The following is a 144,179-nucleotide window of genomic DNA, read 5'->3' as shown; positions in this document are numbered from 1 at the left end:
CATATGATTAACAATTTCACTAAATTAAAGGTCGCCTCAATCGACCTCTTAATGGCGTCGTGCATGACGGCAATCGCGGAAAATGTAGGAAAGATGTAAATGTGGCGGGACCTCGTAGATCATCGAGGGGAGCCGATTGCCTCAATTATGGCATTAGCTTCATGCTTAATTTTACTTTGCTACTCCCCTCACCGAATTTAAGAAAGAGCTTGGTCAAGTAGTCATTTTACTTAGTTAACAATGGTTAAATAAATAAATAAAAATGTCGCACAAAGATCAACGAGTACAACACAAAACATGCCTACGGACATACGGCAGATACTAACATTCATCACGTTACCTATAGTCAGTTTAAATTATAAAGACAAAATCTACATGTCAGTGTAGAAAATAATGTGAAAAAAAATCATTGGACTTATGCTGTACATTAAAAGAGATCATCATCCGCCCCTTCACAGGCCCACCTAACCACTTCGATCAATCAATCACTCCCACCGACATAGAAGTTACAACCGTGAAATCTTCAGGGGCAAGACATAGATAATTCCCGTTTAACTTCCGTTTCCAACTTATCGAATAATTTAACTGAACATTTATTTTTGCACGCTCATCAATCAAGAGAGCTCGCGCTTCGCCGATAAGCCGCGCCCGACGCCGAGAAATGACTAGGCATTACATAAATCCCCTCGGATGATGAAAAGTGAAGTCTAACAGATAAGAACCGACAAAAAGTTACGATGAGAAATGAATCGCGATTTATATCCCAGCCTGGCAATTGCGAGCGGGGAAAGGGGCGGCACGGGGCGGCTTCCGCGTTTATCATATTTTCAGATTGGAGCAGCCTATATACTGAGCTGCTTGACATACCTACCATCTAGCTACCATGATTGTTAGCTGTGTATGTAATAAGTAACAAAGTGAAATAGAAGAATCTATAATATATGTATGTTGACAGATCTCAATAGATGATGTAGAAGCAGCCTTTATGTTGACAGGTTGCGGTAACGTATCGTGGCAGAGCGCTACGAAGAGCGAGCTTTAACGTACTACGGACTACGACAACGTTATGCTACGAAATGACTCCGCAGTAAAATTAATAGTTTTGTATTAAATACATAAGTAGTTGTTTTTCCTCAAATTACGATTTAAACGTAATGCCTTCAGATCTGTGCTAAGAATCTACTGCCTACACAGATTGCATCCTAAACGTTTTATCCCCAATGCTTCCACCTAAATAAAAAGCCAAAGTTTAATCGAGAGTTTTCTCCGGGCGGCCATTATTAAGATAAACAGTACAATACATAAGCCTATCTCGACATTTATTTTATCACGGGTTCACATCACGCACCGCTATTCCCTGTTATGATACGGCCGTACCTGAGAGGAGCTGAAAGAAAAGCTATAAACCTGTTGGGAAGGTTTGTTGAGGTGGCTCGAGTACGCGCGCCGACTGGTAAGCAGCCGCCCGCCCTCGCCGGCCGCGCTCGCGCCGGCGATGCTGCGATCCGAACGCGCCCCCACATCGGTCGACCATATTTTCCACTTTATGTGTGACAGTTGAGGTAATATCGAGACTCTCGCCGATCTCTGATTGGACGAAAAATACACATTACGGAACCTGCCTGCCGCGAGCGAACGATTCCGGGCTGTATTCTCGTGGAAAATGTCGGAAAATATTGTATTATGGGGGTGGAAAATTGCCACCCTGCCACCCGCTCACTCGCCTCCAGCAAAAACTGTCGAGTATTTGTTTTTGATGAAAACGATTTATTATTCTACGTGGGTTGGAGGCAATAAAGATAAGCCGGCGAGGTGGCGGCGCCTTATTACGACTAACCCTCGCCTTTGTTTCCTTATAAAGAATAATAAATGAGGCCGCCACGCTTATTTACCAACTTCCTTAATTATTTATTTATGCGGAAACATTGTTGATATTTGTTACATAAATTGTGTTAGCGAGCGCGGTGACGATAGTCAGTATTTGACGAACGCCAATAGATCAGAGAATGTTGATACCTATAGAGAACAAATGATCTACAATGAGGATCAAAGGATTCTCGTATATGATACAGTAAATCATGAAATATAAATCCGGGGCTGCATGCTCGCAGATAGTGATCGCTATAACGCTAATGCCACAATTTGCATCAACACCCCGGCCGCGCCGCGCCGCGCACCGCGCACCGCCGCACCGCCGCACCGCCGCACCGCCGCACCGCCGCACCGCGCGCTGCGATCCTCGGGATGATGCTGCGATTTGGGGTTCTACTTAACTATGGGTAGTGTAGTGATAGTGACCCACCGTATAACTTTTGAAATTCACATTGGGATATATTTATTAAACATAATTTATTTTTAGGGTTCCGTACCCAAAGGCTAAAAACGGGACTATATTCCTAAGACTCCGCTGTTCGTCTGTCCGTTTGTCCGTCTGTCTGACACCAGGCTGTATCTCATGAACCGTGATAGCTAGACATTTGAAATTTTCACAGATGATGTATTTCTGTTGCCGCTATAATAACAAATACTAAAGAGTACGGAACCCTCGGTGCGCGAGTACGACTCGCACTTGACCGGTTTTTTCTCTATTTCGTATACACAGGGAGCGTACTTACCTACTCTTTGCGCCGATGGCTAACACACATATAATAAGATTAATAAGTCACACTGCATGTAAGATGATGCCATGTCTTATAACAATAGTCAATCATCAATCATTACATTAGTGAAAGTAGTAAAAGGTACCTTTCTATTATTATAAATGTGAAAGTTTGTATGTTTATACATTTTTACAATACAATATTTTTTATTCGTATAAAAAAGGGTAACGTTTACAGGTCATAATGTAAGTAAACAGTTAAGTAGTTTGTTTCACCTTTTCAGCTGTGTACTAGCATGCAAATCCACGAATGCATCCTAAAAATATGTAATTACATTTGAAAACTTAATAACTAACAACAACTTTAATATCTTATTAATATTATTAAATATTATATAAGTACAGTCATTCTTATATGTAGTTATAACCATAACCATTACATATAACAATTATTTACAATTTACGCAAACTGTTACTCTACGTTATTTAAAAAATCTTGAGTACTATAGAAGCACCATGTTTATGCCTCCTTAACGCGAAACCGGCTTAACGGATTCATACAATGCAATGGGGGTTGCAATTTAGTACTAAGTGGGAGGCGAAGGGGAGCAATATATCGACCATTCCGTAACGACGTTGCAGGTGGAAGCTACTTTTACAAAAATATGAATAAATGGAAATCATCCTATATGCAACGTGAATCAAACGGAACCAAGATTTCGCTGGTGGTGTTAACCATTAGACAAGATTATAAAGTTCGCTCACTAGAACAACATAAACCGGCCTTACTATTACAAACTATAAACGCATTACAACCGTCTCAATTGAATATATCTAAAACTTTTTTTTTTTAATTCAAAGTAATAAAAATCGTGTGAACAAGACACCTAGTAGATCATTTTAGTTCATCCATTGATTTCAATATGCTTCTACATGTAATGTAACCCATAAATATTACCGAAAAAGAAAGTTTGCAACAATATCCAACAAAATACATCACTATAGTTAACCATTAGCCCTCGCAGCGCACGAGCACCCCCCGCCGGGCGCACGCGCCGCTAATTTGTCGTTTTGTCACATTTATGAATTTTATTATGGAAATGTTACCAACAAACAGACAGTTTGCTTGTATGTCATCTGTTGTACTTGTCAACCACATTTTGTTCACCAATTGCAAGGGTGACTCGCCGTTAATTTTAGCAGCGTTGAATATGATTTTGATGCTTTTATTTGTTTGCTTCATTTAATAGGTAGTATGTACATTACATTGGTAAAAGTTTCTAAAGCCTGTTAAGTCTGTCAAATATTATAACTCGTAGGTATTAGATTATTTTTAAAAGATCAAGCATATACAAATTTTTACTTGTTTAGAATTTGGCAATAGATATAGACAATAGAACATCGAACATTAACATTATTATATTTATTTTATTTGTAGAAAATTTACATACCACCAAAAACATTTTCATGTAAAATGTTGCCAAGACGAGACCATGTGGAGCACTGTCAAAAAGTTATCAGATCTCATGTAGAGCCAAGCTTCTTACTCTACACGCCCTAATAGCACAATCGGATTAAATCTCACCTCGAAATCCTTCCAAAGATATGAAATTTGGTATGTATGTTAATTAAAGGTCTCTTTTTCATGTCCACACTATTTGACATTTGGGGACCTCGAGGAATCGCAGCCATCTTGGAAAATGTGTACCATCCTGGAGAAATTTGCGTTTTACTCTAAATATACGTTCTCTATGAAAGTATGGTGTAGGCAACATTAAAGCTTATTAAATTCTACACAAAAAAAGTCCTAGATAACTTTGCGGAAAACATACATCTTGTTATAGAAAATAAGAGCTGAATCCAGATTTAGCGCTTATACCCTTTCAGGGGATATTCTCTTAATATGAAACTTGGAGGAATATGAATTCCACTTTTGTCTATACATTTGTACACGTTCCACCCTAATATCAACATTTTACTCGACTGCGACTTAAACAGGGATAGTAGGGGTAGGGGGTAGGGTTATGGGTTTAAATACTGAAGGTACACCCTGTAGCTCAGGATACTGGACGAATTTTAAAAAAAGACATCGCTAGATTCCTCTTGCCCTGCACAACCTGCTTACACCTGCTTTATTAAAGAAAAATTAATATAGCCGCCTTGAGAGGACGCCGAATAGTAAATCATATTTTTACTTCTAGCGCCTAACCGATTTAGTGGATTTCAATATAATAGACATCAGTAGATCCATAATTGGTACACGAGAGCTATGCAATACAAATTTACTAAAATAAATGGAGGAAAAATGTGTAAAACTTAAAAATGTGACTACAAAAACAGATTGTAGGTCTTAAATGGGGTTTAAACAATAGTGACAGTAATGAAAATTGACACCTACAATTTCAGGGATCCCTGTTTGCGTGTCATAAAATTGGAGCTTCGGGGACCACGGGGATCAAACGTCATCTTAAAAAGGATGTCTTTTTTGGTTTTTCTTTTTTTCTCGGAATATCTGGGTTTATTGTGAATACTGTGTATGGCGAAACGAAAGCTTATTAAGTTCTACACAAAAAAGGTATAAAACACCATATCCCTAAAACGGAGCTTTCTTCTAGAAATATGGCTCAGAAGTCAAAAGGTTATACTTAATCATCTCCTACAAATTTTTTATTTTAAGACGAGTCAGAAAAAAATACTTGTATAATTTTTTTACCAACTTTTGGAACACAAAAACATCTACCCAACCGCGAATAATAAAAAATGTGTGAAAACTTGTAAGCTTCCCTTGTAACTTGTAAGCCTTATTTCTAGAAAAAGGCTTCGTTTTGGGACATGGTGTCGTATAACTTTTTTGTGTGGAATTTAATAAGCTTTCGTTTCGCCATACACAGTATTCACATTAAACCCAGATATTCCAAGAAAAACAGAAAAACCAAAAAAGACTTATACTTTTCAAGATGGTGTTTGATCCCCGTGGTCCCTGAAGCTCCAATTTTATGACACGCAAACAGGGATCCCTGAAATTGTCGGTGTCAAATTTCATTACTGTCACTATTGTTTAAACCCCATTTAAGACCTAAAATCTGTTTTTGCAGTTACATTTTTAAGTCCTAAACATTTTTCCTCCATTTATTTTAGTAAATTTGTATTGCGTAGCACTCGTGTACCAATTATGGATCTAATGATGTTTATTTTATTGAAATCCACTTAATAGTTTAGGCGCTAGGAGTAAAAATATGATTTAATATTCGGCGTCCTCTCAAGGCGGCTGTATTGATTTTTCTTTAATAAAAATAATTAATAATTTATAACAAGGAAACCCTATATAAATTTTAATTAAAATTTGCGGAAGTCTCATACAAACTTCCATCCCCTAGTTTAAGGGGTTGGGGGGTAAAAGTTCCGTGCGTAAGATTTTTTTGTTGTTGTTCGTGTACTAATACTAGCTTACGTACCAAAGTTCAGCTTTATAGAACTTCAGGAAGTACCCTAAGAATTTTGATGATCATCAGTAAGTAAGTGACGAAATCGGGGTTTTTTTAGATATCAATAAAATGTACTCGTTTCTGAACCTCTCTCTTGGATCTTTCCTCAACTTATGAATATACCTGAGGCGCCTATTACGGTCGAGCTGGTCTAGATCCGGTACTGCGCTCTTAGGAAGCCCTTGCGTGAAGCATGCAGGAGTGATGATTTACAACTTATCGGAGTTATCCGCGATGTACGTTAAAGGTCTTGAACTAATTAACGCTTCATAATCGTGCATTAGGCTCATCAACTTTTCGTATACGTTAATGCCTTCTGGCCAAAGTTTCGTCTCAGAAGATCCTTCAGAGAGCGTATGAGGCGCTTCCACCACAGGAATGACAGATATTGTCTATCTCTGACAGGACACTAATCACAAAGGAGTTCGTGATAAATCCACGTGTTGTCTTTAGCTCCGCGTACACCTCCCAATTGTCCGTATCTTCCTAGTTACCACCAGGCCGCTACCATCATCCATCCACCAGCCGACGCGCAGCACTGACGAGAAAGATGGACAAATATAAAACACACAAAAAATTATAAAATTCGTATGTTAAAACCTAGCCACATAACAAAGCAAAGTGATACAATATAATCTCCTAATATATAGTATAAATTAGGCTTAATTTATATTGGTATTAGGATTAGGCAAGAAATTATCAATTAAGATAAATTTTTAATCTGAAAGTGATAATTATATTTAATGCAATAAAATAACCCAAAAAATACAAATGAGAATAAAATAAAAAAATGTAGATACTTCTTACATGTAAATGAAATAACTGCGTTAAATGTATTTGTTAATAATGACAATGGTGTTGTTATGAATTGGTTTGCTCTTGTGTCACTGTCTGAAGTAACGTTTAAAATTTTTAATATCGACAGGCCAACCCCTCCTAAATTAAACGAGTGCACATCTGAAAAATTGTTAGCACAATTCTACTTCTAAAAGGAATTTCTTTAATATTATATATATAGGACTTAAAGCGTTTTGATTTTTTCCCGGCCGTTTAAGAATGGCGTAATGCGTAAGGCGTAATTATGTAATATTTTATCTTTATTTGCCGATAGTCAATTTTCAATTCCCTGCTTTATAAACTTAATTTAGTTAAACCACCCTATTAAATACGTCTAGTAAAAGATGTCGTACCTCTTATAGTTTGTGATAGCTGATAAAAAAAAGAGTTTCTGGGAAAATATAATAAAGTTAAATTAATCCTACATATACATTTTATACCTCACTTTATACCTTTATTAGTTGTTTAGTCAGTAGTAATCTGTCAGTAGTACCAAAGTACAGCTAAATTTAAGTACTTAGGTATATGTATAAAGTTAACATTAAGATTGTGTCTTAATTTAGTGGTCAGTGCGATCTGGTGAAAGTTAGTAAACTTAGTGAACGATTTTATGTCATGCGTCGTTGTTGACTGTCAATTTTGCTTATATCTTCACTAGCCGTCTACGTCTCGTACAAATCATCATTTTCAAATTTTCATTTTCGAGACGTAGACGGCTAGTGAAGATATAAGCAAAATAGACAGTCAACAACGACGCATGACATAAAATCGTTCACTAAGTTTACTAACTTTCACCAGATCGCACTGACCACTAAATTAAGACACAATCTTAATGTTAACTTTATACATATACCTAAGTACTTAAATTTAGCTGTACTATGGTACTACTGACAGATTACTACTGACTAAACAACTAATAAAGGTATAAAGTGAGGTATAAAATGTATATGTAAGATTAATTTAACTTTATTGATTTATTGATTTTCATTATGACAAGGTACGAAGTGGAACAGATACAAACTCCTTGACTGTACCTGCTAATCAGGTGTAGATGAAGACGAAGCAAAGAAAATCACATTTTCAAACTATGTACCTATAATCCATAAAATTCAAAATATATTACCAATGATTCGTAAAAGCCACAATGATATCTTTGATGACGGTAGTCAAAGTACTCAGTTACATTTATTGTAATAGATACATTTACTTATTGTAAATGTTATTATACATATATCCTGAAATACAGTATTTTTGTAAGCATAACAATTGTATAAATATCTACTCTTAACTTGACGCACTGTTGCATAAACCGATCCATCGCACCCCTAAATGACGCGTAGCGGATGCGGTGTAAGTTAACTCGTACTATTTAACCATCCGTTCATACAGCCGCGATGAGCACCCTTCGCAGGACAAGGACGCCGTCACCGCCCACCCGGCTGCTAGACAAGGAGCAAGGATACTCAACAGGGCATAACTCATAAATAAAATACAATATGGTGAGCAAAACATTAAATTATGCTGGTATTATGGCACATTTGGCCTTTGTGTATTAGTCGCATATCGCAGGGGGGAATCATATTGGATGTTTGTCGCTGTTGTTAACCGACCGTGACTTGTCGCTGCTTTGACTACCGGCTGTTGTTTAGATTTATTAATGTGTTTCAATAGTAGTTTTAAAGTTTTATTCATATTAGTTAGATTAAAAATGTATGGCACAAATTTGACAGGTAAATTTCACTCGATTTCATGATAACCTAGTGGAATGAAATAATGATCTAATAGTTGAAATTAGCGATTATTTATTTAAATACTAATTAATATTGAATTTGAATTGGCACTACATAGATACTAAACGAATTGCATAAGTATCGGTCAAAGCCCTTCTAATTAGTACAGTGTACCTAATACTATCAGAATTTAGTTTACTATGATAGGTAAAGTTACCATAGTAAACTACCTAGTGGGGTTTCGTTGTTCTATTATTTGTATACTGCTTACTTTTAGTTCATACGGTTATACCTTTTTCTGGGGCTAGCTCTCCATAGCTCTCGCTACTGCACGAGGCGCCGTGGACGAGAGCCTCGCGCACGCTCAATCAAGTTGCTACCCGGATTGATGTGTTCCATTGCTATGAGAATGACTTCATTAAAGTCACTTTGTCTTATGTTATACTTAGAAATAGTTTTATAAATATATTATTATGTCTCTAGTTTATATTTTGCTACACTATCGCATTGAGCAACTGTTATAGCTAGATAGCTGTATCGTTATTATCAATAAATAAATATAAATCTACTGGTAATTTTCCTTTTTCAGTTCATAAACTGTTATTGGATACAATTCCATTTATAGGTAAACAAAGTACGAGTACTTTTTCCTGCAAAGCCATAAAGGGGAAAACGCCGGCCCGATTCAGCAAAATCATAGAAAAGCACATAAATTGGCAGGCATTAACATTTCCTTTATCCTACGTGTCGGCGTATGACGGGGGCGCCTCGCGCCGCGCGCCGCGCGCCGGGGCCGCCCAAGACAATAAATTTACATATTTCACCCCTCAAACAGACCTTTTTTTGCCATTCCGCAGAATTACGCACATATGGGAATATTCTGTTGAATATATCAGCAGTAAGACGAGATCTCTCAGAATAAAATTTTCTTCTGTGTCGCCACATTTTCAGATAAAGAGCCTCCGTAGCGCTCTAAATACGCAAAACATTGAGCTCCGTTTTATTCATAAAGGGCATACATATGTATACTCGTCTATAAAAATATTATAGGATTTCTCCTTCCAATTACGGCATATATATGCAGAGGCAAATTCACAGTTAGAAATGTAATTTTGCGGTGGAGGCACCCTTCAAAGGGTCAAATCAAAATCATTTTCACAGTCCAGTGAACTGACGTACGGTCGGCAGCGGAGTGCCGGCATCTGTACTACCAGTTAGGCTATTCTGCATTTATGTTTCTCAATTGCATGCATTGCATTGGGCATCCTGCATTATCCGACCTATCGCTTTAAGTTACTCTAGTCGTTCGTAAATCTGTTTTAAAAATACTTAAATTAATTGAAAGCTGATAAAATTGCAGCTTTCTTTTTTTATTTTGTTGTGTAATAGTTATTTGTGCAACAAGAGAGGAAAGTTGGTTTTTCTTGCGAGTGTTATTTTTGAGTCCCGAGAAAGGGAATGATTCTATAATTGAATCACGAGCGAAGCGAGTGATTCTAAGTTAGAATCTTGAGCGTAGCGAGGGACTCAAAAACACGAGATGTAAAATAACTTTGCTCTCGTGTTGCACATATAATTTTTCACCTCAGTAGTAAGAACATATTAAAGGTTAAAATGTATTTCGAATTACACAGAATAATACTTTGTTTCACTCCAGGGAGTGACGAAAGTAGGCTTGTTCGAAACGCTGAGGTGAAATAGCTATTTATGCAACAAGTGCGGAAAGTGTATGATTTCCGACGAGTGTATAAAGGAATACGAGTCGGAAATCATCTTTACGCACGTGTATCATACAATGTTTTACTATGCATTGTGCGAGTAAATAAAAAAACATATAATGGCAAATGTTAAATTATTAAAAAATTGAAAACAAAAAGCACTAGTGCGGAAAAGTGCTCTTTTCTGCACTAGTGCGAGAAAGTAGCACCATATGTACTGTAAAAAAAAATTGGAAACAAAAAGCACTAGTGCGGAAAAGTAGTACTTTCCGCATGATATGGCTCCGTAGGAAACGCACTTTTCGAGCACATGCATTGTAAAATATATTAATACATTTTATGTAACTATGTACACAGCAAAAATTAAGTTATACATTTCATGTGTGATTTGCTTGTATAATAAGTAAATATAAGTTTATTAACGATGTTAATTTTCTATGTGTCGTGTTGTTCTAAAAGTACAAATCGCACATTGAATATTGACAACACGATGTCTTTAATTGCAATCGAAATAAATATTTTAATACGTTAATATGATAAAGTGCAAGCTTGCTAAATACGAGAAGTAAGATAACGCACGTACGTTACAATGAAAGTCTAATCTGCTTTTCATCACCTACCTACAATTTTACCGTGTGAACTAAAAGTAATGTATTTAACTTAAATAATACTGTTCCTAAAAGTAACTTTTAGATAGACATGCGTAACGCCTTACAATCTTAATTACTAAATGGTGAGTGCGATGAAATGAAGTTAGTATCAGGCGCTCACGATTGAAATTCCATTATCTGTGTGTTATGGGGTGACTCTTTTGTCGAGATACGAGTCGGAAGTACAAAGCTTCTAAAATGCCACAAATACATTTTCCAATACAATCTCATATTATTTCCTCATTATTTCCTCCTCCGATTGTATCTTACAATGTGTAGCGTTTGCTGGGAAATATCGCATTCGGTGCACGAATTCCACCACAATCGATAAGAGAGATGACCGCTGGCCGCGAGGCGAGGCGGGGAGGCAGGAGCCGATGGGGAGACTGTTATTTGATTAGTCTTACCGAGAATGAGCTCGCCTCTACTTAATGGGGTGAGGGCTTGTAACCGGACTACATATAATTTTCAGTACAACTGACAACTATTTATGCTTTTGCAACAAGTATAAACTTAACCGAAACGACGACAACAGCAAGTATTACCGGCTAAATCCACTTATCCAGAAACAATTACACGATTCACAGCGTGTAAGAGTAGACCCAAGAAGCGCTCATCCCATCATCGCTTAATAGACACGCATTTCAACATAAATGAGTTTCGCTTTAAATTAATTAGTAGCACATTTTCCATTATAAGGATAAATGCAAAAGCGACCGCTTAATAGCGCGGTGGAAAACTCGCTAGTTTTCGCTCGCGAGAATAGGGCCGGAGAGAAATTGCGGATAGACATAATCAGTCTTCTGGCTTTGAGGCCGCCTCAGCGCCCTAATGTGCCGCCTGCTCACCTGATGAATACGAACACGCGCATTACTCGCGCCCGCCGCTGATACGATCCAATATCAACCAACCACTCATTACTAAGTAATTGTGCATTTGTTAACGTTCTGTCATAAAGCTTGAAATCCGGCTGGTTTAAATTAAATAAAAACTTAACTTTTAACAATGTGCAAAAAATAGTCTCAAAGTATTTACATAAACTTTGTATAAATATTTGAAAAAAGTAGTTAAGTAACTACATAGGATATGTACCCACAAGCAGATGTATACCCGGGAAAGTTTTGCAAAACGGGAGGACGGTCCGTAATGACCCTGTCCCGATCTTACAAAAGGCAATTACAATAAAGTTCCATTCACACTTGCTCGTTAACTGGGCGATATATCTAGGATTCCCTCAGTCAAGTTGTCGCGCGTCCGCACTCGTTTCATCTCTCACCACTTTAATACTCGATTGGATTCGACATTTTCCATTTTATAACCTCGTGAAATGGTGGCGTGTCTCTATAAATATGATTTTTGTAAACTTTAAGAGCAGTGTCCAATTCTAAAACGAGGTTTTTTTTTAGGTTTTGTTGGGAGTCAGTAGGTTTCCTTAAATGAAAATTATTTTATGGTAGATAGGCGTAAGTAGGTAAGTACTTGAATCAATCTCCAAAAATAATGCATGTACCTACGAGATTTAAATACTACCTAGTTAGAATTCAAACCCTCAATCCCCCGCCCCGAAATCTCACCTGCGAACCACTCGGCTGCTACTGCTTCAAACTATCCTCCCTCTCAGTTTGTTTAATGAACACGTACTTAAATGTTTTACTGTCATCAATAACAGTAGAAAATATTGATAGGTGTGTCGGTATTTAGAGATGTAGTGCGTATGTAGTGTGTGTGGGCTGTGAGCCCCTTCGCTCGCGCACACCTTAACTGCCACACAGCGCGCTTTACGAGGAAGGGATTAACCCGTGTAACGAGATTCATTAATTCTTGTCGTTAAAATTTGTCGTTCTCGATTAATAAGGAAGTCCCAGGCGGCGGGACGTTATTATCACTCGACCGCGCGGGTGTCGCCCGGCGCGGGGGTTTCGCCGCGAAACTTCCCACACCGCCCGCTTTATTTACACTATCGAGTAAATTAAACTCGCGCTCGAGTGTTGGAGAAAACTTTAACAGAACTTTGTGTGTAATAAGTGGTGCAACAACACGAGTGGAAGAGCAAACGTCGGACGCGGTCTCCGCTCCGCACTTCTCTCCCACTTAACTCTTTGGGACATATTTATTCGACCCTCCGGCGACCACTGCGACGGCCTCGGGGCCCCTTCGAAATTAACCTAACGAATCAAAGGAGCTATTTAATACTGGCGAGACAGTCGTGCGTCCAATTTACTCCGATTACGTTATGAATTGCCGCAATCCCATCGATCGGCTACCTTATACATTTTTGATCGGTAAGGGAAGGAATCGAAACAAAGAAAGTACAGCTACGTTATTAGCGTCCGCATCCTCTATCTGTTTGTATGTAATTTTTAATGCGGGGTCAATCAGGGAGCTATATCGTAGATCTCCGTCGGACCCAGACCGTAACGATAATGAATCGCCTCTGTGAGTGCGCCGGACCGCACTCTCCAATTATTAACAGCTCTATACTCCACACTACGGTGGGCGCACTACTTTCTTTTACTGCCTACTCGTATCTTGCAAGCATTTCAGTAAGTAGGTACATGTCGGTACATTACTCGTAAATGTAATAATATGATATGGTTTTGTAAAGTTATTTAAACTAATTTAGCCATCTCGCCACCGTCATGGTATAAAAAACAGTGTTTAGAGTTAGAGTTTGACCAAGAAAAGTCTGCAACCATTTTGAAAGCGCACGCGGTGCAAGTGTTATTTATACGTCATAACTTCATAGAAGTTTGACGTTTCAAATAACACTTGCACTGCGTGTGCTATCAAAATCGTTGCAGACTTTTCTTAGTCTAACTCTAACTGAGTACGACAAAAAAGTAGAATTAGGATTTTAGGAGTCTATTAAGTATGTACCTACGAGGGTTGCTACTACTAAGCAGACTTTGATGTATAAAGAGGCATAAATAAATGAATAATAAGAAAATAAATCACTTAAATAAACAAATAACTCTGCTTTACTTTCATATTTCATGATTAAAAATAAATAATTATTTTGGGAATAATCTTACGCAGATTGACCTAGCCCGAAACTAAGCTAAGCTTGTAGAGTCTGTGCGAAAAGAGCAGAGTTGTGGAATGTATAGGCTCCATTACATTCCACCAAAGATACCTAGATATAACTCCGTAATAGATGGATACAGTCTAAGGAAAACACGTGCCTCGAAAATCAAGAAAATTTGATTCTCGAACACATGGCGCCACTACCTTTGGCCTACTCTCGAATAGATGGCCTTTAAGGGTTGGGTTGGTTTTTAACAATTTTAACGCATATCAGTGAAAGAACATGGGTCAAAATCATATACAAATAATTAATGCAAATAAAATAAAAAATATCCATATATAAATACATTTTATGGTATTTTTATACATCTTCATTTTTAGTTTTAATCGTGTGTCGATAGACGGCGTTGAATTTACAGTGGCTACAAAATTTACTATGACAGTACCGCTCTATCCTATTATATCCTCTTTGATTCCACGAATCTTCTCTTTACGCACAGACTTTACCTGCTATGAGTAGGACAACTAGATTATATAATCTGTGGTAGGACTAGGTGACGATATATATACTTAAATAGATAAATACATACAGATATCTAAGTAAAATACACCCGTTGAAAAGAACGGCCATTCCTCCAATGGGATAATACCAACGATATAAGGTACAAAACGTAATGATTTTTATCTGTGGTATATTAATTAACATTTTTCAAAAACCTAAAGCACACATTGTAATATCCCTAGGCATAATACTTTTATAAATGTACCCACATGTATTTAAAAGAGGTGTTGCATTTATTATAAGCTGGAGTGGTCACATCATAATTCGGTTTCAATTAGCTCGCATTACTAATGCATAAAGAACAGCTTGCGGTGAACCTACAACCGGCCGCATTCCCTTGTCCTAAGATGACCCTCCCCAGCGCAGAGGACTTGTCCACTATTTGTTTTGCCTACCTGCGACCCTCGTTCAGTTGTCTACAGTCTTAAGTGTTGAATGCTTGTAAACAACGCCACCTCTTTAACTGTTGACTTGTAACAACTTCATTATTTGCGAGAGCTCCTTACCCAAACAATAACAAATATATATATATATATATATATATATATATATGTACTTACAATACATGACTGCATTAATAAAAATCGATACCTAGATTCATAAATAATTCTGTTGTGTTTTGCGTAAATGTCGTCATAAGTTTATTGGTGGATCGAGTCCCATGCGTGGAAGGAATTGATAAGGCAGGCTCGGAACCTTTGCGTCTATTGCACGAAATTTATTGCTGTTTTGGGTTTTTATTGTTCCGTTTTACGGCCTCCTCGTGTATAAATCGTGCAGATAGAAGATGAATTCAACGCTAGAACGACCGCTATCGGTAATACTTACCTTCGCATACCTATATACAACACGAATAAATAGATACCTACTCGTATAATGCTTTATAAGCCAGCTCATGGAAGAAGCGAGATTCTATTTTCCAAGTAAATGAGACTCATCTTGTAACATGAAAATAGGACAATTTTCATGGAGGCGGCCTAAGCGTCTACGATATATCACCCGAAATTATACTCGGGCTGCGTTCCTGGGCCCAAGCGGGACTGAGACGACGGGCGGCGCGCTGACCCTCGGCTCGTAATGTACGGTCCGGTTAGGTACACGACTTACGGGAAATAGGTACCTACGTAACCTCGGACCCCGCACCCGCGCCCGCGCCCCGTGCATGAAATGCTTATTATACGCGGCACGTATCTGCCACCCCGCGGCCGGCCGCCCGCCCGCTCTCGCACGCCGTAAGCCCGTCCGCCCGACAGGGACACACGAACGATATTATAGCAAATCGAGGATTGTTATGTCCGGTCTGCCAGAGGTCGGCGTAAATTATGGCCACGGTATTCCGGGCACATATATTTTAAGAGAACTCGCCTCATACGAAAAGATCTTGCGCGATGGGAACAAATGGCAAGGAAAATTTTGGCGGTGAAATGCATTGTGATGGAAAAGCGGGTCGAAAAATTACCATCATTTTTCTGAAAGACCATGCTGTTAGGGAAACGTTCGTGGAAATGAATTGTCGTATAGTAAAGTATTTGTGTCTAGATAACCACTTCTATCAAGGCACTTAGTTACTACTAGGGATTTACCCGAGTACAGGAAGGGTTGTAATTTTAAAGATCTATGTATGAATTAATTTACATGGGTATGTGCCATCTTTAGTAAGTGAGGTCCATTAATTAGTTTTTTAGCCTTTGTTACCTTTGACAAAGGCTACATCTTTAATCGAGTTTTAAAGAAGTGGATAGAGGCTTTTTTACGAGTTAAGCGTTAAGGTTACTGCTTCCAAACCGAACATATTTTTATGACATCATCGGGTATAAGCGTTTATACATATCAATGTACTTATACTGTACTTTAGTCACGTATTTTACATGTTGAATAATTCTAGTTTCCAATTGTTTTTTTTTTCTAAAAATAAAAAAAATATCATCGACGAAACAACATCTTAGTTAAATGGCTCTGTGAGCTGTGTAGACCTTCTGAACCGTGGCTCAAACATTTTGAACAATTTTCACGAGAATCGGTTGAAAAATGCGCCGTAAGAATGTTCGTCATAAGACTGACCTCACGAATAATCATTGTTGAGCAATTAGAGCATACACCAAAAATTTGAAAAGCACATTCTTACAGTAAGTACTGGTAGTGTTTACTTCTAGGCCTGAAACCTCTTCCAGTGGCACCATTTAAAACAATAAGGAGGATTAGGGCTTTATTTAGAAATGAACAGTCAATTGTTTGCTGATCATGAAATGGCGGCGTTTCATGATATGCCTAGGAATATCTCGATATGGCCGATTTTACGATCTGCCGCCGACATATAAAACTTGCTCAGATCGAACCGTTGTAAAATAGTAGTTTTTGTGACTGCTACTTAAGACGGTTCCCTGAGCCAGAAGGCGAAAAATCTCCTTATATAATCATGTTTTTCTAAGAGGCGTTGATACTCGTAGACGTGAAAAAAATATATGTAGGTTTTGGCTATATTAACTTTAATATCATAGCTTTCGATACACGAATTATGACACTTCGCTCGATACAATTAATACCCAAAGTAACCTCTAACTCAGACTTTTAATCCAACTTTACTCGGTTATTTATTATGTGATACTATAAACAAAAAAAAGAAGAAAAAACAATATTACCTTAAATAGTAATTTCATAGCTTTCGATTTTCGATATTGTAAGGTAACGTTTTTAAAATAAAAAAAATCGACAAAATTTGATCAAAATTGACACTTGGCGCGCATGATCTTTCCCGTTCTTTCTTACGAAATGTGACAGTGACAGCGGCAAACCGATGGAACGGCCTTAATGAAAGGCACTAAAACTCGAGTGTGGGTTTATGAAACGAACGAAGTGAGTAGAATCACACGAGTGTTTTAATGCCTAATTATGTACAGTTACATACACTGCTTTATCTACACACATATTATAAACTTTCTATGATATATTCACTAACCTCATATTACGGCCGACATTGGGGCATAGTTGCTCTCTGGCGGAATTCGCGGATATGAGGTGAGGGTCTCTTTTGTTTGACATAATTATTGAAAGTCATAAAGTATTATCATATTATCATTAGTCATAATTTGGTTTTTCTCAGAAACGTCCGCCATTTATACATTTTTCTTTGTTTGTGCAATAAAGTTTAAATTAAAAAAAATAGAGTGGGGGTCGATTGCAATATCGTTCGATACCCACTAACAAGCGAGATTTGTCAAAACTATATGCAACTTACATTTAATTTTGAATAAAACGTCATCTTGACTGATATACGAATAGAGGTCAAATCAAATTTTATTGTTTTTCAGAGATGTTCGAAATTTGAATGAAATAATATTATCTAAATCGATGTTATTATTTAGCAATAATAACATTTTCACATATAAAAAATTTGCTGTAACAAAACAGTTTATCGTAATGTTGGCCATAATTTACGGATTTTGAAGGCATCATAGAGGGTTTATGATAATATGTGTGTAGATAAAAGTCACAAAGGTTCACAAAAAAGTCAGTATATATCTACACCGAAAAGCCACTTTTACACACTCAATTTATTTATTACAGAAGCCATATGTTATAGGAAAAACGCATCTGTGGTCAAGTGGATGATCGAGACAGGAGGCAGCAAATGAAGAATGATCACCGCGGGTGCAGCGAGACGAGTGCGGGCGCCGCGGGGGCGGGGCGCGCGGGCGGCTGCACTCGGTCGGTATGACACGTCGCACTAAGTGAATGATGGTACTGCCGTAACGCTGTTTTCAGTAAGAAAATTTTAAGGCTGTTGTTCCACTAAAGGTGTGCTAAGCTACATACTATGCATGCAGATAGACAATCAATCAAAGCGGATGCGGATGCTTGGAAAACGTACTGGATCTAACACATTTAAAAAAAAGGTCCCTTCTGTGAACGAAATAACAAAAGTTAACGACCTGGGTACAAATATAGGTATCACGTTTTCCAGTCTTAAGAACTGAAAAACCGGCCAAGTGCCAGTCGGACTCGCTCGGTTCCGTACATCACACAATAACAACACGTTTCACTTAAACCATTGCGGCGTGAACCATGTCCCTAAAACAGCCTAACCGCATTTTTGTTCTTAAGTCCGACTCACGCTTGACTGTATATTTCTAATAGCTTTTCCTGACATCTTTAGTTAAAGAACTATTTTGTCTATTTATTTTTAATTTTAGACCCAGTAGTTTCGGAATTTGAGATTCTCACAATAAGCCCTTTCATTTGATATATGACACGATATAGTTTGCAAAACCTTGTTTTTTAATTTTCTGATTTACCCCCCAAAAGTGGCCCCTTGTTTCAAATCTATTTGTAGACATGTCCGTCTTTTGGTCACAGACTTACATATGTGTGCCAAATTTCAACTTAATTGGTATAGTAGTTTCGGAGCAAAGAGGTTGTAACAGACGGACAGACAGACGCACGAGTGATCCTATAAGGGTTCCGTTTTTTTCCTTTTGTACGGAACCCTAAAAATGTATCACGCCTGTATAAGGGTGCAGCGGTAAAATAGCTTTTCATTCTCTTAACTTTGCGATGCCGATGTCTACATGAAAGACGTGAACGAGTTAACCATACTATAAAATGTGTATGACCCTACTGTATACGTACCTATTACATGGGGTCGTCATATAATATTCTGTAAATAACATTTAATGAATTGTTACATGGTGATGTAACATATGCTATGCAGCTATTATTTAGGCCATGGGTTTATAAATATTGAGATATGCGAACTACGAGTAAGAATACCTGCTCCCATACACCGCATAGCATTAGTGAAAAAGGTCAAATATCGTTGAAAGTTAACATTGACCTCTTTCTTAGCACAGCTTAACATATCGCGCACATTGGACACGGAGCCTTAAGAATTTTTTTGTCTCTATTGGTACATGTATATATGTAGTTTGTCATTTGTACCATATTTGTGAATGTTACGATAATACATATAATAGCTATTGAACATCATATATTTTGTAGGATTTTCATTACATACGGATTATTTTAGTAAGTAACGTGGTAATTTCCAGCGAATAATATATCTATTCAAGTAAGGCCCGTTACAAACGTTATTAATGATCAATATATATCTATATATTATTATAGTTTCTAATATCTTATGAATTTCGAGTGTTCGTGACCTAAATTAACAATTCTACTCAGCCCCGCTGTTCGTTAAAATAAAGAAAAAAACATTTTGTCCCCTAATACGTAGGTAATCAATAATCATCTATCCGGAGTCCTTTTATGTTTTGTCCAGCAAATGCTAGCATGATTGAAGTAAAAGATTGATGAGTGAAACATAATGCAACAACGCTGTCATAGGGATTATAATACATTTTTTTTTACAATGTTTCAATTAACTTTAGACAATATATCTGAAGTTGCTGTAAATATGAAGCGTAGGTACACATAATACCTCATGAATTCTGTAAATCACAAAATAAGCATCATTAGTGCAATGGCGCGTGAAATATAAATAGAAGCTCCGAAAGCACATGAGTTTTTATTGTGAAGCGTTGCAGTGCGAGATTCTTACTGCTTATAAATACAATCACGCCCTCGCGATAAATGTCTGGGGGCGCAGTCACCCACGTCGCCTAAACGAATTTAAATAAAATCGGGTATTAAAATCTCGAAGCGATCTCGCAAAATATAGGTATGTCAGGAGAGATTTGAACGGAATAAAAATTCCTCAGACTCGTCGCATTATCGAGGGGCCCTCCTGTTTTCTTTTATGGTTGTCGTAGGGTATAATCTCCTTCAAAAATGAGATTTTTAAATTCCACCAGGGAGATTAAGTTTATACTCAATGTTCTGTAGCAATTCCTTTCATTAATTCAGTTAGGTGTTAGAGACTTCTCGCGTTAACGCCAACATCTGTCGTATTTAATTTCATTCTTAAACTTATCCGTAAATGTTACTTTTAGATTTAAATTTATTATTTATTTACCGTGCGTATCCTGAGTGGGTCAAAATGATTCTAGCGTAAACATATCATGGGTAGCGTCAGATCGCCGTGCGCGCAGTGCAAACACAGAGGGCTGACGAAGGCAGCGCGGGCACTGCGGGAGCCGCGCGCGCCACGCGACCGCCACGCGCGACACGTCTCTAATTGCCCTTCTATACAGATTGTGACAATATTGGACAATCCGGTGAAAACAACCCCGAAATATTAGGCGTATCGCGTGAGCCGACAATAATCTCTCATTTTAATAGATAAGTGGAGGCGGAGTCGTGGGATTTATTCACGTTTAACAAAGGGGCATGATAAAACTAAATACACATTAAATTCGAACCAATTGTTAGGCAAAATTACTGGCATTAAGAACGAATCGTAAGCCCACCACAATTTGTAGCCGTTTGAAATTAAAAGAACCCGTGACACGAGACAAACTGTCGCCTAGAGAAATAAAGAAAGTAAAGCAAATGAGAAGAACTCATTTGGGCGGCCGCTGAATTGTGTTCGAGAGGATAATAAAAAGGGAAGCCATCAGTGACACGCACAATAAGCATCAACCTCAAGAATATCATAGATAACGGCAGCCGCCGCCGCCGCCGAGACCTCATTAGGAGGCCTCAGGGAAATTAAAAAGAAAGCAAGATCTCGGACTCGATTGCGGCCCGAGGAAAACGAGCTGCCTTCCTCTCATAACATTACATACAGACTCCGACAATTTTCCGGACAATTATTATTTTGTGGCGCGTAAGACGGAACCGGAAAAGTAGGAGGTCGAAGGCAAACCAGCTGCGGCATAAATCAGTCTGGAGCAGAGATGAATGTAATTACCGCGCCGGACGAGATGCGGCGCCGGGCGACACGCGTACACCTACGAGCTTCCCATATCATAACCTGCACAATATAAAATCTATGCAAGACACCGATTTCGACTCTCGACGACGGCTCGACTCGACTCGAGAGAAAACAAATTTCGACTCTTCCCGAACTTAATCAATCCGGTAGAAAGAAATCTATAGAAATCTTGCATTTTATGCAAAACAAAGGCAATCAAGGCCCGGACGAACAGAAGAAATGAGCTTCATTAAGCGACGGAATGAAAACTTTAATAATGTAAGATGCAAAAAAGTAGCTAAAAATGCTTAAGAAAATCTGACAACATAAAGGCTCTTGTAACTGGGGACTCGCCGTAAAATCATTAAGATGCTAATAAAAACTTCCTTTTGTACGAGGGCTAACTCAGGGAACGGCGAAAAAAAATCAAATAAAAACTCCATCGGGAGAGTGGAATGGGAAACGGTGGCCATGATTATTCTTCAAAACATAATGAAGAGAATTAATGTAAATATTCTTTTTGTTCGGAACTTTGCGCCCCACGGAAAGTTTTATTTTACGGCGTCGTTTAACAACCGTCCCTACTTATTGACATTCGATTTGGGGGAAATTGATTTGTCGCTTTAATTGACAAGATTTAAATCTGACGAGAGATTACCTAGTAATTTTCGTAGCACGCTTGACTTTATAATTATATGATAAATAAGTAATATAGGTAATCTATTGACCTGGAAAAGCCCCTCCGGGTCATCCAGGCATTGGATGGCACATCAGAGCGAGGAAGGGTGCGCGTGCATATGATCGCTGCATTATTGAGCAGGCCGTGCGCGCTGCAGCTGCCGGCGCTCGGCTGTCACGATGACACGACACCCAACACGCTTTACAAATGTCAGCATTTGTTACGTTATTTTTACATGCCACTTCATTTCTTGAGGGGATATACAATACATAGGTATTGAATTTCGGTTTTGTGTCTTCATAATTAAAGTACATATCTAAATGTAAATAAATAAATAATCCTGATATCATCTAGCTATTCCGTCCTCCGTAGGTATATTCTTAATTAAATTAAATAATACAAAAGGCTAAACGACTTGTAAATCCACCTATAAATATACCTGGCAAGATAAACGACTGAAGGAAGACCATTAAAACACTTGAACGTAAGTGAGTACTAATCAAGCGAGGGCTGAGTACCGAGCGCACCCTTTTGGGCAGTATTTTTCAGGATTCAGAACAAAATATCCGTAAATAATTGGAATCACTCGAGAGCCTTCTGGAAGGGTCTGCAGAGGTCCGGCACCTTTTTACGGTCGATAAAAATAATAAGTCGTTCCCCCATCCCCACTTATCCTCCCTCTCCAGCCGGCCGCTCATGTCTGATTATTCCCTGCTTCGTCCTTAACTGAATTACAGACACACAACCTTTGTTAATTACTTTTATCCAGATATATTACATCGATGAAAACGTCCAACAAGCTAATTAATTTCAATAACTTGGGTACTATAGACATATATGTAGGTATACATTGTCGTAAATTAGAGTCGAGTGGCGATATATTCACGCGCGGCGTAATGGCAACGTCGAAGGTAGACTTTATAGAAAAACTCATTAGATCAAGTTACACACATTAAAAGTTCCCGACTCGGCTCCTAATATGCAATCACATAATTTATACAAAATTTATGTTACCTATTACAAGATTCGCATTAAACTACCCAGAAAATCTTTAACCTAAGCTTTAAGCTTATAAAAGCTCGGCGCTAATGGCCGGATACCGGAAATTGCGCTCTCATATATCTCCGAACAGATTTATGAAAGTACCCACACATGTGTCGGTGTCTCCGCACGCACACAGCCACGAGTGTGCGCTGTACACGTGCCATGCACTCCTACAGGCGCACAGCCTTCGGTAAACTTTGACACTTATAGATTTAAGGTCGCATTAATCCTAGACTGCTGAACAAGAAAACTTAGGTTTAAAACCCATAACTTAGTATAAGCATAGAATAAAACCCATTTTCTTGCTGACTATAATGACACAATTGGTTAATTAAATACATATTATATTTATTTTCACATCCCCTTTTTAGGGTTCCGTACCCAAAGGGTATAACGGGACGCTTTTACTAAGACTCCGCTCTTCGTCCGTCTGTCTGTCTGTCTGTCCGTCTGTCACCAGGCTGTATCTCATGAACCGTGATAGTTAGACAGTTGAAATTTTCACAGATGACGATGTATTTCTGTTGCCGCTATAACAGCAAATACTACTAAAAACAGAATAAAATAAATATTTAAGTGGGGCTCCCATACAACAAACGTGATTTTTCGTGCGCGAGTCCGACTCGCACTTGGCCGGTTTTTAAATGTTTCGGTTTTCATTTTTTGAACAAGTCACCATTTTTTTTAAACGGAAATGTTTAAAATCCTCTTAATATATTAGAGAATGATGAAATCGATGACAACACGCCCATAGTGCAGTTGTTTTTATAAAAAGACACGCATTAATCTTATATATATATATATATTCATAAACGCGTTACTGGCCTGAATTAGCTATGAATCGTTTGTCTTTATCTGTCATTTTAAGTTATGTATTTGTAAGAAAGAGACAAAACATAATTTAACTAAATCAGGCCCGGTCAAGTTTTATGAATAAGGGGGTTTGTCCATTATAATGGCAACCTTCAGGCGTGCTAATGCTACGCGCGGGGTGCTACGACGTAGCCGCGTAGAGGATAATCCTCGTCCAGCGGCGTAGTCACACGCTTTCCGTAGCACATGATATGACTTATGTATTTGCCTGCCATGTTTTATGCATTTGTTAACACCACACTAATTATGATTAAAATACATCAAATTGTGTAAAAATATTTTCCATAACAATATCCAGGGAGGAAAATGAGGACTACGTTTGTATGGAGAATCGATCGTCCCCTATCCTCTTAATCAGAAAGTTGGATATGGTCTTTTTTTAACAGTAGCGGTCCGCCCATTGGACAATTAGTGTTACGCTGAGTTTCTCCTAAATATATGTAGGTAAGAAACACTCAAAAAGTTTATAGGCCTTAACAATTTTTTTTTAAAAGCTTAAGCGCCACTTGGACCATTCCACTAACTCGGGGTTAACCGGTTAAACCTGGAGTTACCATGGTTACCAGTACAATTTGACACTGAGTTAACGGTTTTACCGCTTAACCTCGGGTTAATGGGATAGTGCAAGTAGCCCTTAGACGGATTGATTAGGTAAGGCGTAAATAGAATAACTCATTTGACGACCTGTTTGGCCTACTGGGCAGTGACCCTGCCCTGTGTATCTTTTTCCTGCCCTTATCCCACGTTATGTGGGGTCGGCACAACATGTTTTTCTCTTCCATTCTCCACTATCTTTCGTCACCTCAGCACTCACTCCTTTCTTTCTCATATCCTCTTTCTCACAATCCATGCCCTGACCCTGCCCTGTGTATGAAGCCGATATTCCCGGGTTCAAATCCTGTTAAGGGCATATTTGTTCCTCAATCATGGGCGTTTTCTGTGTATTTAAGTATTTATGTATATTATATAATAATATGTGTATGAATAGTCGTCAAGCTGACCCCAGGCTCCCATGAGCCGTGGCAAAATGCCGGGATAACGCGAGGAAAAAGAGAAATGTGTAAGAATGTCCCTATAATATTTATATTTATTTATTTATTTATAATATATTTATATTATATCGTTGTCGAGTTACCAACAACACAAGCCTTATTCAGCTTACTGTGGGACTTGCACCATTCAGTAACCCTGGGTTAACCGGTTAAATCTGCCTGTGTGTTATGGATGGTTTTATCCACGTGATAATATAACTGTCACTTTTTAGCACCTCGGAATTGAAAGAGCCGGACACCGTTTTATCACGCTGTCACGTAGACAAGAACGACCATCATATCCGTGCTCAGGAGTTACCATGGTTACCATACAATTTGACACTGGGTTAACGGTTTAACCGATTAACTCCGGGTTAGTGGGATGGTGCAAGTGGCGCTTAGTCAATTTGTGTAATAATGTCCTATGATATTGATTTATTCATTTTTTTTTTATGAAATAGGAGGCAAACGAGCAGACGGATCACCTGATGGTAAGCGATTATCGCCGCCCATGGACACCCGCAACACCAGAGGGGTTGTAAGTGCGTTGCCGGCCTTTAAGATGGGAGTACGCTCTTACCCAACGCTCGTATTTGAGCTAAGCAAGCAATATAATATAAGTAAACATGTAATGAATAGTGTACCTATGTATACTAGATACACAAATAGATACCTATTCCTTACAATCAGTCAGGCATTATCAGAAACGAAGTTGCTTCCACGTACACTAATAAATTCATTTGTTCCACGTCTGATTCGACGTACATGGAACTAGAAAACCAGCGCAGCGTAGCTTTACTGAAACTTGAAAGGTCACTTGATAACTTCCGAAATAGTTTCCGGTAAACGAAAGGATATATTGACGAATTAAAGGAGGGGGATTTATGAAATTTATTGTATTATATTCGATGACACAATGAGATCATTAAAAAAAATTGTGCCTTACAGAATTCGTTTCAGAATTTTTTTCTTTTTTCCTTTGACACATTATTTTTTTGCAGTTTCCGTCTGTTGCCTCAGTTCGCCCCCAATAATGGAATGAAACCAAACCTTTCCCAGCAGCTAAGTCACTTGCGGTGGGAATATTATATCCGCGCCTTAGCTATATTTTTTTAGGATCGTAATCTCCTTGCGTATCCCGCCTTAGTCCGCTCCGACACGTACCGGCCATTGTGACGTGGAATCCGTCTTCCGTGGCGCTTCTTATATGAGCGTTACAAGTGCTTTCTAAATAATCTAAGTCCAGCCGAAGAGTATTGTATTGACATAGTGGAGTGGTGGCCGGCCGTATAATGCCGTGCGTCGGTGTGCGCCCGTACACACGCGGGTGCATGTGTGGCCACGCTTGATAGAATAAGCAAGTCGTCCGGCGCCGGGGGGCGAGGAGGGAGGCGACACCCTCATAAGTATCTCCAAGACTGGACCTCCACCGCCCCCTGCCCACTACACGTCTTCTGTAGCACTTCCCGTGGCCGCATCGGACTCTAATGGGCCTTTATGTTATTGTGTAACAAACGTTATCATAATACTGTTGTAGGGTCTGTACTACCCCTACCGTCTGCCTTTACCCCTAACGTCGCTAAATTATTCATCAAAATTTCCCATTATACTTCTGAGAACCCAATTTCTGGTAGTGTAAAGCTCTTTCTAAAAGGACAAGTTCCTAAAAATCCTAGTATATTTGGGAGATGCAAAGAGAACAAATCGTTCTGGTTTATTAGGTTGGCTGAAACGTCAGGACGTGGCTTCGATGCCGGAGTAAATCATATTACCAGGACGGCATGTCGCAGGACGCTGCAGCCCGCTATTACACTTGCTAAAATGGACCGCATGCGAATTGGAACTAAATTGTAGCGGGACCTTTGTACTCCGGTATGAGTTTTAACGCACAAAGAGATAATATGTTTCACCTTTCATTGGGATTCCATTACAAAATGTACCTTAATGTTTAGCAACAACTACTTACGCATCGAGATTTTTTTAAATCTCTCATTTCGTCCTAAAAATAAAATTAGCTTATGTTTGATAAATTCGAGGAGCAATAAATAATTCCCTGTTTTCCATGATTAACCCCATCCCAAAATAGCTGACTTAATAGCCGTTTCAGTCTCATTTGAAGGCAAACATAGGTGGGATAAATACAAACATCCAAAAATATTTACCTGCAAATACCTTTTTCGGCCATCCTCATAAAAAGCTTATTTTGTGGTATGTGTTACATTATACGAAGTTATAATAGATTTGGGTACTTATTACGAGTATGTAATAAAAATTCCATTTCTAGTTGAAACTTGAGATTACATGCGAATCCCGACAGGTCGTGCAAGTATCCAGTAAGCTTCCAAATTACCAAAGGTATTTTATATAGTACCTACGCAGCTGAAAAGCAAATTACCGAGACATAACATGAATTCAAAGAGAATGTTACTGAGCGAACAGATACAAAGGTGCTCGAGCCAAAAGTTATGTTGAAATACTTTTAACGTTCGGGCGGCGGCTGGTATGAGTGGATTTACAATAAATACACCAAACAAAGAAAAAGGAATCTCGCTGCGGAGAAAAGTTCTGCTTTTGTGCGCTAGTACACTGCTACAGTGAAGTGTTTGTGTTTACGTGGACCATCTATATTTAGGATTTGCTTTAGGATATTGAGTCTTTATTTATTTAAGGAAATGTTATTAAGTATATCTGACGATGTTGTAGCTACGGTCATTATACCTTACCTTGAATTACAACTCCAAAAACTTATTCATTTACGTCTTTACATTTAAAGGAAAAAATATGTTTAGTTTTTTCTTTTCCCTCACAAATTGACCCATTACATACAAAATATTATTTTTTTTGTATTTGATAACTTCAAAAGGTTATATTTCAATATCATTAATACATAGTTAAAATGTTATCAAAATATTGTCAAACTTAGTAATAAGAACGCACGTGCACCCACTTGTAAAATAATGTTACATGAAATAAAACTATGAAAATGGATTATATCGCGTATATTGAATTTATAATACATCCCGACGTTTCAAACCCTTTACAGCGTTCGTGGTCAACGGGTGACCGTTTTCATAGTTTTATTTCATGAGTAACTATCGCGGTAACCAAAGACAATATAATGTTACATGGTAAATCATTGTATTTTAAACAGCAAAAGATCAAACAAATCCGAGGTGCACATAGGTCGCGCCGATGTTGGCAGCAAATGCTGTTAAGAGGTTGAGGCGGCTGCAGGCGTCGCCGCAGGCGCCGCGTGTGCGGGCGCGGGCGCGGGCGCGGATCGCGACTTGCCGTGACACCTGTCTACCAACACTGCGATATAATTGGACTTCAAAACTGCGCGCTCACGGCAGATCCCCAATACTTACGCCTCGCTGGCTCGCCGCACGCTGCCGCCCCCCTATTTATTTTGTCTGCGTTGTCTTTGCCGCTGTCAGGATTCTGCCTTTTGAACGCTATTTCTATCCGACGCATTATATTGACGGTATCAATTCCCTTCAGATAAAGCGAGTCGTTGAATAAGCGCCTTACGAGTCGTTTCTCAGCATGCGACAGGGATGTATTTTGGATCTTGAATATTTATTTCTCCTCTGTTTCGATTCGAACCTTTTACTATTAGTGGATCAGTATCCCGTATAGGCTAGTTTTATTAATTACCTAATCATATGTAGAATTGGTATGTCAAAAAAAATTGTTACACATACTCATTTTTTCTACGAACTTACACCTCAATTTTCCTATTAAGTATTGACTGTTCGTTGCTTTAGCTACCTACTCGTACGCTCTAATAAATACGAGTACATACATATATAGATACGTATGTACTCTTAATACTTGTAATTAAGTTCAAACTTAAGTATTCTAAACCATTTCCGAGTCGGCCAATAGCTAAACAAGTGAGCCGCAAGAAACATCAAGCAGCTCTAAAGGCTGATGCAAATTGAAGCATCGTTTTCGGCCACTCGAGTAACAAATCAAGAAAGAAACCCAGCGACCGGCGGTGCGCCTCACGCCTCAATCAACTGCTAGCGACGAGCCTTTGTGCCACAAGTGCTCTTGCGACCCACTACCGGCTTTCAACTCTACAAAACCGACCTTTTGTGTTTATATTTAGGTACAAGTAAATACGTTAGTACCTACCTCTCTACATAATGGGGGTCATAACCCCATGGTAAAAATGTCCGAAGTGCCGTCGATGTCTTAAGACCGACATTTCAAATATGAAAATAAAGAAAATAAGCTCTCTCCCTGACCGCTCCTCCAATCGCGCACCTCGCTTTTATTACATCCATAAATTCATCATATCCCAACGGCGGCAGCGCTCGCCATTGGCCGCGCGAGCGAGACGGCGGCCGTCTCTCCCTCACACCTCCTTCATATTAATATTGAATTTTTCTCGACCCCCGCCCGCCACCCTCTGGGAGGCTCTATACTCGCTCGCCCCCGTATTGTTGTTATCTTTAATGTTGTGGAAAACGCGTTTTCTTGTGTCGTTAACTTTTGTATTGCACGAGTGATACTTTTACGGGTTTGATACATAACTTATGGTGGAGCTTTTAGACCCCGACTTTAAAAGCAAATTCGATTTCAATTGAAAAAGAAACAGCGATAAATGCATTACCATTCTCAACCTCGCAATCTGGCTACGTTAATACAAACACATTGAGCTTCCATAAGCAAAATTTAAATATTTATGTTTAAAATGAAACATTTATACTCTGGCACACCCACTGTCAGTAGAAAAAGGCGGCAAATAAAAAAAATGTAGGCGCTAAGAGTTGACTTCCCATAGAAAATTTAAATTTCGCGCCTTTTTCTACTGACAAGTTGGATGTGTTTCAGTATATGAAGAAACAAATATTTAAAAAAAAACATACAACCGAATTGAGAACCTCCTCCTTTTGAAATCTTGAAGTGAGTTAAAAAGAACCAACATCATAAGACGGTTTTACATGCTCTGATAGGCGTTCACCAAATGATGTTTATATCATGGTATAAATAATGTTTAACAAAAAAAACGACTTCACAAAACAGTTTATAATGCCATTAAATGTTTTATGACCATAGTGCATTCTCTAACAATTACAGTAAGTAAAATATGCATTTCATCAGCAGTTCCATTTCACCAAGTAGCACTGTTTAAATAACTATACTTGATTTGTAGACGAAAATACAAATTAACAAAAACCGCTATAAGTATGCTTATAAGACTTCCCTCGGGAGTTCTCTCAATTCCTCGTGTAACTCATCATCAATAATCTTTTATTTAAAAAAAACGGACTTCTCAAAACAGTTTTAAATGCCGTTTAAATTATTTACAACGCCCTAAGTCGTAAAAAGCTTGCCGTGGAGGTGTTCCATTCTGGTCTTCATGAGCAGTTCCATTTCACTAAATAGAAATTTAATGCTTGGTTTTTAGCTCAAAATAAAAAAAACGCTATAAGTATGCTTAAAGAGTTGAAGAGTTTCCTCAATTCCTCATGGAACTCGTGCTTGACAAAAATGTGTCTTGAAAACCTAACTCGCTTAATAGCACAATCGGATTAGGACTAACCTCGAAATCTCTTCCAAAGTTATGAAATTTGGTATGTATGTTAATTAAAGGTCTCTTTTTCATGTCCACATTATTTGACATTAGGGGACCTCGAGGAATCGCAACCATCTTGGAAAATGTATACCATCCTGGAGAAATTTGCGTTTTACTCTAAATCTACGTTCTCTGTGAAAATATGGTGTAAGGCAACATTAAAGCTTATTAAATTCTACACAAAAAAGTCCTAGATATCTTTGCGGAAAAATACATCTTGTTATAGAAAATAATTGCTGAATCCAGATTTAGCGCTTATACCTTGACTTGACTTTGACGACCGGTCTGGCCTAGTGGGTAGTGACCATGCCTGTGAAGCCGATGGTCCTGGGTACGAATCCCGGTAAGGGCATTTATTTGTGTAATGTGCACAGATATTTGTTCCGAGTCATGGGTGTTTTCTATGTATTTAAGTATTTAAATATTATATATATCGTTGTCTGAGTACCCATAACACATGCCTCCTTGGGCTTACCGTGGGACTTAGTCAATCTGTGTAAGAATGTCCTATAATATTTATTTTATTATTATTATTTATTTATTTATACACTTTCAGGGGATATTCTCTTAATAGGAAACATGGAGGAAAATGAATTCCACTTTTGTCTATACATTTGTACACGTTATACCCCAATATCAACATTTTACTCGACTGCGACTTAAACAGAAAGAAGGGTTATGGGTTTAAATACTAATAATCAGTACACCCTGTAGCTCAGGATACTGGAATCAATACAGCCGCCTTGAAAGGACGCCGAATATTAAATCATATTTTTACTTCTAGCACCTAAACTATTGTGGATCTCAATAAATTAGACATAATTAGATCCATAATTGGTACACGAGTGCTATGCAATACAAATCTACTAAAATAAATGGAGGAAAAATGTGTAGGACTTAAAGATGTGACTGCAAAAACAGATTTTAGGTTTTAAATGGGGTTTAAACAATAGTTACAGTAATGAAATTTGACACTTACAATTTCAGGGATTCCTGTTTGCGTGTCATACAATTGGAGCTTCGGTGACCAAGGGGATCAAACGCCATCTTGAAAAGTATAAGTCTCTTTTGGTTTTTCTTCTTTTTACGGAACATCTGGGTTTAATGTGAATACTGTGTATGGCGAAACGAAAGCTTATTAAATTCCACACTAAAAAGGTACACAACACCATGTCCCAAAAACGAAGCCTTTTTCTAGAAATAGGGCTCAGAAGCTTACAAGTTTCCACACAATTTTTTTTTTCGTGGTAGGGTAGATAATGTTTTTGTGTTCCAAAAATTGGTTAAATAATTGTACAAGTTTATTTTTGTGACTCATTTTAGAAAAAAATAAAGTACGAGGACTAAGTATAACCTTTTGACTTCTGAGCCATATTTCTAGAAGAAAGCTTCGTTTTAGGGACATGGTTTTTTATACCTTATTTGTGTAGAACATAATATGCTTTTGTTTCGCCATACACAGTATTCACATTAAACCCAGATATTCCGAGAAAAAAAGAAAAAGCAAAAAAGACATACTTTTCAAGATGGCGTTTGATCTCCGTGGTCCCCGAAGCTCCAATTTTATGACACGCAAATAGGGATCCCTGAAATTATAGGTGTCAAATTTGATAACTGTCTCTATTGCTTAAACCCCGTTTAAGACCTAAAATCTGTTTTTGCTATCACATTTTTTAGTCCTAAACAATTTTCCGCCGTTTATTTTAGTAAATTTGTATTGCATAGCACTGGTGTACTAATTGTGGATCTACTGATGTCTATTTTATTGAAATCCACTCAATAGTTTAGGCGCTCGAAGTAAAAATATGATTTAGTATTCGGCGTCCTCTCAAGGCGGCTGTATTAATTTTTCTTTAATAAAACAAGTTTTAACAGGTTGTGAAGGGCAAGAGGAATCTACCGATACGTCATTTTAAAAAATCCGTCCAGTATCCTGAGCTACAGGGTGTACTGATTATCAGTATTTAAACCCATAACCCTACTTTCTGTTTAAGTTGCAGTTGAGTAAAATGTTGATATAGTATGAGTTCCCTATTAAGAGAATATCCCCTGAAAGGGTATAAGCGCTAAATCTGGATTCAGCAATTATTTTCTATAACAAGATGTTTTTTTCCGCAAAGATATCTAGGACTTTTTTGTGTAGAATTTAATAAGCTTTAAAGTTGTCTTACACCATATTTTCACAAAGAACGTAGATTTAGAGTAAAACGCAAATTTATCCGGGTTGGTATACATTTTCCAAGATGGCTGCGATTCCTCGAGGTCCCCAAATGTCAAATAGTGTGGACATGAAAAGAGACCTTTAATTAACTTACATACCAAATTTCATAACTGGAAGAGATTTCGAGGTTAGTCCCAATCCGATTGTACTATAACAAACATAACGAAGAGGACAAATCGCCAAATTTGTTGTTTACGTTACATGTCCGTCTTTGGGTCACAAATTTACATATATGTACTAAATTTCAACTTAATTGGTCGAGTAGTTTTGGAAAAAATGGGCTGTGACAGACGGACAGACAGACAGACACACAGACAGACGCACGAGTGATCCTATAAGGGTTCCGTTTTTTCCTTTTGAGGTACGGAACCCTAAAAATATCCGTAATTACGATAATAATAAAGCCCGCAGGGCAGCTTGTGGCGAGCTGTTGGGGAGCAACAACCCCACGGACCCGAGTGCTCCCGAGAGTCGGTCAGGGTCTCCGTCTCCGGCGTGTCTTCGTCGGTCGGAGTGGACCCCAAGGGCACCCGCAGGACTTTCAGCTCTGGCATGCCTTCATTGGCTCTCCAGAGAGGAGTCGCTAGAGCTATATGCTCCAGGGGTGGAAGTGAAAGATGCATAAGACGCGAGTTGGCACAGTGGCTGTTAACAGCCACTGGGTAGAAAGCGGCGCACATCTCTCGACACCCCTGAGCCGCTCACACTGGTGTTGCTCCTGGTCGTCTTCACGACGGCAGTTTCAGGGGCCCATCTAGTCAGCGGCAAGTCACCACCTGCCTCGATAACTTGTGAAAACATTGTTATGGTATTGGATCTACTTATGTCTATTTTATTGAGATCCACAATAGTTTAGGTGCTAGAAGTAAAAATATGATTTAATATTCGGCGTCCTTTCAAGGCGGCTGTATTGATTCCAGTATCCTGAGCTACAGGGTGTACTGATTATTAGTATTTAAACCCATAACCCTTCTTTCTGTTTAAGTCGCAGTCGAGTAAAATGTTGATATTGGGGTATAACGTGTACAAATGTATAGACAAAAGTGGAATTCATTTTCCTCCATGTTTCCTATTAAGAGAATATCCCCTAAAAGTGTATAAATAAATAAATAATAATAATAAAATAAATATTATAGGACATTCTTACACAGATTGACTAAGTCCCACGGTAAGCCCAAGGAGGCATGTGTTATGGGTACTCAGACAACGATATATATAATATTTAAATACTTAAATACATAGAAAACACCCATGACTCGGAACAAATATCTGTGCACATTACAAAAATAAATGCCCTTACCGGGATTCGTACCCAGGACCATCGGCTTCACAGGCATGGTCACTACCCACTAGGCCAGACCGGTCGTCAAAGTCAAGTCAAGGTATAAGCGCTAAATCTGGATTCAGCAATTATTTTCTATAACAAGATGTTTTTTTCCGCAAAGATATCTAGGACTTTTTTGTGTAGAATTTAATAAGCTTTAAAGTTGTCTTACACCATATTTTCACAAAGAACGTAGATTTAGAGTAAAACGCAAATTTCTCCAGGATGGTATACATTTTCCAAGATGGCTGCGATTCCTCGAGGTCCCCAAATGTCAAATAGTGTGGACATGAAAAAGAGACCTTTAATTAACTTACATACCAAATTTCATAACTGGAAGAGATTTCGAGGTTAGTCCCAATCCGATTGTACTATAACAAACATAACGAAGAGGACAAATCGCCAAATTTGTTGTTTACGTTACATGTCCGTCTTTGGGTCACAAATTTACATATATGTACTAAATTTCAACTTAATTGGTCGAGTAGTTTTGGAGAAAATGGGCTGTGACAGACGGACAGACAGACAGACACACAGACAGACGCACGAGTGATCCTATAAGGGTTCCGTTTTTTTCCTTTTGAGGTACGGAACCCTAAAAATGTCCGTAATTACGATAATAATAAAGCCCGCAGGGCAGCTTGTGGCGAGCTGTTGGGGAGCAACAACCCCACGGACCCGAGTGCTCCCGAGAGTCGGTCAGGGTCTCCGTCTCCGGCGTGTCTTCGTCGGTCGGAGTGGACCCCAAGGGCACCCGCAGGACTTTCAGCTCTGGCTTGCCTTCATTGGCTGTCCAGAGAGGAGTCGCTAGAGCTATATGCTCCAGGGGTGGAAGTGAAAGATCCATAAGACGCGAGTTGGCACAGTGGCTGTTAACAGCCACTGGGTAGAAAGCGGCGCACACCTCTCGACACCCCTGAGCCGCTCACACCGGTGTTGCTCCTGGTCGTCTTCACGACGGCAGTTTCAGGGGCCCATCTAGTCAGCGGCAAGTCACCACCTGCCTCGATAACTTGTGAAAACATTGTTATGGCAGGTGTCCGGACGTCTTTACAATAGCCCAGTCTCATTGTCCACCCAAACTTCAATCCATAGACCGGTATACTGTTCACTTTTTCTACAATAGTCCCAATGCCTGCTGCGACCTGTTCATGGGTGTCTATTGTTGCACTTGTGAACGGGTTCCAGCAGGCGTTCTACATGACATTAAAGCTTTCCAAGGGGCCTCTACGTGTTGGATCAATATCCCCACGCAAGCCTATCCATAGACCGGGATTTATAGGCCCGTGAAATCCACAAGGAGATACAAATAATAATAATAAATAATTTATTTCAGGCAAAGCCCATAAAAGTGTTAGTATTAGGTACATGTACAAAGCATAACTTACAAGGCTATTGTTAATAAATATTAAGTAATACAGAAGTCATAAACACACAACCGGATGAGCACAAAGATACTTAAATGTAAGGTTTTGTTTGGTTTGAATTGATTTGATTAAAACTGTCAATAAAATAATAAAACTACAATGGTACAATAAAATTATAAAATTCAAAATTTAAATTAAAATTAGCATTGCAAAATTAGGTACGTGAGACATAGATAAAAATAAAATTAATTAATTGGACCATGATTAAAACATTAAAATAAAAGTAAAAAACGATAATAATAAAAACATTAATTATGTCGAGGTCTGCAATTTTTTGCAAAATCTGTAAATGTCAATCGTTTTTAATTAAAAATTAGGGAAGGTCTCCTAAGCCCATTTTAGAATAGCAGCACGGGATCAGGAACCTGCCTTCAGTGTCTCATTTAAAAATTTCATCCTGTATTTTTTTTTAAAGATTCCGACCAATTTAGACCCTCCTTTTGTAAGTCGGTTAAAGACCATGACTATCAAAAACAAAAACCCCGCTATAAGTAGGTTACACGCCATGACTGTACGTACAGGTCTACCTAAGGTAAGGTAAGGTAAGATAAAGTACGTAAAGAGTGATATTTTAACTTTCAAAATCGATTATTGGTATGTTATTGCTCACATGACTCACATCGCATCTAAATTACACCAATATATAGCACAAGCAGACATCAAATTGTAATTTCTAATCGGGCTTCTGGTTAAGACCCGTGTTATCCGAGATTATCCGAGTACCAAAATCAAAACAGAAACAAAGAACGTAATAAATTAATCACTTCGAAAAGGGGTCGGCCCCCTTTAATGTTTTCCTTTAGTGCATTGTCTGTCTGCCAAAATTAAAAAAGGAAACGACCCGTCTAGGTTTTTAATGACATCAACCTTTTGGACATCCGAGATTTCGTTTACCTTTGCAACACGGTTATACATATTTCATTTGACATAAAACAAATAGCTTATGGTAATTTGTTAATTAAAGTTTGATAAGTAGACAGGCTAAGACAAAAATTCAAATCCTCAAAAAAGCGCGATATTTAATAAGAATAAAACAAGTGTGATTATAAATTGTAAATTGCAGTACTCTACCTGGATTCCTTAAAACATAAATAGAACCGTTGTGTTTCTAATTTTACTTACAGCGCATAGCTCTTTCTCTTCGGGAATCTTTGAAAGTCGGAACCATATGATCATCAACACATGCTAGATACTCTAATTATTTTTATCAGACAATCACACAACACAAAAAATATAAATATCTAGTAGATACTAGATTATACATTTGTGGTGCATAGTACTCGTATTAGATACAATATTCAACAAATGGATTTACGTTGTGTACCTACTTAAATAATTACATGACAACATGAACCTACTCTGAAATGGAAACAAAACAGTTTTGTAAATACTCGAAGTCGTCATACCCTACCGAAACCGTAAAGAAACATATAAGCTTAATTTTTTAAATTCCCTCCCTTATATTTCAAAGCTCAAAAGAAATCGCTAGCAATATCTGTCTGAAAAATATATCGGATTGCTTTGTCGCAGCTTTGGAAATCGAAATCTATTTTCCTTCAAATCTAAGTGAATCCCGTGCGGATTGGAAATGTACCCTTTACCTACCGCCGGGCGAGCCAATTGATATTCCAACAATACAATGTATGAATAAAATATAAACTGAGCTCTATCAGCCGTGTTGTGAATGTTGCGATCGCCGCGTCGTGTTTTGTCGAAATCTTTTGTTATGACAACAAAAGCTTCGACTGTTCGACATGTGATTTAGTTTATTATTTATTCGACAGGAAATACGCTCAACATTAGGTACGTGTATTCTCTTATTATTTCTGAACATCATACGATAAGTTACAGTTTGGCACAACGGGTAAACAACTGCGTCTGCAACCAAAGTAACATTGTATTGACAAACTTACTTCTTAGACAAGTTTCGATACACTGGATGCGGTTGACTGGAGCTACTTCACAGCTATTTCGTTATCTATCATTAGTTTTATTTCACATTAATACAACGTGGGCATTTCTCGAGGGTAGGTTTTAATTTTGGCTATTGCAAACATTTTGGACTTTAGAAATAACTTTTAACTCCGTTTATAACAAAGCCAACCTCAATAAACAAAAGGTACATGGGTGCAATGGGTCGGTAGTTGGTATCGTAATTTTCTTTATTGTTTGGTAGCCGGCGCGGGTGGTGGCTACAAATCCGGGATGTTATTCGCGTCCCCTCCTCATTTAGCTGTCGGAGAGTTATTTAATACCGCGAGTGACCCCAGCCTGTGTCTTGCCTCGTCCTAAAGTGGACGTTGGAAATGCACTGCACATTTGCCGGACATTTCTAGGTAAGAAAGTATGGAAAATGGTTTAAATAGTTGGTCAAGTGGAGCATAGAACACTATGGGAATGGACAGACACGGATAAAATCTTCATCATAGTTAGACTAGGTACTATCAGTGAGGTAACATTCAGATTGTCATGATATTTAAATTCCGAAGTTCTAAATTTCCTTTCGTAAGTTCCGAGAACACATTGGTCCGAGCCTGGATTCGAACCTGCCACGTACATCTGGTTTGAAAGTTACTTTTGGATGGCAACTGCAGCGGCATTACTGTTGCGGCGTTACTGCTGCGGCCTTAAGGTCGTTCCATCGGTTTGCCGCCTTCATTGTCACATTTCGCAAGAAAGAACGGGAAAGACCATGCGCGCCAAGTGTCAATGTTGATCGAATTTTGTCGATTTTTATTTATTTTAAAAACGTTGCCTTACAATATCGATATTCGATAGCGGTAAAATTACTATTTAAGTTAAGATTGGTTTTTTTTTATAGTATCACATAATAAATTACCAAGTAAAGTTGGATTAAAAGTCCTAACTAGAGCGTTAGAGGTTACTTTGGGAATTCATTGTATCGAGCGAAGTGTCATAATTCGGGTATCGGAAGCTTATAAATTAAAGATAATATAATCAAGAACTACTTATATTTTTCCACGTCTACGAATATCAACATCTCTTAGAGAAATATGATCATACAAGGAGAATTTTCGCCTTCTGGCTCAGGGAACCGCCTTAACGCGGCGGCCGTCACTGTCAATTTCCTTAACAAAATGAGGTACCTACGGATTTTCAAAGTAAGTTACCTTACTTAGGTATAGCAACCTATACTACAGTTGCCATTTCTGTAACTTTCCTTTCCTTTTCGACCTTTTCGTCTTCGGTGGTGACGTGGCCCTTTCGGCAGCGACACCAATATTCTCATAAAATAAGCAGTCGCTGGTCACTATGTTGACCAAACTGTGTAATCACGTTAAAAAAACTACAGAGTTGCCACATGCGTGCACCCATGAGGGGCAGAACAATGTACCAAACATTTAACATTCTTGACAACATACGTCATTTAGTCGGGTTCATGGTTGCCCACCAAGCACTGGTGCGTAACAACAATACGTAGTCTACCGTTTTGACTTGGCACTTAGGACTTTTTAGAAGTAGATAGATATGATCGCGCTTTCTCTGCTACTGCTACTGAGAGTTGTCGCCTCTATAGTATTGTTGCTGTGAGTCAGATTGAACGTTCTATTCGCGGCAGTAATGCGGCTATACGAACGTGACTCATTTTATCAAGGAAATTGACAGATAGGTACATCACTCGCGCCAAGGCCGCAGCAGTCAATTCCACAACAGTACTTAATGCAGCTGCAGTTTTTATCCGAACGTCACCTTTACGTGCCTTACAGCTAGACTTCCAACAGTTCCAAGTCTAACTTTTTTTTTTATAAACTGATCGGCGATTGGCCCTAGTCACACCTGATGGAAAGTGAAGACAGGGCCTAAGATGGAGCACCGGTTCAGTAACAGCCTATTCACTCTTGTTTTAAAGAGACCGAGGTCATATTGATCAGGGAATACAAATGGCGGGAGCTTTACAATATCAACTCGTACAAAGTAATCCTACTCATAATATACGAGTCATTCAAATAAATAATAATTATGTATGTTGTGAGCCACCTTTATAATTGGAAATCTTTCTATATTTCTCTGACATTTATTATAGAAAAAATATTGAAATTATAAGTTTTGTTTTCAAGTTATTTTAATTTTAGTGTTATTTATTTTATTTTATTCACTCACCTTTGTTATTTAAATTTTACAAATAAACATCTCGTTATTAAGAATAAATAAGTTGAGTTGAGTGTTGCTCAGCAGAGAGCAACACTCTCAAAATAGATTAAAGTCTCGTAGTTATATTTAAATATCGTCCAAAGGGTCAGCAATGATTCCAAAGGTATCTCTTAAATAACAAAGTTGTGAATAGCGCTATATGGCCGGTACCTTATGAATTAAATATGAGCGCTTTATTCGATTCCGAAGTCCCTCGATATCTGATAATAAAATGAAATTTATCGCACACAAGGAGGCGCGCGGGTTCGAGCTTGAGCTTGCGAAGCTCATCGGCCGCTATTTTTTACGGCGTCCTTCCGTCGACAATCACTTCATAGCGACCCCTGTCCGAGCGTTCGATGACAGAATTATTTATCAGTTTGAAAAATGACGGGAAATTGAATGTAGTCGCAATGTTTACAACGCATTTTCTGTCGTGTCCTCGGGGGCGCCTTCCCTCGCGTTCCGATGTCCACTTTTCAAAGAGGCCGCTCGGACGAGGGTCGAAAAAGTGTCCCTAGAGTAAAAAATAAAAAAATGTCTATGTAAGTATTGTATCGTTACCGAATGTTACATGTGTACGGTGGATGACAAAGAAAAAGTCGCCTGAGATGAAACGGGCGCACGAGGCAGAGGACGGCGGATATTTTATTCATTTTGTCTCGATAATTGTTTTGCGCTCTGGGACGGCATTACACTATGACGCAATCTATTTGAGTGACCGGAGTCATGTGCCGGCTGTTTCGGCTGAGCGCCGTCTGTTCATAGGGGTCCATTTTCTACTATTTGATTGAATCGTGTAGTACAAAATTGTTTAGATTTTAATCAAATAGTACCTTGTTTTAGCAATTTTAATAATCTACGTGACCCAGACTTGACAGACTTTACTTTCTGAATGATCGACAGGTACAGTCAGCATCAAATATGTAGATAGTGACGGCTACATTGGCCAAATACATCGGAACACATACTTATTTCTAAGGTAACAAAGGTGTGTTAAGATATATTTGACCAATTTGGCCGTAACTATCTATTTGACACTGACTATACCTTACCTACTGTACGAGACAACCATAAACTCATATGATGACACGTGCACGTGCGAATAATGAAAAGTTTGATAAAAAAATGTGTGGTGGACATTCTGGACCAACGGTGTGATTCGGGAAATGAATAGCGTAAGCGCCAACCGCCATAAGGTACCTTTACCCGTGGGACGTCACATATCTTTACTATTTCATATCTAGTGAATCTCTAATTCATTTCCCGAATCGCGCCGATAGTATCCTCCTTCATACTGATATTGAAATTGCTCTGTTTTGCGTTAACATTTATTACAGGGCTGCATGGCCGGAGGTATCTTCGTGTACCTAAATTCCATATAGATACTTTATTACCTGAGGCCATTTACTGTATCCACGCAAGTACGTATATGTACATATAATAACACCCATGGCCGGCCGTAAAAATGTTTTATTCACCCCATACGGCGTCGTAAAAGGCGTAATAACGCAAGGAGGCATCGTGGAAGCAATTACCGATCTGTTATAGTTTGTTACAAAGGCGCTTGTTTATTATCTTTTTATTAGCAACTCATTTACTGAACTCGGACGCCATTTTATTCAATACGTTTTTATGTTGTAAAAATACGTTCAATTAAATTAAACAAGTGATTTTGTCTACTCAGAAAAATAGTTACTTAGTTAACTAAAACTATGGGTAAAAACACAGAAGCGCATGTCGGCACGTTTGTCGTTGGCAGCTCGCGACAAAGAAAGCAAATGTTGCGACAAGCTCTGAATTTTCATTTCTCTTTCCAAAGACTTAATTTGACTTCCACGACGCACAAAAATACCACACAGTTAAACCTGAACTGTCTAATCACTCATCATCATCTTCCTAGCAAAGTCCCTACTCTTTGCATGCTCCTGGGCATGGGGTCCGCTCTGAAACTAATCCCAAGAACTACGCCAGTCACTAGTTTTTAGGGAAGCGACTGCCATCTGACCTTCCAATTAAGAGGAAATCTAAACTATGCCGTAACTATTTGGGGCATGCTGTTGGAATACAAACAATTTTTGTATCACACAAACGAGTTGTTACAATTATATTTACTTAATCTAGTTAAGAAGTCTTTATAATTAGCTGAATCACGACAAAATATCATTATTTATATTTACCAGCCAGTTATAAATTAACAGAAATAAAAATGATTTTTAAAATAGGAGTGACATTTACAACACGCTTAATAAAATAAGGATAAGCTATGTCTTCCTGCAACAAAGCTAGCCAAAACATTCAAGCAAAGTACATATCTCCCTAAAAATACCCTCTACAATCTATTGACTTAATAGGCCAAGCAATAAGAAGGTATAGAGGGAAATGCTAGGAACACAATTTTTGACTTCGTAGCTTTGTTTGGACTAGTTAGGAGGTGAACATAATATCAAAAGTCCCCGGCCGTAACCCTGGCGCTGGGGAGGGAGAGGGGGGTTTGAAGGTTCCATTTTTCGATTTCAATAATGTGTGGTGGTCAAAAATTGTGTTCCAAGCATTTCCCTCTATAACTTTTTTTAGGCATTCATTTCCTGGAACACGTAACGAATTTAACATGTATAAAATTGAAAAGTAAAGTGTTTTCAATTAATTTAGACACAAAATAAAAAATGATGATGAATTTTATATAAAATAATTGTAAGCATACTTTATTTTACTTTATAACTAACTAGTCCAAGGGAAAAGGCTAGGCGAAGAAGAAGAACATTGACGTAAATTTACGATATATTTTCTTTTATGCAAATTTATTTAATAAGAATAGTTTCAGCACGGTTTTAGCAATGACATGTATTTTGACCTGCTAGATGTAATGTAAGGTTCCTTTCTTACTTAGCCAAATAAACAAACATGAACTTTAATAAAAATTAACTTGAAACATAATCCATAACTAAAGAATGTAAGTACCTAAAGGTTTTTTTAATGCAACGTTAGCAACGTAAGAATATATAAAAATAATCGGTTGTACTCGGGATGCCGATACAAATTCCAAGGTGAATGTAGGTTGGCATCTATTTAACCATTTCTCGCACAACTGAAGGCGGAGATGAAAACTGTGCAACAAATCCTTATCTTCGTTTCAGGTCACGATTCTGCAAAATCGGCGAAAATAAAATCAAACGCTCTACGCTCCGTTCGTGGAAATGGAAAATGCGATATTGCACGCTCGCTGCCGATGACACCCCAGATCATATCCGCGGCGGCTGCGGCACTAGACTAGACTCACGTAGCCGCTTGTCTGCAGTATTTAATGTGATTCTAACTTAATATTTGTAATATACCTATTAGTTTATATGTATGTTACCTGTAATAAACAAGTGTACGTAAATTTAAAAACAACCAAAGTGTGTCTAAGTACCTAAATAGCCTATTTAACTCATAAGTCAAACAAATTTCAAGATAAGGCTTTGGATTGGAGAATACATCCCCTAAGCACCCCGTTAATATAATACAATCATAACCGAATATCATAAAACCGCCCGCCCAACAAGGAAAAACTGCTGCTTGCACTCGCATCCGCCCGCCTACAATATCATAACGCGGCGCGATTGGCTAATATGGCTGATATAATATCATATCGAGCCGGGATTGGGCGAGGCGGCCCGCCTCGCCCCGCGCGCCCTTATTAAAGGTTTGTGCACCGTAAGAGTCGGTTTGCGTCGTTATAATAAGTTTTATGTCCGTGTGTTCCCGCATCGCGCCCTCGGGCTTCAATAAATATGTCGGCCGCCCGCGCCCCCGCGCCGAGTATGAGCGGTAGGAAATGCCGACCACCGCCCGAGCCGGATCAATATAATACTCGCCCATATCTGCAGTGGACTGGATCTGCTTGAGAAAGCTCGCGCCGCTTTACAAACAATAAATCATTTTCCAGCCAAAGCCTCGCTACCGTAAGCGCCGCGCGCCCCGCGCGCCCGCCGTTGCGATCAAAAGAAAACTCCCGATAACGATACCTGTATACATTATAGGAACCCCTATACTATAGTTAAAATGGATGATGATGCTGAATAAACGGTTCTAGAATATCGTGTTATATATTAATAGGTAGAATTGTATCTAATACATACCTGGGTCAATAGAGAAATATCACATAATCAAAAAAATCATTAAAAGAAATGTTTCTTGATAGTGAGACCAAGCTAAGTTGGCAGCGATTTCAATAGCACAGACTGCGCATGTGTTATTTGAACGTCATAAATTCATAGAAGTTTGACGTTTAAAATAACACTTTCACAGTCTGGGCTATCAAAATCACTGCCAACTTAGCTTAGTCTGGTTTTTTTTTTCATTTTCATTCTTATTTGTAAAACATTTAGTATTTAAATACAACAAACAGAGTAAGATTTTGTTTTGACTGGATAAAAAAGTATTTATTAAGCCTTGAAAGCTGATAGAATAAGATCAACTTGTTGCATACCAATGCATGCATAACTATCTATAGGTAACACCTATTACTTATAGATACCTATATATGCATACCCATGGTAATTAGAAATTATATGAACTTCCCGTGCATCTCCTGTCGTACCTACGAGTACGTATCATAAAACCGTTGCTTCAATTAATTAATTCGATCTTTAAGATACGTCAAAAATTTGCTTGATATACGATATGGATTGGATATGTCAGTGTCAACAGTGACGTTTTTGTTTGAAGAAACGTCACTTTTGACACTGACATCCGATCCATACCGTATACTTAGCAAATTTTTGACGTATCTTAAAGTTCGAATAGGGCCGATGGTCGAAGCATAGGCAACATTAACATACCCATAGGTACAATGTTATTTTTAATAAACGTAGCGGCAATTAAAATTATATTTTTAAAAGTGGAAAAATTACTGCCTTGGGTGAGACTTGAACTCACGGCCTCTGGATCTGAGTGCAAGTCTCACCCAAGGCAGTAATTTTTCCACTTTTAAATTTATTCTAAGCTTAATAGCATCGATCGCAGACGTTTCTGCTTGTTAAAAATTAATTAAAAATATGTTTTTTTATCCTTTAATATTACTTTATAGGTAACACGCTGACTCCAATCATAGATAGGTACCTGGATAGTAGTCATCAATAGTGAAGGATTTAGTGTATGTAATCGTGCATCGACAGCAATACCTACCACCGCACAATATCCGCCGAGCTCATAGCAGCGCAGCGCAAGAGAAGTTTGCACAATTTATCAAATTGAGTTACCGAGGGGCAATATCGCAGAGCGAACGCAATATTGCAGCGCGTGACCGCGTCTGCAATACGCGCTCAATACATCGGCCGGCGCCGGGCCCGGCACGTCCGCCCCCACCGGCCCGTCTTCTAGCTGCCCCGAGCCCCCCACACGCCCGCCCAACTGACCACCTAGATATTTAGCTAACAATGCCTCGCCATCCCGCTCCTACGCCCGTTCCAGGCTGCCCTCGACAGGGACACCCGCGCTCGCCTCCGGTCATTGCTATTGCTATATTTATTGGCGACGCTCATAAGTACGCGGGTCAGGTTATAAGTTTCTACGAAATGAATGGCCGAGGCACGTAGGAGGCGAGCGCCGGTTGCCTTTAACAAGAAAGCACCTCCATCAGAACTTGGCAAGGGGGACGCGCCACCCCACCCACGCCGTTATATCTAATTAAAAAACAAAAGAATACAGAGCCACTCAGCCTCTTGGCCGCCGCCACCGCTTCCAATTTCATACGAAAAATGCAACGGCAGACATAAACAAAATTAAATACAAGAAGAATTTATTTACTATTTATTTTTTTATCAATTAACGCAAAGATATTGGAATAAGATAATACTAGTTTATGTGACTGCTACATAATGAAAGGCATTAAAATACGAGTGTGGGTTAATGAAACGAATCAAATTAGTTTAATAAAAGGATCACACGAGTATTTTAATGCCTAGCTATGTACAGTTACATAGTCGTCGTCAATAGAACTTGCAAATAATGTAAACAAACCATTTTACCTTCATTACTTCGTAATCTCGCTCTTTAAAAAGACAACCATGACCTTATCAACAGTCTATATACTTAAATATTTTATTTATATAAATTTTTAGTTAAATTAAATGTTAACTATTAATATTTCAGGGAAAATAACCTTCGTAAAAATGTTAGGTTATGTGTCAAACCCTAACAAAATCTGTCATATTTGTTTACATAATTTGCAAGTTCTATTGACGACGACTTTAGAGAACTGCTTTATCTACATCAATATATAGCTTCAACAAAACAAAGTAATTTTATACTTACAAACTAATTAAACGTCAAATGGCGGTAATGCAAACTTTTTCGCGCATGTCACGCATCTGTTGCTTTTTTTAAATTCAGAGACAAACTAGAGTCTAGGGCCGACTGCCATATCGTTCGACATTGGTTCGACATCAATACAAGTAACATGCGACACGAGCAATAAATTAAAGTAAGTATAGACTCGTTAACTAATGTATAATTAAATCCAAATGGTTTTAGTTAATTAAATAAAAAAAAATACTGACAAAATTGTTTGCAACAGACACTTCATTTCGAATAAAACGTCATCACAACTGATATTAGAATAGAGGCAAAATCATATTTCTTTGTTTCTCAGAGATGTTCTAAATTTGAATGTAATTAAGTTATCGGTTATCGATGCACCCACAGATACAGGTTTGTTAATATAGGCCGTTAGCTTATCGTATCTGAATATATTATAATGATATTGATTTAGATAAACATACTATATTACCTTAAAAATTCATTACAATAAAATTCCCAAAAATCCCTCCAAAATTATTCTATTTATTTACGTCAAGGAAACAGTTTACTGGAGCGTTCCGGTCCGGGCGTCCGGTGTCCGTGCGGTCTAAATTAATCTTATAAATAAATCATCAGACCCATGTGCTCGCCGGCCGTCACAATTCATGCGGCCCGCTCCTATTACAAATACCATTACGGCGTTCGCAGATGACCGCACCGTTTTATAATGCGAAGGCATCGTCCGGTCTCCCTGCAGCCTCCTCGGCCCTCGGCTCGGTCGCCCGCTCCCTTGACCATCGACCGACAATTGTAAATGGCACATAAAATAAATGAATGTGCAGCGGGACTCGCCTCTGCAGCAGACAATATAAATTACGAGCGGACGATTATATTCCGCCGGGAATGAAACGCTTTCTTTCAGATACACTTTACATTGCTCTGCCTTTCCGAATTATATTTTATTACAGACTGGAGTAATATTGTCTAAAATTTTCGTATTTTAATATGAAATACCTACATATTTGTATGAACTTAAAACAATAATTATAATTTATAATGCACATAAGGTTCGCTATTTACCTAGCTGTAGACACGTCAGGAATAGTGCCGATCCTCACTAACAAATAGGTAACAAGGAGGGAATTGGATCTTACATTTTGATATCAAAATGATGTCATTTTGTTATCATTCGCGCGAATCGCGCGTGCATTTCGCTCGTCCTTTTTGATAAGTGTGTTGGCACGATGGCGACACATGAACGAATGATAACAAAATATCATCATTTTGACATCAGAATGTTATTTCGAATTGGCCTCACGTCCTGAATCGCTTCGTTATTAAACTTGCACTTTATCGGCACCGTCATTTACGTCACCAACAGGCCAATTCGAGTTTTGAGTGTCAAAAGTGACGTATTCGGTTGAAGAAACGCACTAGAACAAGGGCGCTGCTTTAGCAAAGAAACGTATGCAAGTCATATTCAGCGAGGCACATACATAAGTGAAATACTTAATATATGAGCAATTTGAAAGGCCTTCCTTGCCCGAGCTTTGAAGTGAAACGCTATTGCTACAAGACTAGACAACTCGGTATGTTCATTTTGCTTGTGTGTTGCGGCGTGGTATTTGTCGGTGTATCCAGATTTAGCTTCGATGTTGTCTTTTCTGTATCCAATAATTAGGAACATTAGAGAAACAAACCAGTATTGCCAGATGGTCACAAGTCAAATTTTTCGTGACTTTTGGCCCTCGTCTGTGATATGTCCGACAATGTGCGTGACTTTTGTGATTTGGCCGCACTTTGCCGGTTTTATTTTTATTTTATAAAGTTACAAAACTCCGACTTTTCATTAAACGAAACCTAACTTTTGACTCAAGAGCCCTTGCAACACTGAAACAAACGTCCATAATTTGTTACAACCAATAACTACGTCACATAAGTCGAGACCAGAATTAAGCTCCTAATTCTAATTGAGCAGAGGTGTGACAACTTTTTATTCAGTGCAAACCCACCAGCCCGCTCAATTTTATCTATACATATAATAAAGCGGAAGAGTGTCGAAAGTCTGTACATGGAAGATATTCGAAAAAAAGTTGGCTGGGGATACTTAGAATCGATAACGTTCCAACAGTTTTTAGAATTTTTGTCTGTTTATCTGTTTGTCTGTTTATTTGACCGCGCATCAAATGAAAACGGCTGAACGGATTTTGATGCAATCTTTACTAATCTGTCGAAAAAATCCACGGCCAGGTTATAGGCTATAAAAATTTGAGGAATTTCACCCCTAAGGGGGTTAAAAAGGGGATGAAAGTTTGTAGGGGGTTCAAGATTTATTTTAAGCTAGCAATTTGAAACTTCGTAAAATGATATATTATAGAAATACAAGAAAACTAATTTCAGCAAATATAGGTTGAAAGTTTGTATGGAGATAAAAATTTTTGAGTGGGTTACTTGAAACTTTGTATACATGTATTGTATGGCATATTATTAAAATATACAGGAAAAATGATTTCAGCATTTTCAAGAATTCGTCCCCTAACGGGGTTAAAAGGGGGTTGAAAGTTTGAATCCATTACAAATGCTTTGAAACTTCTTAGAAAGGTATAATAGACGATTACAAAAAAAGTAATTTTGACGTTTTTGGAAATTTAACCCCTCAGGGGGTTGAAAAGGGGATGAAAGTTTATCTTGGGGTGCAAATTTTATTTTAAGCTAGGAACTTGAAACTTTGCAAAAAGGTATTTTATGAAAAAGCAAGAAAATTACTTTCAGCGTTTTTAAAAACTTATCCCCCAAGGTGGTGAAAAAGGGGTTAAAAACTTTATCTTGATAACTATATCATTTAAGCTCGTCGTTTTAACTATATCGTTTATGTATAAATGCCGAATTCATTTATGATATCAAAATTACACCATTCCCGAGTGAAAACACAAAAAATATGAAAAAAAAATACTTTTTTTAATTTCTCTTCACGCTTAAACCGCTAAACCGATTTAGATACCATTTGGTATAGAGATAGTTTGATTCCCGTAGAAGAACATAGGGTAGTTTTTATCCCAAAAAATTTACCTTAAAACTGAAAAGGAAGGTGTAATATTGTAGGGGGAATCAATAACCGCCTGAACTGATTTACATGAAAATCATGAAATCTACGTATACGTCTTTTGATTTAGTTGAAAATGATACTAAACGACTTAGAACCTAATCTTAAACATCCCCACCCCCCTACATCAAAAATCTGGGTAGCTACACTTCTTAAATACATCTTAGGAACACCAAGATTAATTCTGCCTAAGGAAATCTTTTATTCAGAGAACGCCGTATTTGACATTTTTATCGCTTGAGCACACTCGACTAATTGTAACTCAATCTTATAGCGCTACTTAGGAAGAAGGCGCAAACTTTTTCTTCAAATATGTGCTACGACTATCGAGTACCCGAATGACAAACTAACAGATGGCGCTGAAATTAATACGTTGTGACATGAATAAGCCACCGAGGAAGGATTTTGCCAAATTAACTCTGTTTAGAAGAGGGGGTACGGATATTAACAAATATATTTTTTTAATTGAACAATACATTAATTGCCACACATTGCACAGTGCCATCTTTTGGGGAACAGAGTAAACATTAGGTAATCAAGTATTCATAGTTACGTAGTGGTAAAATCAACACGCATATCAACACGCGTTTAATTGCATAGGTAATTATTTAAAACTACTCGTATTAATTTTCTCCATCATGAATTATACCTAATCGTAATTATATCGCATCCATATTCATACGTATCGCCTCCTTTAAGCACTTAAGACGAAAGTGGAGGACCCGCGCGAAATCACCTTTTCTTACAACTGTAGTCCTCATTTTCCTCTCTTGATATTATTAACATTATTCAAAGTATTTTGACACAATTAGTTGTGTATCAACCACAGCTATGTCCCGTGTACGTTTATGTTTTTGGAATTTTTAATTACTTATTATAAGTTAGAAGCATTAAAAATTTGCATGAAATCTGTTTTTCGCTCCTAATTTTTACAATAATCAAAAAATTTAAAAAAGTCTAACGTAGAAAACGTAGCGTTTAGCTATGGTAAATATACATCAAATTATGTACCTAAAAATATTTTCATAGTGATAGAGGAAAATGGAGACTGGGTTTGTATGGAGAAGCGGCCGTGCCCTTTCCTCTTAATAATGGTCACGAAGGTGGGTACTTTTCGTTTGACATTTACTAAAAAAACATTTTTCAGTAAATGTCAAACGATTTGGGACTTATACGCGTTACTATGCCTTCCCGAAAAAAATCTAATCTTTCGCGAAAGTCTCGCAATGCATTGAGGCTGCAAGGGGCACGGTCACAGGAGTCTGAGAAAGACCACGGTGAGAGACTCAGTGGCGCTCTAGCCAGGCAGGTCGCTTCGCTTTCGGCTGAAACGGCAAGCCAGCGCGAGTCTCGATTGTGATCCCAAAGGCATCGTACGCAATACATATGTAGGCGCAGATCCTGACGGAGGGTGGCGCCGCAGAAGCCGTGTTCATCCCGCGCATCCCCCTCATCCCGAGCAACTTCCCGTTCCGCTTCAAGCACCTACAGGTCCCCGTGAGCGTCTGCTTCGTCATGACCATCAACAAGTCGTAGGGGCAGACGCTGCGCGCCGCCGGCGTCATGCTTAGACTGATTTGACTGGAGGACCGATTTGGATGATATTTGCCATGGACATGATTTGGATAGGTACAGTCAAGGACGCAAGAATACACAAATAGTACTGTATCGTTCGATATACTCTATGTCGTTTAAATCATGTCAAAAATTTGAATAAGGGCAAAAAAAATATTGATTTTGGAGTGTAGTTTTATTTAGTGGTACCTAATTGTAAAATATTTTATCTGGACTACAGTCCTTTAGCGTATCCATCTGTCAACTTTACTTCAAGTTCCGCCGCCAGGGGAGAGGGAGATAAATTAGGGGTGAATTAGCCGCTTACTGACACATACCGAATTCCACCCAGGCGAAGCCGCTGGCACAGCTAGTCCGTACATAAAATTCTACTAGCCGCATTTAAAGTCACGCTGCTTGAGGCCTTTACCCTTGAATTTTATCCTACAATGAACTAGTGTAAACACTGTAAAACAGATCTCTTTTACTAAATAACCAGTAATAGGCACAGAAACATCAACTTGAGTGGTCTTGCATGAGTTCGTTTTGTAATTCAAACAAAAAAAAACAAAGACATTCGAACCAATTTAACATGCTCATACCTTTGTCGTCTGAAAATTTTACTTTCCTAGTACTATTTAAGTAGTATTTTTGTTTTCTACTAAAAGAGAACCGTCTGCTAAATTGTTAATTATATTATTTTCACTCATTCACGCCAAGTTCTCTTAACATATCCTAGCAAGGGCCGAATTGGCAAATTCCTGGAAAACCTCTTTTTCAAAATGTCGCCCTCGTACCACCTGGAGGCGCACAGTTGTAAAGGAGGCTGCAACAGCTGGCCTTGGCTAGACGGAGCTGGAGGAGGACGCTTAGGACCGTGAACAATGGAAATCCCTTCTGAGCGCCCTAATTCCCTGATCAGGGACAACAGGATACTATTTCCCGCTCACTATCACCATCATCATCATCACCATTTAGCGCTCATCGTCATCATTATTATCATCATCAATCATCATGAATCATTTACCGCTTAGCTACAGTCGTAGTCGATAACATGGGTTTCGTGGTAAGCGAAAATGCATCGTAGAAGAAAACGACAACACGGTACGTTGACACGATTAACGCTGAATGGATTAACACATTTACTGCCAGGGTGCGTAGCCAACGTGCAATCATTAACGCTCCGTAGCGAACGAAACGCAATTGTCACTGTCGCACTAGTGGGGAAGATTGGTAGAGAGAGACGACTACGATACGCTACGGAGCGTTAACGATTGGCACGTTGGCTACGCGCCCGGTCACTAGATTAGTTCTCTGTTCGAGTGTTCGTAGTTGATTTTAGCTACAAAGTGGAAAACACGTGTTATCGTATCGGCTACACTCGTAGCACGTAGCTCGCGCTGGCAGTGAATGTGTTAAATGAAAAATAGTTTAATTTACCGCCTCTAACCTCATGCCGACCAAAGTACATTAGGATGTACACTCCGTTTCGTGGAATGTCAACTTTCATAAAAACAAACAAAGTAGCATTTACATTGTCGCGTAATATTTTCGAACAAATGAAATTCAACCCAATTAAAAATACAACTGGATTCAAACTTCCTTAGCTATAATTTTGTATGGTGGGAGGCACGAGGCTAGCGAGGTTCGAACTTCCGATTTTCTGAAACAGCGGTCCATTCGTTCTAACTAAATGGGCTACTGGAGTTTGACTGAATCCGACGAAGCTCTCTATCACTTCGTTCTTTCTTAACACGCCATAGCAAGGCGGGAGAGACTAAGAGCGAAAAGAGAGAGCGAGAGAAAAGAGACTAAGCGCTTGAAAATGGTCAAGGAATTGGAGGACAACGAAACCTTTCTAGTTAGTCAGTGTTATTTTGGAAGGAAAAGGGTGCCGAGAAATGAGACACGGTCGTTTATCGTATGGTTATATCCCGACTGACAAGCCTGTTGCCGGGTGCAACCGGCTGACGTAAAAATCTCATCTACCCGATATCTTAAACCTAACAGTCTGTTATACTTTTCTCATCTATATCCCGGCGTCTGGCAGCTGTTCATCTGTGAAGGTGACTGACAGGCCAGAAAATCATTTGAGTCGGCCAAAATAGGTACCGTCAAATGGGGTGAATAGGGACGGCGGGGGGAATAGGGACAAGAACCGGAAATGACATTTACCTGATAATTTAAATGAAAATATCTCTTCTTCTTTGCCTGGCCCTTTCCCATTTTATTTGGGGTCGGCCCTACGTATCATGCGTCTCCAGGCAGCTCGGTCCTGGGTCGTCTCCTTGTTGACTTGGGCTTCTTTGAGGTTCTTATCTACTACGGACATCCATGTGATTCGGGGTCTTCCTCGTCCTCGGGGTTTAGTTTCAATATTTTCAGCACTTTCCTGGTCATGTGGTCGGATGGTCGCCTCATAACGTGTCCGTACCACCGCAGACGGCTCTCCTGTAGTTTATCTGGGATAGGTCTCACTTCGAAGGTGCCTATTATGTGTGTGTTTCTGACATGATCCAGCCTAGTTACACCACCCGCCCACCTGAGCATCTTCATCTCTGCGCAGTGTAATTGATTTTCATGCTGCTTTTTGAGTGGCCAGCGTTCGGCTCCGTATGTCATGGCCGGTCGGACGGCTGCTCTGTATACTCGTCCCTTTATGCGCACGGGCATTCGGCTGTCGCATAGCACGCCGGTTAGTTATCTCCATTTCAACCACCCGGTATTTATGCGATGGGTGACATCAGTGTCTATTGACCCATCTTTACTGATGACTGACCTAGGTACTTGAAATTGTCCACTTCTTTTAGCTGGGTTAAATGAAAATATCTATCACACATTATATCTTACGATTGAAAATAATAGTTGATTGTATTCTTTCGATAATAGAAACACCGAAAAAGCATGTGTCGTGATATATAGTCAAACTAACAGTTTAAAATTGAGTCTGTCAACGAATGGTTTATATGAGCTCCAAAACTTCCTTTAAAAGTAAAGGTTTTACTTGTTTGTGACACTTCTGATAGTGTAAAATTGGTTTGGCATTAATTGAGAACATATTAATTACATGGTAAGTATACATAATCTTTGTTTTGTTAGCAAAAAGTGCAAAAATAGAGATTCATGGACATTTCGAAAAAACACGAGGTGTATAGGGACGCAACAGGGGTGAATAGGGACGACTGAGGGGTGGAGCGGGACGCCTCTAGTAGTTAATAGGGACGCAATAAGTGGAAATTGGGACGCTTAAGGGCCAGGGCTGCCAAAAATTGTTTTAATAATTAGTTATTATTTGTTTACACCAACTTAAAATTTCTGAATGGGATTAAGGTAAGGTATATAAATATACATATTAAGTAACTGTTTTTATTTATTCTTACTTTTTGTTACTTTCGTCCGTATTAAGCCCCGATTAATAATAAAATAACAATTAAGATTAATTATTCTGTTTTTTTTATACCTAAGTATATATATTTTTATGATTACCTACAACAAATAATTAAAGTTAATTTTTTAATCATAGTTTTATTCGTGTTTTAACTTATAATATTTACCTAATCATTTTAAAGTTACTAAGTACAGTCGCCATCAGATATATCGGAGCAGTCATTGTGCTCAAAAATATCTGAACACGCACTCTAATGCCTTGACAACAGACACGTGTTCAGATTGTTGTGAGCCCCTTGGCCGCTCCGATATATCTGATGACTTGTCCCTATTCGTACCCAAGTCGTCCCTATTCACCCCGGATCCAGTTTGAATCAAAATGGCCTGTTATTTTTTTTTCAAAATAAGAACATTAAAACGAAATTATCAATAAATATTTTATTATAAATCGATTCTCAAACATAAGACAATAAACCTTTACATTTGTGTCCATCGAGGAAAAAATCCTTTAAAATCTCTTAAAGTTCAAATAGCACAATTGGATTAAGTTTCACCTCGAAATCCTTCCAAAGAGATGAAATTTGGTTTGTATGTTAATTAAAGGTCTCTTTTTCATGTCCACACTATTTGACATTTGGAGACCTCGAGGAATCGCAGCCATCTTGGAAAATGTGTACCATCCTGGAGAAATTTGCGTTTTACTCTAAATATACGTTCTCTATGAAAATATGATGTAAGGCAACATTAAAGCTTATTAAATTCTACACAAAAAAGTCCTAGATAACTTTGTAGAAAAAATACATCTTGTTATAGAAAATAATAGCTGAATCCAGATTTAGCGCTTATACCCTTTCAGGGGTATTCTCTTAATATGAAACTTGGAGGAATATGAATTCCACTTTTTCCCCAAATGTCAAATAGTCTGGACATGAAAAAAAGACATTTAATTAACACATACCTTATATATCTCTTTGGAAGGATTTCGAGGTGAAACTTCATCCGATTGTGCTAAAAATCGTTTACCCCATTTGACGGTACGTGAAAATGTGGAACTCCCTGTAGGTAGTGTTGGAAACAACCAAAGAGACTGAGAGATGAGGGGTAGGTGTAAGAGGTGAAGGTAGAGGGTATTAGTGTTTGGGGGGTTTGAGGTTGGGGGTTGAGGGGAGGTGAGTTGATGGGTCGGAGACTGAGGGGTTGGGAGTTAAGGGATTGGGGGTTAGGGTTAGGAGTTAAGGGGTCTGGGGTTAGGGGTCGGGGAATGGCGGTTGAAGGGTTGGTGATTTAGGGTCTAGGGGTTCAGTGATCAGGGGTTGATGTGCTGTGAGGTTGAGTGATCGGGGGGTTTGAGGGATTGGGTCAGTGGCGGGGCGGAGTATGGATTTAGTGACAGGAATGATTTCCCAGACGGACTCGAGGAAAATTCTGATTAATTTAATAAAGTTTACGAATTTAGAGTTAAACATGATTATGTTTTTCATTCATAGTGCACTGCCTTATGGGAATATAGTTCAGATCCGGAAACCGCTACCAAATTTTAGTATGTTACTGGGTCTCCAAAACTGGCGGGAGACAGCGGCGCCGGCCATCTACTTCAGCGGAATGACGTCATCATAATGACTCCCGCCTCGTTGCGAATATTGCATTTAGCACACAAACTATGCATTGCGCATACTCGTGTGGGGTATTAAACGAAAGCCAATAAAATATTATATATTTCACTTAACACTATGTACCAAAATATACAATAGTTTAAGAGAAATTTAAAAATAAAAAAAAAATATGAAAAAATTCGATTATTTGGGTTTTTCAACCAAACCAAAAGTCGGACGTTAAAGCAATGTACTACAAAATTAAAGATGATGTCTCAAGCCATACAATGATATCTAAATAATCAAAATCAGACCAAAAATGTGAAAATTATGCATCAAAATGTACGTATTTGATGGAACAAATGCATTAGTTAAAAAAATCGAAATTGGTCACTTTCAGGATAATCCGCATAATCTTCTAGTATGTTATTAGCAATATAAAAAGGATCATAAAACTGCTGGGAGACAATCTCTATACTGCCTGAGTAACAAATAATGGCGTCATACATGTGACCGCTGCCGAAATTTGCAAAATCTAAATTATAACTATACCATGAGTCATACATACACGTATGCTATATCAAACGAAAGGTTATTAAATATATTATGATTCGTTAATACATTATTTATAAAAACAATGTATATTTTAGGAGCTACAAATAAAGAAAAAAACACTTTTTTGAGAAAAGTTCGTGTATATATATTTTATAGCTCAACTAAAAACGTTATAACACTGTTGCGTCTAATATAAAAGCAATCAGTTATTCAACTATACGTCACAGCTTAAATTTTTAAATTTTGATAAAAACTGTGGCAGTTGTACCAAAAAAACTAAAGCGCGCCAACAATTCTACCTTAATGCGCTAATATTATGCAAAGCATAGTCCTAATTACCGGGTATTAAATGAAAGAACATTACATAAAACACATGAAAACGATATTTTGGAGTGGAATTATAATTTATAAATTGAATTTATTTGATAAATAAGCAAAACAGCGGTTTCGTTTCGTACCTAATCTCCTCCTTTGAAAGTCGGTTAAAATTGAAGTTTTGTGCACCTGGGCTACAAAGACGAATGAATTGACGCCTCATTTATCAAAATCAGTTCAGTAGTTCCATGTAAACAATACATTACACGTAGACAGCAAATTCTGCCTATTTCTATTGTCTGGGAGAGGACTCTGACTTCTGTAACAGGTGTTTTTACCTAGCTTAGAAGTCAGGGAGGGACTTCAACACCTATTTTGTACTTGCTTCCGTCAATGTTTTTTTTTATATTTTTTTTCTCAAATTCATTTTATAAATTATGATTCCACTCCAAAACGTCGTTTCCATGTATTTTATGGAATGTTTTTTCATTTAATACCCCATAATTAGAACTATTCTTTGCATAATATGAGCGCATTAAGGTAGAATTGTTGGCGCGCTTTAGTTTTTTTGGTACAACTTCCACAGTTTTTATTAGAATTTAAAAATTTAAGCTGTGACGTAAAGTTGAATAACTGATTGCTTTTATATTAGACGCAACAGTGTTATAACGTTTTTAGTTGAGCTATAAAATATATATACACGAACTTTTCTCAAAAAAAGTGTTTTTTCTTTGTTTGTAGCTCCTAAAATATACATTGTTTTTATAAATAATGTATTAACGAATCATAATATATTTAATAACCTTTCGTTTGATATAGCATACGTGTATGTATGACTCATGGTATAGTTATAATTTAGATTTTGCAAATTTCGGCAGCGGTCACATGTATGACGCCATTATTTGTTACTCAGGCACTATAGAGATTGTCTCCCAACAGTTTTATGATCATTTTTATATTGCTAATAACATACTAGAAGCTTATACGAATTATCCTGAAAATGACCAATTTCGATTTTTTTAACTTTAATGCATTTGTTCTAGCAAATACCTACATTTTGATGCATAATTTTCACATTTTTGGTCTGATTTTGATTATTTTGATATCAGTGTAGGGCTTGAGACATCAGCTTTAATTTTGTAGTACATTGCTTTAACGTCCGACTTTTGGTTTGGTTGAAAAACCCAAATAATCGTTTTTTTTTTTTTTTTTTTTGTATATTTTGGTACATAGTGTTGAGTGAAATATATAATATTTTATTGGCTTTCGTTTAATACCAGACACGAGTATGTGCAATGCATAGTTTGGGTGCAAAATGCAATATTCGCAACGAGGCGGGAGTCATTTTGATGACGTCATTCCGCTGAAGTAGATGGTCGGCGCCGCTGTCTCCCGGCAGTTTTGGAGACCCAGTACCATGCCCAACAACATACTAAAATTTGGTAGCGGTTTCCGGATCTGAACTACCTCTTCGACCGTTTCCCATAAGGCATAGTACTATCATGCGTCACGCTCTTAACAATGTCTTAAAACTGAAAATGGAAAAATAAAAACTTTTATAAAAAAAAAGATAAACCGACTTCAAAAAGGATGAAATAAAATATTATCCTTTTTAGGGTTCCGTGTTTAAGTATATGCGTTACCAACTGATATGTTTGAAGTCGGTGCCAAGCCAAGTAGTAACAATACCAGTCAAAAATAATCGGCTTTATGTCTATAAATCCCATTACAACTGTACAAATATTATAAACGTGAAAGTAATTATGTCTGCCTCTTTGTTACCTTTTCATGGCTAAACAACTGAACCGCTTTAGCTGAAATTTGGCATGAAGGTTCTTGAATTGTTTTTTATTCTGAAATGTAGTCCTCTGGATAAGCGACAGAAAAAACTCAGTCCCAATCCCACACTTGCGTGCTATGGACTGTTCAAGAATTAGTAAGAAATGCTCTTTAAAAAATACGACGACAAATAAACGCATTAGATTTACACTAATGTGCCGACAAGCATTGTACGAACTGCGCCAAGAATGTTCAACCATACCGTGTGTTCTGTTCTGAGGTGTCTTCTTAAATACCTACAGAAAGTTCGTTTATTGTCGTCCTGCAACGCTGCGTCTTACATAGGCGAACACTCGCAAACGCGAAGAAAAGCGACGCGGCGCGGCGCGGGCGGCCCAAGGCGTTCGCGTTCGCAACGAGATCGCCCACGTAGGACACTTTTATAGGTGTCAGAGGATTAATTAAGGCGCCGTGCCTCGCCGCTTCGCGTTCGCGTGTTGTTCGCCTACGTAGTACGCTGCGTTAGGCAATCCAACGTACATACTTATATAGCCGCATCCTTATCGAATTGCACCAAAATCACTATGAATATGGTTCAAAATTTGGCTTGGCACCGACTTCAAACATATCAGTTGGTAACGCATATACTTAAACACGGAACCCTAAAAAGGATAATATTTTATTTCATCCTTTTTGAAGTCGGTTTATCTTTTTTTATAAAAGTTTATTTACTATTTTGAACTAGTCATATCTTAACTCAGCCTACTTACTTTAAAATATTTGTAATAATGATTTAATTTGTATGTGTCGGTAAGCTTTCTGCAAGTAACTAACTTGTATTTCATCTGAACCAAGGGTCACCCAGTCTTTATGTGTTCAACGAGCGATCCGCCGCCCTAATTATACCATAAATTTCACTTACAAGGTCAATGAGATGTTATTGGAAATTTCCCATTAGCTTTCCTTTGCTATTGGGAATACATTACGGGCAATAAGTTAATGGAATTAGTTTTGTAAAGTTTTAGGTGACGATGTTATTTTATCCGATTTTAGATTGGTATTGTCCAAATACTTAAACGCGTTTTACTTAATTCATATGTGTATAACACTGAGTGCTTCAATTTTCTTTTTCTACTCGTCGATTGCAATGGTTGAATCAACCATTACAGTTACTTCCAATAACATCTTATTGATCCTGTAAGTGAAATGTATGGTATAATTAGGGCGGCGGATCGCTCGTTGAGCACATAAAGACTGGGTGACCCTTGGTTCAGATGAAATACAAGTCAGTTACTTGCAGAAAGCTTACTGACACATATAAATTAAATCATTATTATATACAAATATTTTAAAGTATGTATAAGTAGGCTGAGTTAAGATATGACCAGTTCAAGATAGTACAAAATAATATTAATTTATTTATTGCACATAAAAATTTGATACATGGAACTTACATACACATTAAGTAAGCTCATTTTACTTTAAGACATTACTTTAAATTGACTATAAACCTAACAATAATTTTATTGTAATATATAAAATAATTGTTGGGGAAAAAGTTTTTTCGTATTTAATATAGAAATTCAAGACATTCTTAACATAGTTTGTTTACATTTATTTAGTTATAATATTTATGTGCCATTTTAATCGGTAACGTGTTGCCAGTTTGTAAGTAGTGACATTATTCCATTGCTGTATAAACATTGGAACTTCTGCTCAAAAAACTGCTACTGGTAATTTTGTCAGTCCTCTCGTGATGTTAACTTAATACTGGTGAGGAGAAACAGGTGGAAATCTTAGGGTGCAAGGTCAGGACTATATGACGGATGCATTAACATTTCCCAACCCAGCACATTTTTTTTATAAAAAACCTTTTTTAATTGCCTTACGAAATGTTGAATTGGCAACTATTATAGCCAGAATTTCAGTAGTTTAAAATGTTATATTTTTATTTGTCCTATTTTGCTTTTAAATTGTTAACAGAGTTAGACCAAGAAAAGTCTACAACGATTTTGATAGCACACGCAGCGTAAGTGTTATTTTAAACGTCAAACTTCTATTAAATTATGACGTATAAATAACACTTTCATCACGTGTGCTATCAAAATCATTGCAGACTTTTCTTGTTCTAACTCTATGTACCTAAAAGTATAAAATATAATATAATAGTATAAAATCAATCGCTTAAAAAAACCGGCAGTTGAAATCTGTGAAGATTTCAACTGTCTAGCTATCATGGTCCATGAGATACAGCCTGATGACAAACAGACGAATAGACGGACAGCGAAATCTTAGTAATAGGGTCCCGTTTTTGCCCTTTGGGTACGGAACCCTAAAAACCACACTTTCCTATTGAAATATAAGCTCTTAGCTTGTTTCCATACTTTGCGCTGGGTCACTTAGGTATGTGTGACTTGTTTTCGTTGCTATGTACCTACTGTTCCGTACCAATAAAGGAAGTAGGTATTGGAAAGAAGCGAAAACTTTACTTTTAGTTACGCTACCGTTCTTTCACTCGGCGCTCGTATTAACGTAACGAGATAGTTCAAATTTCTTTTATACATGAACATTGAGAAAACCACGGAGACTAATCACGGATAGAATGAGTCATTCGATATCGCAGACCAGTCATTTGGTCAGTGTCGCAAAACTAATGACACATAATGACGGCCGGGCTAACGGCCGGGGGTGTAGTGTACTGGTCGGACAACGATAAAGTTGACCTGATTCTATGCAATATAGACTTTGGAGCTAGGTGATAAGGGTGATGCTGTGCGTAGAAGCATCAGTCAAGGTTTGTTGGCTTCAAGGGAGGTCTTGTCGGGTCGGTGCTCGGTGCAGTCGCGAGCTCGACCACCTGACCAGAGCTACGGCTAATTGCTGCTCCCTACGGCGCACAATATCACATGTTTTAGAATTGACTTTGACGTCTGTGTCATTATTTTTTACGAGGCTGGTAATAGGAATTTATTTTTTGTAATTACATACATACGAAATTTTTATAATAGTAGTTATTTAGTACAACAAGAGAGCAAAGTTTCATACATCTTCGAGTGCTTATTTTGAGTCCCGTGCAAGCGAAAGATTGTATAATAGATTCAAGCACGAGCGTAGCGAGTGAATCTAATTTAGAATCTTGAGCGTAGCAAGGGACTCAAAGCACACGAGATGTAAATAACTTCGATCTCGTGTAGTACACAAGACTTTTCATCTCAGCAGTGAGAACATATTTATAAAGGAAAAATACAACCTGAAAAAATGTGACTTCATCACTTTTTCGCTCTTTTTTTTAAACATATTCTATTAAATTATTTTTTAACAAGCAGAAACGTCTGCGATCGATGCTATTAAGCTTAGAATAAATTTAAAAGTGGAAAAATTACTGCCTTGGGTGAGACTTGAACTCCAGAGGCCGTGAGTTCAAGTCTCACCCAAGGCAGTAATTTTTCCACTTTTAGAAATATATTCTATTAAGTTTAAACAAAACGAAAACACAAAAACAAAACGAAATAAATTTCAGTGAATTAATATGGAAATAACGAATATCAATTGACAGTTCAATCGACAACTTTTTTTGTTAAAAAAAAAACTGTAATATAGGGTCCGATTTGATAGAATCCGAGCGAGCAAAATGCGATTTTGCTCACTCTTTTTGAGCAGCAAAGTACCCTTGTTCAAAAGGCTCTGTTTGTATTTGAATGACTGATAAGAAAGTTGCATTTTATCCAAGTGTGAGGCAAATGTAGGTAATCTGATGCAAATTTTGAGTTGTTTGCTCATGTTGGCTGAAATGGTAAATTCTAACTTTTAAGCGATGATTTTGAATGATAAATATAACCTAACGTTCATTTGAATTTGATTTGTAATGTTTTACAGTTAGTATTTTTCCTTGTGTTGGTGTGGTGAGAATTTTTGTGTTTCACTCGGGAGCAGTTTCTATGACCCTCGAACCTTGAAGCCCTCGCGACGCTCAAGATTCCACTTTTCGAACCACTTGATACGCTCGTTGTTCGATTTTGGAATCTTTTGCTTGCTCGAGTATTAATATCAGCACGAGGGGTTAAACAACAACTTTGCCCCCTTATAAAACAAATAACTGTTTCTACCTTGCTATATATAGGTATACATACGAAAACTGATTTTTCCGATTAAGGGAGATAAAAAATACCGATGATAGGAAGATAAATTACTAGAAATATAAACAAAACATTACTAATATTTTCACTTAGTTAGTTAGTTTTGCTGGGCATTTTCCGCTAATCGACATCCAATGTGCCTAATTTGCGTGAAACGAGGTAGCGCTACTCTAACCACCCCAGCTCCTCCACGAAGCCTAGCAAAGTCTTCAGGTTGCTAGTTGCCTCCTTTAGTGTGCATGGATTCCCTAGGTATTTGCTCCTATACACTTCTATCTGTTTACAGTCTAGGGGAATATGTTTTGTTGTTTCTTCTTCTTCCATGCACGCTCTGCACATGGGGCTGTCAGTTTTACCCATATTATGTATAGGTGTTTATTTAGTGTGTTATGTCCTGTTATTAATCCTACTATTTTACGTAGTTGGCTTCTTGATGTTTTCAGTAATATTTTGGTGAGCTTGTGGTTCAGTTCCGGTAGAATTTCTTTTAATATTTTCACTTTATCATAGTATCAAACAGTTGTTCCAGATATGCGAGCGTAAGAACAGTTCCTGTCCGCGTCCGCGCGCAAGATCACGCGCACGCGCCGCCCCGCCCACGATGCTCCCATTATTGCGCACACGTCTAGAAAATTGATGCCCGACCACCGCACCGTTAGGACAGGCCATTGAACATCACTTATATCTGCTTCACTTTCATATCGATTTCCATTTAATCACGTCTTCTAGTCTGTAATTGCCTCATCCTGATGGTTTACGTTGCAGTACTACCTTACCTACAACTATAATAAGATTATAATAATTAATAAGTAAAAATTTCATGGCAAAAACAATTCTAGAAAGGATGTCGTAAGTAAAGCCCACAAAAACAGATACATTTTCTTGGATAATGGTAATTCACGTGACCGCTTCTTCGTACAAATGCAGTCCCCATTTTTCTGTCTGGATAATATTAATAACGTTATTATTTATAAAATATGTTTTTACGCAATTTGATGTGTATATTATAATTTATAAGAAATGACTTACTTGACTTATGGTCCTATATCCCCTAGATGGGGCAGAGGGCATCCACAGTGCTCCGCCATCCCGTTCGGTCTTGAGCTTCGCGCTTCATTTCGCTCCACGTCTTGCCAATGGTCGCCGCCTCTGCGATGATCGTCCGCCGCCAGGATTGCTTAGGGCGACCACGTTTCCGCTTTCCTTGGGGATTCCAGTCTAGGGCTTGCCTCGGGATGTGATCCGGGTCCCTTCGGAGCGTGTGGCCGATCCAGTTCCACTTGCGGCGTTTGATCTGCTGGTCGATCGGAGTCTCACCGCAACGTTCCCACAGATCTACGTTGGATATTCTCTCGGGCCAGTATACACCGAGGATACGGCGAAGACAGCGGTTGATGAAGACTTGGAGCTGACGCGAGATGTTGTTAGTGACCTTCCACGTCTCACATCCGTACAGCAATACGGTTCTCACGTTGGACCGGAATATCTTGAGCTTAACTCTCCTAGTCAGTTTCCGCGATTGCCATACCGGACGGAGCTGTGCGAAGGTTGCTTTCCCCTTGGCGATTCTCGAAGCGATGTCCTCTTCGGTCCCTCCTGTTTCCGACACTACACTACCGAGGTACGTAAACTTGTGGACCTTCTCCACTCCCTCTGTGCCGATGAGCAACGGCAACGAGCTCGTCGCTCCGCACCTCATTTCCTGGGGCTTCCGGATGTTAATCTTTAGTCCCACCTCCAAAGCGTCTCGCCGTAGGTCGTCCAGTTTGGCTTGCATGTCGGCGCGCGTGTGGCTCAATAGGCATAGGTCATCGGCATAGTCCAAATCTTCCAAGACGTTGGACAGTCCCCACTCTATGCCGCGGCGCTTGCTGTTGGTGGTGTTATTCATGATGCCATCGAGGACGACAAGGAAAAGGAGAGGTGAAAGGAGACACCCCTGACGAACACCCGCATGGACCGGTATGTCCTCCGAGACGAGGCCGTCGTGAGTCACCCTACAAGAATACTTCCTGTAGATGGCCTTAATCATGTTCGTGATCTTCTCGGGGACTCCAATTTCACGCAGCCGGTCCCAGATACAGCTCCATCGCAGCGTGTCGAAGGCTTTTTCGAAATCCACAAAGGTCAAGTACATTTCCCTCTGCCATTCTGATGCTTGTTCGAGTATTATGCGCAAGGTGTTGATCTGGTCCGTACACGATCGGTTGGGTCGGAATCCAGCCTGCTCTTTGCGAAGAAGAGGTTCGACGGCCCTCGACAACCTGTCCATGATGATCTTGCAGAGCACCTTAGAAGGAATCGAGAGCAAAGTGATGCCTCTCCAATTGCCACATTCACTGAGGTCTCCCTTTTTGGGCACGGTGATAAGAAGCCCTTTGTTCCAGTCGTCGGGTAACTCCTCGGCTGACCAGATGTTCCGTAGTAGGGGCGTCAGCGCGTTCGCAGCGGTAGAGACGTCAGCTTTCAGCATTTCCGCTGTGATGAAGTCGACTCCTGAGTGCTCCCGCCAGCGTTGAAGCTGCCCCTCTGATGTCACAATCAACTGGCCTCTCTTGTCCTTCAAGGGCTTCTTCTTCCTCCGGTTCCGGTTCCCGGCCAAGGTCTTCGTTGCCTTGTACATCTCCCTGAGATTGCCGGAGTTGGCAGCGCGTTGGGCGGAATCCGCAACAGTATCAGCCCATACTCGTCGGTCATGACGGGTACTGCGGTAAATTTTTCTGCGTATGTGTCTGTATTGCCGCCTCAGGTCTTCACGCACTACCACGTCGCTGGTTACCAGGAGTTGAAGATGGAGTTGGCGCCTTTCTTCAATGAGGTTCCAGGTTTTCTGTGACATCCAGTCCTCACGTGTATATGTTTTGTGTCCAAGAACGACGGAGCTGGTCTCTGTATAGGCCATTTTGATGTGGTTCCACTCCGCGTCGACAGAAGTAAAAGAGTCCGTTTCGAGAACGGAGAAGCGATTACGCAGCTCCAGCCTAAAGGCGTTGCCTACATCTGGGTCCCGCAGCTTGTTGACCTCAAATCGTTTGCCTACCCTGGTGGTCGCGCTGGCAGCTCGTGCTACGGCTACTTTGAGCCGCACTTCGGCTACTACTAGGTGGTGATCGCTGTCAATATCTGCACCACGACGGTTGCGGACATCGAGCAGTGATGAGCGCCATTTGGAGCTGATGGCAAGGTGGTCGATTTGGTTCTTGGTGACTCCATCGGGTGAATTCCATGTGTACTTATGGTGGTCTCCATGAATGAATAAAGTGCCTCCGATGGTGAGGTCGTTGTCCTGGCAGAACTCCAAAAATCTCTCTCCGTTTTCGTTCCGGACTCCCAGCCCGTGTGTGCCCATGTGTCTTTGACAGCCGCCGTTATCAGTGCCAACTTTGGCATTTAGGTCCCCCATGACGATGACTATGTCCTGTTTGCGAATATTCTTTAAAGTCAGGTTAAGTGCACTATAGAAATCGTCTTTGTTTTCTTCTGATGCCAGATTTGTGGGTGCGTAGCACTGCACGATCGTTATCTTGCGGGCTTTGCTGTTAAACCGGGCTGTGATGATTCGCTCTGAGATGGGTTTCCAGTCCAGCAGGCTCTTCTTCGCAGCGTCAGAAAGGAGGAATCCCACGCCGTTTTCACGCACGCCCTCTTCATCTTCCTTTCCGGAGTAGAGGAATGTAAGGCCCCTGGACGTTCTCAGTTCCCCGAATCCATTTCTGCGCACTTCACTAAGGCCGAGTATCTGCAGTTGGTATCTTAGCATTTCTGCTTCTGCTTGGGCTAGTCGACTATCCTCGCTTAGTGTTCGCACGTTCCAACAAGCAATTCGTGTCCGTATTTTCATGCCAAAGGTCGTCGTAGTATGATCGGTCCGGTTTTGCACTATTTCAGTTTCAGTAATCAGTTTGGGTTTCAGGTAAGCGAGTGATTAGCCCACTATACCTTAGCCTACTGGCGGGGCTGCCACCTTAGAGCCTGTGGGCGTGCTCGGTTTTGTTTCGGGTTTCCTCCCTAGTGAGTTTGGTTCTGTTTTGAGGCGCAGAAGATTCGCCTTTCGCCCTGCACCCTCAGCTCAGCTGCACTTCGAGGTGGCGGCCGCGCGGCTGCGCGGTTGCAGCAGTTCCCAGGAGGGACGGCGGGGACGTGGGTGACTCGGACTGGCCAGGGTTTTGCTCAAATTCGGTGTTCCGCCACTAACACAGCAAACAGTTTCTTGGCATTTTGTAGGCAATGCTGTTCTCACATACAGCGATTCCCACCAAGACCATACCCTGGCTTCCCCCCCCTAGATAATATTATAAGAAATAGCAGCTTTTAAAAATTTGTATGGAACTTGTTTTTCGCTCCTATAGTCTGTATCTTTAGGTATTCAAAAGAACGTAAACAAACCACAGTTATGTGTTTTATTGGGCAAGAAAATTCTGCAAGTTAATTAATTTAACTCAATGTGCCAAAACTTACAGGTTTTACTAGAAGAAAGAAAGAAAGAAAGAAAGAAAATACATTTATTTGACGTCACAACATAGTACATAAAAAAGAAAGAAAAGCATGCAGACAAAAAAACATTTGGACGCCAAAAAGGATCCCCACTCAGCATAGTGCCGCGGCAAACCGTGGCGCTGGTTTTCTGTGGGGACCTGGCTTAATCTAAAAAATAATGGCGACACGTACGCCAACGACACACAAATAAATTTACATTGACATAAAAATACAAACATTATTAAACAGAAAATTAAGACAAACAAAATATTAATTACCGCCTTTTTTAAATATATTTATAACGAAGTTACAGAAAAAACCAACACCAAAACGAACTAAACTTAAGACTAAAACTAAAATAAATCATCAAATTGCCGCGGAAATGTAAAAGTGTGTGTGATAAGTGTGCGAGTGAGTGACTGATATGTTACTGTGATGTCTGTAATTGAATTTGTATTTGTACAAATTCAAATACTACGATATATTACTTAGCGTAACAACGAAGCTGCTATAATCGTGCTATTTTGTTAATAGGAATATATCGGAATGATTTGATTACTCAATAGTAATTTAGTTGTGTAATATATGCTATTACTTCGCCCTAGTAAAGAACCTAAAACGAGATTGAATATTTAGCCATTTGAGGGTAGATGAAAACATGAATGAGGAAAAGATCCAGGCAGTTTTCTATTTGGTTTCTATTTGGCTATTCTATTTGGTTGGTTAACTGATAAATGCTTCGAGTACCCGAAAATGTAAAAACACATTGTTTACATTTATTTAACTATCTAAAGATACAACTATAACTTATAATAATCGAAAAAATAAGTAACAAAATAAATTCGCGATATAGACTCGGTTATAAATGTTTTAATATATGTAGTCGAAAAAAGTCAAACGAAGGGGGTCAAGCTAATGGTTATTAAACCTACAATAAATTATGTAAAAATATTTTCCCCTCACTAGCTCGGAAAGCCGTCTTTTATCCTTTAAAACAAGCGGGGAAAAACGCATTTTATCCACTAGGGGGGAAAGTAATTGGACCTTGGATGGAGCGTGTTTAAGTAGCTTTAGACAGATAACAAAACGTAAAAGGCTCATAATAATGGTTCGTTCGATATTAATTATCATTAAATAAATGGTTTGAGCATTTAATAAAAAATACCAAATTTAGCTCTATTTCATGATTTTAAGTCATAAACCTTAAATTCCATAAGAAACATTTGTTTTTTTATATAATGTTGAATGTAATTCTGAACGCACAAGTTGAGTCGATGCAATTTCAAAACGCATCGTCAGAAATGTCAACATTGTCAATAAAAATTTCTCACCAACTCCGACACGTAAAAATACACAACTTCCAGAGTTTTCTGTTATATTATCGTAAAAAAATGAGTGATTCCAGCGATGAAGATGATCTAACGCCTGTGGATGTTGCACTTTCCTCGCTATAGTGAGGGGAAAAGTTTTGCGTTACACACGGGTGCAAGTGTGTTTTACTTCTCGTGTGTTAAAATATAACTTTGCACACTTGTATAACAAATAACTATTCCCATATTCAATCTACAGGGAGGAAAATGAGGACTACCCACGTTTGTATGGAGAAGCGGCCGTCCACTATCCTCTTTTTTTTTTGATCATTTATGGCCTCACTATCCTCTTAACAAGTAGGGTTTTTGCGTCTTTGCTTTACTTATCTTAGTTTCCTTCTTCTTTAGCCTAGTCTATTTATTTGTATTACTTTACAAAAATGCCATAGTCGTCCTCACGCACATAAGGTTTTTTTTTGTAAACGGTAGGTAAATAAGTACACGACAATATGCAAGAGGGGCTTACCTTGTGTTTTTACCTAAGTATAGAATTTTTAACACATCCCCATTTAGGAAAGATAATAATATACTTATGTTAAGTGAAAATTATCTTGCGTGTCAAATCCTTTGCATGCGGCAAACCCGTGAAATATCCGTGCTTCATGTGAGCATTAGAAAGTGAAGTTTACTATTATCGATTGGAACTGCACAAATGATTGCAATCATTCCATTTCAGACGGCGCGTGCGCCGACTTTCATTCAGTTGCACTTTTCTATTGCGTTAAGCGGGTAATCAAAGTAATAAAAAATAATTTCGTTTACGTTAATAAATATAACATGAAATTTGTGTCGTCTAAAACATCTTTAACGGTACATATGGTGCTACTTTCTCGCACTAGTGCGTAAAAGAGCACTTTTCGTGCATATGTCGAAAGTTTAAAGGGCCATATGTACTGTAAAACGTTGTATGATACACGTGCGAATAGATAATTCGCAACTCGTATCGATTTAAAATACTCCCTGCGGTCATGTTTTAATTTATCGCCACTCGTTTCGAATTTCCTCTTTTCCGCACTTGTATCGTAAATAACTAACTATTTTAATACAGTTGCTCAAAAAGTGCTACTTTACGTAGCTGTTTAGCGTGCGGAAAGTTGGTATTCGCGAACTAGTGCTTTTTACTTTTTCAATTTTTTTTTAATTTATACTTGTTCCAATTCATGACTACTTATTGATGAGTGTTAATATTAGTTTCCTTTAAACGTCGTAACCAATATAAAAACCTGTTAATGTAAGAATACGAAAAATATACATACCTATTTCATATTTTAATACTTACCTCTTCATCTTAACTGACTTAGCGGTTTCACTCACATATTTTTAATCACTCGCGCGACATGTTTCATGTTTTGTTATGTTGTTAAGTAATAGCTTAAATTGTGTGTATAGTTTAAATTCGATTACCTCTTCATCATTATAACACTTTTTTTTATAATGAAGATTGAAAAACCGTTTTTAATAAGTTGTCTGAATGGAACGGAATAGCTATGGAAGGTAGAGGCAAGGTAGAGGTAGGAATAGCTGCCGAAACGCCTGTCAAAGAAGAGGCGTTTTTTCTTACTGCAAGCTAAGTTTCCAAAGGCAACATTCAATATTGTTTTTATTCTTTACTTGTTGTTTTTCTTATTTTTTCGCAACTGTATTAAAAAACGTCGTTTGATACACGTGCGGAAATGTCATTCTTCACTCGTCCCGAGTCTTGCCACGAGCCGTAGGCGAGTAATGTATACCTTGAATGAAAGTAATGACATACTTTCCGCACTAGCATCGAAATGTACTATACGTTATACTATCGTCATAATTCAGTGATCTCCGGAAGGTAGTACTACTGTCCATTAAACCTATTTACCAAGATATTATAGTTTATTCAATGATTAGACCACGTAATAAAGACGATTTCAGATTACGTATTTCTTCATTAGTACCGATTGCTAAGACAGATATTGTTTACTGAGACAATTATTGTGAATTTTTATCACCCACGAACACCAATGTTTCAGATGCACTGGTTTCTCTTATAATATGTCCAGTTTCTCTTGATTGTGCTGGCATTCGATATGTCATGTGGTCGCACACGCCACTCGGCGAGGATTTATAACGCTCTCGTGTCATACGGCATGTGCAGTCGTCTCTGCTTCGGCACTCGTGTTACTATTTATAGCTGCAACCGATAGTATAGTTATGACTATGTCAATGTTGTTCGATTAGGCAGCCAACAATCAAATTCGGCGAAGAATTGCAAAGTTTTGATATTCGAGAACCAACTGACTTGCAAACACTTCAACGACAATTGCTATTTAGGCACTATTGATATCCATCCTGCGTTTATATATTAGCAACATTTATGAAAGTGCTTACTTAATAAAATAACAGGTACACATGATAGTGTTACCAACTAGATACTTACATACATATATCTACCTGACATCGGCGACATTCCTGTTAGGCCAGCCAGTCTACCCTAAATACCTTGTACTTAACTATACATACTACCTATATAAATATAGTAGGTAACTATACTCTCTTATTTAATTTATGTTATGCTATACCGCTTAAATTTATAAATAATATAAATACCCGTGTTGCTCTATAAAACCCACGTACCAAGCCGCCTTTCCAAACATAATCAAAACCTTTAAATTCCCTGTGATATGCCGACATATTCAATTAGGAAGTTCCTTTCTGATGGTTAAAATATCCGTTGGAATAAGGTCGTGTATATAAGTCATGTGTGGAAGGTGGGAGCGGCCGGGACGTGTGCCGGGCTAGAAATGAAATTGATGAACTTTTCTCGAGCAATAATGGCTTTGGCACGTACCAACATAATTCCCGGCAAAACTTCCGCGCAGAGACCCGCCCCGCTGTTGCAGGGTTGCTACTCTCGCCGTACCGACCAATTTATTCAAAACTCCATTAGAAAGCCTGCCTAACATTATCCTAAGAGTAGTACTGCGGCTCATAAGGTTCCCGATGTCTGATAGTTTTTTAGGGATAATAAAATATTGATACTTATAATATTGATATACCTGAACCTGAACAGTAACAGCACATGCTCCTCCTTATAAGTACGGAATAGTTTAATTTATGATATCTATAGGTACGTTTCTTAAAAAAGTACCCGTGTGTTAGAGATACAATACAATACAAATATTCTTTATTGCACACCTCATTAAATACAGAAAACAGTACAAAGAATACACAAAACAAGCGGTCTTATCGCTAAAAAGCGATCTCTTCCAGACAACCTTTATGTAGTGGAAATTAATAAATTTGTGTCATGTCAGTAGGTGTTTCAGCTGCAATAAAAGAAATCTAGCACAGAAAAAACAAAACAATACGAGTATACCATACATATAGAAATAAAATAAAAATAATATATATATATATTCACTATTAGGTATTCATTCGGATACCTATATTACTACTATAATTAAATTTATATAACTAAAGTTGATTCAGCCCTGTTCCAAAGGACAGCGGACGGTGGAGAGGCGGGCGAAGAAGGGAGCGTACATCCAATATAAGAACAGAACAAAATAGGTTTATGTCGGATACTTTGACCATTCGCCCGTAAAGTAACTTCGCTCTACGCTACGAGTGACGCAGCCTCATATCCTGCCTCACGTGCGGCCCGGCAGCTAACATATAAAATAAAACATAATAGCGACCAAATCATGTCGAAAATGAATAATAATCGAGTTATTCTATGTAAGCAATGTATGGGGAAATTAAACAAATTAATAAAGTTTTCAAACCTGTGTGACATGATACATCTAGGTGTACTCTTTAAAATTCACCACTCTCCCCCACCCTCCACCTGACGCTCGACCCCCCCCCCCCCCCACCTTGAAACGTGTCCTCATTGGTGGTTTTTTGACATTCTCACGAAAACTATAATAGATATCAAAAAAGTGTCAAGGACAGAATTAATCCTCATTAAATTTGGAACAAAAAAGGCTATGTGTTTTTGTACATGTTGGATGGTATTCAAGCTATAAGTACTTGTATAACCTTAAAATAACAAAATAAACATACGAAATTACGGCATTAATGGAAGACTTTTTTCAATTGGAAATATTGAGATATGTACGTTATGGACCATAGTTATTTTTCATCAACCCTTCTGCGTCACCAACCACACCGCAAAGGGCCCGAAACGCGGTTTTTCTCAATTTTTAAGGAAACCGTTCAAGATACAGAAAAAGTGTGTAGGAACGAAATGATCCCTAATAAATTTGCTATCAATCTCTTATACACACTATAGTGCTATCACTTATAGTTTTTGTGCAACCTGTCACCAAAGATGACATTTTTTTAGAATTTAACTTTTTTTCATTTCTAAGATAACTTTTCTTAAAATAAACTTAAGATATCGCCAAATTTAGTTTGCTTTTAGTTAACATGCTCTTTAAAATGAAGTATTACTTATTCTTAAACACCTTCATTTGACGAAGTTATGCCATTTTGAAAATACATCGTCTTCAAATGTTTTCAGTCAGCGAATATAGTTATACACATACGTTATCGTTATATACATAGTATGTGTTTATATTACCACTGGGTAATTATCGTGGGTTCACCCTCGGTTATGCTGTATAAAATTCGGTCAGGATTCGTTTCATATACAGACAAGTGGTTAATAGTGGCATAACTTCGTCAAATGAAGGAGTTTAAGAATAAGTAATACTTCATTTTAAAGAGCATATTTAAATTCTAAAAAAATTGCATCTTTGGTGACAGGTTGCACAAAAACTATAAGTGATAGCACTATAGTGTATATAATGTCTAGCCGTTTTGAAAATATAATGCATGTCGTCAAACGAGTATGGTTATTTTGTTATTTTAAGGTTATACAAGTACTTATAGCTTGAATACCATCCAACTTGTACAAAAACACATAAAGCCTTTTTTGTTCCAAATTTAATGAGGATTAATTCTGTCCTTGACACTTTTTTGATATCTATTATAGTTTTCGTGAGAATGTCAAAAAACCACCAACGAGGACATGTTTCAAGCGGGGTTTCGGGGGGGGGGGGTCGAGCGTCAGGTGGAGGGTGGGGGAGAGTGGTGAATTTTAAAGAGTACACCTAGATGTATCATGTCACACAGGTTTGTAAACTTTATTAATTTGTTTGTCTGAAAACATATAATGACTCAATTATAACTTTTATTTACTACTATGTGCTTTGTTTTGTGTTGAAAACGGTATCGACGCTATAAAATGTTTTCATTATTTTAGCCAACAAACGTTTACATATGGCGGCATTGCATGTAATTATGGACACAATGTAAGTGGATAATTTACGGTAATAGTATGAGCAAGCCGCTATTACGGCTCATCCATCAGTAATCTCGAGTCAGTCAGGCGGCAGTTGGCCTAATTCGAGGCGCAGATGGACATCAAGTATTGAAGCCCGCAGATTGTAGGCGACACCTACATCTAACACCAGCTTATATTAGCTGACAGGCGCCCAGACAGGTGCCGAGGTCTCAGGGGTAGACGGCTGTCGCGACTAGGTGCATCGGTGATGCGAGACCTCGATATATCCTACCATATCTAATAATTAATGTCGCTTACATGAATAGTTAGATGCGACACTTATTTATCAGAATCAGCCTGCTGGGGCTCGCCTAGGTTCTTTTAATGATGCTCCGCTTTGTTAATCTGACTATTCTACGAGACAATTACAAGAACTTTCCGAATATTCCAGTATCATTCCCTTACACCCTAATTTTTAAAGTAGCAAAATGCGAGGTATAGAGAATGAGTCGCTGTACACAGGCCGCCAGCGCACCGCTTAATCAGCGCTGGACCGCCCGCCCTATATTTGCGTATGCAAAGAGACGCCAGCCACATTAACGATGCCATATAGCCAGCGTAGCGTGCAGCGATTGGGCAAACACATATCTGCATTATAAACAGCAGTCCGGGCGCACAAACGCGCTCTGTGGTCGGCCTTTACCGGCGCTAGACTAATCAACGAGCTGACCTTCCGCAGCCGAACAAACGCTGCGCCGCGTCACACCGCTGCAGCGCTCTCCTCGCTGGAAAATAGCTCACTAGTCCACTCATCTATTCATTTGTAATTAGGAAGCATTCCTAACTACTTGTTTTGTTACGATGTACACATCGACAGCCATGAATACTATATACGCACACCAGCGTACCCACTAGCAAACAGAACATACTTAGTAGGTAACCTTCGCATTGAATAAGCAAAATCAAGAGCAAGCCTAGCGTAAAAAGCAATAAATTGCATTACCTCGATGCGCAATAAGGCAGAAAAGATCATAACAAGCTACGTGATGCACCACTATGCGTGCATGTGCAGTGAATCGATTAAAACTTTCTACTTTCCACGTTCGTACCCAGTGCACCCACATTAACGGAAAATCTCGACACATTTCTCGGACTCCTCTCCACTAGAGCGCATAAAGAAAGCAGGTTAATGCAATCAATTAAAGCACGTAGTTAAACCAGCCTCATGAGGGATAAATCCATCCATCCCGGGCCTAGTTATCGCAAAATTCAAGATGGCGAAAAAATCTACTCGCCTACTAAAATGACTTACAGAGGATCATAATTTAACCGTTTATAGGATATTGTAGTGAGTGCATTATTGCAAGTAACGTTAAGAACGTTTTAATTACTGCACTGACAGTGAACGCCCCATATCTGTACGGTGTTGTTATCATGCCTAACATAGCATGCTTATCAGATCTAACATCGCTTATTATGCACTGTTAGATGCTTTTCTGATTTTATTATTAAAGAATAACTGCGCAAAAAGTTTGTTATTAAGTAATTCGTTAATTTGTACAAAATGTTCCCAGGAGTTATATAATTACTTACATCAGACCAGACAGTCCGGAAAATGAAACCATATTCAGTGTCATGTTTTTTATTATCTCTTACATCACTGCTGCAATTATTTAACTTTAAACATACAACCGTAGTCACAAATAAATAAATTACACTAAATAATTTATTGACATAGATTTGACAACGAGAGCGGACGACCAATCGTCTAAGTAGGATGTCCATAGCATGGACGGTACTTTGGTTTGAGGTTTTTGTCTGGGCGAAGGCGCGGCGGGTCAGGGCGGGTGAGACGGGGCGCGGGCTACGCGCTGGCGGCGGCGGTGGACGTCGTCTGCTCGCCGTAGTATCGGTATGGGTCCACCGCGCTTGCTTTCGCTGGCCTCACCACGTACATATTCCGCCTTCGAATTAAAGACTAGAATTGAAATATAAAGAATTATAAAACATTATATCAAATATAATACCTATGTTATAAAAATGCTTAAAAAAACTGAGATATTATTTGGATTGCCGCCCAAGATTTGCACAAAATTTTGCGCCTTCCCTGTCTAGAAAGTGGGAGTTCTGTCGTTTTAATTGCTGTTTTACAGCCTGGAGGTATAGCCAAGATACCAATCGTTTGCGCAGTAGCAGAACAAACGCTAATGTCTCTCTGTTGCACTTAAATACTTATGGAAGAGTGATAGAGAGACATTACCGTTTCGTTCGCTACAGCGCAAACGATTGGCATCTTGGCTAAGTCCTCGGACTCCGTAAAAATGTGACAAATTTACTGCCTTATCTCACGAGTATATAATTGATATGTTTTTTGCATTTGACTTCGAGAGGTATAAATAATTATGTTAAATATGCCCAAAAACAGAGCAGTTTATATTTTCCCAAATTGTGTGTATCCGTAGGTGTTTATAATCGATTATTTAATCGCTTAAGATATGTATTTATTGTTAGTATTACCTATGATGTCCATCAGCGTGCACTTGGAAGGTAGTTTCGCCGGGGGCGCCGTCGTGGCTGAAGAGTTTCTTCAGGGCGATGATACCGGCTATCGTGAGCGCGACCTTGCTGGCGATCAGCGCCTTGCCAGCGATGGCGGCCAGCGTCTTGAGGGCGATGCCTCCCACCACACTTACGGTGGTGAAGATACCGAGCAGCAGGTAAGGGAGCACTTTCTTGCCTGATGAATTACATTGTAAATTTTCGTGTGAAAAGCACAAATTTATTTCAAATCAAGGTGGATTTGATTGGAAGGAAGTTTTGCTCGATTATTGTACTCACCTCTGCCTCTACCCTCCGAAGCCAAATCCATCGAGATGGTGTGCGAGTTCATCAATTGCTCGAATTTAGTGCGCAGAGCCATATCGAGCTTGTCTTCCGTGGACATGCCAGGGAAGAAGCGCGGCTCCGCGACCGCCGCGGGAGCGTCCGCCTGCTTCATCAGGGTGAGCCCGTCCGCGAGCTGCACGCTCTCCTGTACAATACAACAAAACATTACAATACACTCTTATAGCACATCACGGTCATTTGAGCACTCGGTTCACTGTTCACCTGTTCCACGGCCCGTGTGAGGGCGTGCAGGGCTTTGCCCTTTAGGCACATCGTCAAGTGCTTTTGCGCACTGCAGTCGTCATAAACTTTCTGCAAAACGGCGAATTCTGCCGAAGGCCACCACGAGCTCTCTTCAGCTCTTCCACTGTCGATTTCGTTTTGTGCATAATCCTCGGCATCCATCCGGCGAGATCTGCGGGGTCCGTGCACGTGGCCGGAGGCGACGGCCACACAGATAACTGACACGACGGCTATCCGAAAAGCGGAACACATTTTGTTATTTTGACGTATATTCACACACTGCACTAATAACTAGAAATCAACGTCTGCGAGGGTGGTTTATCGGCAACTGACAGCCGGAGGAGCGGGTGCGAGCTTATAACCGCGCGCCACTTCGCCGTCGAGCACCACCAAACATCCGCCATTCCGCACCAATTCTCCCGCACGCGTACTTACGTAAGTGAACTTGAAAATGATCGAGAAATATTTTCCAAGTGAATTTCTCCGATAGAATGCTTGGCAAAAAGCAAGACATATTTACAGCTCGTGTAGTAGATCGCATTTGAGTGTGTGCGAAAAATATAATTACATACAGGTAAGTTGGCGTGCACTACGAGGATCGTTTAATCCTCCGTTTCACTCGTGGCCTACCGATTTCAGATAACAATTTAAGTATGGTATATTCATATACCATACTTAAATTGATCAGTAACATGCGCTTACGCGGGGTGTGAAGTGGATTTCCGGCATCAGGCGGCGCGTGCCCGCGGCGCCGGCGCCGGTGGCGCGCGGCCGAGGACGTACGCGGTCCAAACGCTACATACGTATAAGGAACTGTATCTGTTATCGGCAAAAAGAAAGTAAAAGCCATAGGGAATCGAACCGTATCGGCGGATTCACCCATTAATACTATTTAATACTAACGCACTGCCGTTAAGCTGCACTTATTTAGGTTTCCGTAAGAATCGTTATTAACTAGATAGAACACCTCCCATTGTGCCTTGTTATGGTGTTGCGTTGTTGTGCTTTAGTTTGAGATATTGAGAAAATAGATGCAAATTGACGACCGGTCTGGCCTAGTGGGTAGACGGGTAGTCTATCTGGCAGGCGAGTAACTGTCGCGCCACTCCTACATATCATGAGTAGTTTTGTGTAGCGAAAATGCGGAATACGGATATCCGACGTTACGCCCTTGCTACGGCGCAAGTAAATCCCGCATCTAACGAAAAATCATGCTACGCGTGCAACCGGCGCAACTCAAAATTAAAAGCTTCAAAAATTGCTTCATAAAAAGTGTCCTGAAAAAAGATAGATCTAAAATTAAGTGTCCCCGGCAAGCTCGGTTCTCCATACAAACGTATAGTTACGCTCTCATTTAAAAACGAGTAGCTAATTTGGTCTGAAACTTTGTACTTACAATATAGTACAATCGGATTAGGTCTAACCTCGAAATCCTTCCAAAGTTATGAAATTTGGTATGTATGTTAATTAAAGGTCTCTTTTTCATGTCCACACTATTTGACATTTGGGGACCTCGAGGAATCGCAGCCATCTTGGAAAATGTGTACCATCCTGGAGAAATTTGCGTTTTACTCTAAATCTACGTTCTCTATGAAAATATGGTGTAAGGCAAAATTAAAGCTTATTAAATTCTACACAAAAAAGTCCTAGATATCTTTGCGGAAAAAATACATCTTGTTATAGAAAATAATAGCTGAATCCAGATTTAGCGCTTATACCCTTTCAGGGGATATTCTCTTAATATGAAACTTGGAGGACTTTGTACACGTTCTATTTACACGTTAAATGCTGAAAATCAGTACACCCTGTAGCTCAGGATACTGGACAAATTTTTTAAAATGACATATCGGTAGATTCCTCTTACCCTTCACAACCTGTTTACACTTGTTTTATTAAAGAAAATTCAATACAGTCGCCTTGAGAGGACGCCGAATATTAAATCATATTTTTACTTCTAGCGCCTAAACTATTGAGTGGATTTCAATAAAATAGACATCAGTAGATGCATAATTGGTACACGAGTGCTATGCAATACAAATTTACTAAAATAAATGGAGGAAAAATGTTTAGGACTTAAAAATGTGACTGCAAAAACAGATTTTAGGTCATAAATGGGGTTTAAACAATCAGTAATTAAATTTGACACCTACAATTTCAGGGATCCCTGTTTGCGTGTCATAAAATTGGAGCTTCGGGGACCACGGGGATCAAACGCCATCTTGAAAAGTATGTCTTTTTTGGTTTTTCTTTTTTTCTCGGAATATCTGGGTTTAATGTGAATACTGTGTATGGCGAAATGAAAGCTTATTAAATTCCACACTAAAAAGTTATACAACACCATGTCCCAAAAACGAAGCCTATTTCTAGAAATAGAAATAACTGTTTTGCGATTAACACTCCTAGCACTGAATAAATACATGTTACAATATTCAAGGTAAGTATCTGAATAAGTTCTACGGCTGTGTGTTATCTATCAGTATCTATAGCGATTTTGTATATAGAGTCAGACCAAAATAGGTCTGCAACGATTTTGATAGCACACGCAGTCCAAGTGTTATTTTAAACGTCAAACTTCTATGAAATTATGACACACACTTAACACTTGCACTGCGTGTGCTGATCAAAATCATTGCAGACTTGTATTGGTCTAACTAGGTATTTATGCGGAATAATAAGTAAGTACTCAAGTGTTTTCATTGCTCTTGATTATGGGTAAAAGTAGTAAACATTCCATTCCAGTTAATAATATTAATATTACTGTCCGTGTGGAAACGCTCGTAAAAATACGTCCGTGGAAATGAGAGCTTTTACCCTCATTCCAAGTAATCATTATCGTGCCGGCCCACGCACAGCTGTTCTTGGTGTTCGCATTATCATACAGAAGTATAACACTGTACACGGATATGCACTTCTTTCTTTGCTGAAAACAATGGGGTATAGAATATGATTAATATGTGACATTTTTTTTTTTTTAGGTAAACAATCAGCCACTACAAGTAATACATATTATACTAATAGACCGCGGGCCAGGAACAGATTTCCATGACCAATCGCCTCCCGGGCGAAAACTCGTATAGTGGTTAAGGGATATGTATGATGAACCCTCGTGAACGTCAGCTGCCGCTCCGTTGGTGGGTTGAGGAATGGCAGCAAATAAAGTCTATAAAAAAAACTTAGTCATCGCCTCCCGCTTGATATTTTGTCAGATGATAGTTTAGATGCTATTGTGAGTAAACAAAATCGTCAGCCGATTGTATCGCTGTGGAAAGACCATCAGCTGGTCACATGAACATGTAAAAAAGAAAATTATCTTCAGTCATCGGCGTCATCGCCTCCCGTTTGATACTTTGTCAGATGATAGTTTAGATGCTATTGTTAATAAAACAACTCGTCAGCCGGTCGTATCGCGGTGGAAAGACCGTGTTACGCGTTTCGGTAGCTGCCATTCCTCACCCCACCAACGGAGCGGCAGCTGACGTTCACAAGGGTTCATCATACATAGCAGTTAACCGCTATACGAGTTTTCGCCCGGGAGGCGATGATTGACGAAATTTGCGCTTGGCTCGCGTTCCATAATTACTACAATGTCTACAATATGTGTGGCCCACACCGCTTACCACTAATTAACATGAATAAACCGGGACTTAAACCATCTCTATACCAAATTTCAACGAAATCGGTTCAGCGGTTTAAGCGTGAAGATGTTTAAAAAAAATCATTTTTTTTTATTTATTTTTTACTTAGGAATGGTGTCAATGTTGATACCATAAATGAATTCAGCACCCCCGATTTATACAAAAACGATACCAAACCCGGCCTAGCAGCTTCACTGATGTAGACAATCAAGATAAAAGTGAGAGCCCTAAATAAACCTTCAAGAGCGGATATCTCAAAAACTATACAAGATATCGAAAAACTTGATTTAATTAAACTTGTAACAAATTAAATCACTTTTCATTTTGTATAAGTGGCCATGTCGCTCAGACGCATAGTTTCCGAGATATAATCGAAAAACCGAAAAATTGAACCTTCAAACCCCACTCTCCCCCAGCACCAGGGTTACGGCCGAAGACTTTTGATATTTTCACCTCCTAACTAGTCCAAACAAAAAATTGTGTTCCTAGCATTTCCATCTATACCTTCTTATTGCTTGGCCTATTAAAGCTTTGAAAAAATCAAATTTCTTAGTTAACGTAAAAAAAGATACGGCCGTTTATGCCGCAAAAAAACGTATATTTCGACACTCTCAAAGGAATGAAAATTAATAGGGTGCTTCCCTTTGACCTAGAACTTTGAAATTTGGCAAGTAATATCGTCTTGCACTACAAGCACAGGGAAAAATCTGAAAACTATAAATTTGTAAAAAAAAAGTTAAATTTGTATGGAACCTTCGGTGGGTAAGTCCGACTCGCACTTCGGTTATTGTTATATTTTGCGTCGCCGCCCACTAGACGCATACGCACACAGTTCTAGATTAGCTTTTCACATCGGTACAAAAATCAAATTAATTCCATTTGGTTTTGAACATAATTTTGCGTTAAGTAGCGTACTGATTTAGTACAAGAAAGTAGTCGCGACATAATGATAAGCATGGCAATGGGCAAACTCCGTAACGTTAACTGTTCTCGATCGCATGCGCAGTTCGTTCCTGTGTAGAACGTCATGCAGTTTCGCACGATTGCCTTAGTGTTCTTCCGTTCATGGATTGAGTTTTTATTATAAGTAGGTAGGTATACGTTTGGTAAGTATTTTGTAGGTGTAATGACTCAGGAAACCAGGAAATATCGAAGTTACGCTTGCAGGCGATTTTGCTCAATTATCATTAGTGCATTATGCTGCTATTCTGTGGTTATAGATAGGTGTATCGATATCAATTAATAGAGGCTTGCAAAATCAAATATGTATGTTACTGTCACAAGGACTGACAAGGTTAACATAATTTTTATAGCGTGGACGGTGGAGAGTAAATCGTCTATTATTGGACACCTTATATCATACTAAAAACCGGCCAAGTGCGAGTCGGACTCGCGCACGAAGGTGTCTGATGTATGTCGCAGAGTGACGAACACGCTAAGAGCGCTTTACAGGTTTAAAAATTTCTTGCCAATAAGCACAAAGATCCTCCTCGTTCAAGCTCTTGTCTTTCCCGTGATCGATTATGCTGATGTGTGCTACTCCAATGTCGTTCAAGCCTCCCTTAACAAACTGGATGTACTTCTCAACAACGGTATTAGGTTCATATTTTGCCTTCGGAAGTACGATCACATATCAGCTTATCGTAAGCAACTTGATTGGCTTCCCATTCGTGAGCGTAGATCTTTGAGACTGTTAAGTACTCTTTATTTTTTTATTTTTTTATTTTTTTTATTCTTAACAATATACATTGTGTCGAATATTAATTCATACATATAAAATGATTACATACATTAAACACTTGAAATAATCACATTAAAAATAGTAAATTCACAGTAAAAAACAACAAAAAAAAATATTCTAATACTAAATTAATGACTTCTACGAATACAATAATAATAATAATGTCAACAATTGATATTATAGGTATGTCATTCACAATGCATAAAATATAATAAAATAGTCAATAAAAACAACATAATTATTAATCTTAATAAAAAAGGTTACTATTGCGATACAAATTAAAATATGTCATTTACAAATTCATTGATAGAGTAGTAACATTTTTCTACAAGAAAAGCCTTTAATTTGCGCTTAAATACCTTACAGGCAGAGATCTGTTTATACTCTATCGGTAGTTTATTAAAAAGGTGAACTGCCTGGTAGCTTGCTGAATGTTGTACAATTTTGAATTTAGGCACTAAACTATTTTTAAGGTCCTTTCTTCTCGTTGCAAGTCTCAAAGCTCTGTCGTGATCGCTTTCAGTTTCCTCCAAATTTTTTACTAGACCTGATAGGAGAACTAAAATATACAGGCAAGGCACAGTCAAAATTTTAGGTTTTTTAAAATGCTCCCTGCACGATTCCCACTGTGGTCTTATATTGCTTGTACAGCGTTTTTTGACATTCTTCACTCGCTTGGCAAGGCAAGGCACATTAGAATGTCATCTTACCAAAAAAATACTTCTTGAAACTCATTTCTATTTGTGGTAGTCAGGAAGACTTTCTACTGTAAGCAATGAAAGTAGTTTTTATATGGGAGGCATTTTTTCGTCAAAAATTCAAATTCACCAAAGTTAAAAAAGACTCAGAACTATCTCAAATTGAATACAATAAAACAATTTTTGCTATCATGAAAAGAGGACGTAATAAGGCATAATTTAGGTTATCTAATTAAAAATAATAAAAAATACTTTTAACAGGAAAACTTGGTAAAGACTGCCAGAAGACGATGTCCAAAGGAATATAGGCACGGTGGCTGTATATGATGATGCTGAGTCACAGACAACCTAACGTGGTAATATAGGCACGGTGGCTGTATATGATGATGCTGAGTCACAGACAACCTAACGTGGTAATATAGTTGTATTTTTATGGTGTGGTTTAATATCCACAAATTATTAAAAGAGAGGTGCTGCTTGAAAATCCACATTCATTTAAAAGATTCACCATGTCATGCACGATCGGATTTTTTCGTGTCCACACTTTAATTACAGACATAGATAAACCTTATCCTATTGTAAGTACAAAGTTTCAGAGCAATCTAGTTATGTCGTTTTAAAATGAGAGCGGAACTACGTTTGTATGGAGAACCGAGCTTGCCGGAGACCCTTAAAATACTTTTTCCCCTCACTAGCTCGGAAAGTTGTCGTTTATCCTTCAATACAAGCGGGGAAAAACGCGTTTTATCCACTAGTGGGGAAAGTAATTTGACCTTGGATTGAGCGTGTTTAAGTAGCTTGACAGATAACAAAACGTAAAACGCTCATGATAATGGTTCGTTCGATATTAATTATCATTAAATAAATGATTTGAGAATCTAATAAAAAATACCAAATTTAGCTTTATTTAATGATTTTAAGTCATAAACCTTAAAATTCCATAAGAAACGTTTGTTTCTTTATAATGATGTTAAATATAATTCTGAACGCACAAGTTGAGTCGATGCAATTTCAAAACGCATCGTTGACATTTCATACATCAGAAATGTTAACATTGTAAACAATTTTTTTACTTAAAACCTTTTCTCGCCGACTCGCGTAAAAATACACAACTTCCAGTTTTATGTTATAATATCGTAAAGAAATGAGTGATTCCAGTGATGAGGATGATCTAACGCCTGTGGATGTTGCACTTTCCTCTCTATAGTGAGGTGAAAAGTTTTGTGTTACACACGGGCGCAAATGTATTTTACTTCTCGTGTGTTGAAACACTCGTTACGCTCAGGATTCTATTTTAGAACCACTCGCTTCGCTCGTGGTTCACCTATAGAATCCTTTCGCTTCCTCGTGTTTCAATTCTACACTCGCGGGTAAAATACAACTTTGCACCCTTGTATAACAAATAACTATTGTGTATATTAGAACGTATTGATTTTGTAAAAATAAGCATAGAATAATTTTGAGATCTGTTTTTCTGGACCTACATCTACGGTGGCGCCAACTGGTGAGCACTTAAACGGTAGCCCTCATTGTGTGAACAAATAAATAGAATTCTTATTTTATAGCGGAAGCCGCTCGACCCCAATTTCAAAGGAATACCGCAAATCGATGTACAGGTTAGCCGTTTGGCACACACATACTAGAGGTCAAAACAAAATTTTTGACCCGCAGTTCCTAAAAAAATTTCGCTGCGGGGGGAGTGGTAAAACATATTTTTTTTTGTATGGAAAAAAAAATTTTTTTTCCAAAACCTATCGAGTGTGGTATCATACGAAAGGGCTTTTTGAGGCGATTCTAAAAATATATCACATCATTACAATTCGGGCATTTTTTTTTTATTAAAACAAAAAGAATTTTCGAAACATACCAAGTTTGGGCTCCTCCAGACACGATATGGCTGATTTTTTTTTGTACAATATACCACAAATGATACCTGATATCCTCGTGTCTAACCCCAAGATAGCTATTTTGAAAATAATATCATTAGCAATTTTTTTTTAATTTTTCAATTTTACAAACTATGACAGTTCTACTTCAATACCTATTTTACGAGACTTATGGAACTGTACTGCAGATACGGTACATATTAATCATAAAATGATGCGTAATATTCATATATCGAACGGGAAATACCTCTTTAACCCTTTAACTGCGCCTTTTCATCGGTTGGTATAGTTTGTTTTGTTTTTGACACAAAATATCAAGACTGTATCCTTCAGATACGATATACCCTATCGATTTTTACTGTGTCACTTTGTAAAATTGAAAAATTAAAAAAAATTTGTTAATGATATTATTTTCAAAATTGCTTTCTTGGAGTTAGACATGAGGATATCACGTATCATTTGTGGTATATTGTACAAAAAAAATCAGCCTTATCGTGTCTGGAGGAGCCCAAACTTGGTATGTTTCGAAAATTCTTTTTGTTTTAATTAAAAAAAATGCCCGAAATGTAATGATGTGATATATTTTTAGAATCGCCTCAAAAAGCCCTTTCGTATGATACCACATACCATAGGTTTTGGAAAAAAAAAAATTTTTTCCATACACAGCGAAATTTTTTTAGGAACTGCGGGTCAAAAATTTTGTTTTGGCCTCTAGTATGTGTGTGCCAAACGGCTAACCTGTACATCGATTTGCGGTATTTTTATACGAACGGGTTAGACTATGAGCCATTTTAGTATAGGGTAGCTATTGGAAGGTGGTCAATAATAGACGATGTACCCTATCTACCTGCACATTACAAGAAATCATAGTTTTCTTAATTTGTTTTTGGACAACAAACGAACAAATTTTAAACGTCAAACTTCTATGAAATAATGACGTTTAAATAACACTTGCGCAGTCTGCGCTATCAAAATCGCTGCTACATTAGCATGGTCTAACCAAGTCTAACTCAGAGCTGAAATACTGACAGGACCTGCTTGTATGGTGAAGAAGAGTATTGCTACATATATTATTATACTCTTTGGTATTGCTCATCTTCCGAGCAACGGCATCATTTCCGTAAACCTTCCGTAAACGAACTTTATAAAATGATGATATTGATAATGATATCCTGTCGACCGGATAGGTCGTGTTATGAAGTTGTATTTTGTAGGAAGTTTTCTACTTAAAATTATAAAATTACATATATAGTAGGTATGGCAAGCCAAAAGAACATGGAGACTATATAAAGGAGCCAAATCTCTATGTATGAAAAGTGTCCATCAAAAAACAGTAATTAGGCGGCGCCATCATACACCAAAATACTACCAAAAACAACCTACGTAATTTGGTCGGGTTATTTGTTGCCTTATATGGATACAAAAGAAGAAAGTTGGCTTGTCATATTATATTTAGCAGTTAGAAAGAACGTTATAGTTGGTCAAACCAAATTGTCAGTAAATAAGAACAAAAAAACTGTACTCATCCTTTTCTTTTGGATGCTAGTACTAGTATAAGACAAAGATGATTCTCTTTGTCTATGTTTGAAATGAGACAGTCCTTTGACAAACTATAGTTTCTATTGAGATTGATATAGTATGTCAAAGGACTGTCTTATTTCAAACACAGGCAAAGAGAATCATACTATCTTTGTCTTACACTAGTACTAGCTAAGCTACTAGCACCCAAAAGAATATGATGAGTATAGTTTTTTGTTCTTATTAACTGACAATTTGGTTTGACCAACTACCTATATAATACATTTATTAGAAAGCGCCCCCTTTTGCTTAAACTTAAATCCTTTTGCTCATGGAGACTATAAAAAGGAGCCAAATCTCTATGTATGAAAAGTGTCCATCAAAAAAACGTCATTAGGCGGCGCCACCATACACCGAAATACTACTAAAAACAACCTACGTAATTTGGTCGGGTTATTTGTTGCCTTATATGGTTCATGTTATACTCATGTCCCAGAGCCTAACTAGCGCCACCGGAGAGATTAGGAACTATTATTTAAAGCTGAAAGCGGTCAGATTTGCAACAATAGGCTATTTGACTAATTTTTGGAAATGGTTTTAATTTATTGTTTATGACTTAATAATTACACTACATTGATATTTCCGTGAAATTTCCTGTATTAAATATAAAAAAAAACAATGTTAGTTTATTTATTTTGAACGCGCCTTAAACGCTGTTTTTGCAAAGGGGCTAATCACGTGACACGTGTGACGTCACGCGAAAGTAAACTCAGTCAATGACCTTAGTTAATCTTATGGTTTATGAGCATTGAATTCATTATTTCACTGTAAAATGGTATATAAATAGTGTATAGTGCCGCAATGTTCAAGTACGACTATAAAAAATCCAGACAAATTGTTTGTTTCCATTCTAACGAATCCCAAAAAAAGAAAAATGTGTTTAAAACTAACGCGAAGAGACCCAAAGAGCATTTTAGCGCATACAAATGTTTTTTATGTGTGAATGTGAAGACCACTTCGATGTAAGTAATATTTAACTGTAAATAAATATGGTAATTAAAGCAGCGGATTTTGTTATTTAACGAAACAAGATCTAGGTATTTAATGTATTACTAAATAACCTCATAACATAGCTCTTTCAGCATTAGTAGGTAGTTAGTAGCATACTTTTATTTCAAACTAAAGTGCAATATGGAGATACTATTCTCGTCATCGTATTCTATATATATATCGTCGTCGTATTCGTATCATCGAAATCGAAATATTCGTAAATAAACAATTTCTACGTATACTCACACAGCTGTTTTTACATTTCTAAGTTCCGCAGCATAGTAATCCGGATTATCTTTAAAGAAAAGTGCAACCATTAATGCATCTATGTCTGGTAGGTTACCGCTATCTGCTTTCACATATTTCGGCTCCATTTTGAGATTTTATGAATATTGTGCCACTAGATATACGGATAAATCGGAATATATCAGAAAACTGTGGAACAATAACTAAAATTAACTAAATACAAATAAAACAGTTAAATTACTCAAGACAATCAAGAATGTTTACCCGCGTGTGATGTCATCCGAGCGTTGACCAATCACAGAGCGTTCACGTCCCTGATGAAATCTCGAAAAATATTAAATTTTCTTTCGTTTATTTTCCAAAAAATAAACATAATTTACATTCAAATATAGTGAAATATACTTTATTAGTTTATTATCTTTCAGGATGACAGCAATTCGTTATATATTTTTTATGTTGTCAAACTTTAAATACCCTATTCTGCCATAAGAGATTGGCGTCCTTTCTATACCATCCATACTTTTGCTAACTTTGCTTTGCGTGAAACAAACTAAACAAAGCTCGTCCTTCGTCGACCGGAGACTGTCAAAATGGGTACGTTCCATTCCATTTTCCAATTCTAATGCCACCTCAACTATGCCTCAACTACATAAAAGCTGATTTAGCAAAACAGGATAAAAGATAAAACATACATATTACTAAACCAGATAAAAGTTGTCTACTCTTGGGAAGGGATATTATATAAGTTATATAAGTTATATTCGATGAAAAATATCTGATAGTATTTGAAATGTAGTAAGTAAACGTCAATGTCAAGTTAAGTTTATAAATTATATACGTCATCGTCGTCATCGTCATCCAGCGCAACAGCGCAACTATACTATAGAATAACCAATAACACGTTGAAGCCTTAAACGTGAACTTTGGAAAGCTATTTCGCACACTTTTCTAATATAAATTAGGAAATATTACGTTTTTATATTTTCAGATTATTAAGTAGGTCCATTAAGATAAGAGGATAGGAGGATTACGGACTGATGAAGAATTAAGTATCCAAATTAGTTTTTTATCATGACAAGTGAAGATCTTAATCATCTGGGTAATGATCCAGGTGCTGTAAAATTTGGTAATTTTATCAACTATTACTCATTTCATAATGTGGAGCACAGAACGAATAACCTAAACAAACAGATGTTCCCCGCACCTGCTGCTAATGAACCATTCTTGTGCTTAGACATTGGCTGCAACACGGGAGAACTTACAAAAGACCTATATCAATACTTGAAAACAATTTACCCAGGAAATGATATACACATGCTGGCCGTTGACGTTGATCCAACACTGATCGCAAGAGCACAAGAAACCATTCAAATCCCTAATATTACATTTATGACTTGCAATATTATGTCTGATAATGATCAGAAATTAATTCAAAACTATTCGAAAAGCTATCGAAAAAAGAGATTTGATGTAACTTTTTGTTTTTCTGTCACAATGTGGATACATCTAAATAATGGAGATGATGGTCTATTAGATTTTATCAACTATATCAAAAAAATATCTAGATCAATTATTATAGAGCCACAACCATGGAAATGTTACAGAAATGCCCAAAGAAGATTAAAAAAATCTGGTAGCACATTCCCCTTATATGATTCATTAAAAATCAGAAGTGATGTGGAGTTTGTCATAGAAAATAAGGTTAATGAAGGCACACATGAGAAAGTATGTGGTTCTCTGAACCCATCATGGAATAGAAAGATTTTAAGTTTTCATGATACAAAGGAATTGATTACAAAATAAATAAAATTATTTGTAGATAATTTTTTTTGTTTATTTATAATAAAAATTATGGATAAAGTGAACTATTGTTTAATTTTTAATGTAAGATAAATATAAACCTTGTTAATTACAAAACATGTTCATCTTGTTGCTAGGGGCATTCCACGAGAATGTCCCTTACGAAACGCTTTTACCTTGCATGGCAGCTAATTCAATCAAACCCGTAAAGCTCGAGAATATACTGCCAGTTTGTTAGCAAAGTCATGAATCATGAAATATTACCAGACCCAATATCATTTTCTCAGCCTTTTCAGAACTATTAGAAGTACGGCGTTTCGTAAGGGAAATACTCGTGGAATGCACCTCTAGCTCAGCACTGCTATTTCAACTTCTTTACTACACATTCACTGCGACCAGCGACCTGCTAGTTCTCAGTTCGTATACTTTTCGCTACATACGGTTTTTCCCGTGTTATCGGCAACGCTCATAGGACGTAGGTCGTGCTGGCTGTGAATGTGTTAACATAAATTTAATATTTTTTTTATTTTAAACACCTGTATTAATAATTGTTTAAATATATATAAACCCTCATAACATGTAAGGATGGTATTCCATCTGTTTAATTTGTTAAATTTTGTCTCGCATTTTGCTTAATGTGAGAGTGAGACGCAATGCACATTGGACAGGTGGATTACCACCCTAATACAAGTGCACTTATGATTATATTTTAAAACAAATCAATATCGCTTTAAAATAATCACAGGCACAGGCTTCATAATAAGGTATAGAAATCAAAACAGCTAAGTTTCAATTAATAATACCTACTCATTTTTTAACCCATTACAAGGTACATGTGTTTGAAGTATCATACTTTTACATTAGTTGTGATGCAGTGTTATTCAACCTGTGTGTCAACTATGAGGGAGTTGTAAGGACTTGCAATTCAGGCTACATTACAAATGGAAGAGGGTAGAATGTTACAACAATCTTTTTCATGCCCAGAAGGTGAATGAACTTCTTTTGTGCACCTGGGCGCAGTAGCCAACGTGCCAATCGTTAACGCTCCGTAGCGTATCATAGTCGTCTCTCTCTATCACTCGTATACTAGTGTGACAGTGACAGTTGCGTTTCGTTCACTAGCAACGGCACTCTCGTTGCCATGATTATGTCACCTGGGTCACACTTTAAAGTTATGATATCTATGGAATTGTATAGCCTCAAACAAGCAGTTTTGCTATTTTTATACCTTTACTTTATAGGCTATACTACTCCAAGTGCATTTTTTTTACATGCATACATGGGTTGCATCAAAAAAAGGTTGAAAACACTGCACTACCAGTATCAAAATTAAGTATTACTAACAGTTACACAAGAAACTTGAGGCTGTCCATACACGCCAGGGTATACCTGCGCAGTTTCACCTGTACAGTTCAACTTCACATGTAAAGCCAGTTAGGAAACTGCACAGTCGAATGCCACATACACTCCTTATTACCAGTGCAGTTGGACTGTACAGGCAATACTGCACAGGCATACCCTAGACCCTAATGTGTATGGCCAGCTTAATAGATAATGACTACTTATATCTACAACTTGTTTTTTTTTTCTGAACACCCCTTGCCTAAGTAGTCACTTCCTCAGTGCTAGACTCAAACTCCAGTTTTACTTGATTGCTGAGGCCATCTCCATCCATTTCTGATTCATGAGCATTCAACATGTTTAGGGTCACCTGAAACAGTATGATAAATATTACAGAATTTCAAATTATTTTAATTTCACTACCAAATAACACAGCTATATCCCTAATAAGCGTAATGATAACGGGACGACAAATTAAAACTAATAAAAATACTAAATAAGAATGATAGGATAAAAACAACCTGCCTTTTTAATGAATTATTATGCAGAAATGAACACTTGAAGCACTTAGTATCAGGTACTTGTATAAGCAATTTAAAAATAATTTAATACATTTGAAGTAATTATAGATTTTTGTAAGAAATAAATCTTGTGTAAATAAAAAAAATAATAATAATAAAAACATCCCAATGATAATTTTTTTGTAACTGTACATTGAGTCTCATTTCAGACAATGGCTTCACAGTTTGTTTTGGTTAATTCCCATTTGTCCCAAACAGGAATGATTTATTCCCATCTGTGCCTGAAATGGCAATGAAACTATTGCCATTGGTCCTCAGCAAGGACAAATGTTCCCATTCCCTTTAATGTGGGGTGTGGATAAATGGGATTACACCTCTTTTTCTGCAATTTAAACATAAGATTCACCTATACTCTGATTTGTTTTTTTTTTTTTATGAAATAGGAGGCAAACGAGCAGACGGATCACCTGATGGTAAGCGATTACCGCCGCCCATGGACACCCACAACACCAGAGGGGTTGTAAGTGCGTTGCCAGCCTTTAAGATGGGAGTACGCTCTTTACTTGAAGGTCATATCGGTCCAGAAATACCGCAGGCGACAGTTCATTCCACAGTTTAGCTGTGCGAGGAGGTGTAATTAGATTCCATAAAACTAACCTCACTTTTTCTCTTTTCCGTATGTTTTAAGAAACTAAACAAAGCTAAAATGATACATCTATATTTATTTTAAATGCTAGAGTATGTAAAAGGAAAATTTGAGTTTACTTCTTTACATATTTTCCATTATTACGAAAGAAAAAGGATCTGAGTGAGGTTAGTTTTTTAGAATCTAATTACAAATCAGAGTATAATACCATCCACTATGGTGTTGCTGGTTCGGACCGATTGAATTGTAGTAAAACACTAACCTGCTGTGATATGGGTGCTGTGTGAACATTGTGAGTTGTTTGTGGTGTGGTGCCGGCTAAAACTGGTCTGTCATCTACTGCTTTTCTCTTCACAGGTGTTTTTGCTGGTGCACTGAAAACGTACATGTCAATTTTAATGTTACGTGGACCCATATTGAGTTAAATTTTTGATAGTTTTCCATTAAGTGTATAAAATGTAATTGTTTAACCAAGTAATTTAGCAATGTCAAAATTCCCTTGATACAATTACCTTTCCATAAACTATTTAATTTACTTACTTACTTAAAAATCTCATTGGACAACATTTGTATAAGGTAATCAGGTATATATTAATACCCAGGGATCAAAGACCATAATCTAACTTCTATTTCTACATCTTATTTTGATAAAGAAGTAATTAAAGAAAGTATTAATTCCAAGCTTGTGATTGTCTTAAGATCAACAACTAAATCACATTGCATGTGATAAGCTCATAGAACAGCTATAAAAAGATAGGTAGGCACTGTAAACATACGTCGGGGTATTTTCAGCCATAGGATGCAGCATCATTGTCATTTCAGCCAGTTTATTGAATGCAGCTCCAGCTTCGGTGAATATTTCACCAACCTGAAGAAGTAATACATTATTTAATTTACGAATAAAACCAAACACAAAAAAAATTGAATTATTTAAGTACCTTAGCAGCGGAATTATTCATTTCGGAAAATTGTGTTATCAAACAATACTAATGAAGAATAAAATAAATTTGACAGGATATGATAGCCAGTGTTGTGAGTGTTGCCAACTCGGAATTTGAAAAAATGCTAGACTTATTAGATTACGCTAAATAATTTTGGAATGTGCTAAAAAAAATGCTAAACAATATATTGGTACGTAACTAAAAAACCGGCCAAGTGCGAGTCGGACTGGCGCACGAAGGATTCCGTACCATTACGGAAAAAAACAGCAAAAAAATCACGTTTGTTGTATGGGAGTCCCATTTAAATATTTATATTCTTCTGTTTTTAGTATTTGTTGTTATAGCGGCAACAGAAATACATTATCTGTGAAAATTTCAACTGTCTAGCTATCACGGTTCATGAGATACAGCCTGGTGACAGACAGACAGCGGAGTCTTAGTAATAGGGTCCCGTTTTTACCCTTTGGGTACGAAACCCTAAAAATGAGGATCTTCCACATAAATCAAACGATGCTACTTCTGAAAATTTTACACAGTCAAACCAAGCTATCGTTGCCCCGACTTGGTTAGCTAATGCCAAATTTCTTTAGCCCCTCCACACTCGTGCGCGAATTCGGGCTTCGTGCCGCGTTTCGCACACGAGTGTGGAGTGAGCCCTCAGAATAATGACTAAAGCAAAGAAGCCGGGCAAAAATAAAAGCTTGGTAAAAGATATCGTATTCACAACACGTTATTACTTTTTGTCTATGAGTGAGTGAGACAACAATCCGCAAGTTCTTTCGTTTTTTTCAGTATTGTCATAAGACAAACTGAGGGAAATGTCAAATGGTCCTATGTGGTTCTATAATATAATCCAGCCAAATAAAATATATGTTCGTTATTTCACAGGTAGGTGACAACTGTAACAACTTGACATAGTCGTATTATTTTAGTTGAAATATTTCGGGATGTTTCAGCGGTCATCTTGGTTTATTTTAATTATATTGTTGCTATTCCTGAAAGATTGTTGGAAAACGTGCTGAGTTTTTATTTGTAATGGTTTGAAGTTCCCTTTGTGATAATGTCTTGTGTGATCGAGGGCTGTAAATCGCATACAGGAAGAAAAGAAAATACGCACGAACCGATAACCTATAATCGGTGAGTTTTGTTCAATTTTGAAGAAATTAATTTATAGGACCTGACCCTAAACATAGAAATCGATATGTTGTTTATGTAATTATTACTTGCATTCAAGTCTATATAGATTTTTGCATATATTTTCTAACTTTTCTGCTAAGTATGAAAGGTTATATTTTTGGCATAGTGATGTATGGTGACCTCAGATCAATAACCTATCGACATTTACAGCTTTCTTATAGTTTGGCCCAGGACTGTCTCATTTTAATTGATGAGTACAGTCAAGGGCATAAATATATATACATTCCCAAAGTCTCAAAAATATGTGTACGCTCAGACAATAAAATCGTGTTCACATATTTTTAAGCCATTTGTCTGGATCGATATTTTTGCCTTCGACTGTACCTATAGTTTTCTTTGTTCTTACTTACTGACAGATTGTGTTTGCCAGACTATAGTTTAATACTAAAAACCGGTCAAGTGCGGGTCGGACGCGCGCACCAAGGGGACCGTACTTTTTAGTATTTGTTGTTATAGCGGCAACAGAAATACATCATCTGTGAAAATTTCAACTGTCTAGCTATCACGGTTCATGAGATACAGCCTGGTGACAGACAGACGGACAGCGAAGTATTAGTAATAGGGTCCCGTTTTTACCCTTTGGGTACGGAACCCTAATAAAAAAGACATTAATGATCATTGATGAATGTTCCTTTTATTAATATTGTTGGTCACAAAACTCAACTTTTTATTTCAGATTTCCATAGGACGAGGAATAGGGGATATTACTGCAATGTTCTGCCAGCAGAGTGCAGCACTAGCTTTTTTAGTGCACCGTAGAGTAACTTATTCATACTGTACCTTTAACAGGTTTTTGACAAGTTTTCAGGGGACCTACCGGAAAACTCGAATCCGAAATTTCGTTATCTAGCTGCCTCTTTATCGCTCGAATACGCAAGAGTGACAGAGATGTTAGATAACGAAAGATCGATTTTCTTGTTTCGCGATAGACCCTCAGATTGTGATAGTGGCGCCACCTACGCCGTTTCGCGTAATATTCCCTATTATTAAATAAAAAAAAATATTACACGAACGTTTTTTTTTTCATTCCCTATTTGGTACAGTCAGCTGCAGAGAAAAGGTACCCTACGTCCATACTAATTTACAGAACTTTGTATGCAGGGGGGTGCCTTTTCTCTGCAGCTGACTGTACATGACTAGAAACTATACTTAGTCTTTTAGCATTAGAAAAAACGGTAAACCATTTCCACGTGTCTTTTTATTGACAAGTTTTTTTATAAATATATAGGTAGCAATATTTTACTTATGAAAGCAAAAGTATGTAAATGATCGTATATTATATTTGTTGTGACTTATTTTCAAAGTGTTTTTCGATAAAGCGACACGTTAAGATCGCTCGCCTTCTTTCTAATGATAAAAAAACGAGAGGTATAGTTAGACGGTTCTGAGTGGTAGACTGCAAATGAGATAAAAGCTATATTAGGTACATGCATTAATCCTCATATCAGGCGGCTCTTTGATTCCAAGGATTGCATAATTTTTATACTTTTTAATGATTTTTAGAATATGAAAATTATAAAAAGTATAAAATTTATGCAATCCTTGTATTCCCCGCATTTCATTTCATTTCAACGAGCCGCCTGCTACAGATTTCTTGAAATTGCCGCGTTTTTTCAGGTTCAACTTTCATTAGCCAGACTATTATCAATTTGCCAATTCGTGATTATTCTTTTACACGGCACATAAACTTATGCATAATTTATCGATATAAAAAGTCGACACAGTTACATCCCTAGCAAATTATCAAACTTATGACACCGTACGTAAATGAGAAATAACAAGCATATATGCATCTCTTTTCGGCACATTATCTAATTCGTAAGGAAGTAAAGTACGGGTATACATATTTGCGAAGCATTTTTGCCCGACTTCTATGCTTTAGTCATTATTCTGAGAGTGAGCCTTTGAAATGTGACGTTTGTAGTGACTCTATGCATTAACATACCATAGATAACACAAAACAGATTAGCGAGTGTCTAGACGAGACAATTTTACGCACAATCTGATTAGATTGACAATTTAATTGGTAACGCGTATGAAAAAAAGAAACGCAAGGACATTGTCTTGCCGGTTTCACTATGTAATTGTGTATTATAATTTAATTTCTTATCAAAGTGAAAATTGTATTTTCTCAATATTTAGATCAGTACGATTTTTACTCACTATTATTTTTAGTCGCTTTTTGCGACATGTTTCGGAAAGCGACTAAAAATAATAGTGAGTAAAAACCGTACTGATCTAAATATTTTGAAATATGTCTCACGATAGTTTAAGTTCGATTGTATTTTCTCGTCGAAAACTACAACCACAACATAATAACAATATTTCACCGTTTTAAGCAAATTTCGGATTGTGTCACTATTAAGGTCCACGTACACAAAAATACAAAAGCCAGGTGGTTAAGGTCTTACCTCGGTGACATGACATTTGTTGTAAGGTCGGACGTACCGACCTTACAACAAATGTCATGTGATTTTAAATAACTGCTGGCTATCACCTAGCACCACCTGGCACTAAGGTCGCGGTGCGGTGCGGTAGTACAGACTACGGTACGGTTTATAATAGGGGATATTACTGCAATGTTCTGCCACCAGAGTGCAGCACTAACCTTAATAGTAAACCATAGAGTAACTTATACATACTGTAAATCTTACATACCAAAACTTATACATACCAGGAAACACGAATCCGAAATTTCGATATCAGCCTTTTTATCGTTCAAATATGCAAGAGTGACAGAGATGTTAGATAACGAAATTTCGATTTTCTTGTTTCGCGATAGACCCTCATATTGTGGTACTGGCGCCACCTACGCAGAGTTACGCGTAATATTCCCTATTACTCGTATGTATAAAATTTCCTTTAGCCCCTATCCACACTCGTGTGTGGAGCGAGCTTTTGACGGTTGTGCCATGGAATATCTATCATTGCCAAGTAGGTTTCAAATTTGTCTTAGGGACATAATTCACTTCATTCACTAAATTGAGCTAAAAATTATGCCAGATGCCAAATGGAAAATTTCGATGCCAAAGGGTGTGAAATTATGCCAGATCTGGCACCATATATGCCAAGTTGGCAACACTGGTGATAGCCAATTAGCCAACTCGCCGAGTTTACTAATTATATTTTAATATTATTTTATTTGTATACTCGTGATTCTGAATATACCCTTAAGTCGCTCTAGACTACGCGGCGCGAAGACGCGAACGCGAGTATGGAGTCGATTTCGCTGACTAGCTAACTAGACTACACTCGCGTTCGCGCCGCGATTCGCGCACGAGTGTGGAGGTACCTTTATATATAATGCTGACACCACACTTCGTTATGTGTTATTCGTTATGCGGCTTCGCTGTATTTGCCAAAATATATGTTTATGTGACGTGAACAACAAATATGGGTACCACACTTCGCCGTATTTGGCGAATAATTGCGCTGCGTCTTTATCGTGTCCTTTGAAGTGTGTTAAAAACCGACAAGTGAACGGATACGCGTATTTGCTATTTGCGCTTATGCGTTATGCGTGCGAATAAGGCAAATACAGACGAATAAGTCCTCCACACTTCGTCGTATTCGGACGAATAACAAGCATAACGAATAACACATAACGAAGTGTGGTGCCAGTATAATATATATGTTTTGTTGTTTCAAATCAAGGAATTAGAAAAAATAATAAGGGCCCTCCACACTCATGCGCGAATCACGGCGCGAAACCGCGAACGCGAGTCTGGAGCCTAGTTCGCTAAACAGCGCCGCGATTCGCGCATGAGTGTGGAGGGCCCTCTACATAATGAGGCGGACGGTGGGGCGGACTACCATGTAGGAGTGTGAATGGGGGGCTTTAGTATAACTGGATCAGGCATGAGGGGGGGGGGGGAATGACCGAACGGGACGAACGGGATACCGTGAATACAGGTGGGAACGAGATGTCGCTCTACACATGCATAGTGCTGTCTCGCTTGATAGTATGATTCTCTCTGTCTATGTTCGAAATGAGACAGTCCTTTAGCGCCCTCCACACTCGTGTGGAGTCTAGTTCGTAATCAGCGAAATCTACTCCACACTCGCGTTCTCGGCTTCGCGCCGCGTAGTCTGGAGCGAGCTTTAAGAGAAACTATAATTATATTTACAGTATAAATGAAAACGACTGAAAATATAGTTGGTCAAGCAAATCTTGTCAGTAGAAAAAGGCGCGAAATTCAAATTTTCTATGGGACGACATCCCTTTGCGCCTACATTTTTTAAATTTGCCGCCTTTTTCTACTGACAAGATTTGCTTGACCAACTATAATAATAAAATATGTTTAGCCGCTCCAGACTACGCGGTGCGAAGCCGCGAACGCGAGTGTGGAGTCGATTTCGCCGATTAGCGAATTAGACTCCACACTCGCGTTCGTGGCTTCGCGCCGTGATTCGCGCATGAGTGTGGAGGGACCTTTGACTCCTTCGTCTGCAATAACTAGGTTTAAATAGCGTCTGGAACAGCTACGCTCTTATCTATTTTTATTTGTCTTTGTCTCTGGACAAGTGTCAAGTCAATGAGATCGAAAAGTCAAAACTTCTCAAGTTCTTAATCGGCCATTTTCGTTGTGACAGTCTTACGACATGGTAAGTGTCCGCTTGTTATATCGTAAAATATCGAAGTCATCTTTTTATTTAATACATTTCAAGTGTAATTAAGTAAATAGTGTTATTACGACTATAGTTTTCAATCATTATTTCGTAGCTCAAAAGCTAACCACGTCCTCAAATGATGATCCAACTTTTACGCTTTTAAATACGGTTAGAACCTGAATCTTATGTGAAGATTATACTAGGGCGGACTGATGCTATTTCCACCAAAGGTGTCATCTGCATCGACGTGAATCTTAGTAATGAAATGCAATTTTTGTTACTTTCAGTCGCACAGGAAGTTTTCAGCACCCCGTCATGGCTCGATGGGATTCTACCCTAAGAAGAGGTCCCGTCGTCATCGTGGCAAGGTGAAGGCTTTCCCCAAAGATGACCCCAGCAAACCAGTGCATCTTACCGCTTTCATCGGCTACAAGGCCGGTATGACCCACGTGGTTCGTGAACCCGACCGTCCTGGATCAAGTAAGTAACTTTGTTTTATGAACCTACTACACGTTTTCGTTGTCACAACTTAAAAGCATTTAGTGCTTTTTCCGTTATCTGTCGATTAGATTTTTCGTGGTCTGAAATGCACGCAGTTCTAAAACTGTTGCAGGTTAAGTATACAAAATGTTTTGATAAAGTGGATTTACAACTACTGTCGATTGTACATTCTGACTGTCTGGCAAACTAAATATACTTACTGTTTAACTTTTCAGAGATCAACAAGAAGGAGATTGTAGAAGCAGTAACCATCATCGAGACTCCCCCCATGGTGGCGGTGGGCGCTGTCGGCTACATCGAGACTCCGCACGGGCTCCGCGCTCTGCTCACCGTGTGGGCCGAGCACATGTCCGAGGACTGTCGCCGTCGCTTCTACAAAAACTGGTAAGAAAAGCCATGTATTTGGATTTAGAAATTATCATTTTTAAATTTAAATGTTGTAATTTGAATTAATTCACGACTTCTTAAAAATCGTGTATATCTGAAAGGTTAACTTGCCTGATTTGTCAATTCTATAATGCTACTACAGAAACTGTAAAATACCTGACTTTAGGGCAAGTTGTCTTATGTAAATTTGATTTCTATTCTTTTTGTTGTCATTACTAATCCAATCAAAATCAGCTCTCCTATCGCTGGATGAGAGTTTACCCAAAGTATGCTTTGGAGCATATTGTTACCAAGTGGTCTCCGCTCAACGATGAGGCTGCTTGGATTCTCTTGCAGCAGCCGCTTAACTCTGTGCCCCAATCAGGTACAAGTGCAAGAAGAAGGCTTTCACCAAGTCCAGCAAGAGGTGGCAAGATGAGCTTGGCCGCAAGTCCATTGAGAAGGACTTTAAGAAGATGATCCGTTACTGCACTGTGGTGAGGCTCATTGCCCACACCCAGATGAAGCTGCTGAAGCAGCGTCAAAAGAAAGCTCACATCATGGAAATCCAGATTAATGGTGGCACTGTTGAAGACAAGGTCAAGTGGGCCAGGGAACATCTGGAGAAGCCCATCCCCATTGACTCTGTGTTTGCTCAGGATGAGATGATTGACTGCATTGGTGTCACTAAGGGCAAGGGATACAAAGGTGGGTTGGTTTTCAAATTTTAGATCAACAATTCAACATTGAGCAATAATTTAATTCCTGCCGAATACTCTCAGTTATAAATCTTTGTATTTGCTCTGTGCAAAGTGGGTGGTGAGGGAAGCCGAAACGATTGCAGTGCTTGATGTGGGCAAATTTGGTAGCAGTGTTTCTGTCTATTCCCATACTTCTCAGTTATTTGGTTCACTAGGCGGTGCTGCCATCATGCACGGTCCCAATAGTTATAATTTGTAAGCATGTTTTCTTTTAATACAAGGCCTAATCTGATGTTGTTAATTGTTAACAGGTGTCACTTCCCGTTGGCACACTAAGAAGCTGCCTCGCAAGACGCACAAGGGTCTGCGCAAGGTTGCTTGTATTGGAGCATGGCATCCTTCAAGAGTATCCTTCACTGTCGCCCGTGCTGGTCAGAAGGGATACCACCACCGCACTGAAATGAACAAGAAGATTTACCGTATTGGACAAGGTAATTATATTGTTAATGATAATAATAAGACGTTTATTCAAAAAGTTTGAACATAGAATGTGGTCATAGTGAACAACTATCACTTGAGATCATGTGAATTAGGGATTATTTTTTTAGGTTGTGTGTCTTGACCCATGTTCAGCTTTCTATATTATACTCATGTTATAATTATAAGTAAGCATAACATATAAATATGTATGATCATGTCCTACATGTTTTTTTTGTGCTTATGTCAGAATGCAATCAATTTGTGTGATTATCTTCTGATATTTATTATTTACTAGTAAAACAAGTGATGATCCAACTTACACGCTAAAAATACGGTTAGAACCTGAATCTCAAGTGAAGATTATACTAGGGCGGACTGATGTAAAAGTTCAAGATTATGAATGTTACCCTAGACATGTGCAGTGCCTAATTATGAGCATTTCCGCAGGTATCCACACCAAGGATGGCAAGGTTGTCAAGAACAATGCCTGCACTGAGTACGACCTGTCCGAGAAGTCCATTACCCCCATGGGTGGCTTCCCCCACTATGGTGAGGTCAACAATGACTTCGTCATGATCAAGGGTTGCTGCATGGGACCCAAGAAACGCGTTATCACCCTCAGGAAGGTAAGATGAGTTGCTGATCAGATCATTAATTTCGTCACAGACGGAGCGATAATATAAATTAATATACCGTAAGATACCGACAGATGTCTTGTTATTATTATTTAGCTTTATCCCACATTAGTGGTCCCCAAGGGCATAATCCTCCTCCATCTGTCTCCACCTCTAGCGGAAGCCGCTCGACCCCAATTCCAAAGAAATACCGCAAATCGATGAACAGGTTAGCCGTTTGGCACACGCATACTAGAAGTCAAAACAGTTTTTTTACCAGTTCCTAAAAAAAAATCCCCGGGGGTGGTAAAACATTATTTTTTTTGTATGGAAAAAAATTGTTTTTTTTTCCAAAACCTATCGTGTGTGGTATCATACGAAAGGGCTTTTTGAGGCGATACTAAAACATATCACATCATTACATTTCTGCCATTTTTTTTAAATTAAAACAAATAGTACATTTCGATGCTAATGCGGAAAGCATGTCATTACGGGCGTGGCAAGACTGTGGACGAGTGAAGAATGACATTTCTGCATGTGTATCGAACGACGTTTTTTTAATACAGTTGCGAAAAAATAAGAAAATTGTGACATCATTGACATTATCATAGAGTAACTTATACTAGAGCGGTACTGTCATAGTAAATTTTGTAACCCCAGTAAATTCACTGCCATCTGTCGACACACTTTAAAACTAAAAATGAAGATTTATAAAAATACTATAAAATGTATTTAAATATGGATAATTGATTTTTTTTATTTGCATTAATTATTTTTATGATTTTGACCCATGTTCTTTCACTGATATGCGTTAAAATTGTTAAATAACAAACGAAGCCGTCAACGCCATCTATACGACAGTAGGCCAAAGCTAGTAGCGCCCTCTGAACGAGAATCAAATTTTCTTGATTTTCGAGGCACGTTTTTTCCTTAGACTGTATCCATCTATTACGGAGTTATATCTATCTTTGACATTATGAAGTGGTGTTTTTTTAGCTTTTATTCGACGAATGGATTTTGTTATTATTATTGAACCCACTTCAATTAAGTTTTTTTTTTTCAAATGCATGTTCTGTAAGACAGAAACAATTGTAAATATATAACATTGTACTATTATTACCTAAATATCGTTATTAACGATTATTTGTGTATCGCATATTTATAAAAACAATATCGAATGTTGCCTTTGGAAACATCATAGAGTAACTTATACTAGAGCGGTACTGTCATAGTAAATTTTGTAACCCCAGTAAATTCACTGCCATCTGTCAACACACTTTAAAACTAAAAATAAATATTTATAAAAATACGATAAAATGTATTTAAATATGGATAAATGATTTTTTTATTTGCATTAATTATTTTTATATGATTTTGACCCATGTTCTTTCACTGGTATGCGTTAAAATTATAAATAACAAACCAAACAGTCAACGCCCTCTATACGAGTGTAGCCCAAAACTAGTGGCGCCATCTGATCGAGAATCAAATTTTCGTGATTTTCGAGGCACGTTTTTTCCTTAGACTATCCATCTATTACGGAGTTATATCTGTCTTTGGAAACATAAAACATTCTTGCAGTAAGAAAAAACGCCTCTTTTTTGACAGGCATTCCGTTCCATTCAGACAACTTATTAAGAACGGTTTTTCAACATTAAAAAATAAACGTATAATAATACTTATAATGATGAAGAGGTAAGTAATAAAATATTAAATATGCATATTCTTGGCATTCTTACATTAACAGTAGGTGTTTATGTTGATTACGAAGTTTAAAGGAAACTAATATTAACACATCAATAAATTGTCATGAATTGGAACGTATAAATTTAAAAAAATTGGAAAAGTAAAAAGCACTGGTTCGCGAAAACCAACTTTCCGCACGCTAAACAGTCACGAAAAGTAACAGTTTTTGAGCAACTGTATTAAAAAAGAATTTTCGAAACATACCAAGTTTGGGCTCCTCCAGATACGATATGGCTGTTTTTTTTGTACAATATACCACAAATGATACGTGATATCCTCATATCCAACCCGAAGAAAGCAATTTTGAAAATAATATCATTAACAATTTTTTTTTTTTTTTTTTAATTTTACAAACTATGACAGTTCTACTTCAATACCTATTTTACGAGACTTATGGAACTGTACTGCAGATACGGTACATATTAATCATAAAATGATACGTAATATCCATATATCGAACGGGAAATACCTCTTTAACCCTTTTAACTGCGCCTTTTCATCAGTTGGTATAGTTTGTTTAGTTTTTGACACAAAATATCAAGGTTGTATCCTTCAGATACGATATACCTTATCGATTTTTCTTTGTACAATATGATGTGATATATCTTTAGAATCGCCTCAAAAAGCCCTGTCGTATGATACCACACACGATAGGTTTTAAAAAAAAAAAAATTTTTTACAATATAAAAAAATAATGTTTATATATTTTTCTGTTTTTAGTGTTTGTTGTTATAGCGGCAACAGAAATACATCATCTGTGAAAATTTCAACTGTCTAGCTATCACGGTTCATGAGACAGCCTGGTGACAGACAGATAGACGGACAGTGGAGTCTTAGTAATAGGGTCCCGTTTTTACCCTTTGGGTACGGAACCCTAAAAAGTACGGAAGTTGGAGTTACTCATAAGCACCTTATTTTTTTAACGCTTTTACGAAGTACATATTTTGTAAATCTCGTGAATGTAAATTTCACCACAAAATGTATGCAACACCGAGTATTAAATTTCATACATATCTTCTGGGACCCTTATTAGGTACTTTACGTTTAGAATCTTATATCATTAATATACTACGTAATTTTTTTAAATACATTTATAAAGTACCTACTTAATGAATTATTATATTGTTTTAATATTATTAAGTATTGTTTCTGTGAGCTTTATTGATAACAATTTTACCACAATAAATTATGGTACAACTGGATCTAAATCTACCACTGCCTGTAATGAACATGTCCCATCCCTACGCTTACACGTGTCGTTTGGAACGACCAATCACAACGCCGTGAGCACCCACCCGTCCCCCGCTTCAATATTTGGTGATTTCCGTCGCGAACAAAATGGCCAATATTAGGCTTCTATAGGCGGTTTTTCCGTGTTTCTAATTAATCAATATGAATACTGATGTCCCTCTGATGTATCTCACCATGAACTCTTGTTGCCCTTTGACTGTTTTCTACAATTTACACTACACAGGATCTTTGGTTCAAGAGTAAAATGGCTCCATAAAAATTGTCTTTGCGAGCGAACTTGAGTATGATGAAAAATTCTTATTTTCAGTCTCTTCGCGTCCACACCAAGAGGGCTGCCCTTGAAAAAATCAACCTGAAGTTCATCGACACATCGTCCAAGTTCGGTCATGGTCGTTTCCAGACGCCGGCAGACAAGGCCGCCTTTATGGGCACCCTCAAGAAGGACCGCATAAGGGAGGAAGCCGCCGCCACCACCGCCCCGGCTGCTGCTGCGCAATCTTAAATCATTGTGCATTTATAAAAAAAATATGACCACAAAATCTTTTGTTTTTCTGCAATAATAACCTACCTGTCGCTGACTTTAACCATTCACTAACTCGGGGTTAACCGATTAAACATGGTTACCAGTACAATTTGACACTGGGTTTAACCGCTTAACCCCGGGTTAGTGGGATGGTGCAAGTGGCCCTGAGCGCCACGTACATTAACCAATTTGACATTGGGTTAACGGTTTGGTTAACCCTGGGTTAGTGGGATAGTTCAAATGGCGCTAAGACATTAAGGGTCGGTTGCACCAAACTGTCATCGTTAAAGAGTCCTTACTCCTACAAACAAGCGTATTTTGCAAAATGCTTCCTTTTTCATTCAACATTACGACGTAACATTGGTATTTATTCAAAAACTGTTAACGTTCTTAAATAATCATTTCCTAAACTAGCGGCTGAAATAGTTTTCATTTTCTCTTTTTAAACCTAAAATAAATGAGTTTTCTTCTTGGGGAGTATTTTTCAAAATTTGCAATCGTTTCGGTCATTCCGGGAGTGGTTCAGGGTGCCTAGTCAAGATGCCAACCGTTTAAGTACCTATAGTTTACATTAAGTAGAAACGGGTTCCGTATGTCTTTCCCTTTCCAGATGACCAAGATGCCAACCGTTTAGGTCATAGATGTTTAGGTACCTATATATAATTTACATTAGAACCAAATCTGTAGCTGGCCTTTAAAATGGGTAGTAGAAACGCGTTCCATATAATTGAGTTATTCTATGTAAGCAATATATGGGAAAATGAAACAAATTAATAGTTTTTAAACCTGTGTGGCACGATAGGTGTACTCTTTAAAATTCACCAACCCTTCACCTGACGCTCGACCCCCCACCTTGAAATGTGTCCTCGTTGGTGGTTTTTTGACATTCTCACGAAAACTATAATAGATATCAAAAAAGTGTCAAGGACAGAATTAATCCTCATTAAATTTGGAACAAAAAAGGCTTTGTGTTTTTGTACAAGTGGGATGGTATTCAAGCTATAAGTACTTGTATAACCTTAAAATAACCATACTCGTTTGACGACATGCAGTATATTTTCAAAACGGCTAGACGGATTGCGGTGAATTTTAAAGAGTACACCTAGATGTATCATGTCACACAGGTTTGAAAACTATTAATTTGTTTGTCTGAAAACATATAATGACTCAATTATTATGTCTTTCGCTTTCCAGATGACCAGGGTGCCTAGCCAAGATGCCAACCGTTTAGGTAGGCCTCTAAAATGGGTAGTTTTTGATGTATACACGATTTAATAGGGGCTAGTTGCTAGGCTAGCCCTTTCGGTGCGGATGGCACGACAGGTGTGTCATCAACTCTTCAATGTTTTTAACTTACTGGATAGGGTAAGTTACTGCATGAGAATGGGGTTCTCATATAGTGCAATAAAATCACTTTATACATATAACGATTAAAGGGTGGAAGATACTTTTGGCACATTGTTCTATCCGCTACATTGATGGTGACTGATCATGCACTATTTACAGAAACTCATAGACCTCGCAGTGCTTAGCCAGTGAAGTGAAGACTGTTATCAAAATAATGATGGTGATTGGAAAATAAATTAGTTTCATTTAAAATGTTTTAAATAAACAAAATTTTATTATTATACAGATTTGTCAAAAAAATTGTTTCTTATTATATGTCTTATACATTGCAATACAATATTACGTTCATGTTTCATTTCCTTAAATAACAATTTTTGTAACAAAGTAGATGGCAACTTAGGTTTAGTTCTTTTTGATAATGATTTTTGAGGAATTTTGTCTTTGGGTTTTCTTTTACTCATTACTGGTTTTGTTTCAATGTTTTCCATCACATTTGTTACTTGTTTGGTCACTTTTACTTCTTCAGGTCCACTGTCATCATCACTATCATTTCTTGTTTGTGAACCTTGTTCTTCAAGATTTTGTGTTGTTTGTCGTTGCATGTCACTTGCTTGATTTGAGATAACTGTTGGTCTATTATCAGATTCATTTTTAGAGGCTTTGGAGAGAGTAATATTAGGTTCATCATTATTTTCATCTTCATCAGAAGAACCGTAATTGCATATTAAAGATGACAAAGCAAGGCAAACAGATCCTGAAGCAGTCTCCGAAAGATTGCTGGCCTCTTCTATCTCATCCTCGTCCTCAATAGTAAAACCACTCCCACCAGGTTGCTCGTCTGTCTCCTCTGTATCATTAATGTCCGTCATCAAGTCTTGAATTCCTGTGAATGGTTTAAGTTTTCGGGTATCTTCTGCTACAGGTAATTTTTTGACTACATTTTTAGGGGTCATCCTTCTTCTCTTGTTGTATGCAGAGTCTTTATTGAAATGAGTAACACCAGTGTTGTGTTTATTAAAGGGTTTTCTTTTGCCGCCAATGTCTACAACATTAATAAACACATCATTTTAAGGGTTAAAGCATATTAAAATATTGAATAGTCCATTTTAATGAAATTACATACCTGAATCTGTATTAGGGTTCTTCTCATGCCTTTTATTTTTCAGGCCCATTTTTTCTCCTCTATCTATTTTTTCTTTTATTGCCGCAGCCGCCTTTTCCACATTTTCTTTTGTAGGATATTTCTTCTTCCTTTCTTCCCTCCATTTTCTAATTTCTTCAGGGTCTTGGAGTTTTGCTATTTTCTTATACAGACCGGATGCATGTTGCATCTGAATATGTTTTGTTATTACTTTAGGATGTGCAATAAATTGACAGCCGTCTATGTTGCATTTCTGGAAAGAAGTGGCTATTATTTAATAATATAATTACATTCTCATTATACTTTTCTATACATGGTCTGGTTATTGCAAAAGCCTGAAGAAATAATCTGCAAAGTATCAAATCAGTAGAATAACAAGAAGTGTTTTTAGTAGTAGTAGTGGCAATTGAACACAACAACCATTATAATGCAATTTTACAGATGTTTAGGTACAAAGGCAAACCTATCCCTATAAGCTTCGTTTGTATAGATCGTTAAGCAAGTGATAAATATATTTGTGTTACCTGATGTTGTTGTTTGTGTTTTTCAAGAATATCTGGTGTCCGAAAGCCTCTGTCACATGTTTCACACCAAAATTCATTTGTATACTCCTGCGGTGGTTGCTGTCTCCAATGAAGTCCTTGCGCCCTAAACCCTTGTGGCGGCCCTTGTGGAACAAAGTTTGGTCGCCATCGGAAATGGTTTGGTGGAGGAAAACGTTGATTGTTATAGTACGCGTTATGAAATGGCGCTTCCATTGGTATTAGTTACTTATGATTCCTTGTATTCAGTATTAGTTTACACGCAGTCATTAACATTTACGTTTCATTAATCAAATTAAAGTTAAAAGTATATAAATAATGAATAAGGTTAGGAGTTCAAGCAATGCTGTTTTTGTTGACAACTTGACATTGACAAGTCACTAATGACAGTGACCAGAGACACTAGTCGTGTTCCAAAACGAATATATATATATATATAAATAAAACTATTGACCACAAGATGATAGAAATAAAATGACACCATAAAGGTACTGTTACACCATACTCTACAATAGGATGCTAATAAGCGTGCTTATTGAGCATGCTTAAGAACTGTTTACATTTGCTATTTGCCCTTAAAAATCATGCTTGAGTCCTAAGCCCGCTCCGGACTACGCGGCGCGAAGCCGCGAACGCGAGTGTGCAGTCGATTTCACTAATTAGCGAACTAGACTGCATACTCGCGTTCGCGCATGAGTGTGGAGGGCCCTCTAAACACACATGCTAGTAGGTAGCATTTGCTTAACCCTTAAATGCATGATTTTTTGTATAACTTTTTAATAAATTGAAATAGATGTGTCATGTTGTATAGATTGAGGGAATAATATTTTGGATAGCTGCATATTGAGCCACGGACCATCAAATATACGATGCATATATACATCATTATGCATTTAAGGGTTAATAGTAGCATGCTTTCATGCTAGTTACTAGCATGTGTACCAGCACCTTACTTTGATGATTAATGGCCACGGCGACCATTTATATTTTTATCGAAACTACGCCATACCTTAACGCGGCTCCACACTCATGCGCGAATCACGGCGCGAAGCCGCGAACGTAAGTGTGGCGTCAATTTCGCAGATTGTTCACGCCTTCGCGCCTTCTCCGTTTTTGTCGGTTTATTAGCCCGCGTCAAAGGAGGCGCGAAGCGCGAACTGGCAAGACTCCAAATTATACACTATTTTGACTCATATGTGACAAGATAAATAAAAATTATATTATATAAAGCGGCTATATTTTACGGTTTTACAACAAAACAAAATGGAAAAATAGCTAAATCACGTATGATGCCATAGATAAATAGCCATTAACTAGCAGTTAAGCACGATCAGCTGATGCTTTTCCGCCATCTTGACGAGAACCAAACGAGAACCAAACTGCGAAATCGCCGTGAAGTTTGCGAGTGTGGAGTGTGGAGTCATACGTCAACGTCGCGACATTTTCTCTCCGCGAAGTCGCGCCGCGATTCGCGCACATAGTCTGGAGGGCCCATAGACCTAGCATTACATAGACCAGCTATATGCGTGCGCCCGTAAGGGATAGACATAGATGACGTCATAAACGTGGGGATACCATATTGGTAAAAATTACCCCAATATTTGATATCACGTTGGGGCGATTACCCTGGAGGCAAAGTTAGCTTGTTTGACGGTATTCAAAAATTGTTAAATAAAATGACAATGGGCCGTTCTTTTTAGGCGTATAAACAATGAAATACCTCCTATAATTCGCGCAGGTGGTACAAAACTAAACATGTTTAGTAAATAAAACGTAAAATAAAATGTATTATGGGTTTTAATTTAAAGAAATCACAAATCGCAATCACACCAATTAATGTACACCACATTTAATCTTCACAACATTTGTTTATTTATTTTTTGGAATTAGAAGTACGAAAAAACTTCGAGGTCAAAATTACCCATAAAATTATGATATTTTCATCTGGTATCCCTAACATGATTGTTATGCAGCTAAATTAAGAAGAAGTTTAAAAATGGCTGACCTCAGACTCCTACCTACCTACGTAATTTGGGCGGATAATTTTACAAATAATGTTTTGTTAATTTGCGTAAATAATTGTGATATTTTTATTGAAATCGTTTGATTCTACATTGCTTTGAGTGTAACGTAATTTTACGATGTTATTCTCACATATTGCGTTAAGAGGAAGGTGTAAAATACCGTACTTACGTGTGAAAGGTTATGATCTCATATTTTTGCTCAGAGCGGCTATTACAGCCGATTACAGAACCATTCACCAGTATTTTATCAAAGTTCAAGCATTCAAAACGCTAACCATAACTATATTTCATAAGAGAAAGCACAATTTCATACAAAACAACGATAATTAAACAAGCAACGAACAAACATGACATGTCACGTACTTATTTGTTTGCCACAACCTCGGTTGTGGCAGCGGTGGAAAAGTGAAACTATGACAAGGACAAACAATAACAGCGCTTTCTCTGCTACTCCTACTGAATGATACATAAGACTATCCCGTTCGGTCATTTTCCCCCACCCCTCATGACCGATCCAGTTACACTAGATTCATGGGAGGACCCTAAAGATAAAACGGGGAACTAGGCGCGAAGACGTGAACAATCTGCGAAATCGACGCCACACTTACGTTCGCGGCTTCGCGCCGTGATTCGCGCATGAGTGTGGAGGGCCCTTAGGGTGAAAGTCATGTGATGAAGTATCGGGAGAGGAAAACCGAAGAAAAGGTGGATGGACTGTGTGAGAGATGATATGAAACAAATGCGAGTGAATGATGAGATGACGGGCGAGAGAGGTATGGAAGAAAAAGAAATGCTGCGCCGACCCCAAATGAATGGGATAAGGTCAAGCGAATGATGATGATTATTTAAAATTTTGCATTCGTTTTAGACCGAGTATCAAACTAACCAGTGTTACCAGAAAGCCTACCGCGAAAACATGAATCTAGTAAAACATGGATCGGTCATGAGGGGTGGGGCAAATGACCGAACGGGATAGTCTTATATATCTTTCAGTAGTAGTGACAGAGAGCAATATATTACTTTTTGTCTTTGTCATAGTTTCACTTTTCCACCGCTGCCACAACCGAAATTGTGGCAAACAAATAAGTACGTGACATGTCATGCTTGTTCGTTGCTTGTTTAATTATTGTTGTGTTCTATGAAATTGTGCTTTCTCTTATAAAACATAGTGATGGTTAGCGTTTTGAATTGATAAAATAATGGTGAATTGTTCTGTAATCGGCTGTAATAGCCCCTCTGAGCAAAAATATGAGAACATTGAGAACATAACCTTTCACACGTAAGTACGGTAATTTACACCTTTCTCTTAACGCAATATGTGTGAATAACATCGTAAAAATACGTTACACTCAAAGCAATGTAGAATCAAACGATTTCAATAAAAATATCACAATTATTCTCAGCAATTATTTACGCAAATTAACAAAACATTATTTGTAAAATTATCCGCCCAAATTACGTAGGTTGTTTGTGGTAATATGTCAGCTACTCAGACGAGTCTGAGGTCAGCCGTTTTTAATCTTCTTCTTAATTTAGCTGCATAACAATCATGTTAGGGATACCACATGAAAATATCATAATTTTATGGGTAATTTTGACCTCGAAGTTTTTTCGTATTTCTAATACCAAAAAATAAAATAAACAAATGTTGTGAAGATTAAATGTGGTGTACATTAATTGGTGTGAATAATGTGATTGTGATTTCATAAAATTAAAACTCATAATACATTTTATTTTATGTTTTATTTACTAAACATGTTTAGTTTTGTACCACCTGCGCGAATTATAGGAGGTATTTCATTGTTCATACGCCTAAAAAGAACGGCCCATTGACATTTTAATCAACAATTTTAATACCGTCAAACTTTGCCTCCAGGGTAATCGCCCTAACGTGATATCAAATATTGGGGTAATTTTTACCAATATGGTATCCTCACGTTTATGACGTCATCTATGTCTATCCCTTACGGGCGCACGCGGTAGGCCGCAATGGCCGCATCCATGTAATGCTAGGTCTATGGGTCAAGTCAAGTCAAGCTCTATAAACGAGAGGATAATGAAGCAGTGATATTTTTTTGGAAAAGAGAATAATTGTTTCTAAAATAATTTGAACACAAAAACGTTAAGCATGGCTGGCCCGATGGAAAGAATTACGGTTCTCGACGATATTGAAAAAGAAATTATTACATGTTTACAGTGTGCAGGTAATACTTGTTGCTATATTATAGTCTAGCAAATCATTGAGATTATCAAGTGGAAATACTAATAGATACCGTATTTTTCCAAATTTTACAGCACAAGCTCTTCTCGAACTAGGCAAAGAGAAATCTAGTCAAAAGCAGGCAGAGTCCAACACATCTCAATTTCTTAGGACCCTAAGCCAGGTTGAGAGCAAGTTAAGTGATCAGATCAACTATCTGACGCAAGTGTCCACCGGTCAGCCGCACGAGGGCTCGGGTTACGCGTCACAGAAAGTACTGCAGATGGCGTGGCACCGGCTGGAGCATGTGCGCTCCTGGGTCAACGAACTGGACCGTCTGAAGGCTTCACATTTAGCGGCCAGCAGTAGGAGTGTAACTAGCAACGTCCCCAATGGAAATATGACTAACTCTGGAACAAGCACATGATTACAGTGTTACAACATTTTTCAGTAAATCATCCATCTGTACCTAAAATCCTGGAGAATTATACATACAGTGGATTGATACATTGTCAGTGAAAGGACTATGTAACATAAAATATATTATTAAACATTGACTTGTGTAAACACTAATCATATTGATAGTAGTATAGCAATAAAGGTTGGAAAGCATGTGCTATTAACATGTTCAGTTGAGCCACAGAATAAATAATAGTACTACCGTACAGAAGGGAAACTTCCTGCAAAACTGAAGTTTGACAGCGGTTCAGGGACGAATCATGCTGTCCCTTTCTAATATATGGCACTACCCATATAAACCAATCCAAGATAGTGAAAATGCAGCCAGTATAGTGAAATAATAATGTACCCCGTTTTCAAGATTTGTTTAGGTCTAGGTTTCGTATTGTACCATATGTATCTTACTGTACTTCAGTAATAAATTAGAGCTAATAATGGTGTGTAGTTAAAAATATTTAGCCTCCTAAGGCCCAAGGTCCTACCATAGTACATCTTCATTTCGATGAAATTGCGCTTGTTAAGGTAACAGAAGACATTAGGCGGGGCATGGAGAATCAAATGGTCACGGTCCTTATTCTTATTGACTTCTCTAACGCATTTAATACCGTTGACCATGACATTCTCCTTGCCTTGCTCAAACATATCAGTGTCTCTGAAACAGCCCTTAACTGGATTGCTGCCTACTTGCGGGGGCGCCAGCAGGCAGTTCGAGTCAACCGGACTTTGTCTGACTGGTGTGATCTGGCAACTGGCGTGCCTCAAGGAGGTATCTTATCTCCACTTCTTTTTTCCACTTTTATCAATTTTATTACACCTGACCTTCGCTCTTCCTACCATCTGTATGCTGACGACTTGCAACTCTACGATCAGTGCTCCGTGACTGACCTCCCAACTTGCATTGGTAAACTTAACCTGGACCTTTTGCATATCCAGCAGTGGTCTGAGAGGTTTGGCCTCTTTGTAAATCCGTCAAAGTGTCAGGCTATTGTTATAGGTAGTTCCAGACAGCTTGCAAAACTAGACTTGGACGCACTTGCACCTGTAAGCTTTAACGGCTCCCCAATAAGATTTAGTCAGAGCGTTAAAGACTTGGGTGTTCTTTTTGACAATACCCTGAGTTGGAGGGCACAGGTTACTGAAATCAGCCGTAAGGTCATGGGCTCACTTCATTCTCTCAACAAACTGAAACACTTTTTACCGATCAAAACTAAAGTTGCATTAATGAACACCCTTATACTGCCCATTATTGATTATGGTGATGTTTGTTATCCGGACTTAAACGAAGAGCTTCTCGACAAATTGGATCGCCTGATGAATAACTGCATTCGCTTCATTTTTTGCCTCCGCAAATATGATCACATTTCTTCCTTTCGCTCTCAGCTTGGCTGGCTTCCAATTCGACAACGTCGCAATATTCGCTTGCTTTCCACTCTCTTTTCTGTGCTTAACGATCCACACTCTCCTGAGTACCTCAAATCCTTATTTCAATACTACGGCATTTCTCGCGACCGCCAACTTCGCTCTTCTGGCAATATGTCTCTGTCCATCCCTTTTCACCGAACCGGGTTCATGTCGTATTCGTTCACTGTGCAGGTGGCGCGCCTTTGGAACGGACTTCCTTTTAACATAAAAAATGCGCCAAATAAGTTCGCGTTCAAAAAATCCTTACGTGCTTTCTATGCTAGCGGAAAGAAAGTTTCTTAGTGTATTTTTATTAGTTTCATAATGAGTCTCGTCGTTATTTATATATATATTATATATGTATATTATATTTGTATATATATGTGATTATATGTTATTTTTATTTTATTTTTGCTGTTGTATTTGTAGCACCGCCCACAATTTCTCTGCTTAGCCTTAAGGTTGACTGGTAGAGAATGCCTTATGGCATTAAGTCCGCCTTTTGTACTGTAAGGTTTTCTTTTGTGCAATAAAGATTAAATAAATAAATAAATTTAAATCATATTCAATTGGAACAGTTGCTTTTGCTGTTTCGTAAAATTTTCCAACAGCACAAAATCAACTCTTAATTCCATAGGTTCAAATTTCAGTGGCAAATTTTGGATTTTTCAATTGTATGGCTGGGCCTTAGGAGGATAAGCCTAGAAAACAAGACTTAGTAGTGGAGTAGAAATTATTTGTAGCTCTGGGCCATTGTAACATGAGAATTGTTTGTATTTTATGAGCCTCGTAACCTGCAATTGTTGTATTTCTCTTTCTAACAAATTTGTTAGACAGAGAGGCAAACAAGAGTATACAGGTTACAGCCCTTTATAAAACGCCACCCCTGTTGTTTTTCATGTATTTGGTAGGTACTGAAGCAACTTGTTCCATACTTTTGATGTTGGTGTTGCATGGACTTGCTGTGTGAGAAACTGGTAAGCAATAGCATACCTATCAATATGAAAGATCATATGTTAGGCTAGGTACACACGGCGGTTTTTTTTCCATGTAAATTTTGCTGTCACTACGATATTCGATAAAATCTCGTATACGCTATACGGGAAAAATGTACGCCGTGTGAATCTATCACCCTTATACGACAAGAAAGAACTTTAGAACTTGATCTAAGACTGGCAGCTTTAATACTATATCACACGATGTTATACATATAACTGCAAGTGTGGGAGCACCATTAAACAGAAATGAACTTATAAATATTGTATAGGTGTTAGTATTGATTGGTCAATTCTGTGTTTAGTAACTGTCTAACTGGTAAGTTTAAATGAAAAATAAACAACTAAAAGTATCCATTCTATATTTTGATTAATTAGACAAATATGATAAATAAATAAATAACCTTCGGTTATTCTGAAAATCACCCATAATTCTGTTACAGATTATTTTTGTTGGTACTAACCTAATACACTTTATGTTAACTAACCCTTGAAGCAAGAATGAAGTTTGTTGCCGACAAAAAACATCGTTTTTATGGTTGGTATATGCTGCTAGAGTACCTACCTTTGATATTTTAAATACCTAAAGGTCCTAAAGTATTATAGGCAAAGACCTATGTAACTCCGTATAAGATGAATACAGTCTAAGGAACAAACGTGCCTCGGAAATCAAGAAAAGTTTATTCTTGGACAGATGGCGTTGACGGTTTCGTTTGTTATTTAACAATTTTAACACATCAGTGAAAGAACATGGGTCAAAATCATATAAAAATAAAAAATCATTTATCTATATATTTATACTCATTTTTGGGGCATTTTTTTTACATTTTCATTTTTAGTTTTAATCGTGTGTCGATAGATGGCAGTAAATTTACTATGACAGTAACCCTCTATCCTATATATTCTCTTTGGTATAGGATATTCACGCTTATAGCAAAGAAAATGGATGGTAGGGTAAAGTCTTCCATCTTCTCAAATGAATTTTTCGTCAACGAAGTACGGTAATCTGTTAAACAAAAGCCAATGTCTCTTAAGCGAGCGGTTGGCCATTGTGTGTGAGCGCCGCACGCGCCAGATTACCGTCTTAGACGAAAAAGTCATTTGAGATGATGCAGACCATACCTACCTATTTACCATTCTTCTATGTCTACTGCTATACATATATTATACTCTTTGGTCTACTGTCGATCGAAGGGAAGATCCAAAGTAGAACCAATTTATATAATTTAAAGGCCTTTGCAATGTCAATTGCAATAAGTATCAGTTCAATGAACGTTCGTCACTCGATGCCAATTGCTGCTGAATCTTATCTCGGGTGATACGACACATACAAATATCAATTCCTCACGTGCTTGCTCACGTTTTGCCACGTCACGTTATGCGAAGTTAATGTACAGTCGCCATCAGATATATCGGAGCGGCCGAGGTGCTCAAATATCTAAACACGCACTTTAACGCCTTGACAATAGAGGCGTGTTCAGATATTTGTGAGCATCTTGGCCGCTCCGATATTTCTGATGGCGACTGTACATACAACACTTCAATGACACATTCATCAAAATAAAATTGGTCCAGTCCAGTCGTTTTTGACACACTCCCCGCACTATGAAGAGATTGAAGAGTTTACGAAGAGAACGAGTTCACCTTCACCACACACATGATAATTTACATGTAAAATGCTACGCCGTGAAAAACACTAAGTACCGAGTTAATTTTTAGGGTTCCGTACCCAAAGGGTAAAAACGGGTATTAGGTACTTAAGACTCCACTGTCCGTCTGTCTGTCACTAGGCTGTATCACATGAACCGTGACAGCTAGACAGTTGAAATTTTCACTGATGATGTATTTCTGTTGCCGCTATAACAACAAATAGGTACTAAAAACAAAATAAAAATTTAAGTGGGGCTCCCATATACAACAGACGTGATTTTAATGTAATGGTATGGAACGGGTTCGATACTTATACTTAGGCCAGGATTACACTCGTAAGTTTTACTTACGTAAGTAGGGACACAGCTATACTACAGAATGAGATATGAATATCGTTATCTCATTCCAGCAAATAGCTTTGTCCCTACTTACGTAAGTAAAACTTACGAGTGTAGTCCTGGCCTTACTAAATTGTATTAATACGTAGAGCACCTGTGTTGTCTGTGGCCGTGAATAAATTGTATTGTCCATCCACAATCCATGAAATAATGTTTTATCCATAGTTTTATCATTTAAATTCTTTTAACCTTTTCGACGCCGTGTCGAACAAAAATGCAGTCATCCCACCATCCAGACGCCACGTCACCGAAGTGTCAAAACTGAAATTGAACTTTATGCATAAGCATGTAGGTCTATGTTGCTCTGTGGTCTATGACCGATTAATAGGTCTTTGGCGTTGAACCTACGGTGCGTTATATTGGTCATTGGCGTCCAAACGGTTAAGTATAGCTGAGGTAGTGTTTTTAACGAACTGTCTGTACCTACACTCGTCGAATTTATGTTGCGCGAGTGACTAAAAACACGTGAGTGTAACCGCTAAGTTAGTTAATGTCTGTACACTATACAGTCACCTGCAATAATATCTATGCTGCCCTTTATAATATTGGGGTATGTAAGTATAATAAATAATTGGTGCCGATATAAATATTCATGAATTTATTATAACCAAAATGTAGGTATCTATAATAATTATCAGCATTAACTTTGCATTGTGTCACAATAGTTATAGTCCGTAAAAAAACCTTGTGTAACACTCTTTCAACAAAAACAAAACATCCATTTAAATAAATTATTTACAGTATGCTAACATTTATATTGTTTCAAGTGACTATTATCAAGATAAATGGAATTACCCTTTGTACCTAGTGACATGGAATTAAAGAACTATCTACATTAGAGGTGGCATGTTATAGCTGGCAGCACCCATTCTTTTTCACACTAGAATATAGTTTAATAAGAAACAGTGCCCTATGCCTTGTGACAAAACTTAAACCTACCATACCTCAGGAATAAAAAGCTGAAGCTAACATACAGATAGGTATACTGATACATGTAGAACACACCATTCAGCACACAGATTATCATATAATTTACATATATTATTATACTTGTGTAACGATTCCACAACAATAAAATGTAATTGCATCAGCCAACAAACTTACATTATTTAAATCTTTAATGCAAATGGTGTTTTCTCTTACAATCCCTTGGTCAGTTTGTAATCAAATCAAAATATCTATACCAACATCTTTTGATTAGACTGTTGAGAACTCTGCACGCCTAGTAGTCACCTATAATGTTAAACTACTGTTGTATTAAATAAATACACATTACAATACAAATGATAATAAATTAGCATGAGTCATTTTGTAGTGTTTTCAAAATTGAACTAAAGGGGGTCCCTTCACTCCTCTTTTCAGCTGCGTTGGTTAGCATTTGCTTTGGTGAAGTTTTCGATATCATCTAGAGACCTTTTTGCCTTGGATGAAATATCATCCATAGATCTCCGTGCAGTGGATGTAATGTCATCAAGTGACTTCTTTGTCTGTGACAGCAGCTCATCGGTGCTCTTGCAGGCTGTGCTGGCCAGTTCCTTTATCTCTGAGTCAAATTTGCCTATTACCCATTCAATAGCTTGTCTTCCTTTTCCTGCATTCAGTGATATTTTGTTTGCCAGAAGATCTTCCATGTAGCTACTCAGTGGAACACCCTGAAAAAAAAAAAACATTTATTTTAAGCTTTATTAACAAGTTTGGGAACAAATCAAATTATTTTATTAAATATTTTGATTTGTATTTTTCAAGTAGTCACACAGTTATAAATAAATTGAAAACTGTAATAGATGTCATATATTAAAGAAAAAGTGACGGAGCCCTCCAGTGGTGAAAGCCGGATTCGAACCGGCGTCTTTAGCTATCGCGGCTAACGCCATGAACCCCTAGGCCACCTCGCCACCGCGTGCCGAGGCCTAGGGGTTCATGGCGTTAGCCGCGATAGCTAGACATCTATTACAGTTTTTAAGCTTTATTGATCAGTTGGTCACACTATAAAAAACTATGGATACTAATGGCCTCCTAGCCTAGTTGGTAGTGGCAGGGTCACTATGAAGCAGGAGGTGCAGGGTTCGAATCCCGTTCAGGCCATTTATTTGTGTGTTAATCACAAATATTTGTTCCTGAGTTATGGATGTTTCCTATGTATTTAAGTATTTATCTATATTTATGTACTATATATATCGTCGTCTAGTGGCAACAACACTAGCCTTATTGAGCTTACTGTGGGAATAGCTTGATTTGTATAAGATTGTCCCATATTTTTTATTTATTTTATTTATACTGAGGTATACTGTAGTTTTTTTTAATAAAAATGCTATTTTAATCAAGCTTCGATCCCAAAAAATATGCCTCAAATGCCACTAAAAGAAGGATACTGACAAAAATTAACTAAATAAAAATTCTAAGATGTTCCTCTTTAAGCTTTTGTTAGATATAATTGATATGAATCAGAGAGAGAGAGAGAGAGAGAGATAGAAAGATCCATCCTTGACAGTTAAGGGTTATGTCACAAACCAAAAAGGTACATGACTCGGCCACCACTGCCTAAACTCCGAATAAAAGGTACATGACTCTGCCACCATTGCCTAAACTCCGAATAAGAGTAAAACATAGTGTAGTAACACTGGCCTTAATTATTCCGCCCATATTCAATGTTAACATTTTGAACACCCAAACACCCAGAAAGTTATCATTTAACCCCTGGAGCACCCGAGTTTCACAGTAGTATGGAACTCCTATACTAGCTACTGACACATGCGTTGTAGGGCGCTCCAGGGATTAAATTGTGACAATATTTTGACATATAAAACATATGATACCTGCAACCACATGGCCACATGGGCACAAATGGCTTTTAAGGATACTTTTTTATTTAAAAAGTCTAATCTCAAATATAAATTTTGAGATGTGGCCGTATTGCAGGCACCATACCCTATATACTTCTAATGATAAAATAGTGTTTTACTTCCTAAATGGACCTAACAGACTGATACAAATAATAGGCTTGTGGCTATAAACAAGCAAAAAATTTGTTTTATATTTAAACAATGTGTATACTTTATACAATTTGACAAACTGAAGATACCATACATAGATGTATCTATTTTTATAATTATCACATGCTTGGCACAATATGAGAAATTCTACAACTGTACTCACCATTTCCTGTCTATCTGTAAGAACTTATTTCTGGCACTAATAAGCATGCACCAAGTGCATGCTTTCCAAAATCAAATGATACTTTTGAATCTACCCTCTGAATACTAGGCAATACTTACTTGGACTGTGACCACTGCCTCCTGTGTGAGGAGTGTTTTGGAGGTATCAGTGGGATGTGGCGTGTATCTCACTGTTTCATCCACAGCTATGTAATGGCAGAATGTTAAATTTCTTGTTTTGAGTGTCATTTGCCTCTGATTGGGATTGACTTCAGATTGTTCACTGGCATAGCATATTTTAGCCGTTCCTATGATCTAAAACGAAAAATAAATCTAGATTGTGGAATACTATCACATAGGTTCAACAGTTATAAGTTAAGGTGTTTTTGATCAATTGTTTTTACATAAAAATACATAGTGCATCTACACAACACACACTACACACACACACTATAACTACAGGGTCTAAAATTTTGAAAAATATACACTAAATAGTGCTTTACTTGTAGATGTCAGGAAAACCTAATAGAAATGTGAAGTCAAGCGTGAGCCGGACTTAATTACTTCGTTTTTGATCCGACCCCTATGGGTTTTTTATTTTAGACATTTCACTCACATTTCACATAAAAAAAATACATTGTTAAAAATTGTGTAAGTAATGTAAAGTTAGACTCGCGTTCCAAGGGTTCCGCTTGGAACGCGAGTCTAACTCGCACTTGGCCTGTTTTTTTACTACTTATTGGTATAAATATAAATAAACTATATTAAGTATCCAGACTTAAATTAGATTAACATTGAATAATACAACTATTATTCTTTAAATGTGAACAAAAAGGTAACTAATCACTATCACATAATCTTGAAAAAGGATATTAAAAATAGATTACCGCTTGCGCCCATCGGGGAAAAAACCACTTGGAGCTGACAAGTCTGTGAGTGTGCAGTACCCCATTAACCACTCGCCTCTCGACCACATCCGTTCCTATGACGGCTGGATTCATAGGATTGGGATATTTGCGCCATGCTGCTTGAGCAACAGTCTCCCATGGATGGCTAAAATAAAACAAAATTTTACAATACATAAATAATAAAGAAACAAAATAATGGAAAAATGACAGATTGCGTCATAGTTACTTGAAAGTGTGTTCTGATGTCCAAATCTTCATTGTTATATTAGATTTATTCAATCCTTTGTATTGTAATTCCGAGTTGATGACCTTCTCATTTGATTTTAGTTATTTTCCATTTCTTATCTTCTCTTACTATACTACCACACACACTAAGCACTGACTTGAAGGCTCTTGTCTTGCGAGCGTATCGTCAGTTCGTCACCACTATCGTGATATTCGTCGTGATATCGTCAGTCAAAATGGCATTCATTCATTCAAGAATGGAAGGTATTAGTAAGGATACATATCTTAAGTCCGGTTACATTAGCGTGTGGGCCACGTACGAACCGAGCAAGAGCCGAGCCGCGAGCCGCACGCGAATGTTTTGTTTAGATGAAATTCCACCAAAACTTATTAAATACTGTTATAAGGAACTAACGGAACCTTTAAGACTTTTAATAAACCAATCTTTTAACGACGGAGTATTTCCAGATCTGCTAAAAGTCTCAAAAATCGTGCCAATTCTCAAGCCGGGTGGTGAGAAAACTAATCTGAACCAATATAGGCCTATTGCCCTTTTACCGTCTATTTCTAAAATATTTGAAAAGTTAATGTCAAACCGTGTATACAAATTTTTTGAAAAATATAATATTCTAGATAATAACCAATATGGATTCAGATGTAAGCGATCCACCGGCCTTGCTGTGTATAATTATATACAAGATGCCTTAAATTGCATAAATAATAAACAATACGGCGTCGGATTGTTATTAGACATGACCAAAGCCTATGATCGCGTCTCCCACCAGATATTACTTAACAAACTATATGGCATGGGAATTCGCGGAAACGCACATGAATGGTTCAAATCTTACCTTTATAACCGTAGACAATATGTACAATTAGAACACTTAGACAATAATACAGGAGAAACGCGTATAATTACCTCAGAAATACGGCACACGACTTGCTCAATACCGCAAGGAAGTGTAACAGGATGCCTTCTGTTTATAGCATACATAAACGACTTGCCAAAAATTTTGAACACATCATGCGTTATGTTTGCTGATGACGTCTCAATATTACTGAACTGTACAAATAGTGTAGAATGCAATACTCGCCTTTTGGAGTCTCTCAACACAGTTACTGACTGGCTCCACGAACATAACCTCGATATAAACTTGAATAAAACGAAAATAATACAATTTAAACCAAACCAAAAAAACCCGCTGCATATAAATTTACAAATTGATAATGATAAAACCATCGAAGAAGTAGATGAGTGCAAACTATTGGGTATAACACTAGACTCAAGTATTAACTGGAAATCGCACATACAAGATATAAAATCCAAACTGGCTAGGTTCATCTACGCATTAAGTATATTAAAGATTAATACGAACATTGAGACCGCTAAATCCGCATACTTCGCATATGCGTACGCATGGCTACGGTATGGTGTTATTCTGTGGGGAGAAAGCACCGATGTGCATCAACTGTTCGTTATGCAGAAAAAATGCATTCGTATCCTAACAAATACGCGCGTACCAAACAGCTGCCGCTCATGTTTCAAACAACTGAAAATACTAACACTACCCTCCATTTATATAATGGAGGCGGCATTTTTTGTAAAAAGTCACCTTCAGTTGTTTGAGATAAAAAAACTGTCAAGACCAAATCGCAAACCTGTCGTTCCCCAACTATTATTGCCACCCTCCAAATTAGCTATGGTAAGAAACGGCCCTTACTGTCGATGTGTGCGTGTAATGAATAAAGTGCTTGGTTTTCTGAATCTAGAAGTTAGCGATAAATTATTTAAGAAACAGTTAAAGGAAATGTTATTAGAAAAATGTTACTATTCAATGGATGAATTTTTTTAATGATGAAAGTCTGGATAATGCGAAATGATTAAATTGTTTATGAATTTTATGATAACTATTAATAATTTATTGTTAAATTTCATTCGAGTATGAGTATGACTATAATTTATGATTATTAATGATTAACGCATGAATTAGTTTTATCTTATTATTATTGTTTTTTTTTTTTTTTGACAATTCTATTTTATTTAAAGTTTATATAAGAAATTAAAACTAGGTATAAGTTCAAAATAAGTAGTTTAAGATCCAATATTGTACACCCTAGCAGGGTATCATGTACCGACTTGACCAATATGTAAGACCAGTATGTACAAATGAACATGATTACAATGGAATAAATGATATGATATGATATATGATATGATATGTAAACGGCTTTAAATGCCCTACACACTTAGAGTGGGCGCCGCAGATATGCATGTGGATATGCGTAATCGACTCCATACTCGCGTTCGCGACTTCGCGCCGCGAGAGTGGAGTGGGCTTTGGCAGAATCAGAAGTTCAGCTGTCAGCTATGAATAATATATAGTTGGTCAAACCAAATTGTCAGTAAATAAAAACAAAAAAAAACTATACTCATCCTTTTCTTTTGGGTGCTAGTACTAGTGTAAGACAAAGATAGTATAATTTTCTCTGTCTATGTTTGAAATGTCCTGTCCTTTGACAAACTATAGTTTGTTCTTATTTACTGACAATTTGGTTTATTGCATAAACGCCACATGCGCAAACTATATGCGTCTCGGCTTTTTTAATGTGGTTCATGGTGGGTTCATGTCATTCCGTATTCCATTTATGTCAAATGTCAAAATAATCCAATCAGTCAAGGCACCAATCATCATAAGGAATAAGGAATTATCTACCTTGTGGTACTTGCATACCGATAGACCCATTTGTGACCTTTGATAAGGCTAATGTCCACGGTATTCGTATTCAGTTACATGCCCGGCCATTCTTAATTTATTTAACATTAATGTAACAGGAAAACCAAGGTATTACAGCTGAGCATTCCGTTGTCAGCCGGATGGAAACTTGCAGTGATCGTTATCTAAATACCCGCCTTATCTTTTAAACCGGATCTTCATTACAGTGACTTTAGTGTCGTGTATTAGGCCCTCGACTTGGAAACCGTTTTTACCTATTTGTAAAGTTTTAGGAACATAATGGCTGCAGAATCAGAGGAAAAAGCTTTGCACTATAGAAGAGCTCAAAGTGTAACGCGAGCCGAAGAAATTACAGAACAAGAAACTAAAGCAAGGAAGTCACAGCAAGATAAACCGTAAGATTTATCATTACTGTAATACAGGGGTCGGCAACCTTTTAGCAGCCAAGGGGCACAGAGTAGTTAACGAAATTGACGCGGGCCTCACTTGTTAATATTTATGACTTTATCAGGTATTGTCGTTTGTCAAAATTATATACAAAATAGCCAAGGAGGCTCGCGAGCCGCCTGTTGCCGACCCCTGCTGTAATACAATTGAAAGTTATCTTCAGTTTCTTACTTATGTTTACCTAAGAAAGTAATTTGTGGTGTAAGTAAAAGTAGAAATATAAATTTCCAGAATCCATAAGCCAAGAGATTCCCTGTTCTCATGGAGCTCAGGGTTCAAGAACTTTACAGGCCTGGTGAACTGGGGGTTTCTCATGCTGTCTATTGGAGGCTTGCGCTTGTTCCTTGAAAATTTCCTCAAGTAAGTATAGCCTTTGAACCCTAATACTTATGCACCAAGTGTTTTGAAATATGTCTTTCAACTTTTTAAGGCTTTTTATGTCATTATGATTAAAAAACCAATAGAAAGCTGAAAACATATTTTTTTTGTAAAATGTGTAGGTAATGTATTGATTTTTATATGTTCTAAAAATTACACTTAGTTATAATAAAAAAATATTCTTGGCATTGAATGTCTAATACATATGCCTCATGTAGTTTTGTTAAATTTCAGGTATGGTTTTCGTGTGAAGCCCATAGAATGGTTCATTATTCTTACTGGCGGGAATGAAGGTGCCCAAAATGAATTCCCATCACTAGTATTAATAATTTGTAAGTATCAGATAATAAAATTACAATATTTTATGTGAAAAATTCTTAGAATATGACTGCAGCACTATATAAATTGTAATTGTAGTAAGTAATAGGAATTATTTATTAATCACTGACATATTTTCTTAAAATGATCAATTTGAAGTCACGTTTGTCCGGTTTAAGAGGAATTTACTCCCGCGGACGCTTCGGCTGTGGAATGAGCTCCCTGCCGAGGTTTTCCCGAGGGGCTACGTAAGGGGTTCTTCAAAAAAGGAGTGTACAGGTTTTTAAAGGGTCGGCAACGCGCGTGTAATTTCTCTGGTGTTGCAGGCGTCCATAGGCTACGGTAACTGTTTACCATCTGGCGGGCCGTATGCTTGATTGTCACTGATGTGGTATAAAAAAAAACATTAAAATCAAGTAAAATCTATTCTAGTCAAGTAAAATCACAAAGTTGTTATAATTGTTTGTTTTGTTTTTCAGTCTCTGTGGTACTTGTTGTTGCAAGTCTGCTGATAGAGAAAGCCATTGCTGTGGTATGTATGCTTATTTATTTAACATTCATACTTATGACACATAAATTTAGTCTTGCCTTACCAAAATAATAAATTGTTGCAGGATATGATATCCGGAAAATTTGGAAGTATCCTACAAGTATGCTACCTTATTATACTGGTGACTTTACCTGTGGCTGTTTTACAATACAAGGGTCAAGAATTTAGTCTTGGTAAATATATCCCATTGTTACCTGTTTACAAATTGCACACATTATTAACTCTTTGATCGCCAAAGACGTGAAGTGACGCGCAGTATCAGTATCCAGCCCAATATCAACCTTTGTGCATGTGCATATGCATACGACAAGGGTAACGATGACGCGCCGCGCACGATACGATAGGCGTGGCATTCAAACGGTAAAACATAAAACATTTTGAATCTAATGTAATGAATTTAATGTTTCAGTGGGGGGAACAACAGTGTGTTTTATTTATTTAATATTATTCTTGAAATTATGGAGCTACGCCCAAACTAATCACTGGGTCCGTAAAGGAGCAAAGGGCAAGTTCTCCAAGAACACTTTGCGGAGACAGAGTCTATCTGCACCCAATTACAGTAAGTTTAAGATAATAACATGTTTTCTTACTTTTGGAGCAGTATCAATATTTCGAGGGGGCTGGGGAGGTGCCCAAATTTTTCACATACCCATGCATAAATAATGCTATAATACCACAAGACAATGACATTATCTATAATCAGTCATACAGTTTGGCATGTGACCATACAGAATCCTATACACTATGCAGAGGTACTGAACTATTTTGCGGAGTGTGGAAACTGAAATCGTAAATCTTGTAATCAATTCTTACAGCCTCCTCTGGCGAACAATACGCTCGTTTGCCACCATTGCAGTATTTTAGAAAGAATATCAGAATAAGCAAATGATACTGCATAGTTTTTTTGACTTGTTAATTACATTTCCAGATGAGCTCATTAGCGCGGAACAAGATCGTAAGTCGGTTGTTGGGATCCGATTGTTTGCACTGTATATTTTTGCACATTTTCTTGTTTCTGTTTTGTATGCTTCTTGCACTTCCGCTTCATAACTGTTCTTGTCAATAATAAACTGACGTATCTCATTTAGTAATGGCTGGTATTCTCAGTATTCAGATATTTATGTCAGTTAAGATTTAAACTGCCAGCAGCAGAAGCAGCTAAGTGGGCCAGGAGATTAAAATTATTTGAATGCTATTTCATTGTTATGATGAGATTCCCGCCTTCTGCTTAGCTATTTTATAATAGTACTAAATTTTTCAATACATTTTCATTGTGTTAAAAATAGTCTAATATAAGGTTGATCTATTACTAATATTTTCAATATTTATGTAAGATTTTAGGCCAAGCAATAAGAAGGTATAGAGGGAAATGCAAGGAACACAATTTTTAACTTCGTAGCTTTGTTTGGACTAGTTAGGAGATGAACATATCAAAAGTCCCCGGCCGTAACCATGGTGCTGGGGGGGAGAGGGGGGTTTGAAGGTTCAATTTTTCGGTTTTTCGATTATATCTCGGAAACTATGCGTCTGAGCGACTTGGCCACTTATACAAAATGAAATAGATTTAATTTGTTACAAGTTTTATTCAGTCAAGATTTTCGATATCTTGTATAGTTTTTGAGATATCTGCTCTTGAAGGTTTATTTAGGGCTCTCATTTTTATCTTGATTATCTACATCAGTATAGCTGCTAGGCCGGGTTTGGTAACGTTTTCGTATAAATCGGGGGTGCTGAATTCATTTATGGTATCAACAATACACCTTTCCGAAATAAAAACATACAAACTTTAAACAAATAACTTTTTTTTTAACCCTCTTCACGCTTAAACCGCTGAACCGATTTAGTTGAAATTTGGTAAATATGTGTTTTAAGTCCCGAGACAGGATATAATATAGTTTTTATCTCAAAAATCATACTTTGAAGGTGTGAAATTTGGTGTGAGGGGAATTCAGCTTCTTCGCCGAAGTTGAATTCCTGGGGTTAATACTGTTTAAATTTAGGTTTGAAGTCATGTTTGGTATCATTATCAACTAAATCAAACATGTAGACCATCCCAAATATTATTTAAATAGGTTCAGCGGTTATTGATTCCAGATACAAATTTCCACCCCACATTTCACACCCTTAAAAGATGATTTTGGTTATAAAAACTATCCTATGTACTGTCCCGGGACTCAAACCATCTCTGTACCAAATTTCAACGAAATCGGTTCGGCGGTTAAGCGTAAAGAGGAGTTTTATAAAAAATATTTTTTTTTAAATTTTGTTTTTAGGAATGGTGTCAATGTTGATACCATAAATTAATTCAGCACCCCCGATTTATACGAAAACGATCCCAAACCCGGCTTAGCAGCTTCACCGATGTAGATAATCAAGATAAAAATGAGAGCCCTAAATAAACCTTGAAGAGCAGATATTTCAAAAACTATACAAGATATCGAAAAACTTGACTGAATAAAACTTGTAGCAAATTAAATCTCTTTTCATTTTGTATAAGTGGCCAAGTCGCTCAGATGCATAGTTTCCGAGATATAATCGAAAAACCGAAAAATGGAACCTTCAAACCCCCCTCTCCCCCCCAGCACCAGGGTTATGGCCGGGGACTTTTGATATGTTCATCTCCTAACTGGTCCAAACAAAGCTACGAAGTTAAAAATTGTGTTCCTTGCATTTCCCTCTATACCTTTTTTTGGGCATTTATTTCCTGGCCTATTTTAAGTTTAAAAGGATGTCCGAATTTATTATAATTTATAAGTCAAACATGCTTACAAATAATGACATATAGTAACTAGTCAAACCCATTCCTTGTCGCTTCCGGTGCAAAAGTGCCCATAATGCTGGCTGCAGTACCATGCTATGAACAGCCTTTGCACCAGTAACCACTCGGAGCGGGTTTAACTTTTGCAGATCAGACTGGTAGCTAGTACCTACTATTTGTGATCGCTTGGTGTGGAGTTCCGTTTTATATTTTACAGTACATATGGTGCTACTTTCTCGCACTAGTGCGTCAAAAAGCACTTTTCGTTCATATGTCGAAAGTTTAAAGGGCCATATGTACTGTAAAACGTTGTACGATACACGTGCGAATAGGTAATTCGCAACTCGTGTCGATTTAAAACACTCCCTGCGGTCGTGTTTTAATTTATCGCCACTCGTTTCGAATTTCCTCTTTTCCGCACTTGTATCGTAAATAACTATTGGTTTGCCGCGGCTTGCCACAATAATACTTGTTTTAATAGCATGCTGACGTGATGTTTAACAGAAACCATCGAGGAGAAAGGCGACGCGTTCGCGGTCGCCGGGCTTGTGAGGTACCCCGACAACCTCAACCTCAAAGACCTGTTTTACTTCCTGCTCGCGCCAACCCTGTGTTATGAATTGAATTTCCCTCGCACTAGACGGTTTGTTATCCATATGGGCGTAGTTCAGCGAAAAGGATCCTTAAAAATATAATTTTTCCCTTCATTTAAATAAACTTTTTTTTTTTGAAATGACGTCAAGTGACGCGCGCGGCTATATAGGTACAGCCCAAATAGCCCAATATCAACCTTCTTACATTCCGTCAAGGTTCACTATGACGCGCCGCACACGGTAGGCGTGGCGTTCAAAGCGTAAAGGGGCCCACTGACTATCAGTCCGCCGGACGATATCGGCCTGTCAGTTGTTCGGAACTGTCAAATTTTTGTTCTAACCGACAGGCCGATATCGTCCGGCGGACTGATAGTCAGTGGGCCCCTTTAATTGAAAGAATCCATCCTTTTACCTAAATGACGTCCAATGATACAAGTTATTGAAATTTATTTATGCACGCTTTTATGCTGCATGTTTATCAGCTCTTCTTCAAGTCCTTTCTAATGAGCCAAGCTCGATCTGGTTGCGTTTTTCCCGCGAAGTTTGTTTAGTCTACTTCTGACTGAATAGCCGGGTCCACACATAGTGAGCATACGCGCGAGGCAATTTCCTCGGGCACAAAACGGCCAGTGTAGACGTGCCTCGCCGGAGGCTCGCGTGTTGTATCGACATTTATAGAAGTGCCTCGCGCGCCGCCTCGGCCTCTAGACTGGCCGTTTTGTGCGCGAGGAAATGGCCTCGCGCGTATGCTCGCTCTGTGTGGACCCGGCTAATCAGAACCAAAGAGGATATAATAAGATAGAGCGGTACTGTCATAGTAAATTTTGTAACCACTGTAAATTCACTGCCATCTATCGATATACTTTAAAACTAAAAATGAAGATTTATAAACATACGTTAAAATGTATTTAAATATGGATAAATGATTTTTTCATTTGCATTAATAAGTTTTATATGATTTTGACCCATGTTCTTTCACTGATATGCGTTAAAATTATAAATAACAAACGAAACCGTCAACGCCCTCTCTACGAGAGTAGGCCAAAACTAGTGGCGCCATCTGATCAAGAATCAAATTTTCGTGAATTTCGAGGCACGTTTTTTCCTTAGACTGTATTCATCTATTACGGAGTTATATCTATCTTTGTCAGAACTAATTTGTGGTATTTTCTATAAAAAGGGACCTTATTGTCGAGGGCACTTACGCCATTAAATATAAACGATGCTGCGATATAAATACAATGCCGCGCGACGCTGTGCGGCGTAAGCGCCATCGACAATAAGGTCCCTTTTCATAGAAAATGCCCCATTTAATTTAAATGGCTCTCTTTGAGTTTTCGTTCTAGAGCGGTCTTGATAGGTATATTTTATTGAATTTATTGCGGTTAAGAAAAACAAAGTTGTTAAAGATGAAAGGTGCTTTTTAGAATCCGTTAAGAGAAGAAGCATAATAATAATAAGAGGATAGGTACATATTTGGACACCTGATAAGTACCTACGGCACGACACGGTCAGTCGCGCTCTGCTCTCGCGCTTGCTATAAAAGGTGCTCAGCATTTAAGGTACCGCTGTTTTGGATCCATTTGAGCAAGTTCAATGTCGATCTAATTGATACTGATATAAGCTCGAACTTGTAATAGGAATAGCCTAGTTTGCCTTATAGTTTCTAATAGGAATAGGTACCTAACACATGATTATAAATGCAATAAATTAATTATGAATGCCTGCTCGATCTATTGCGAACGATGATTATGACCATGAGCGGCATCTTTTATTCATCTTTCTCTTGTTATTTGTTATAAATGTTAATTGTAGTCCTCATTTTCCTCTCTGGATATTAACATTATTGAAAATATTTTGACACAATTTCTTGTATATCAATCACCGCTATGCCCCTACGTTTGATTTTCTTCGAGCTTTTAATAATTACAAGAGTTAGGAGCATTTTAAAATTTGTATGAAATTTATTTTTCGTTTCCTATTTCTACAATAATGTTCCAGAATTCGCAAGCGCTTTCTGATCAAACGTCTACTCGAGGTAGTGTTCGGCGTGAACTTGGTGCTGGCGCTGTTCCAACAGTGGATGATCCCGTCCGTCACCAACTCCATTGACACCTTCTCTAGGATGGACTACCTGAAGATGTTGGAGAGACTGTTGAAGCTTGCTGTAAGTAAACCGCAGGACAATTATCTACTGGAGTTGTTCGGAGGCGTGAACCTGGATGATCTGGCCAGTCACCAACTGCACCGACACCTCCAGGATGGACTACCTGAAGATGTTGGAGAGACTTGAAGCTTGCTGTAAGTAAACAGCGGGAGAAATGTCTGCTGGAGGTGTTCGGCGTGAACCTGGATGATCCCGCCAGTCACCAACTGCACCGACACCTCCAGGATGGACTACCTGAAGATGTTGGAGAGACTGTTGAAGCTTGCTGTAAGTAAACCGCGGGACAAATGTCTGCTGGAGGTGTTCGGCGTGAACCTACTGAACCTGCAGTGGATGATCCCGACCTTCACAAACTCATCTACTTTTTCTCCATCCATAATAATACTTTTAGGCAGGGACCCGCCCGGTATCCCCTTCGAGGGTTTTGGAAGGGGTATTTCTTAAGGCTTTGTTTACCAAAGCAGTTGCTAACTAAAACCCTTTCATTTGGCTTTTTAAGCGCTTCATAATACGGGTAAGCTGATACCCGTTCGATACCCCGTTCATTAAGCGCTAACCTCTTGAAGGGGTATCGATTATGAATTATAACGCTTATTCCATTTTCAACTTTGTCTCCGTAAAAATAGAATCAAATACTGCTTATTTATGTTTAAAGTGAAGGACTGAGTGTCTAACGCGTTAACAGCGTTCATTTTAGCGGTATCTCTGAAAAGGAAACCCTTCCTAGAGCTAAGTCAAATGAACGGATAAGCAATTCAAAGGAAAAGCCAATCGTCGGGGCTATTCGAGGGGTTGACGGGTCCCTGCTTTTAGGTATATAATTTTGGGTTAATATTCTCATATTTTTATTTCAACGAACTACGAATTGAATCCAACATTAGCAAGGGTAATTTTCTTTTACTTTAATATACATACATAAGATAGAGTTGAGTTATAGTTACACATTAGTAGATACGGTCAGTGCCCAAACATAAGTATCCACTTTTCTACATAGGTTTCTACATGGCGACGTAGGTACTTGGGCACCTACTTGAAGTTCGGGCACTTATTGTACGAACGACGATTGTTTCGCTCTTTTTTAGGGTTCCGTATCCAAAGGGTAAAAACGGGACCCTATTACTAAGACTCCGCTGTCCGTCTGTCTGTCTGTCACCAGGCTGTATCTCATGAACCGTGATAGCTAGGCAGTTGAAATTTATGCCTGGCGGTGGGCTAGGCTTAATACAATTCTGCGACCTGCGAATATCGTCACGTAAAAGTCTCGTAGATATGCACGAATACAAAGATTTATTTATACAACGTTTCATTACAGGTGCCAAACCATCTCATGTGGCTGTGCTTCTTCTACCTGAACTTCCACTCGTTTCTGAACCTAATGGGCGAGTTGTTGCACTTCGCCGACCGGCACTTTTACGGCGACTGGTGGAACGCGAACAACATCGGCACGTTCTGGCGCACGTGGAACCTGCCCGTGCACAAGTGGGCCGTGCGACACGTTTACATTCCTATAACTGAGATGGGGTACAGCAAAACTACCGCCAGCGCCGCTGTGTTCCTTATCTCAGCGTTGTTCCATGAGTATTTGGTTAGTTTGATATCGTTATAGCTTGTTAGACAAACTGCTAAGAACAAAATCAGCGGTCCAACTAGGGAACAAATCAAATTATTTTTATGAAATATTTTGATTTGTGGCCACCGGTGGACTTGGTCACTTTTTCTTTTGTGTATGATATCCAGAGGGCGGAATTGCTCATGGCAAAAATCAAACGTCAATAGAGTTGGAACGTTGAATTTTATCGACTTTTTCAGCTATCGATAAGTTCAGTCACCTGACTTTAACATTAACCTCTTTGATTAGCTAGTTGGCCATTTGACTTCTTTGATTAGATTAAAAGTAAATTGCATGGCAGTTAACTGTCATTTCTGCCACTAGTCTTTTTGCAACTAATTAACGTTTAAAAAAATGGTAAATCCAAAAAGAAAAACAACAAATGGATAAAGAAATATCCTTAAAGTCTTACTTACAACGAAAACAACTCAACAATATACTGCTCTAAATGTAAGTTTCACTTAAAGCACCTAAAAAAAAATTGCGTTGAAACTCACATAACGAGTAAAACACATTCACCTGAGTTTAAAGAGGTAAAGAACGATAATAGTTTTTATCTAGAATTGATAATATTTCTCGTTTGTTGCAGCATTCCATGAAAAAAAATTAATAATCCACATTTCTGGAATTTCTTAAGGTGACTGAACTTATCGATAGCTGAAAAGTCGATAAAATTCAACGTTTCAACTCTATTAACGTTTGATTTTTGCCATGAGCAATTCCGCCCTCTGATGATATATATTTCAGTTTATAACATCAGCGGTTTTAAACTGGATATTTCAAGACCACTCAGTGCTGCTCGGTTTTAAAACCGCTTACTGCACGATCGGAAACGAGGTTTTTGACGGTCCAATGTCGCCCTGACCTTACCCGGGGCACAATGCACAATATAATTTGGTAGCAGACTAAGTGGTTTTGGCGGTACGGTCGGAAATTATCAAGGTCACGTTACTCCAAAGCTTTGTTTCCAACCGTGTAGTAGGCGCTTTAATCGGACTTCCTTTGCAAGCATTTGTGACGTTCCACGGTAAAGGTACCTTATGGCGGTTGGCGCTTAGGCTATTATTAACGATACTCTAATATGGGGCATTTTCTATGAAAAGGGATCTTATTGTCGATGGCGCTTATGCCGCACAGTGTCGCGCGGCATTGTATTTATATCGGAGCATCGTTAATAATGGCGTAAGCGGCATCGACAATAAGGTCCCTTTTTTTTAAATAGAAAATACGACATTTTAATGCGGTGCTACGCGACGTAAGCGCCGACCGCCATAAGGTACCTTCACCCGTGGAACGTCACGTTTGGTTACGTCGAGTTCAGCAGTTGTTCTATCACTTTCTTTACTTAGCAGTGACGTTCGATTATAATACATAATTATAATAGTGGCAGAACTGCATACAAATGACCCCTTAAGTATACGTGACGGCACTTAAATAGGAGGTAAAATTTTTTTTTTCTGTGGTCTTAGTCTTAGCAATCTTACGCGAGAGATACATTATGTATTGACTGAGCAAATGTATGAATGGGTTTTGACTCCCCGTAGGTACATTATAATGACATAACCCAATGTCCTATTCGCAGGTGAGCGTCCCCCTGCAAATGTTCCGCGTGTGGGCATTCCTGGGCATGATGGCGCAGCCGCCGCTGTCGGTGATCTCCCGCTTCGCCGAGGTGCGGCTCGGCCCGCGCTACGGCAACCTCATCGTGTGGAGTTCCATCATCCTCGGCCAGCCGCTCGCCATCATGATGTACTACCACGACTACGCGCTCCAGCACTTTAAACCGCAGGAACACTGAATACAGACTACAAATTGTGACATTTCCAATCAAAAAGTACCACTTTGTCGCTTGCCATAAGGTAAGGACGCTTTGAAGTTATTCGTAAGGGTGGATTCCACCTGCCCAATTTCTTTGTCCAATGTGCATTAATGCGTTTCACTCTCTCATTAAGCAAAATGGGAGACGCAAATACACATTGGATCAAGATATTTCACAAATGGAATACCATCCTATGATAGGTTCAAGCAAATTGTGTCTTTATGATAAGCGACAAAGTGGTCCCTTTTTCTTGAAAACTACACAAATACCTATTAGCTGCGACAGTCACTAGTCCATTAAAATTAATAGTTTAAATATTTTCGGTATTCAAGAGTTAGATATTCGTAAGGACAAAGGACAGCAATTTTGACTTACCACCCGTTAATGAGTGTAATTATACAACAATATTTACCAAAATTGGCGCCAAATATTTTTATTATTACCCAAATTATTAATCACTACAAATATGTTATATCAGTTATACATTAAGATAGAAACGTAATAGAAGCTCAATTGAAGTGCCATTAGGTGTTGATAAATTTATTTATAATCTTATAAGGGTGTTAGGTGGAGGGTACTGGGCTTTATAATGTGCTGGTTATTATATCATACTTGTTAACTATATTGAGGCATTTGGGTGTAAATGTATAAGACTGAGTCCTCACCGCGCTTTGTGCCTTATTATATTTGCGCTTGTGATAAACGCGTTCATGACCATATTTTATATATTGATTTATGAATAAGCACAATACTTTTGTACCTATATGTGAATATTTATTATGGGAGTAATAAATAATTCACTTGAGATTATTATGAAATATAGATTAAGAGTTAATTGTAATTTTCAGGATGAAAATATTTTTATAAAAGATGTCTGTTATTATGTATTGCATTTATTTATATTATTATTTATTGAATACCATTAATTTTTACATTTAGAACCATATTTTCTTAATTAGGTTTAAGATAATTTGTTACATGGCATATCAAATTTCTACTTACTAGGTAACTATGTACATCGATTTTTATCCTTTAATAATAAATATAATAAGAATTAAATTCTATAATGAAGCAATAAAGTTGAAATGCTTAAATATTTGAAATATTTTCTAGAATGCTTGAAAATAATTTGCATGAACTAATCAGTGCATAAGAAATGAAGTTTGTTATGTGAATGAAGTTAATTATTTATGTATTTATGTTTACTACTAAAAGTTTATAAATATATCCTGTTTTAAATTAAAATGTGTTTTAATTAAAAAGCTTATTCTCTCTCTCATTATGCACATAAAGCATAAGCCCTTCTCTGATGGAAAACTACATTTTACAAATCCTTTACCACTTACCATCGTTGACTAAACTTTCGACTACGTTTAGTAGGTTGCAAGGTATGGCAATTTTACTTCCGAGGATACATTGGGAACCTTTTTGTTAACAAAAAAGTAACCCAAAGGGTAAAAACGGGACCCTCTAAGACTCTGCTGTCCGTCCGTTTATCTGTCTGTCTGTCCGTCTGTCACCAGGCTGAATCTCATGAACCGTGAAAGCTAGACAGTTCAAATTTTCACAGATGATGCATTTCTGTTGCCGCTGTAACAACAAATATTAAAAAACAGAATAAAATAAATATTTTGCGTAATGGTACGGAACCCTACGTGCGCGAGTCCCACTCGCACTTGACCGGTTTTTAAAGATCGTGTTTCCAAAAAATCATTAAACATTCTCACAACCATTCGTGAACCATTTGTTAACCAAGGGATGAAAGGCAGTCACTTCTGCCGAGGTATTTTGGCGCTCGAACGCAGTGAGAGCGCCTATAGTCCGAGGCTGAAATGATGCCATTCACCCAAATTAAACATTACTTTTCATTTCGAATATAAGGAAAATAAAATGCATGTGTTTTTATTTAAACATGACAAAGTATAAATTTTTATAGTATTTCTTAAGGGTACTTTCAGTTAACAATTTAGGCAAAAGTATCGTTATTTATAGAACGGAGAGTCAAATATCAGAATGGAAATTGTATAACAAATCCATTTAAACCCAAATTTCAATTGCTTATCGTAAAAAAATTAAAAAAAATCGTACTTCGAACGTAAAATGCCCTAGTGCAGACACGTATCATTTTCTACACACCTTTGAACAACAATGACCCTCTTTCAGAACATAACCACAACGGACGGACTGATCAAAGCCAATGAGCAGTGAAAAATGAAGTTTCTTATAGGTACAATAAAATTCAGCCAACGTTTTAACGGTGACTGATGGTTTGATGCAAGCGATCCTGAGTTTACGAGACAGAACAGCGTTTTACTAAACTGTAGCACTACCCTCGCACGCTCAACCTCTGACTCGGCTACACAGCATGCGTTAGATTAGAGGTCGACGACCGACTTTCTGATCTGATACAGACGATACAGTAAAGGTCGTAGTGGTTAGTTACCTACATAAAGTTGATCATAAACTATAATTGAATTATAATACTAAGTTACCCGGACTTATACTCTGTATCTTTAGGTATTTAAATAAAAGTAAACAAAATCTACCCTTAAATGGCTCCTTAAGTCAGTTGAGGGTCGTAGATGATAACATTAATACATGATCAAATAATATAGGTCAAAGTCAGGTTGTTCAGTGACACATCCAGGCGGTTTTGTATTTGGTTGGTTAACCAATACATGTTATAACTACCCGAAAATGTACAAATTGTTTGTTTACCTTTATTTAAATACCTAAAGATACAGAGTATAGGTATACACCGTGTTTTTATTAAATTCCGTTAACTTCGGGGTATGGTTAAGTACTTACGTTCATGAAAACTAAATGGCATACCTAGTTAATAAAAAAAAAAGTTTTTTATAAAAAGTAGTTAAATGTTGCATAATATAGCGTTGTTGTAACACGGGCATTACATTTAAGTCAACCAAACAATTGAAAACTGTTTTTAACCGACTTCAAGATTTCAAAGGAGGAGGTTCTCAATCGGTTTTTTTTTTTTTTTTTTTTAATGTTTGTCACTCCATAACTACGTCATTTCTGGACCGATTTTGAAAATTCTTTTTTTGATTATAAGTATATACATACAGATTGGTCCCGTTTTATGATGATGAGATCCATGAGGAATCGAGGGAACTCCTCAAATGTTAAAGGCATACATATAGTGATTTTAGTATTTTCATCAACAAATCAAGCACTTACATATAAAAAAGTGACATTTGATGAAGTGGAACTGCTGATGATGATCAGAACGGAACTCTTCAATGACGCATAGTTCACGTTTGGCGATTTGTCCTCTTCGTTATGTTTGTTAAGCAAGTTAGGTTTTCAAGAAACATTTTTGTCAAGCTCGCGTTCTGATGATGGGATCCATAGGGAATCGAGGGAACTCCTCAAATGTGAAAGGCATACATATAGTGATTTTTGTATTTTTATAAACAAATCCAGCACTTCCATTTTAAAAAGTGACATTTGATGAAGTGGAACTGCTGATGATGATCAGAACGGAACTCTTCAATGACGCATAGTTCACGTTTGGCGATTTGTCCTCTTCGTTATGTTTGTTAAGCAAGTTAGGTTTTCAAGAAACATTTTTGTCAAGTTCGAGTTCTGATGATGGGATCCATGAGGAATCGAGGGAACTCCTCAAATGTAAAAGGCATACATATAGTGATTTTTGTATTTTTATCAACAAATCCAGCATTTCCATTTTCAAAAGCGACATTTGATAAAGTGGAACTGCTGATGATGATCAGAATGGAACTCTTTAGTGACGCATAGTTTACGTTTGGCGATTTGTCCTCTTCTTTATGTTTGCTAAGCAACTTAAATTTTTAAGACATATTTTTGTCAAGCTCGAGTTCTGATGATGAGACCCACGAGGAACCGAGGGAACTCCTCAAATGTGAAAGGCATACATATAGTGATTTTTGTATTTTTATAAACAAATCCAGCACTTCCATTTTAAAAAGTGACATTTGATGAAGTGTAACTGCTGATGATGATCAGAATGGAACTCTTTAATGACGCATAGTTTACGTTTGGCGATTTGTCCTCTTCTTTATGTTTGTTAAGCAACTTAAGTTTTTAAGACATATTTTTGTCAAGCTCGAGTTCTGATGATGAGACCCACGAGGAACCGAGGGAACTCCTTAAATGTGAAAGGCATACATATAGTGATTTTTGTTTTTTTATCAACAAATCCAGCATTTACATTTAAAAAAGTGACATTTGATGAAATGGAAACTGCTGATAATGATCAGAATGGAACTCTTCAATGACACATAGTTCACGTTTGGCGATTTGTTCTCTTCCTTATGGACCCAGACCTAAACTTGGACCCGGACTCGGACCCGGACCCGGGTCTGAACATGGACCCCAACTCGGACCCGGACCCGGACCGAACTCTGACCCAAACTTGGACCCGGACAGCCGGACACGGACCCGGACTCTGATCCGGACCCGGAAATGCTACTAGAAAAGTGGCTTAGGTGGGTGGTTGGGTTTTGAACTGCGATTCTCACAGAACAAAATTGCTATCAGAAAAGTAGGTTAGGTTAGAGCTGTGACCCTTACAGAAATAAATGCTATCAGAAAAGTAGGTTAGGTTAGGTTAGAACTGCGACCCTTACAGAAACGAAATGCTACTAGAAAAGTGGGTGGTTTTACCTCTTTTTCTACATTATTAGGCAAAAGATGCTGTCTTTTTCATTTCATTGTCTGGAATCTAAGAGTGCACCATCAACAATAAGTGAACTTTCATCGGCATCCCCCATTGAAGTCGGTTTTTTTTTCTTAAAAATTATTTATTGTAAAAATTAAGAGCGAAAAACAGATTTCATACAAATTTTTAATGCTCCTTAACTTTTATAATAATTAAAAATTCGAAAACATCAAACGTAGGGGCCGCAGGTGCATAGCTGTGGTAAATATACAACTAACTGTGTAAAAATATTTTGAATAATGTTAATATGTATCCAGAGAGGAAAATGAGGACTATGTTTGTAAGTATGAGAAAAGGCGATTTCGCGCGCGGGTCCTCCACTTTCGTCTTAACCTACTAATCAATATGTAAACAGGCCCTAAGGCCTGGCCTCGAAACGTCGGATGTAAATTTAAAACCTATTTTACGCGTTAAGTCCCGTCGTTGTGAATAATAATGTGGTGTTTGCCTAGGTATTTTTCATATAATATTTAAAAAACCACAAACATATTAGATACCTATTCTTCATTGTCCGTTTGGGAGTGGGGGCACAGAGCATCGCCCGCGCGAGCATTTCAAGCACGGAATCAATTGATGAAGAGCCGTCGATAGCGCGCGAACGTGTCTCGCCTTTGGGAACCGGTGAATTTTCACAACCCCGTTTCTCATTGTGTACCAGCTGATACAGTGTTGACGGCATTAAATAAACCGAAGGATGCGGTTTGCGATGATATAAATCTGGGGTCAACATGACCAAGTCATTATGGGTATGAAAAAAGTAAAGATACTTTTATCTAATATTAATAGGTTTCAAAATAGGCAAGTAGGTGTACTTAAATCGAGTTCTGTGGACACTGGTACTGACTACCGACTAGGTTTAACATTACATCTCATAACTTTTATGTAGGTAGTAGGTGGAACCATGTAGAACATTGGGGTAATATGTACCTATATTTGTCAGTGAGGTAGAAGAACTGCGCTGTGTTGCGAGACTTGCATCTTTTTACATGTAATGTTTTTGATGGGATTATTTGTGGCTTTCCATCAGAGAAGGGTCCTTAATCCTATGCTTCATCTGCAATAAGGACCTTTCTATCAGAATTTATGTTAGAATTTCCAAGGGCCTGACACTCTGTGATAGAGAAAGATAGTCTTATTGCGATTCCTATAAGAGGAGAGAGAAGATAGTGCCATGCTTTGTCCTTATCACCGACCGGGTGGCATCATAGGTGGCTTAGGCGATGGCGAAATACCGAAATTTATAAAAGTGAAAGAGAAAAAATCCTATGCTGCCCAAACTTTATATGAATATTCTTTCTCTTTCCCCCGGTCGCTCGGTGGCGCATCTATAACTACTTGTATATACTATGTCTATGGGAATTTCAGATGGAAACGTCCTTATTGCACTTGAAGCATAAGGACCCTTATGGAATGGAAAGCCACACGTATTCGTATCGATTTAAAAGGAAAACCTAATAGCTATAAAGCGAGTTATTTGTGACTGGTTGCTAACTATCGATTATAATAAGACTGAGGAGATAGTGCAGTGACGCTACGGTGCACTTGTATGGAGAAAGGAAACATTGTATAATGCTCTAAATTGTATAATTGTATAATGCTTTAAATATCGCGGCCATAAGCCTCAATTTCTGTCCATATGTAATAGTACTCTGTTACATAATTAGACACTTAACCTATAGTTATAGACACTTAGCCTTAAGAGACTTGACTGACAGACTGACCAACGTAAATCCCTAGTAGCTAAGGTTATTAGCATTAGCACCTATCTTTACCTTTAGACTTACTTTTTTTCAATCTAGTTTTTAATTCACTAACTGGTCGCCCAAGATACAGGCTATGCCTAGTTTGGGGACCCCTGTTCATACTGTTATAAATGTACCGCTGTATGCGCGCAACCTGGACCTCATGTATACTCCATCTGCAAATTCCCATCCTTGTGTGTGCAAAATAAAAATATATTTTTCATTTTTCATTTCATTTTCATTTTCATTTTCATATTATAATAAAAGTGATATGTTTCGAGTCGGTGCCTAGCCAAATACATAGTTACAATGGGTACTGGTCAATAATATACCCACCAGAGCAACTAATGAACAGTTTCCGTTCTTTCTCATCGGAAGGGTTGGCATTGGCATTAGGTTCGAGAACACTTTTGAGACACTTCAAACACTTCTATCAGTTGCTAGCGCTTATAAAAGGAATATTTGTAGGCTGTTTGCACTTTCCTTGGCCATCAATTGAATTATCTAATAAAAAATTAAATGTTTTTTTAAATGGCATCCATTAGCGTTTTTGCCCTTTTTAGGCCAGCACAGTGTAAGTATATTTAAAACTAAAAAAAGGTTTAATACATATAGTTTGTCAAAGGACTGCCTCATTTCAAACATAGACAGAGAGAATCATACTATCTTTGGCTTACACTAGTACTAGCACCCAAAAGAAAAGGATGTGTATAGTTTTTTTTATTCTTATTTACTAACAATTTGGTTAAACCAACTATAATTGCAAATATTGTTTGGCAATCTATTTCCGTCAGTAGAAAAAAAGCGGCAAATTTAAAAAATGTAGATTGAAAATTTGAATATCGTGCTTTTGCCCTATCGATTTTGGTCAGACCTAGTCTGTCAAGCCATTTCCTTTAAAAAATGTAGGCGCGGAGGGTTAACCTTCCATAGAAAATAAAAAATTCACGCCTTTTCAGTTAATAAAGTTGTTTGACAGACATAAATGCATGCTTAACCCATGCTTAACCACATTATAACAAAAAGGTTTGCCGCACAAATTATTTAAAAAAATATTTTTTTAATTATATTTTTGGTGACAGAACACGTAAGTATATCTACCAACCTAATACCAACCTACGTTTTTCCACATCTTTGCTTCGTCCGAATATAGGGTACCTATTATTTATGAAATAAAACTATGAAAACGGATTATATCGCGTATATTGAATTTATTACATCCCGACGTTTCGAACCCTTTACAGCGTTCGTGGTCAACGGGTGACTGAGGAAAAACTACAAAGTGCAAAAATACCCACATACAAAAAATAATAATGAACCATCATAAACTATAAACTTTAAGACTGGTACTGTACATGCAAAATCGGTTCATAAGGCTAGTTATAAAATACAACTATTTTCAATAAAGATATACGCGATAAAGCTAAACCGGCTCCAACTCTAAGCGTCACCTAACTACTTGCGGTATACCGAGTGATTCCTGGGAGGAAATTGCGATACGTAGAACGGAACAGCGCGTAACTGTTCATAAAAGAGTGGAACAATACGAGCAGCGGCGTTTAGAAGACCTGGATGCTAAGCGTCATCTCTGTAAGACGCGACGGAAGCCCTCGTATACCTACCTACACGTACAACTCAGCCGGCCAGCTCCATTGCGCACCATGTAGGTAATGGCATTTTCAAAATCAAGTTTTGCTTCGCAAGTCATATCAGATCGAGCGTTCCATGTTCCTGATTAAAAACAGTTGGAGGGGTCGCCGTCGTCAGACACATATACCTAGTCCATATGTTTTTCAATGAACTTTTTAAGTAATACCTGCACGCTGGTACCTATATACCTACCTACTTTATTTATATGTATAGTCAAAGTTATCTGAGAATTTTAAACCTTTACTTGAAGTCTGTTAAAAATATAAATGAATTACCACTAGCTAAAATAATTGACGTTCACGGACTTTGCACAACCCGTTCCCTGCAAAGTGGGCAATTAACAAAGCTCGGTCAAACAGAAGTTACGTGTCGGGAGAGGGTTAATCATGTAATAACATTTGCGGTGCTCGCTAACAATGTTGACTGTGGTGGGCAAACAGTGCCGGCTGCGTCAGCCACCGGCCCTATCTCTATCTATCTATACGTGCACCGAGCGCCACTCAACTGATTGAATCATTTGCATATGCTGATCTTCAAACATAACTGTTTTATAATGATACCTACTGTTAGTCATTGATGCCGCTAGCGGTTGCTGTATTTACAGTTGTCTTTACTTTACTTTATACTTTGTCAACTCGCGCTCTAACGATGCTGTCCCTTACGATGTTGTCAGAACGCGTTAGATGTGTTGGAGGCAACATCAAGGCAGTATGACAATCTAAACCCTGAAATTTGTATGCTTAGAAACATACTTGTCATGCGTTGCGTTGCGTATGACAAGAATGTTTCTAAGCATACAAATTTTAGGGTTCAGATTTCATAATGCATTGCATACGTTTGTAGGTACGTGGGCTGTGTGTCCCTAGCTTAAGCCTAACGGTTCGCCTAGTGGTTAAACTGATCGTATCCTGGAAGAAGTAATTTACGGCCCGATTTGAACAATGCTTATGGGGTGTCTTATAACTAAGTACTCGGTAATGAGCTTTAGCCGTGCAGCTTGTCCATTGCTAGCTAAATACCATCTAGGGTCGGAACTCATAGTTCGGGTCCAGTGCATCCGTAACCTAGGGGTAATTTTTGATCCGCATCTTAACTTTCATGAGCATATGAGAGAGCTGGCCAAAAACTGCTACCGGAGACTGGGGTTCGTTATTCGAAATGTCATTGTCATTAAGCTTATTTACACTGCTTTGGTCAGAAGCAAACTGGAAACAGCATCTATCGTCTGGAATCCCCATGAGACCACGTACATATTGTGTCTGGAAAAAATTCAAAAGGCCTTTTTGCGATCAGCTCAAGATTCTAACTTAGAATCACTTCTTCGCTCGTGATTCAATTATAGAATCTTTCCATTTCTCGGGGCTCAAAACCACGAGATGCTAAATAACTTTGCTCTTGTGTTGTACACATAATTTTTCACCTCAGTAGTGAGAACTATTAGTTTAAAATGTATTTCGAATTACACAGAATAATACAGAAAAAAAAACACAATTGTAATAAAAGTATGAAGTGGCAGTTCATGGCCTTCACTAAATTAATAAGC

General features: G+C 38.0%; 8 protein-coding genes across 12 annotated transcripts; 4 read left to right on the top strand and 4 right to left on the bottom strand.

The window, feature by feature from the left end:
• Positions 1–75,186: 75,186 nt before the first annotated feature.
• Positions 75,187–77,306, bottom strand: LOC134741160 (uncharacterized). 2 transcript variants are annotated; one of them, XM_063673931.1, is made up of 4 exons: positions 76,669–77,306; positions 76,399–76,591; positions 76,078–76,297; positions 75,187–75,538 (listed from the first exon to the last, which is right to left on the bottom strand). In XM_063673931.1, the coding sequence occupies exons 1-4, from the start codon at positions 76,939–76,941 to the stop codon at positions 75,532–75,534; spliced, it is 693 nt and encodes a 230-aa protein (XP_063530001.1). In that variant the 5' UTR covers positions 76,942–77,306; the 3' UTR covers positions 75,187–75,531. The 2 variants fall into 2 exon arrangements, with proteins under 2 accessions (XP_063530001.1, XP_063530000.1); XM_063673930.1 differs by having other exon boundaries at positions 75,187–75,524.
• An 11,031-nt stretch (positions 77,307–88,337) lies between these two features.
• LOC134740630 (probable RNA methyltransferase CG11342) lies at positions 88,338–89,287 on the top strand. The gene has a single exon (XM_063673172.1). It carries the CDS (start codon positions 88,535–88,537, stop codon positions 89,264–89,266), a length of 732 nt encoding a protein of 243 aa, XP_063529242.1. The 5' UTR covers positions 88,338–88,534; the 3' UTR covers positions 89,267–89,287.
• Positions 89,288–89,290: 3 nt separating this feature from the next.
• LOC134740631 (uncharacterized) lies at positions 89,291–92,823 on the bottom strand. Its single transcript, XM_063673173.1, has 4 exons — positions 92,710–92,823; positions 92,548–92,639; positions 92,034–92,145; positions 89,291–90,974 (listed from the first exon to the last, which is right to left on the bottom strand). The coding sequence occupies exons 1-4, from the start codon at positions 92,728–92,730 to the stop codon at positions 90,867–90,869; spliced, it is 333 nt and encodes a 110-aa protein (XP_063529243.1). The 5' UTR covers positions 92,731–92,823; the 3' UTR covers positions 89,291–90,866.
• Positions 92,824–98,377: 5,554 nt separating this feature from the next.
• LOC134740629 (large ribosomal subunit protein uL3) lies at positions 98,378–104,718 on the top strand. The gene is made up of 7 exons (XM_063673171.1): positions 98,378–98,514; positions 98,808–99,000; positions 99,237–99,405; positions 99,773–100,095; positions 100,400–100,579; positions 101,016–101,194; positions 104,487–104,718. The coding sequence occupies exons 1-7, from the start codon at positions 98,512–98,514 to the stop codon at positions 104,679–104,681; spliced, it is 1,242 nt and encodes a 413-aa protein (XP_063529241.1). The 5' UTR covers positions 98,378–98,511; the 3' UTR covers positions 104,682–104,718.
• Positions 104,719–106,285: 1,567 nt separating this feature from the next.
• On the bottom strand, positions 106,286–108,091 carry LOC134740628 (FMR1-interacting protein NUFIP1). Its single transcript, XM_063673170.1, has 3 exons — positions 107,715–108,091; positions 107,173–107,443; positions 106,286–107,091 (listed from the first exon to the last, which is right to left on the bottom strand). Exons 1-3 carry the CDS (start codon positions 107,946–107,948, stop codon positions 106,328–106,330), a joined length of 1,269 nt encoding a protein of 422 aa, XP_063529240.1. The 5' UTR covers positions 107,949–108,091; the 3' UTR covers positions 106,286–106,327.
• Positions 108,092–111,804: 3,713 nt separating this feature from the next.
• On the top strand, positions 111,805–113,937 carry LOC134741096 (mediator of RNA polymerase II transcription subunit 11). The gene is made up of 2 exons (XM_063673866.1): positions 111,805–111,960; positions 112,052–113,937. Exons 1-2 carry the CDS (start codon positions 111,885–111,887, stop codon positions 112,381–112,383), a joined length of 408 nt encoding a protein of 135 aa, XP_063529936.1. The 5' UTR covers positions 111,805–111,884; the 3' UTR covers positions 112,384–113,937.
• Positions 113,938–117,434: 3,497 nt separating this feature from the next.
• On the bottom strand, positions 117,435–121,318 carry LOC134741089 (protein slowmo). Its single transcript, XM_063673858.1, has 4 exons — positions 121,149–121,318; positions 120,902–121,067; positions 120,135–120,329; positions 117,435–118,511 (listed from the first exon to the last, which is right to left on the bottom strand). Exons 1-4 carry the CDS (start codon positions 121,178–121,180, stop codon positions 118,218–118,220), a joined length of 687 nt encoding a protein of 228 aa, XP_063529928.1. The 5' UTR covers positions 121,181–121,318; the 3' UTR covers positions 117,435–118,217.
• Positions 121,319–123,830: 2,512 nt separating this feature from the next.
• LOC134740627 (diacylglycerol O-acyltransferase 1) lies at positions 123,831–135,543 on the top strand. Of its 4 annotated transcripts, none has more exons than XM_063673166.1 (12): positions 123,831–124,090; positions 124,152–124,280; positions 124,564–124,692; positions 124,945–125,042; positions 125,508–125,560; positions 125,643–125,751; positions 125,988–126,137; positions 126,507–126,533; positions 128,841–128,979; positions 130,931–131,096; positions 132,409–132,681; positions 134,288–135,543. In XM_063673166.1, the coding sequence occupies exons 2-12, from the start codon at positions 124,165–124,167 to the stop codon at positions 134,501–134,503; spliced, it is 1,476 nt and encodes a 491-aa protein (XP_063529236.1). In that variant the 5' UTR covers positions 123,831–124,090; positions 124,152–124,164; the 3' UTR covers positions 134,504–135,543. The 4 variants fall into 4 exon arrangements, with proteins under 4 accessions (XP_063529236.1, XP_063529239.1, XP_063529238.1 ...); XM_063673168.1 differs by having other exon boundaries at positions 123,834–123,993; XM_063673169.1 differs by lacking the exon at positions 126,507–126,533 and having other exon boundaries at positions 123,833–124,090; positions 134,288–135,540.
• Positions 135,544–144,179: the final 8,636 nt, after the last annotated feature.

Source organism: Cydia strobilella, chromosome 4 (assembly GCF_947568885.1).
Source record: "Cydia strobilella chromosome 4, ilCydStro3.1, whole genome shotgun sequence".
Lineage (NCBI taxonomy): Eukaryota > Metazoa > Arthropoda > Insecta > Lepidoptera > Tortricidae > Cydia > Cydia strobilella.
This window is presented reverse-complemented; position numbering and strand designations above follow the sequence as displayed.

What these genes read in the sequence shown, in the direction of transcription:
- LOC134741160 (XM_063673930.1), bottom strand. Translation starts at nt 76,941, where the DNA reads ATGTGTTCCGCTTTTCGGATAGCCGTCGTGTCAGTTATCTGTGTGGCC. An exon ending in TCACACGGGCCGTGGAACAG is followed by an intron (nt 76,592 to 76,668) that starts GTGAACAGTGAA and finishes TGTATTGTACAG; the next exon opens with GAGAGCGTGCAGCTCGCGGA. An exon ending in CACGCTGATGGACATCATAG is followed by an intron (nt 75,525 to 76,077) that starts GTAATACTAACA and finishes TTTAATTCGAAG; the next exon opens with GCGGAATATGTACGTGGTGA.
- LOC134741089 (XM_063673858.1), bottom strand. Translation starts at nt 121,180, where the DNA reads ATGAAGATTTGGACATCAGAACACACTTTCAA. An exon ending in ACATCAGAACACACTTTCAA is followed by an intron (nt 121,068 to 121,148) that starts GTAACTATGACG and finishes GTTTTATTTTAG; the next exon opens with CCATCCATGGGAGACTGTTG. An exon ending in AGGCAGTGGTCACAGTCCAA is followed by an intron (nt 118,512 to 120,134) that starts GTAAGTATTGCC and finishes TTTTTTTTTCAG; the next exon opens with GGTGTTCCACTGAGTAGCTA.
- LOC134740629 (XM_063673171.1), top strand. An exon ending in ACCCGACCGTCCTGGATCAA is followed by an intron (nt 99,001 to 99,236) that starts GTAAGTAACTTT and finishes TTAACTTTTCAG; the next exon opens with AGATCAACAAGAAGGAGATT. An exon ending in TAAGGGCAAGGGATACAAAG is followed by an intron (nt 100,096 to 100,399) that starts GTGGGTTGGTTT and finishes AATTGTTAACAG; the next exon opens with GTGTCACTTCCCGTTGGCAC.
- LOC134740630 (XM_063673172.1), top strand. Translation starts at nt 88,535, where the DNA reads ATGACAAGTGAAGATCTTAATCATCTGGGTAATGATCCAGGTGCTGTA.
- LOC134740628 (XM_063673170.1), bottom strand. Translation starts at nt 107,948, where the DNA reads ATGGAAGCGCCATTTCATAACGCGTACTATAACAATCAACGTTTTCCT. An exon ending in AACACAAACAACAACATCAG is followed by an intron (nt 107,444 to 107,714) that starts GTAACACAAATA and finishes ACTTCTTTCCAG; the next exon opens with AAATGCAACATAGACGGCTG. An exon ending in GAACCCTAATACAGATTCAG is followed by an intron (nt 107,092 to 107,172) that starts GTATGTAATTTC and finishes TTAATGTTGTAG; the next exon opens with ACATTGGCGGCAAAAGAAAA.
- LOC134740631 (XM_063673173.1), bottom strand. Translation starts at nt 92,730, where the DNA reads ATGAATAATTCCGCTGCTAAG. An exon ending in ATGGCTGAAAATACCCCGAC is followed by an intron (nt 92,146 to 92,547) that starts GTATGTTTACAG and finishes GTACGTTTTCAG; the next exon opens with TGCACCAGCAAAAACACCTG. An exon ending in CAGCACCCATATCACAGCAG is followed by an intron (nt 90,975 to 92,033) that starts GTTAGTGTTTTA and finishes ATACTGTTTCAG; the next exon opens with GTGACCCTAAACATGTTGAA.
- LOC134740627 (XM_063673166.1), top strand. Translation starts at nt 124,165, where the DNA reads ATGGCTGCAGAATCAGAGGAAAAAGCTTTGCACTATAGAAGAGCTCAA. An exon ending in ATCACTAGTATTAATAATTT is followed by an intron (nt 125,043 to 125,507) that starts GTAAGTATCAGA and finishes TTTGTTTTTCAG; the next exon opens with TCTCTGTGGTACTTGTTGTT. An exon ending in CATTAGCGCGGAACAAGATC is followed by an intron (nt 126,534 to 128,840) that starts GTAAGTCGGTTG and finishes GATGTTTAACAG; the next exon opens with AAACCATCGAGGAGAAAGGC.
- LOC134741096 (XM_063673866.1), top strand. Translation starts at nt 111,885, where the DNA reads ATGGCTGGCCCGATGGAAAGAATTACGGTTCTCGACGATATTGAAAAA. An exon ending in TACATGTTTACAGTGTGCAG is followed by an intron (nt 111,961 to 112,051) that starts GTAATACTTGTT and finishes CAAATTTTACAG; the next exon opens with CACAAGCTCTTCTCGAACTA.